This window comes from Triticum urartu, chromosome 5A, assembly GCF_056163025.1.
Source record: "Triticum urartu cultivar PI428250 chromosome 5A, HENAU_Tu73, whole genome shotgun sequence".
Classification (NCBI taxonomy): domain Eukaryota; kingdom Viridiplantae; phylum Streptophyta; class Magnoliopsida; order Poales; family Poaceae; genus Triticum; species Triticum urartu.
This window is the reverse complement of record NC_141877.1, coordinates 313,924,732-314,068,910: the sequence shown is the minus strand read 5'-3', so window position 1 is coordinate 314,068,910 and position 144,179 is coordinate 313,924,732.

Below are 144,179 nucleotides of genomic sequence, written 5' to 3'. Positions count from 1 at the left end.
GCGACGGTACTACGGTTGGACAAATCTACCACAGGACAACATATCAAGTATGATTCCTACGCAACACGACTCTCCTACATCCTACTCTTGCACAGATTTGGCCTAAAATCTCAAGAACAACAAGCATCTCCCCAAGGACCTAGAAGCGAGAGAGCAACCAAGAAAAAGAGGGATTTGGGGAAAAACCTTGGTCCATGGAAAGAGGAAGTGGTGGGGAACGATCCCACCAGTCGGAATCCGAGGAGAGTGGCCGGAGATGGAGATCTGGCGAGGACCTCTGGCGCCGTTCTTGAGCAAAAGAGAGAGAGACGTGGGGAGAGAGACGAGTGAATGGGTATGGGGAGTTGGAACTCCCCTGCCCGAGTCATAACCCCCACGCTCACTTGATGGCGCGGTAGTACCGTGCCTCATCACGGTAGTACCGCTCGGTGGAAGTACCGCACCTGAGCGGTAGTACCACGCTCCGGCGCGGTAGTACCGTGCCCTCTCAAAGTGGTAGTACCATGGGCTCAAGAAGATGCACGTTTCAAGCACACAAAAAAGAGGTCTTTGCACGAACACATGAGGCAGCACGACACCACAAGACCACGCTACACACAAAGGCAGAAAGGCAAACGACAAAACGAAACAACCACGAGACACCACCTCTCCAAAGAGAGGGTGGTGGCCGTAGCCACCTATGTTTGAGTCAATTGGTATGTCACCACGAAGAATTATCCTTGGGCCCATGACCAAAACTCGTCTTTGAAGCACAAGTACCATCAAACATGGCTAATGTGAAAGACTTAATCAATTTATGCATAATGGGGGGGGGAGGGAGAGTTCATTGAGAGAATAACACTCCCCCTATGTCCATGCCTACATCTAAACAAGACAACAAGTTGAGTATGGTGGGGTGTGCAAGGGTTCAAGCAACATTGCTTGAATCAATGATATTTAGCTCATGCCTTAACTCACGAAATCTTGCTTCATCCAAGGGATTCGTGAAAATATCTGCAAGGTTATCATGAGTGTTGACATAGTTGAGCTCGATCTCTCCTCGCCTAATGTGATCACAGATGAAGTGATACCGGATCTCAATATGCTTCGCCTTGAAGTGTTGCACCGGGTTGAGAGAGATCTTGATGGCACTTTCATTGTCACACCAAAGAGGCACTTTGTCACAACTGACACTGTAATCCTTTAAAGTTTGCCTCATCCATAAGAGTTGTGCACAACAACTACCGGCCACAACATACTCCGCTTTGGTGGACGAGAGATACACACAACTTTGCTTTTTGGAAGACCAACTTACCAAAGAGCAACCAAGGAATTGGCACCCTCCGGAAGTGGACTTCCTATCCACTTTGTCTCCCGCCCAATCGGAATCCGAATACCCTACAAGCTTGAAGTTTGCTCCTCTTGGGTACCATAAGCCAAAGTTTGGGGTATGAGCCAAATATCGAAAGATTCGTTTGACCGCCACATAGTGACTTTCCTTAGGTGCGGCTTGAAACCATGCACAAATTCCCACACTCAACATGATATCTGGTCTAGATGCACAAAGGTAGAGCAAGGAGCCTATCATGGAACGATATACCTTTTGTGAAGGAAATATGCCCTAGAGGCAATAATAAAGTTATTATTTATTTCCTTATATCATGATAAATGGTTATTATTCATGCTAGAATTGTATTAACCGGAAACATAATACATGTGTGAATACATAGACAAACAGAGTGTCACTAGTATGCCTCTACTAGACTAGCTCGTTAATCAAAGATGGTTATGTTTCCTAACCATGGACAAAGAGTTGTTATTTGATTAATGGGATCACATCATTAGGTGAATGATCTGATTGACATGACCCATTCCATTAGCTTAGCACCCGATCGTTTAGTATGTTGCTATTGCTTTCTTCATGACTTATACATGTTCCTATGACTATGAGAATATGCAACTCCCGTTTGCCGGAGGAACACTTTGTGTGCTACCAAACGTCACAACATAACTGGGTGATTATAAAGGTGCTCTAGAGGTGTCTCCAAAGGTAGATGTTGGGTTGGCGTATTTCGAGATTAGGATTTGTCACTCCGATTGTCGGAGAGGTATCTCTGGGCCCTCTCGGTAATGCACATCACATAAAGCCTTGCAAGCATTGCAACTAATGAGTTAGTTGTGAGATGATGTATTACGGAACGAGTAAAGAGACTTGCCGGTAATGATATTGAACTAGGTATTGAGATACCGACGATCGAATCTCGGGCAAGTAACATACCGATGACAAAGGAAACAACGTATGTTGTTATGTGGTCTGACCGATAAAGATCTTCGTAGAATATGTAGGAGCCAATATGAGCATCCAGGTTCCGCTATTGGTTATTGACCAGAGACATGTCTCGGTCATGTCTACATTGTTCTCGAACCGTAGGGTCCGCACGCTTAAGGTTTCGATGATAGTTATATTATGAGTTTATGAGTTTTGATGTACCGAAGGAGTTCGGAGTCCCGGATGAGATCGGGGACATGACAAGGAGTCTCGAAATGGTCGAGACGTAAAGATCGATATATTGGACGACTATATTCGGACATCGGAAAGGTTCCGAGTGATTCAGGTATTTTTCGGAGTACCGGAGAGTTACGGAAATTCGCCGGGGAGTATATGGGCCTTATTGGGCCATACGGGAATAGAGGAGAGAGGCCAAAAGGAAGGAGGCCTGCGCCCCCCCTCTGGTCCGAATTGGACAAGGGGCGCAGCCCCCTTTTCCTTCTTCCTCTCCCCTCTTTCCCCTTCTCCTACTCCAACAAGGAAGGAAGGAGTCCTACTCCCGGTGGGAGTAGGACTCCCCTTGGCGCGCCCCCTCCTAGGCCGGCCGCCCCCTCCCCCTTGCTCCCTTATTTACGGGGGCAGGGGGGCACCTCTAGACACACAAGTTGATCTTCATGATCGTTCCTTAGCCGTGTGCGGTGCCCCCCTCCACCATATTCCACCTCGGTCATATTGTAGCGGTGCTTAGGCGAAGCCCTGCGACGGTAGAACATCAAGATCGTCACCACGCCGTCGTGCTGACGGAACTCCTCCCCGACGCTTTGCTGGATCGGAGCCCGGGGATCATCATCGAGCTGAACGTGTGCCAAGAACTCGGAGGTGCCGGAGTAACGGTGCTTGGATTGGTCGGACCGTGAAGACGTACGACTACATCAACCATGTTGTGCTAACGCTTCCATTGTCAATCTACAAGGGTATGTAGATCACACTCTCCCCTCTCGTTGCTATGCATCACCATGATCTTGCGTGTGCGTAGGAATTTTTTTGAAATTACTACGAAACCCATTAGTGGTATCAGAGCCAGGTTTTACGTGTTGATGTTATATGCATGAGTAGAACACACGTGAGTTGTGGGCGATATAAGTCATACTGCTTACCAGCATGTCATACTTTGGTTCGGCGGTATTGTTGGACGAAGCGGCCCGGACCGACATTACGCGTACGCTTACGCGAGACCGGTTCTCCCGACGTGCTTTGCACAAAGGTGGCTAGCGGGTGACAGTTTCTCCAACTTTAGTTGAACCGAGTGTGGCTACGCCCGGTCCTTGCGAAGGTTAAAACAGCACCAACTTGAAAAACTATCGTTGTTGTTTTGATGCGTAGGTAAGATTGGTTCTTGCTTAAGCCCGTAGCAGCCACGTAAAACTTGCAACAACAAAGTAGAGGACATCTAACTTGTTTTTGCAGGGCATGTTGTGATGTGATATGGTCAAGACATGATGCTAAATTTTATTGTATGAGATTATCATGTTTTGTAACCGAGTTATCGGCAACTGGCAGGAGCCATATGGTTGTCGCTTTATTGTATGCAATGCAATCGCGTTGTAATGCTTTACTTTATCACTAAGCGGTAGCGATAGTCGTGGAAGCATAAGATTAGTGAGACGACAATGATGCTACGATGGAGATCAAGGTGTCGCGCCGGTGACGATGGTGATCATGACGGTGCTTCGAAGATGGAGATCACAAGCACAAGATGATGGTGGCCATATCATATCACTTATATTGATTGCATGTGATGTTTATCTTTTATGCATCTTATCTTGCTTCGATTGACGGTAGCATTATAAGATGATCTCTCACTAATTATCAAGAAGTGTTCTCCCTGAGTATGCACCGTTGCGAAAGTTCTTCGTGCTGAGACACCATGTGATGATCGGGTGTGATAGGCTCTACGTTCAAATACAACGGGTGCAAAACAGTTGCACACGCAGAATACTCAGGTTATACTTGACGAGCCAAGCATATACAGATATGGCCTCGGAACACGGAGACCGAAAGGTCGAGCGTGAATCATATAGCAGATATGATCAACATAGCGATGTTCACCAATGAAACTACTCCATCTCACGTGATGATCGGACATGGTTTAGTTGATTTGGATCACGTAATCACTTAGAGGATTAGAGGGATGTCTATCTAAGTGGGAGTTCTTAAGTAATATGATTAACTGAACTTAAATTTATCATGAACTTAGTCCTGGTAGTATTTTGCAAATTATGTTGTAGATCAATAGCTCGCGTTGTTGCTTCCCTGTGTTTATTTTGATATGTTCCTAGAGAAAATTGTGTTGAAAGATGTTAGTAGCAATGATGTGGATTGGATCCGTGATCTGAGGTTTATCCTCATTGCTGCACAGAAGAATTATGTCCTTGATGCACCGCTAGGTGACGGACCTATTGCAGGAGCAGATGCAGACGTTATGAACGTTTGGCTAGCTCAATATGATGACTACTTGATAGTTTAGTGCACCATGCTTAATGGCTTAGAATCGGGACTTCAAAGACGTTTTGAACGTCATGGAGCATATGAGATGTTCCAGGAGTTGAAGTTAATATTTCAAGCAAATACCCGAGTTGAGAGATATGAAGTCTCCAACAAGTTCTATAGCTAAAAGATGGAGGAGAATCGCTCAACTAGTGAGCATGTGCTCAGATTGTCTGAGTACTACAATCGCTTGAATCAAGTGGGAGTTAATCTTCCAGATAAGATAGTGACTGACAGAATTCTCTAGTCACCATCACCAAGTTAGTAGAACTTCGTGATGAACTATGATATGCAAGGGATAACGGAAACGATTCCCAAGCTCTTCGTAATGCGGAAATTGACGAAGGTAGAAATCGAGAAAAACATCAAGTGTTGATGGTAGACAAGACCACTAGTTTCAAGAAAAGGGCAGAGGGAAGAAAGGGAACTTCAAGAAGAACATCAAGCCAGTTGCTGCTCAAGTGAAGAAGCCCAAGTCTGGTCCTAAGCCTGAGACTAAGTGTTTCTACTACAAAGGGACTGGTCACTGGAAGCGGAACTACCCCAAGTGATTGGCAGATAAGAAGGATGGCAAAGTGAAAATAAGTATATTTGATATACATGTTATTGATGTGTACTTTACTAGTGTTTATAGCAACCCCTCAGTATTTGATACTAGTTCAGTTGCTAAGATTAGTAACTCGAAACAGGAGTTGCGGAATAAACAGAGACTAGTTAAGGGTGAAGTGATGATGTGTGTTGGAAGTGGTTCCAAGATTGATATGATCATCATCGCAGACTCCCTATACTTTCGAGATTAGTGTTGAACCTAAATAAGTGTTATTTGGTGTTTGCGTTGAGCATGAATATGATTTGATCATGTTTATTGCAATACGGTTATTCATTTAAGTTAGAGAACAATTGTTGTTCTGTTTACATGAATAAAACCTTCTCTGGTCATACACACCAACGAAAATGGTTTGTTCGATCTCGATTGTAGTGATACACATATTCATAATATTGAAGCCAAAAGATGCAAAGTTAATAATGATAGTGCAACTTATTTGTAGCACTACCGTTTAGGTCATATTGGTGTAAAGCGCATGAAGAAACTCCATGCTGATGGGATTTTGGAATCACTTGATTATGAATCACTTGATGCTTGCGAACCATGCCTCTTGGGAAGATGACTAAGACTCCGTTCTCTGAAGCGAGCAACTGACTTACTGGAAATAATACATACTGATGTATGCGGTCCGATGAGTGTTAAAGCTCACGGCAAGTATCGTTATTTTCTGAACTTCACAGATGATTTGAGCAGATATGGGTATATCTACTTGATGAGACATAAGTCTGAAACATTTGAAAAGTTCAAAGAATTTCAGAGTGAAGTGAAAAATCATCGTGACAAGAAAATAAAGTTTCTACGATCTGATCGCGGAGACAAATATTTGAGTTACGAGTTTGGTCTTCAATTAAAACAATGTGGAATAGTTTCACAAACTCATGCCACATGGAACACCTCAGCATAATGGTGTGTCTGAACGTCATAACCGTACTTTATTGGATATAGTGCAATCTATGATGTCTCTTACCGATCTACCACTATCGTTTTGGGGTTATGCATTAGAGACAGCTGCATTCACGTTAAAAGGGCACCATCTAAATCTGTTGAGACGACACCGTATGAACTGTGGTTTGGCAAGAAACCAAAGTTGTCGTTTCTTAAAGTTTGGGATTGCAATGCTTATGTGAAAAAGTTTCATCCTGATAAGCTCAAACCCAAATCAGAAAAGTGTGTCTTCATAGGATACCCAAAAAGTTACTGTTGGGTACACCTTCTATCACAAATCCGAAGGCAAGACATTCGTTGCTAAGAATGGATCCTTTCTAGAGAAGGAGGTTCTCTCGAAAGAAGTGAGTGGGAGGAAAGTAGAACTTGATAAGGTAATTGTACCTTCTCCCTTATTGGAAAGTAGTTCATCACAGAAATCTGTTCCTGTGACTACTACACCAATTAGTGAGGAAGCTAAAGATGATGATCATGTAACTTCAGATCAAGTTACTACCGAATCTCGTAGGTAAACCAGAGTGAGATCCGCACCAGAGTGGTACGGTAATCCTATTCTGGAGGTCATGCTACTTGACCATGACGAACCTCCGAACTATGAAGAAGCGATGGTGATCCCACATTCCGCAAAATGGCTTGAAGCCATGAAATCTGAGATGGGATCCATGTATGAGAACAAAGTATGGACTTTGGTTGACTTGCCCACTGATCGGCAAGCAATTGAGAATAAATGGATCTTCAAGAGGAAGACGGACGCTGATAGTAGTGTTACTATCTACAAAGCTAGAATTGTCGCAAAAGGTTTTTGACAAGTTCAAGGTGTTGACTACGATGAGAGTTTCTCACTCGTATCTATGCTTAAGTCTGTCCGAATCATGTTAGCAATTGCCACATTTTATGAAATCTGGCAAATGGATAAACAAAACTGCATTCCTTAATAGATTTATTGAAGAAGAGTTGTATATGATACAACCAGAAGGTTTTGTCAATCCTAAAGGTGCTAACAAAATATGCAAGCTCCAGCGATCCATCTATGGACTGGTGCAAGCATCTCGGAGTTGGAATATACGCTTTGATAAGTTGATCAAAGCATATAGTTTTATACAAACTTGCGATGAAGCCTGTATTTACAAGAAAGTGAGTGGGAGCACTACAACATTTCTGATAAGTATATGTGAATGACATATTGTTGATCAGAAATAATGTAGAATTAATTTGCAAAGCATAAAGGAGTGTTTTTAAAGAAGTTTTTCAAAGAAAGACCTCGGTGAAGCTGCTTACATATTAAGCATCAAAATCTATAGAGATAGATCAAGACGCTTGATAAGTTTTTTCAATGAGTACATACCTTGACAATATTTTGAAGTAGTTCAAAAATGGAACAGTCAAAGAAAGAGTTCTTGGCTGTGTTACAAGGTATGAAATTGAGTAAGACTCAAAGCCCGACCACGGCAGAAGATAGAAAGAGAATGAAAGTCATTCCCTATGCCTCAGCCATAGGTTCTATAAAGTATGCCATGATGTGTACCAGATCTATTGTATACCCTACACTGTGTTAAGCAAGGGAGTACAATAATGATCTAAGAGTAGATCACTGGACATTGGTCAAAATTATCTTTAGTGGAATAAGGAAATATTTCTCGATTATGGAGGTGACAAAAAGTTTGTCGTAAAAAGTTACGTCGATGCAAGTTTTGACACAGATCTGGATGACTCTAAGTCTCGATCTAGATACATATTGAAAGTGGGAGCAATTAGCTAGAGTAGCTCCGTGCAGAGCATTGTAGACATAGAATTCGCAAAATACTTACGGATCTGTATGTAACAGACCCGTTGATTAAAATTATCTCACAAGCAAAACATGATCACACCTTAGTACTCTTTGGGTGTTAATCACATAAATAATGTGAACTAGATTATTGACTCTAGTAAACCCTTTGGGTATAGGTCACATGACGATGTGAACTATGGGTGTTAATCACATGGTGATGTGAACTCTTAGTGTTGAATCACATGGCGATGTGAACTAGATTATTGACTCTAGTGCAAGTGGGAGACTGAAGGAAATATGCCCTAGAGGCAATAATAAAGTTATTATTTATTTCCTTATATCATGATAAATGTTTATTATTCATGCTAGAATTGTATTAATCGGAAACATAATACATGTGTGAATACATAGACAAACAGAGTGTCACTAGTATGCCTCTACTAGACTAGCTCGTTAATCAAAGATGGTTATGTTTCCTAACCATGGACAAAGAGTTGTTATTTGATTAACGGGATCACATCATTAGGTGAATGATCTGATTGACATGACCCATTCCATTAGCTTAGCACCCGATCGTTTAGTATGTTGCTATTGCTTTCTTCATGACTTATACATGTTCCTATGACTATGAGAATATGCAACTCCCGTTTGCCGGAGGAACACTTTGTGTGCTACCAAACGTCACAACGTAACTGGGTGATTATAAAGGTGCTCTACAGGTGTCTCCAAAGGTAGATGTTGGGTTGGCGTATTTCGAGATTAGGATTTGTCACTCCGATTGTCGGAGAGGTATCTCTCGGCCCTCTCGGTAATGCGCATCACATAAAGCCTTGCAAGCCTTGCAACTAATGAGTTAGTTGTGAGATGATGCACTACGGAACGAGTAAAGAGACTTGCCGGTAACGAGATTGAACTAGGTATTGAGATACCGACGATCGAATCTCAGGCAAGTAACATACCGATGACAAAGGAGTTAGTTGTGTTAGGTTTCTCTATCCGTGTTGCCCTGTTCGGACGGTTGCTCTAAGGCCTGCTCGTCGTCTACCGGCTCGTCCTGCTCTATGGCTGGATTTTTGTCGAGGCGGGGCTTGGGTCGGCGTTTACGCCGACGCTTTGATTGCTTTTCGGGGGGTCGATCTCCCGTCCCATCCCCTTTTTCCTCGTTGTCGCTTCCTTTAGGGGTATCCACCATGTACACATCATGAGATGAGGTGGCTGTCCAATGCCCTACGGGCGTTGGTTCGTCGGTATCTCCTGCATCGTCATCCATGCTGTCGATGTCTTCGGAGTCGAAATTGAGCACGTCGTTTAAATTGTCGACAGTGGCTACCAAGTGGGTGGTGGGTGGGCTTTGAATTTCTTCATTGTCCGTATCCCATCCTCGCTGACCGTAGTTCGGCCAGGGCTCTCCTGATAAAGAGAGAGACTTGAGAGAGTTCAGGATATCGCCAAAAGGCGAGTGCTGAAAGATGTCTGCGGCGGTGAACTCCATTATCGGTGCCCAATCGGATTCGATCGGCAGGGGCGCGGGGGGTTCGGAGTCCGGGGAGGAGTCCGGATCCTCGGAGTCACGGATCATGCAGAGTGCGGGGCTAGCGTTCGGCTCGATCGCCTTTGAGATCGAAGCCCCCGAGGTGACGTCCAACCGCTCATCCTTGATTGGCGCAATAGGCTCCGAGTTAGGGGTCGGAACCGATGCGTGTGCGGCCTCCATGACACTGTCCGGAGGCAGAGCTAGATCATGCCCCTCGAGATAGTGCGGCGCGCTTGGCCGTGGCTCGAACCCGTTGAAGATCCAGTCTCCGCGGGTGTCAGCCGTGTAGTTTAAACTTCCAAACCTGACTTGATGGCCAGGGGCGTAGCTTTCGATCTGCTCCAGGTGGCCGAGTGAATTGGCCCGCAGAGCGAAGCCGCCGAAGACGAAGATCTGTCCGGGGAGAAAAGTCTCACCCTGGACCGTATCGTTTTTGATGATCAAAGGAGCCATCGGGCCTAAAGGCGACGACACAGAGGAACTCTCAATGAAAGCACCAATGTCGGTGTCAAAACCGGCGGATCTCGGGTAGGGGGTCCCGAACTGTGCGTTTAGGCCGGATGGTAACAGGAGGCAGGGAACACGATGTTTTACCCAGGTTCGGGCCCTCTTGATGGAGGTAAAACCCTACGTCCTGCTTGATTAATATTGATGATATGGGTAGTACAAGAGTAGATCTACCACGAGATCAAGGATGCTAAATCCTAGAAGCTAGCCTATGGTACGATTGTTGTATATGGAGTTGATTGCCTACGGACTACAACCCTCCGGTTTATATAGACATCGGATAGGGTTAGGGTTACATAGAGTCGGTTACAATGGCAGGAGATCTTGAATATCCGCATCGCCAAGCTTGCCTTCCACGCCAAGGAAAGTCCCATCCGGACACGGGACGAAGTCTTCAATCTTGTATCTTCATAATCTAGGAGTCCGGCTGAAGGTATAGTCCGGCTACCCGAACACCCCCTAATCCAGGACTCCCTCAGTAGCCCCTGAACCAGGCTTCAATGACGACGAGTCCGGCGCGCAAATTGTCTTCGGCATTGCAAGGCGGGTTCCTCCTCCAAGTCCTTCATAGAAGATTGTAAACACCAAGAGTAGTGTCCGGCTTTGTAAAATAAGCTTCCACATATTGCCATAGAGAGAATAATATTAACACTAATCAAATCTGCTGACGTATTCCGCAGTGCGTCAACACACTACAGCCAAGTCCTTTACTTGAATCGATTTCACTTTTACCTCAGCGTGTTTTGTGAGGCAGTTTCCTTGGCACGTCTTGTCAAAGCAGAGATCGTGTGCCCCCTTTCACGAGATTCTCATCAATACGGACGTGGGTAACCCAATCGTGCCCGTTAGCATGTTTTCTCGATTAAAGGCGAGTCCCAAACGGTTACGGGGAGGGCTCCTGGTATTCACCCTCTTATAAAGAGATCAGGGCCTTATTCCTTTTCTCCAATCCCAAAACGAGTTCGCCCGTCGCCTCGAGTTCCAACACCCTAGGCTCCAGATTCCGAGCGACTCAGACCTTCGACAATGTCCGGTTCCGACCTTCAAGGCCGATGGATGCCCTCCTCTGTCATGGAGGAGGACGTGCTAAAGTTGAGAGAGGCTAAGTTCTTGACTGCCGAAATTTCGCCCAGGTTGCCTGCTCAAAGGCAGGTTATCCCCAGTCCCCAGCCCGGTGAGAGCGTAGTGTTCGTGTCTCACTTCCTTCGGGGGTTAGGCTTCCCGATGGATCCCTTCCTGAGGGGACTGCTGTTTTATTACGGGCTGGAATTTCACGACTTAGCTCCGGAGTCCATCCTCCATATCTCCTCGTTTATCGTTGTATGCGAAGTGTTCCTCCGTGTTACCCCTCACTTCGGATTATGGCTCAAGACCTTCAAAGTGGAGCCGAAGATGATCAAGGGACGGCTTGCAGAGTGCCGAGGCGCTGTTATAAGCAAAAATGCTGATGCTCCATGGCCCGAGGGCTCTTTTCAAGAGGAGCTAGGCTTGTGGCAACGAGAGTGGTTTTATATCACCGCTCTCCGGAGCACCAAGTGGGTGGCGCCTCCTGCCTTTCGCTCGGGTCCCCCACCACGGCTAGCGTCATGGGTCAACGGAGGGTTAGATTGGGGTTTGCCCAAAGATGTGCCCTTGTTATAGGGCCGCATTAAGGATCTCTTGGAAGGAGACCTCAGCCTGGTCAAGGTGACACAGGTCATGCTGATTCACTGAATATTGCCCGGCAAACGTCGCTCCCTTCGCCTGTGGGAGTTTAATCCTGAGGGACCGCGAGCTCTCCAGAATTTCATGGGCGCAACGCCCGCGGAGATGTATAAACTATTCTTCGGATCACGAGAGATGTGTCTGGATTTAACCGAGGACGCAGGCCTAAGCTGCAATCGCCCGGATACTCAAGTAAGCAACCTTGTGCCCGGACCTTCTATCCATATAATTGTCATAAACTTGCCCCTAAAAGAGCCGTCCTTTTAAACAGGAGTGGATAGCGAAGGCAAAGCTGATCAGGTGTCCGGCTCCCCTTCCCGAAACCAGGCCGGATCCCGTGCTGGTCAGGATGCTGGAGATAATGCCTTTGGAGGGAAGCAAGGGGGAGGACAAGGAAACTATGGCCTCCTCGAAGGAGGCTGCTCCGAAGGGAGGAACCGACAATTCCTCTCCTAAGGGGAAGAAGAGAGCCGCCTCTGACGACCCGGAAACCATGGCCTCGAAGCGGGGGGGAAAATCCTCGTCAGAGGGTCCGACGTCGGGGAGTTCCTCGACCGGATTACGCCCTCAAGGGGATCAGCCCGCCAGCGAGCCATAAGTAGAGAAAGATTTTCCTTTTGAGGGATGAGGGAAATCCTTGATTTAGATCTGAGAAGATTAACCGAATTTTTACCTTGTAGCTCGGACCTTAGCCCTTCTCAGCAGAGCTCGTCTTTGGGGGATCTCCTTCCGGAGATGATGGAGAGCGGGACGCCTCCCCCTGCCGTGCCGCCTAGCGAGGCGGGCGACCCTGAGGTGTCGTCGCGAAGGGTTTCTCCGAATCCGGCAGGGGCGGAAGATAGCTATGTGGCCCCCCGAGGTTCTCCGCGTCCGGCCTTCGAAAGAGGTCGTGGGACAAGTCCGGCACCGTCTGGTGCTCGGCCGGAGGAGCTAAAGATTCTGCTAGGGTGAGCTTCTATCTCGGAGGAGCACCGTGCATTGATGGGCACGGTGATTGAAAGAATCTCATCCGCAGAGAGCGGATTGCATGAGGCCGTCAAAAGTTTACTGACGGGTTTTGAGGTACATTAGATAATGTACACTTTTGTCAGTTGCGCATGAATAAGATGCGCCCTATGTAGATAGTAGCCCCTGAGACTCTGCGCGTCGTCAAGAAATGACGGCACGCGGAGGATCATAATCCTAGGTCTAAGATGTCGCCTTTGAATGTAGGCGGCAGGGTGTCCGAAATCGAGCCGAACTGAAGATTTTGCCGAACTAAAGCGGCAACTGGACGTGGCAGATGCTGACATCACGCTTGTTAATAAGCGGCTTGATGAGGCTCAAGGTATGTAATTCCTCGGGCGGCATCAAGTAAGAACAGTTTTATGCCTGTGTCTTACGATGTATGCGCTTTGACGCAGATGGTGCGGCCGCCGTGGAGAGTCTTAGGGCAGAACTTGCCCGAGCTAAAGAACAAGCTAGCGAAAGTGATGCGGCCACCAGGAAAGCCCTTGAAGAGCTGAGAGCCGAACAGGCTGCTCATTGTCGAAGCAAGGAAGAGATGGCCAAAAAGTTAAAAAGCGCTACAGACCGCTGCAGACTTCTTGAAAAAGAAGACCAGGCGAAACAGACGGACTTAGAGAAGGCCGTTGCCAATGCCAAGGACGCGTGCTCTGCGATGAGAGCTGCGAAGGAGGAGCTGCGTCAGGCCGAACAGATTGCGGCTGGAAAGCCCTTTATGCTGCGAAGGAAATTTTGCGATCCGAAGTTTGCTCCATTGGACCGGATGTGGAGTGTGGAGGATACCTATCTGGATTTGGCAGCGAGTGTTGCTGATGCGATCGAACACTTTCGAGATCAGAAAGATCGCGAAGTGGAAAAGCTTTTCTGGTCGCAGTTTCACAATCCAGAGCGTCCACTGGCAGTGGACGATCGTTTGGCTCAATGGGCCGAACTGAATAGGTTGTCTGGACTCGCCATGAAGTACGTCATGGGTCATCTGTGGCCGGGGAGATCGGAGCCGAAGAGTTATTTCAGCTTGGTGCAGCAATTCCTTGACGCGGTGCCGCGTATTAATGCAATGAAGAGGTCAGCATGCATAGAGGGCGCAAGGATGGCTCTTGCCCGTGTCAAGACATACTGGGCAGAGATGGAGACCACCGTTGTTGCGTCCCGAGATTCGGACAAAAGCCAAGTACCCTCCAAGCACTATTTTTAGGAAGTCCTTGAAGGCGCTCGTGTAATAGAGACGTAGTGCTCAAAAGATGCTATGTTATGATAGCATATGTAATTATAAAGTAATATTTTGATAAACTGCAGTGGCCTTTTTATACTTGTGCCTTCAAGTATTGGGAACACCTCATGTGCGGCCGTTTTAAGATATATATATACAAAATCTGAAAGATGGCAGTCGTCGGCTTCAGCCCCCACGCACATAGTGCGGGGGTGCTCGCAGAAGACGCATTTTCACACTTAACCCAACGTCTTGGTCCTACAAAGGAGGTGATAGCGCAGCGGGCCAGGCAACCGGACTATAATGCTTTAACACTTTCACTTAGCCATAGGAGCTTGACAGTGAGACTATTTAGGTAGCCCCTTGGTGGCGACTGCGCTCGCCCTAGTTCGGGCGCGTATGTGCCTGACCGGGTAGCGGCCCTTCGTTAAAGCGGAGGAATCCGATAGATTCCGATAGGTCATCGAGTGGCTGACCAGTCTCACGCTACATCATGACAGTCAGTTTTCGGCTTTCTCTACTGAGGTGCTCGCCCGGCCGAACTGGGGCACAATCGCAGTAGTTCTCCTGGTGCTACCTTAGCCGATAGAGCGGAACGTAAGGTAGCCGAACTCAGGAGCCGGGCAACCCAACGTTTGACCAAAGACATGATTCGGAGCCGATGCATATAATGCCAAAACTCGCGACGCCGAACACTCCCTAAGGTGTTCGGTCTTTATGAGTGCGGGCGAAACAACACTCTTTATTAAAAAGCCCCTAGTGTCCAGGTACGTCCAAAAATTCTGACGTGGCCACATGCCAAGACGCCAGCCTCCTCCTTGGTTATATCAGAAAAAACCAGGGGATGTATAGCAACAAGAGACAGTAAAAAAGGTTTACGCAGGGTCTTAATCTGAAAAGAATCCTTTAGGACGGGTCCCTACTGCACGTCTGCGCCTGTGTCTCCGTTGTGCCGTATCCTGGACGGGCGCCGCACGCCGTTCATCTGTAAAAGAGAGGAACTGAGTTGAAAACGGGTCGTGCCGAAAAAGTTTAAAATAAGTAAAATATATAAGATTGAGCTTTATTGTCTCTTATTGTATATGCGTGGAGCCCCTAGTGCGGGGGTATATGGCCACTAGGCCTGCATCAATGATGATTTTGCACCGAACTCGTCTATCCGCGTTCGTGGTCTTGAATGACCTATTTCGAAGTTTTTTGGCCGGTGAGGCCATTTTGCTGTGGGGCTGTCAAAGCGGCCGCACAGTCCTCCGCTTGGGGAGGCGCACTTTAGTGCTTCCCCTTCAAAGAGATGATGCCTCGTGGACCGGGCATCTTAAGCATAAGAGATGCATAATGCGGTATTGCGTTAAAGCGAGCGAAAGCTTCGCGTCCCAGTAGTGCTTGATAGCGACTTGAGAACGGGACGATATGGAAGGTCAGCTTTTCGCGGCGGAAGTTATCGGCAGAGCCGAATATGACTTCGAGCCGGAGGAAACCCATACAATGGGTGTCCGAACCAGGTATTACCCCTTGAAAGGAGGTTTTGCTGCGGCGGATTCTTGCTGGGTTTATCCCCATGTGATGGATTGTATCCTGATATATCAGGTTTAGTCCACTGCCGCCGTCCATAAGGACATTTGAAAACTGGAGTCCGCCAATTATTGGATCGAGTATCAAGGCAGTCCAGCCTGCATTCTTGATATTTCTAGAATAATCTAGCTGATCGAAGATGGTCGGTTTTGACAACCAGTGGCAGGACCCTTTGGGGATGGGCCGTGTGGTGCGTACCTTTACGGGCGCCGCACGTTTTGTTATGTGAAGTGAGTTCACTGTTTTTACTTCTTGTGGGAAGTTCTTTTGTTTCCTGGTGCTCTGCTTTTGGGGTTCGTCCTCGTCTTCACTTGGTGTGTCGAGCCCCTTGTGTTCGGCATTGAGTCTGCCGGATTGTTTGAAAACCCAACAATCTCTGTGGGTATGGTTAGCAGGCTTCCCGGGAGTACTGTGTATCTGACATATCCTATCCAGGATTTTATTTAAGTTGGATGGATCGTCCCTATTATCCTGGGGGGGGGGGCGATTTCTCCTGATTTTGTCGTGAGCCTTTGAATCCGGCATTGACTGCCGTGCTCTTCGGACTTTTGTCCTTAGTCCAGCGACGGTCCTTGTTGCGTCGCGGTTTTCCGTTTCCATCCCTAGTTTTGGATGTACTTGGGTCGCTGGGGCTGCACCTTGCCTACCAGCTGTCCTCCCCTGCACAAAAGCAGGTCATGAGGCTTGTTAGTGCGGCCATTGTTCTTGGCTTTTCTTGGCCGAGGTGTCTGGCGAGCCATTCGTCTCGGACGTTATACCTGAAAGTTGCTAAGGCTTCGGCATCCAGACAATCGACTATCTGATTCTTTTTAGTGAGGAATCTATTCCAGAACTGCTGAGCTGATTCTCCGGGTTGTTGAGTTATGTGACTAAGATCGTCTGCATTCGGAGGGCGGACATAGGTCCCTTGAAAGTTTGCTCGGAAAGCATCCTCGAGCTCTTCCCAGCTTCCAATTGTGTTTTTGGGAAGGCTTTTAAGCCAATGCCGGGCTGGCCCTTTAAGCTTAAGGGGTAAATATTTTATGGCGTGGAGATCATCTCCTCTAGCCATGTGTATGTGGAGGATATAATCCTCGATCCAAACTCCAGGGTCTGTTGTTCCATCATATGCCTCTATGTTTACGGGTTTGAATCCCTCTGCGAATTCATAGTCCAGGACCTCATCGGTGAAACATAGGGGGTGTACGGCGCCCCTGTATTTGGGTGTGCCAGATTCTGATGATGGCTTCGTAGCGTTGCCTACGAGGGCTTGCTTTCTTGGCCCATAAATGGACCTGACTGGGCCTTGATGCGAATCCTTAAGTGGGTCGCATGCCGATTTAGGTGCGGCGCCGCTTTCCGCTTTATGGGATCGTCTATCCGACCGTGTGGCTTTCTCATATTTTGAATGCAAGGGCTCTAGGGCCTCTTCGTCGAATTCAGGCAGTAGCTTTCTTTTCGGATAGCTTTTAGTGCGGCGACTGTCGCCGTATTTATCTGCGGTATTGATTACTTTGCTCCATCTAATCCGGAGTGCATCTTCCGCTGTTTTTAGCTTCCGCTTCTGCTTTTTTAGGCTGCGTGCAGTTGCAACGAGCCTCTCTTGGAGATTCTTCTGCTCCATAGGTTTATCCGGCGTGAGGTCGTCCGGAATGCCGTTTTCGCCGGAGGAGGGATGTTCGGTTTCTCTATCCGTGTTGCCCTGTTCGGACGGTTGCTCTAAGGCCTGCTCGTCGTCTACCGGCTCGTCCTGCTCTATGGCTGGGTTTTTGTTGAGGCGGGGCTTGGGTCGGCGTTTACGCCGATGCTTTGATTGCTTTTCGGGGGGTCGATCTCCCGTCCCATCCCCTTTTTCCTCATTGTCGCTTCCTTTAGGGGTATCCACCATGTACACATCATGAGATGAGGTGGCTGTCCAATGCCCTATGGGCGTTGGTTCATCGGTATCTCCTGCATCGTCATCCATGCTGTCGATGTCTCCGAAGTCGAAGTTGAGCACGTCATTTAAATTGTCGACAGTGGCTACCAAGTGGGTGGTGGGTGGGCTTTGAATTTCTTCATTGTCCGTATCCCATCCTCGCTGACCGTAGTTCGGCCAGGGCTCTCCTGATAAAGAGAGAGACTTGAGAGAGTTCAGGATATCGCCAAAAGGCGAGTGCTGAAAGATGTCTGCGGCGGTGAACTCCATTATCGGCGCCCAATCGGATTCGATCGGCAGGGGCGCGGGGGGTTCGGAGTCCGGGGAGGAGTCCGGATCCTCGGAGTCACGGATCATGCAGAGTGCGGGGCTAGCGTTCGGCTTGATCGCCTTTGAGATCGAAGCCCCCGAGGTGACGTCCAACCGCTCATCCTTGATTGGCGCAATAGGCTTCGAGTTAGGGGTCGGAACCGATGCGTGTGCGGCCTCCAGGACACTGTCCGGAGGCAGAGCTAGATCATGCCCCTCGAGATAGTGCGGCGCGCTTGGCCGTGGCTCGAACCCTTTGAAGATCCAGTCTCCGCGGGTGTCAGCCGTGTAGTTTAAACTTCCAAACCTGACTTGATGGCCAGGGGCGTAGCTTTCGATCTGCTCCAGGTGGCCGAGTGAATTGGCCCGCAGAGCGAAGCCGCCAAAGACGAAGATCTGTCCGGGGAGAAAAGTCTCACCCTGGACCGTATCATTTTTGATGATCAAAGGAGCCATCGGGCCTAAAGACGATGACACAGAGGAACTCTCAATGAAAGCACTAATGTCGGTGTCAAAACCGGCGGATCTCGGGTAGGGGGTCCCGAACTGTGCGTCTAGGCCGGATGGTAACAGGAGGCAGGGAACACGATGTTTTACCCAGGTTCGGGCCCTCTTGATGGAGGTAAAACCCTACGTCCTGCTTGATTAATATTGATGATATGGGTAGTACAAGAGTAGATCTACCATGAGATCAAGGAGGCTAAACCCTAGAAGCTAGCCTATGGTACGATTGTTGTATATGGAGTTGATTGCCTACGGACTACAACCCTCCGGTTTATATAGACACCGGATAGGGTTAGGGTTACATAGAGTCAGTTACAATGGTAGGAGATCTTGAATATCCGCATCGCCAAGCTTGCCTTCCACGCCAAGGAAAGTCCCATCCGGACACGGGACGAAGTCTTCAATCTTGTATCTTCATAATCTAGGAGTCCGGCTGAAGGTATAGTCCGGCTACCCGAACACCCCCTAATCCAGGACTCCCTCACTTCTCTTACTTGCTTCACTTCGAACCCTAGAAAGAACTTCAACTCTCCCATGGAAGACATCTCGAACTTTGAGGTCATGAGAGCGGCAAATTCCTCATTGAAAGCTTTGTTAGGGGAACCAAAGATAATATCATCAACATATAATTGGCACACAAACAACTCCCCTTTGACCTTCTTAGTAAAAAGAGTGGGGTCGATTAGCCCAACTTCAAAACCACGGTCTTGTAACAACTCGGTAAGGTGGTCATACCACGCACGTGGGGCTTGTTTAAGGCCATAGAGTGCCTTATTGAGTTGATACACATGATCAGGAAAGTAGGGATCCTCGAACCCGGGGGGTTGCTTGACATAAACCAATTCATTAATGGGACCATTAAGAAAAGCACTCTTCACATCCATTTGTTGTAACTTAAAGTTATGATGAGAAGCATATGCAATCAACATGCGAATGGATTCAAGACGAGCAACGGGAGCAAAGGTTTCACTGTAGTCGATACCCTCGACTTGGGAGTAGCCTTGTGCTACCAAACGAGCCTTGTTGCGAAGGATAATCCCATGGGCATCTTGCTTGTTCTTAAATATCCACTTGGTTCCAATGACATTGTGGTTCCCCGTCGGTCTTGGCACCAATCTCCACACTTTGTTGCGCTCGAAGTTGTTGAGTTCTTCATGCATGGCATTGAGCCAATCCGGATCTTCGAGCGCCTCATAGACCTTGTGGGGTTCGACACAAGAGACAAACGCGTGATGCTCACAATAGTTTGCTAATTGTCTACGAGTGATTACCCCCTTTCTTAAGCTTCCAAGCACATTCGTCATGAGATGATCCTTGGTGGAGAGCTTGGAAGCAACCTTGGCGGCACGACGCTCCAATTCCTCCTCGGGGGTGAGACGAGGATTGGTCACTTGATCATCTTGAGCGTCGTCTTGAGCTTGTTCTTGTTCTTGAACTTGCTCGGAGGAGAGAACTTGACCTTGGGCATCACTTGATGTTTCAACACCGTCTTGAGCATGATCTTGCCCTTGGTCATGTTCTTGAGGATGAGGGCCTTCATGTTGTTCTTCGGAAGCGTGTGGGCCTTGGGTTGGTGATGGATCCACTTGAGTGGAGCATTGTCCTTCTCCTTCGGCCACAAGGGGTTCCTCAATGGGTAGGATAAAGCCAACACCCATTCTTCTTATGGCTTGAGGAGGAATTTCATCACCTACATCACAAGTGCCACTTTGCTCCACTTGGGAGCCGTTATTCTCATCAAACTCCACGTTACACGTCTCCTCAATAAGTCCCGTGGATTTATTGAGGACACGATAAGCATGAGAGTTTGTAGCATAACCAACAAATATGCCCTCATAAGCTCTAGCCTCAAATTTAGACAACCGAACACCTTTCTTGAGAATGAAACACTTACACCCGAACACCCGAAAGTACTTGAGGTTGGGCTTGTTACCGGTGAGTATCTCATATGGAGTCTTGTTCAAGCCCTTGCGGAGGTAGAGCCGATTGGATGCATGACACGCGGTGTTGATGGCTTCAGCCCAAAAGTTGTACGGAGACTTGAACTCCACCATCATGGTCCTTGCCGCATCCATCAACGTCCGGTTCTTCCTCTCCGCAACACCGTTTTGTTGAGGGGTGTAAGGTGCGGAATATTGATGCTTGATCCCCTCATCACTAAGAAACTCATCCAAGGTGTAGTTCTTGAACTCGGTGCCGTTGTCACTTCTTATTGTCAAGATCTTTGCATTGTGTTGACGTTCTACTTCATTTGCAAAGTCAATGACGGTTTGTTGGGTCTCGCTCTTCCTCTTGAAGAAATACACCCAAGTGTATCTTGAGTAGTCATCCACAATCACCAAGCAATACTTCCTACCCCCAAGACTATCGAAGGATGGAGGCCCAAAGAGATCCAAGTGAAGGAGCTCCAAAGGCCTCTTTGAGTAAATGATAGTCATGGGAGGGTGAGCCTTCTCATGTAGCTTTCCTTCGATACAAGCACTGCAAGCACGATCTTTAGCAAAACTAACATTCGTTAGTCCACGGACATGGTCCCCCTTGAGAAGACTTTACAAAGATCTCATATTGACATGGGTTAGACGGCGATGCCAAAGCCATCCCATATCAACTTTAGCCATTAGGCATGTCGCGGTCTTAGTGGGTCGCTCCGAAAAGTTAATCACATATAGACCGTTCTCGACATGCCCAACAAAGGCTAGTTTAAGAGTCTTGCTCCACAAGAGGGCCACGGTATCGATATCAAAGAAAGTGGCAAAGCCCATGATTGCAAGTTGATGAACGGAAAGTAAATTGTATGCAAGGGACTCAACAAGCATGACCTTCTCGATCGTGAGATCATGAGAGATGACCACCTTGCCAAGTCCCAATACCTTCGAAGATGAGGCGTCACCCCACTCGACATTGGTGGGCATAGATGGAATCTTTTGCACGTCCATCACCAAGTCCTTGCTTCCGTTCATATGATTTGTAGCTCCGCTATCGAGCAACCATGATCCCCCACCGGAAGCAAACACCTACAAGAGATCAATGCTTGGTTTTAGGTACCCATTTTGTAATGGGTCCTTTGATGTTAGTAACAAGGGTCTTTGGAACCCAAATAGACCATTCAATGTATTCATGAGGAGAACCAATGAATTTGGCATAGACATGCCCATGACTAACACGACATAACATATAAGAAGGATTAAAGTCACCGGCTTTGATGAGAGGAGTGGCATTGCCCTTTTTGATAGCGCCACCCTTCGCATTGTTCTTCTTCTCCTTGGAAGCACTCTCTCCCTCCTTCACAAAGGTTTGCATGAGAGGAGGAGGTCGTTTGGTCTTGTCATTCTTCTTCTTGTTCTTGGACTCGGGCACGTACCCCACCCCTTCCTTGGCCACAACTCCCTTTTGGTTGATCAAGAGGTCGTTGAGGTTCTTCTTGCCTTGTATGGAAGTCGCAAGACCTCTCTCAAGTTGCCCCTTTAGCTTAGCGTTCTCCTCAACAAGATGCACATGCTCACAACACGGGTTAGTAGCATTTGCATTATCAATTAACATCATACAAGGAAAAGTGGCTTTTTCCTTGGTTAGCTTTACTTGAAGTTGATCATGAGACTCTTTGAGGCTAGCATGAGCACCCTTCAAGACCTTGTGAGCCTTGTCAAGTAGATCAAACTCCTCTTTGAGTCTAGCAATATCAACCTCAAGTTCGGCCTTCTCGGAGTTTAGCACATGAGAAACAATGAGAACATGATCATAATCTTTCTTTAACTTAGCATGATCAACGTTGTGTGACTCCTCAAGAGCCAAACGAAGACCACGCTCTTCCTCAAGAGCATTGGAAAGATCCGAAATCTCATCGGCATAGTCACGACTATGCCCTTCCATCTTAGTGATGGTATCTTCGTGGGCCTCGATCATGTCATTGGCTTCACCAAGTTGTTCCAAGAGAGCAACAAATTGCTTCTTGGATTTTCCCTTAAGTTTGCCCATAAAGGCCTCAAACTCATTTGCCTCCACATTAGCTCCCTCATGTTCATCAATGTTATCCGTCGAAGAAGGATGATTAATGATGGTAGTTTTGATGTTGGGGGTTACCTTGTTGGTGGCTTTAGCCATGAGGCACTTGGCGGTGATGCTCTCATTGGGTGAGTCGAAGAGAGACACCCGTGGAGTCGTCGCAATGGCAACTGAGGCCATGGCAGCCAACTCACCATCTTCATCATCGTCATCATCCTCATTGTACTCTTCTTGTACCACCAATGCCTTGGGAGGAGTCTTCTTGGTGAAGTTGCTCTTGTTGGGGAACGACTTGGCCTTGTCCTTTCGGATGAGCTTGCCACCATTGTCATCCCTCTTCTCATACGGGCACTCCGCAACAAAATGACTCACATTGCCACAATTGTAGCAAGTCCTTACACGTTGCTTGCTCTTCCTGCCACTTGAGTTGTTTTTGTTAAAGTTTGGCCTCGAGTTTTTCTTGCTCCAAAATTGCCTTGAAGCGAGTGCCATGTGTTCATGATATGCATACTTTGTATCTTCGGGGTTGCTCTCCTCTTCTTCCTCTTCTTCTTCTTCAATGGAGAGCTTGTCCTTCAATGCAAGGTTGGGCTTCTTTGCCCTTTGAGAACGAAGCACCGCATTGTCGGCGGTCTTGTCCAAAATGTTCATGGCCACAAACTCATCCAACACTTCGCTTGAGGTCAAAGTGTGGAAGTCCGGTCTTTGACGAATGACGGAGGACATTGCCTTGTGGTAGGGCATAATTGCCTTGAGGAATTTGCCCTTGATCCAATTGTCATCCGTGTCCTTGCTCCCGTGATCTCGGAGTGAGACCACGAGTTCGGTTACTCTCCGATAAAGCTCGCAGGGTTCTTCATCTTCTTTCATTGCAAACTCATCGGCCTCATCTTGCACCACTTCATAGTTGGAGCGTTGAATGCTTGCGCTTCCCCGGTAGAGAGAGACAACACAAAGCCATGCGTCTTTGGCCAAGGCGAAGGGCCGAAGATGAGGTAGGTCTTCGGGTGGGATTGCATCTTGAATGATGAAGAGAGCATTCTCATTGAATTGATTATCCACGGCTTCTCGAGGAGTGAAGTTGCTTGGATCATGCGGATAGAAACCTTCTTCAATGATTCTCCAAAGATTAGTGTTCACATGATTTAAATGACGTTTAAAGCAGTAAACCCAAGAATCAAAGTCCTCATTTTTCACAATCTTAGGGGGAGGACCGGCATGATTCGAATGAGTGGAAGGAACCGGTCCACCATAAACAAGTGGTGGTTCCACATGAGCAAAGATACCGGTGCCAATCTTACCACTAGAAGAAGGAGCCTTTTCACTACTAGCTTCCCCCTTATCGGAGGAAGCATCCGTCACCTTGTCGGTGGGAATACCCACTTTCAACTGTGCCGTGGATAGTTTAAGCCCTTCAAGGAATTTAGTAAACATGCTTTCAACCTCGATCGTCATGGAGGTTTTCAATGTCTCCAAGGCCACATTGAACTCCTCACGAGAGACCGAGGTTTCCCCATCGCCCGTAGACGAGATCGGATTCACACCGGAGTGTTCCTCCACACCGTCTACGGTATCAACCATACTCTTTGGACGGTAAAGTCCTTAATAAAGAGAAGAGGCTTTGATACCAATTGAAAGGATCGATATGGTTGACTAGAGGGCGGGGGGGGGGGGGGTGAATAGGCAACTAACAATTTTTAGCTTTCTTTAACAATTTAAACTTTGCATCAAAGTAGGTTGTCTAGATATGCAACTAGGTGAGCAACCTATATGATGCAACAAGGATAGGAACACAAGCAAGCAAGAGATATGACACAAATAAGCTTGCACAAGTAAAGGTACGAGATAACCAGAGTGGAGACGAGGATGTGTTACCGAAGTTCCTTCCCTTTGAGGGGAAGTACGTCTCCGTTGGAGCGATGTGGAGGCACAATGCTCCCCAAGAAGCCACTAGGGCCACCGTATTCTCCTCATGCCCTCACACAATGCGAGATGTCGTGATTCCACTATTGGTGCCCTTGGAGGCGGCGACCGAACCTTTACAAACAAGGTTGGGGCAATCTCCACAACTCAATTGGAGGCTCCCAACGACACCACGAAGCTTCACCACAATGGACTATGGCTCCGCGGTAACCTCAACCATCTAGGATGCTCAAACACCCAAGAGTAACAAGATCCGCAAGGGATTAGTGGGGGGAATCAAATTTCTCTTGGTGGAAGTGTGGATCGAGGCCTTCTCAACCACTCTCGAGCCAATCAACAAGTTTTATTGGCTAGGGAGTGAGATCGGGTGAAAATGGAGCTTAGAGCAACAATGGAGCTTAGGTTTGGAAGAGGTAAGTCAACGAGGAAGAAGGGGACCCCTTTTATAGTGGGGGACAAAGATCCAACCGTTACCCACCTACCAGCCCGCGGCCAGCGGTACTACCGCAGGGCCGCGCGGTACTACAGCTTGCTGCCAAGCGGTACTACCGCACGGTCATGCGGTACAACCGTACAGGCCCGCGGTACTACCACAACACCAACAACAGCAAGGTCAAACATGTAGCACAAGTGCTGAGGGCGGTACTTCCGCGAGCGCGACACTACCGCTCCACCTTGCGGTACTACCGCAAGGCAGGAATCCCCTAGCCAGGGGGAAGGAAACATCCATGCCTACTTCCGCAAAGAAACGAAAGAAGCAAAAACCCGACATAGTACTACTGCAGAGGGGTGGTACTACTGCCTGACAACATAGCACGGTACTATCGCGGAAGGAATGCGGTACTACCGTGGTAGTCGCGGATGTAAAAAATTACATCCGCCCCTACTACCGCGAGGGAGCGGTACTAGCTTGATGGGCAACGGTAGTGCAGCTCTAGGGGAGCGGTACTACCGTGGGCACCTACGGTACTACCGTGCCGCAGCACGGTACTACCGCTCACCCGGGAGCAGTACTACCGCGAGCCAACACAGCAGCCAGAAACAAGGAGGCGAGAAAGTGGAGGATGCTCCAAGGGAAAGGAGGGGACTAGAAAGAGACGTGTACGTGATGGTTCCACCCAAACCTTTCCGACGCGGACCCCCTCTTAATAGTACGGCTTTCCTACGACTCAAATCCACCAAAAGGAAACGTAGAAAAGACGCCGTCTTCAACAATCTTCGAGGGGCACCAAACCGTCTAGTGCCTAGCGATGAAACGTCTGGGAAACTCAAGGCACATGATTAGTCCGCAAATGAATTGTCATCAATCACCAAAACATCTTAGGGATAAATATGCCCTTACAGCTGGTCTATTGACTCGGATTTTCTAGAAGGAGGAAATGACAAGGACTTAAGGATGATCAGGTGCCGATTTACAAGAATTCTTAACCCGGAGCGCAACCTGTCAAATTTGTTCTTGTATTTATTTTGCAGCATAAGTTTACCATGGATAAATCCAAGCTAAACTTGGGGGCTAATGTCGGGGATATACCCCGCGGCGTAAACCGGCCGGACTTGGCGTTTCATTGGTAACCCACCAGAGGATTGGCGACTTACGTGTCTGGCAGTTCACTGGTATGACGATTCACGAGCCTGAAGACTCATTGGTGACCCGACGCGTGTTTCAGATGGATGACAAGGCTCAAGGCCTAGAAGGCCGGTTTATGTTAATGGTGGGCCGGTTTAAGAGGAAAGGCGTGAGGAACATTTACCTTACAAGGAGTTAAGACCCGGACTTGTATCCGGTTTGTATTAGAAGGTAGACTAGTCCTAATCCTAATAGGACTCCACATGTAACCCGCCCCTCTAACTTATATAAGGAGGGGCAGGGCTCCCCAAAGAGGGGAGGCAAGAAAAGAATAGCTAAGGCTAGACACAACTAGAGGAGAGCCGGTTTACGGCGACTCCCTCATAAGCATAATGAGACCTAGCCACAAACAGCATGTAGGGTTATTACCGGATGATGTTTCCCGGGGCCCGAAGCTGTCTAAATCCTTGTCTTGTGTGTTGATCCGCCTCGCGTCCCTCGATTTCGACCAACCCCTTCAAGCTACTGCCTAGATGCGTTGGCCTCACGACTAAGTCCTCACACTAGGACATCTGCCATGACAATTCCACGACAGTTACCACTACTATCATATTACTTTGCTACTAAATACTTTGCTGCAGATATTAAGTTTCCAGGTGTGGTTGAATTGACAACTCAGCTGCTAATACTTGAGAATATTCTTTGGATCCCCTTGTGTCGAATCAATAAATTTGGGTTGAATACTCTACCCTCGAAAACTGTTGCGATCCCCTATACTTGTGGGTTATCAAGACTATTTTCTGGCGCCATTGCCGGGGAGCATAGCTCTATTCTTTGAGTCACTTGGGATTTATATCTGCTTATCATTATGAAGAACTTGAGAGATCCAAAAACCAAGATTTATCCCTCAACTACGAGGGGAGGTAAGGAACTTCCATCTAGCTCCGCACTTGATTCACCTTCTGTTTTGAGTAAGCTTGCGACACCTAAACCTGCTTTTGCTATTCGTTCTGATATGGCACATGTTATTGATGATGCCACTTCTGCTATGCATGATACTTATGATGAAACTACTTCTATGCTTGATACTACTGTGCCACTTGGTGAATTTCTTGATGAACAACTTGCTAGGGTTAGAGAGAATGAAAATATTGAATCTGATAATATTGATGAAAGTGATGATGAAGACTTGCCCGTTATTCCTAAGGGTTTTGTTTTTGATAAAGAAGCTTCTTTAGCTATTTTAGCTTGCAAAGATAGTTATGAACTTAAGAGCTTACTAGCTAAATGGAATAAGCAATCTCTAAATGCTAGGATGAAATCTGACCCTGCTGTTGCTACTTCACCTATCTTTGTTACTGATAAGGATTATGAATTCTCTGTTGATCCTGATATAATTACTTTGGTTGAATCTGATCCTTTTCATGGCTATGAATCTGAAACTGTTGTGGCACATCTTACTAAATTAAATGATATAGCCACCCTGTTCACTAATGATGAGAGAACTCACTACTTTTATATCCTTAAAATATTTCCATTCTCATTAAAGGGTGATACTAAGATATGGTTTAATTCTCTTGATCCTGGTTGTGTGCGTAGTCCCCACGATATGATTTATTACTTCTCTGCTAAATATTTCCCTGCTCATAAGAAACAAGCTTCTTTAAGGGATATATATAATTTTGTGCAAATTGAAGAAGAGAGTCTCCCACAAGCTTAAGGGATATATATAATTTTGTGCAAATTGAATAAGTTGACACCTACTGAAATATCTTTGCAAATGGCTGATAAATCAACTGCTATACCTGTCGGTATTTGTGAGGATGTGCCTGTTGTAGTTGCAAACGTTACTATTTTAATGGACTTTGTTATTCTTGATATTCCCGAGGACGATAGTATGTCTATTATTCTTGGAAGACCCTTTTTGAATACTGCAGGGGCTGTTATTGATTGCACTAAAGGAAATGTCACTTTTCATGTTAATGGTAATGAGCATACGTACACTTTCCGAGGAAACAACCTCAAGTTCATAGTATCAACTCTATTGGAAAAATTCCATCTATTATATTTGGAGGTTTTGAATTTCCTCTTCCTAGTGTGAAGAAGAAATATGATATTCTTATTATTGGGGATGTGCATATCCCCGTTGAGGTAACATAGTGTTATTCGAAATTTCTCCGGTTCCATGTTATTCGGAATGAGTTCGTTAACAAGATTTGATCAACCTTGTTAGTGGATTCCTTTTGATGAGCATGAGATGGATGAAAATAGAAGGCACAACCTTTTGTACCCTCCTCTTACTTTCTGTTATTTATATTAAATAAAATGAAAATAATATTTTTCTGTCTGTTATCTGATTTATCCGTGCAATATAAAAATACCCCGAAAATAAAAGTTCTCCAAATGCCCTGAAATTTAAATATGTTTTTTTCTGAAATATTTGAGAATATTTGGCACTGAGAATACAGCAGGAGGAGCTGGCACCTGGCCACGAGGGTCAGGGGCGCGCCCTACCCCTGGGTACGCCCCCTGCCTCGTGGGCCCATGGTGGCCCCCCTCCACTTATTCCTGCACCCACACACTTCTTCTTCCTCCCACAAACATGAATATCCAGCTCAAGCACGAGTTCTAGCTTATTTTGCCGCGATTTTTGATCTCCTTTCTCAAAGCACCTCTCACAAAACTGCTTGGGGAGATTGTTCCTTGGTATGTGACTCCTCCATTGGTCCAATTAGTTTTTGTTCTAGTGCTTTATTCATTGCAAATTTTTGCTGCTTAGGTGACCCTGTTCTTGATCTTGCATGTCAAATTTATATGGTCAAAAGTAGTTTTGATGCATGATATAGGCTCTAGGAACTTGTAGGAGTAGTGGCTATCAATTTTGTTGAGTTTGGTTTACTTTTATTTTGAAGTTACTAAAAATTTCAGAATTTTTTAGAAAATAATGAAGAGATTTTTGAGGGGCTCATCGAGCCGAAGCTCGAAGGAAAAGCAAAATGAAAAGGTAGCAAAGCCCAAGTATAATCCGTCTCGCACCGCGGAGGTTCGGCCATGTGAATGGCCTTCCGATGAATTCTTGAGAGCAGCCGGGATTTATGATAATTTTTATGAATTGGCTGAGAATGTAGGCCTCACCGCTTTCCTCCACGACTAACACGACCAGTATCTCTTACTCACAAATATCTTCGTGCAAAACTTTCATTTCCATTCTAGGAGCTCACCACCTACGGTGGAGTTTTATTTATATGATGAGCATAAGGAGATGTCACTTTATGATTTTTGTCGGGTTTGTTTGGTCCCTTTCGAGGGCACAACAGAGGAATCACATCGCAGCGATGTGGATGGGTTTATTGATACCATCACTATAGGGGAAACGAGAAAGGTTTCCGATGCACGAATCACTAGCATACATTTTCCTGTTTTACGCTACTTTGCAATATTTGCTAGTCATTGCTTAATTGGTCGCGGAAACTGTGGAAACCTTAGTGTTCCTGATATTATTATTTTGTTCCATGGTTTATTCAGTGATAACTCTGTTAGTATGGGCGGTATTATTGCTCAACGGTTAAGCCTGAACCGTACAAAGGGCCCCATCTTTGGAGGCATTTATGCTTCACGCCTAGCTGCACATTTTAACATACCTATTAGGCATTATGAGAAGGAAGAAAAATTGATGCCTCGTGTTTATTTAGATTATAAGAGTATGGTGGCACATGATTTTATTGTTAAGAATAGGGAAGGGGAGCTTAAATACAAATTGTTCTTTCATAAACATCATCCCGAGACTATTACCCTACCTGCTCCTTCCTTGTTTGATTTATCTTCAGGCCAGTACCTTGTTCCGTTAGAGGCTATTCACGCCTACCGGAACCCTACATCAGCCACAGAGCCAGAGTCGGATCCACAAGTTGATCCTCCACGACAGTCTAATTACCATTGGGATCCGGAGATGATTGCCAACCAGTGGCAATCAGAGTCTTCTTCATTGCAGTACGACCCCAACTATTATTATGGATATCCGTCAGGACAACCGTGGCCATAGACCAACTTAGGCCAAAAGCCTAAACTTGGGGGAGTACGTATTTCTCACCGACATTATATTCATGTTCACACACTCATTGCTAGATGTCGGTGCTCATACTTTTTCATTGTATCATCCATGCTAGTTTATTTTCCTTTTTATGCTTTCTTCTTGTGTGTTTAATAAACCTTAAGAAAAAAAAACCAAAAAAATTAGTTGTAGCTTTTAATTAGTTTACTTCCCATGCTTGTAGTTGTAATTAAAAAAACCCAAAAAGATTTCCTGTTCTTCTTTTACTTGTTGGGAGCTTTCCCGTGTAAATAGTTTTATTTCTTTTCTTTTCTTTGGGGGTCGATAGGAGAAGACCATAATTAAATTGTTGAAGTAGCTCTTATATGCATTATTGTTGATCTGACAAAAGAGCCCATATTGCCTTGTCTTCTCCTGTTTATTGAATTCTTGCAGATTCCAGCTTAGTCCAATGCACGTGCACTATTATTGTTATTCACACTATTTGGTCGTGCAAGTGAAAGGCAATTATGACGATATATGATGGACTGACTGAGATGAGAAAAGCTGGTATGAACTCGACCTCTCTTGTTTTTGTAAATATGATTAGTTCATCGTTCCTGATTCAGCCTATTATGAATAAACATGTTTGCAATGACAACTAGAGATCATAGTTTCTTGTGTAATGCTTGATTAGCTAGGAGCTTATAATGGTTTACCTTGCGTGCCAACATGCTATTAAAATGGTTGTGATGTGGTATGATAGGGTGGTATCCTCCTCTGAATGATTTAAGTGACTTGACTTGGCGCCTGTTCACGCATGTAGTTGAAACAAAATCAACATAGCCTTCACAATATTTATGTTCATGGTGGATTATAACCTACTCGTGCTTGCATTCGGTGTTGATTAACTTTAATGCATGTTCATGACTGTTGTTGCTCTCTAGCTGGTCGCTTCCCAGTCTTTTGCTAGCCTTCACCTGTACTAAGAGGGAATACTACTTGTGCATCCAACTCCATAAACCCCAAAGTTATTCCATATGAGTCCACCATACCTACCTATATACGGTATCTACCTGTCGTTCCAAGTAAATTTGTATGTGCCAAACTCTAAACCTTCAAATAAATATCCTGTTTTGTATGCTCGAATAGCTAATGTATCAACTAGGGCTGTCCGTGTCTTCCATGTTAGGCGGGTTATTCTCAAGAGGAGTGGACTCTGCTCCTCACTCACGAGAAAAGGGCTGGTCACCGGGATGCCCAGTCCCATGCTTTATGCAAATCAAATCAAAATAATTGCAAACAAAACTCCCCCTGGGACTCTTGTTAGTTGGAGGCACTCGTTGTTTCGAGCAAGCCATGGATTGATGCTTGTTGGTGGAGGGGGAGTATAAACTTTACGATTCTGTTTGGGAACCGCCTATAATGTGTGTAGCATGGAAGATATTGCCATCTCTTGGTTGTTTTGTTGACAATGAAAGTATACCGCTCAAAATATTATTCATCTCCATTTCAAAACCGAGCTCTGGCACCTCTATAAATCCCTGCATCCCTCTGCGAAGGGCCTATCTATTTACTTTCATGTTGAGTCATCATCTTCTTATTAAAAAGCACCAGTTGGAGATCACCACTGTCATTTGCATTCATTATTGTTAGTTTACATTGAGTATGACTTGAATGGATCTCTTTTACCATGAATTACAATGTCTAGTCAGTCCTTGATCTTTAAAGGTGCTCTGCATTTATATTTTGCGGTCTCAGAAAGGTCTAGCGAGATACCATCTTGTTATATCATATGATGATTGTTTTGAGAAAGTGTTGTCATCCGAGATTTATTATTATTTCTCGCTAGTTGATTATGCCATTGATATGACTAAGCTTGAGACCTAAGCGTTATTGTGAATGTGGTTAGTCATAATCTTTGTTGAAAACTTGAATGGTGGCTTTACATATTTACAACAACAAGATCAAACAGAGTTTGTAAAAGTTTTTCTTTACCACTTTTAGTTTATCAACTGAATTGCTTGAGGACAAGCAAAGGTTTAAGCTTGGGGGAGTTAATATGTCTCCATCGTATCTACTTTTCCAAACACTTTTGCCCTTGTTTTGGACTCTAACTTGCATGATTTGAATGGAACTAACCCGGACTGACGCTGTTTTCAGCAGAATTGCTATGGTGTTATTTATGTGCTGAAACAAAAGTTCTCGGAATGACCTGAAACTTCATGGAACATCTATTCGGAAATAATAAAAAATCCTTGCAAAAGATGAAGACCAGGGGGCCCACCACCTGTCCACGAGGGTGGGGGCATGCCTGCCCCCCTAGGGCGCGCCTCCTTACCTCGTGGGCCCACTGGAGCTCCTCCGACCTCAACTCCAACTCTATATATTTGCTTTCGGGGAGAGAAAAACCAGGGAGAAGAATTCATCGCGTTTTACGATACGGAGCTGCCGCCATGCCCTAAAACCTCCCGGGAGGGCTGATCTGGAGTCCGTTCGGGGCTCCAGAGAGGGAAATCCATGGGCATCGTCATCATCAACCATCCTCCATCACCAATTTCATGATGCGCACCGCCGTGCGTGAGTAATTCCATCGTAGGCTTGCTGGACGGTGATGGGTTGGATGAGATCTATCATGTAATCGAGTTAGTTTTGTTAGGGTTTGATCCCTAGTATCCACTATGTTCTGAGATTGATGTTGCTATGACTTTGCTATGCTTAATGCTTGTCACTAGGGCCCGAGTGCCATGATTTCAGATCTGAACCTATTATGCTTTCATCAATATATGAGAGTTCTTGATCCTATCTTGCAAGTCTATAGTCACCTATTATGTGTTATGATCCATTAACCCCGAAGTGACAATAATCGCGATACTTACTGGTGATGACCATAGTTTGAGGAGTTCATGTATTCACTATGTGCTAATGCTTTGTTCTGGTACTCTATTAAAAGGAGGCCTTAATATCCCTTAGTTTCCATTAGGACCCTGCCACCACGGGAGGGTAGGACAAAAGATGTCATGCAAGTTCTTTTCCATAAGCACGTATGACTATATTCGGAATACATGCCTACATTACATTGATGAATTGGAGCTAGTTCTGTGTCACCCTATGTTATGACTGTTACATGATGAACCGCATCTGGCATAATTCTCCATCACCGATCCATTGCCTACGAGCTTTCCATATACTGTTCTTCGCTTATTTACTTTTCCGTTGCTATTGCTATCATCATTACAAAATACCAAAAACATTAATTTTGCTACTGTTACCTTTTGCTACCGTTACCACTACTATCATATTACTTTGCTACTAAATACTTCGCTGCATATATTAAGTTTCCAGGTGTGGTTGAATTGACAACTCAGCTGCTAATACTTGAGAATATTCTTTGGCTCCCCTTGTGTTGAATCAATAAATTTGGGTTGAATACTCTACCCTCGAAAACTGTTGCGATCCCCTATACTTGTGGGTTATCAACGTTCGACTACATCAACCACATTGCTAAACGCTTCCGCTTTCGGTCTACGAGGGTACGTAGACACACTCTCCCCTCTCATTGCTATGCATCTCCTAGATAGATCTTGCATGATCGTAGGAATTTTTTTGAAATACTACGTTCCCCGACAGTGGCATCCGAGCCAGGTCTATGCGTAGATGTATTATACATGAGTAGAACACAAAGAGTTGTGGGCGATAATAGTCATACCGCTTACCAACAATGTCTTACTTTGATTCGGCGGTATTGTTGGATGAAGCGGCCCGGACCGACATTACATGACCGCGTTCATGAGACTAGTTCTACCGACGTGCTTCGCACACAGGTGGCTAGCGGGTGTCTGTTTCTCTAGCTTTAGTTGAACCAAGTTTGACTACGCCCAGTCCTTGTTGAAGGTTAAAACAACACACTTGATGAAAAATCGTTGTGGTTTTGATGCGTAGGTAAGAACGGTTCTTGCTAGAAGCCCGTAGCAGCCACGTAAAACTTGCAACAACAAAGTAGAGGACGTCCAACTTGTTTTTGTAGGGCATGTTGTGATGTGATATGGTCAAGACGTGTTGATACGAATTAATGTATGAGATGATCATGTTTTGTAACAGTTATCGGCAACTGGCGGGAGCCATATGGTTGTCGCTTTATTGTATGAAATGCAATCTCCATGTAATTGCTTTAGTTTATCACTAAGCAGTAGCGATAGTCGTAGAAGCAATAGTTGGTGAGACGACAATGATGCTACGATGGAGATCAAGGTGTCAAGCCGGTGACGATGGTGATCATGATGGTGCTTTGGAGATGGAGATCAAAGGCACAAGATGATGATGGCCATATCATATCACTTATTTTGATTGCATATGATGTTTATCTTTTATGCATCTTATTTTGCTTAGTACGGCGGTAGCATTATAAGATGATCTCTCACTAAATTTCAAGGTACAAGTGTTCTCCCTGAGTATGCACCATTGCTACAGTTCGTCGTGCCGAGACTCCATGTAATGATCGGGTGTGATAAGCTCTACGTTCACATACAACGGGTGCAAGCCAGTTTTGCACAAGCAGAATACTCAGGTTAAACTTGATGAGCCTAGCATATGCAGATATGGCCACGGAACACTGAGACCGAAAGGTTGAGCATGAATCATATAGTAGATATGATCAACATAGTGATGTTCACCATTGAAAACTTCTCCATCTCACGTGATGATCGGACATGGTTTAGTTGATATGGATCACGTGATCATTTAGATGACTAGAGGGATGTCTATCTAAGTGGGAGTTATTAAGTAATATGATTAATTGAACTTTAATTTATCATGAACTTAGTACCTTATAGGATTTTGCATGTCTATGTTGTTGTAGATAAATAGCCCGTGTTACTGTTCCTTTGAATTTTAATGCGTTCCTAGAGAAAGCTAAGTTGAAATATGATGGTAGCAACTACACGGACTGGGTCCATAACTTGAGGACTATTCTCATTACTGCATAGAATAATTACGTCCTGGAAGCACCGCTAGGTGCAAAGCCCGCTGCAGGAGCAACTCCATATGTTATGAATGTCTGGCTGATGACCACTCGATAGTTCAGTGTGCCATGCTTTACGGCTTAGAATAGGGACTTCAACAACGTTTTAAACGTCATGGAGCATATGAGATGTTCCAGGAGTTGAAGTTAATATTTCAAGAAAATGCCCGGACTGAGAGATATCAAGTCTCCAATAAGTTCTACAGCTGCAAAATGGAGGAGAATAGTTCTGTCAATGAACATATACTCAGAATGTCTGGGTACCACAACCACTTGACTCAATTGGGAGTTAATCTTCCTGATGATAGTGTCATTGACAGAGTTCTTCAATCACTGCCACCAAGCTACAAAAGCTTCATGATGAACTATAATATGCAAGGGATGGATAAGACAATTCCCGAACTCTTCGCAATGCTAAAGGCTGCGGAGGTAGAAATCAAGAAGGAGCATCAAGTGTTGATGGTCAACAAGACCACTAGTTTCAAGAAGAAGGGCAAAGGGAAGAAGGGGAACTTCAACAAGAACGACAAGCAAGTTGCTGCTCAAGTGAAGAAGCCCAAGTCTGGACCTAAGCCTAAGACTAAGTGCTTCTACTGTAAAGGGACTGGTCACTGGAAGCGGAACTGCCCCAAGTATTTGACGGATAAGAAGGATGGAAAAGTGAAAGGTATATTTGATATACATGTTATTGATGTGTACCTTACTAATGTTCGTACTAGCGCCTGGCTATTTGATACTGGTTCTGTTGCTCATATTCACAACTCGAAACAGGGGCTATGGATTAAATGAAGATTGGCTAAGGACGAGGTGACGATGCGCGTGGGAAATGGTTCCAAAGTCGATGTGATCGCCGTCGCCACGCTAGCTCTACATCTACCTTCGGGATTAGTATTAGACCTGAATAATTGTTATTTGGTGCCAGTGTTAAGCATGAACATTATATCTGGATCTTGTTTGATACGAGACGGTTATTCATTTAAATCAGAGAATAATGGTTGTTCTATCTATATGAGTAATATCTTTTATGGTCATGCACCCTTGATGAGTGGTCTATTTTACACATATTCATAGTATTGAAGCCAAAAGATATAAGTTTAATAATGATAGTGCAACATATTTGTGGCATTGCCGTTTAGGTAATATTGGGGTAAAGTGCATGAAGAAACTCCATGCTGATGGGCTTTTGGAATCACTTGATTATGAATCACTTGATGCTTGCGAACCATGCCTCATGGGAAAGATGACTAAGACTCTGTTCTCCGGAACAATGGAGCGAGCAACAGACTTATTGGAAATAATACATACTGATGTATGCGGTCTGATGAGTGTTGATGCTCGCGGCGGGTATCGTTATTTTCTGACCTTCATAGATGATTTGAGCAGATATGGGTATATCTACTGAATGAAACATAAGTCTGAAACACTTGAAAAGTTCAAAGAATTTCAGAGTGAAGTGGAAAATCATCATAACAAGAAAATAAAGTTTCTACGATCTGATCGTGGAGGTGAATATTTGAGTTATGAGTTTGGTCTTCAGTTGAAACAATGTGGAATAGTTTCACAACTCATGCCACCTGGAACACTGATGTCTACTACACAACCTTTTTCTTGTAGACGTTGTTGGGCCTCCAAGTGCAGAGGTTTGTAGGATAGTAGCAAATTTCCCTCAAGTGGTTGACCTAAGGTTTATCAATCCGTAGGAGGCGAAGGATGAAGATGGTCTCTCTCAAGCAACCCTACAACCAAATAACAAAGAGTCTCTTGTGTCCCCAACACACCCAATACAATGGTAAATTGTATAGGTGCACTAGTTCGGCGAAGAGATGGTGATACAAGTGGTATATGGATGGTAGATAAAGGTTTTTGTAATCTGAAAATATAAAAAAAGCAAGGTAACTAATGATAAAAGTGAGCGTAAACGGTATTGCAATGCGTTGAAACAAGGCCTAGGGTTCATACTTTCTCTAGTGCAAGTTCCCTTGACAATAATAACATAATTGGATCACATAACTATCCCTCAACATGCAACAAAGAGTCACTCCAAAGTCACTTATAGCGGAGAACAAACGAAGAGATTATGGTAGGGTACGAAACCACCTCAAAGTTATTCTTTCCAATCAATCCATTGGGCTATTCCTATAAGTGTCACAAACAGCCCTAGAGTTCGTACTAGAATAACACCTTAAGACACAAATCAACCAATACCCTAATGTCACCTAGATACTCCAATGTCACCTCAAGTATCGTGGGTATGATTATACGATATGCATCACACAATGTCAGATTCATCTATTCAAACCAACACAAAGAACCTCAAAGAGTGCCCCAAAGTTTATACCGGAGAGTCAAGACGAAAATGTGTGCCAACCCCTATGCATAGGTTCATGGGCGGAACCCGCAAGTTGATCACCAAAACATACATCAAGTGGATCAATAGAATACCCCATTGTCACCACGGGTATCCCACGCAAGACATACATCAAGTGTTCTCAAATCCTTAAAGACTCAATCCGATAAGATAACTCCAAAGGGAAAACTCAATCCATTACAACAGAGTAGAGGGGGAGAAACATCATAAGATCCAACTATAATAACAAAGCTCACGATACATCAAGATCGTATCACCTCAAGAACACGAGAGAGAGAGATCAAACACATAGCTACTGGTGCATACCCTTAGCCCCGAGGGAGAACTACTACCTCCTCGTCATGGAGAGCACCGGGATGATGAAGATGACCACCGAAGAGGGATTCCCCCTCCGGCAGGGTGCCGGAACGGGTCTAGATTGGTTTTCGGTGGCTAAGGAGGCTTCTGGCGGCGGAACTCCCGATCTATTGTGCTCCCAGATGTTTTTAGGGTATATGGATATATATAGGAGGAAGAAGTACGTCAGGGGTGCCACGAGGGGCCCACGAGGGTGGAGGGCGCGCCCAGGGGGTGGGCGCGCCCCCTGCCTCGTGCCTTCCTCGTTGCTTCCCTTACGTACACCCCAAGTCTTCTAGATTGCTTTCGTTCCAAAAATAAGTTCCGCGAAGTTTCAGGTCATTTGGACTCCGTTTGATTTTCCTTTTCTGCGAAACACTGAAACAAGGGAAAAGCAGAAACTGGCACTGGGCTCTGGGTTAATAGGTTAGTCCCAAAAATCATATAAAATAGCATATAAATGTATATAAAACATCCAAGGTTGATAGTATAATAGCATGGAACAATCAAAAATTATAGATACGTTGGAGACGTATCAGCATCCCCAAGCTTAATTCCTGCTCGTCCTCGAGTAGGTAAATGGTAAAAAAAGAATTTTTGATGTGAAATGCTACCTAACATATTTATCTAAGTAGTTCTCTTTATTTTGGCAAGAATATTCAGATCCATAAGATTCAAGACAAAAGTTTAATATTTACATAAAAATAATAATACTTCAAGCATACTAACCAAGTAATCATGTCTTCTCAAAATAACATGGCCAAAGAAAGCTATCCCTACAAAATCATATAGTCTGGCTATGCTCTATCTTCACCACACGAAATATTTAAATCATGCACAACCCCGATGACAAGCCAAGCAATTGTTTCATACTTTTGATGTTCTCAAACTTTTTCAATCTTCACGCTATACATGAGCGTGAGCCATGGACATAACACTATATGTGGAATAGAATGGTGGTTGTGGAGAATACGAAAAAGGGAGAAGATAGTCTCACATCAACTAGGCGTATCAACGGGTTGTGGAGATGCCCGTCAATAGATATCAATGTGAGTGAGTAGGGATTGCCATGCAACAGATGCACTAGAGCTATAAGTATATGAAAGCTCAACAAAAGAAACTAGTGGGTGTGCATCCAACTCGCTTGCTCACGAAGACCTAGGGCGTTTTGAGGAAGCCCATCATTGGAATATACAAGCCAAGTTCTATAATGAAAGATTCCCACTAGTATATGAAAGTGACAACATAGGAGACTCTCTATCGTGAAGATGATGGTGCTACTTTGAAGCACAAGTGTGGTAAAATGATAGTAGCATTGCCCCTTCTCTCTTTTTCTCTCATTTTTTATTTTCTTATTTGGGCCTTCTCTTTTCTTATGGCCTATTTTATCTTTTTTTATTTGGGCTTCTTTGGCCTCTTTTATTTATTTATTTTTGTCCGGAGACTCATCCCGACCTGTGGGGGAATCATAGTCTCCATCATCCTTTCCTCACTGGGACAATGCTCTAATAATGATGATCATCACACTTTTATTTACTTACAACTCAAGAATTACAACTCGAGACTTAGAACAAGATATGACTCTATATGAATGCCTCCGGTGGTGTACCGGGATGTGCAATGACTCATGAGTGACATGTATGAAAGAATTATGAACGGTGGCTTTGCCACAAATACGATATCAACTACATGATCATGCAAAGCAATATGATAATGATGGAGCGTGTCATAATAAATGGAACGGTGGTAAGTTGCATGGCAATATATCTCGGAATGGCTATGGAAATGCCATGATAGGTAGGTATGGTGGCTGTTTTGAGGAAGGTATATGGTGGGTGTATGATACCGGCGAAAGGTGCGCGGTATTAGAGAGGCTAGCAATGGTGGAAGGGTGAGAGTGCGTATAGTCCATGGACTCAACATTAGTGATAAAGAACTCACATACTTATTGCAAAAATCTATTAGTTGTCGAAACAAAGTACTACGCGCATGCTCCTAGGGGGATAGATTGGTAGGAAAAGACCATCGCTCGTCCCCGACCACCACTCATAAGGAGGAAAATCAATAAATACATCATGCTCCGACTTCTTAACATAACGGTTCACCATACGTGCATGCTACGTGAATCACAAACTTCAACAAAAGCATTTCTCAAATTCACAACTACTCAACTAGCACGACTCTAATATCATCATCTCCATATCTCAAAACAATTATTAAGTATCAAATTTCTCTTAGTATTCAATGCACTCTATATGAAAGTTTTTATTATACCCCTCTTGGATGCCCATCATATTAGGACTAAATTCATAACCAAAGCAAATTACCATGCTGTTTAGGACTCTCAAAATAATATAAGTGAAGCATGAGAGTTTATCTATTTCTACAAAATAAATCCACCACCGTGCTCTAAAAAGATATAAGTGAATCACTAGAGCAAACGACAAACTACTCCGAAAGATATATGTGAAGATCAATGAGTAGTAAAATAATTATGCAACTATGTGAAGACTCTCTAACATTTAAGAATTTCAGATCTTGGTATTTTATTCAAACAGCAAGCAAAACTAAATAAAATAAAATGACGCTCCAAGCAAAACACATATCATGTGGCGAATAAAAATATAGCTCCGAGCAAAGTTACCGATGAACGAAGACGAAGGAGGGGATGCCATCCGGGGCATCCCCAAGTTAGGCTCTTGGTTGTCCTTGAATATTACCTTGGGGTGCCTTGGGCATCCCCAAGCTTAGGCTCTTGCCACTCCTTATTCCATAGCCGATCGAATCTTCACCCAAAACTTGAAAACTGCACAACACAAAACTTAACAGAAAACTCGTAAGCTCCGTTAGTATAAGAAAATAAATAACCACTTAGGTACTGTTGTGAACTCATTATAAATTCATATTGTTGTAATATCTACTGTATTCCAACTTCTCTATGGTTCATACCCTCCGATACTACTCATAGATTCATCAAAATAAGCAAACAACACATAGAAAACAGAATCTGTCAAAAACAGAACAGTCTGTAGTAATCTGTATCAAACGTATACTTATGGAACTCATAAAATTCTCAAATAAATTGCTGGACGTGAGGAATTTATATATTAATCATCTGAAAAAATAATTAGCTAAATATCACTCTCCAATAAAAAATGGCAACAATTCTCGTGAGCGCTAAAGTTTCTGTTTTTTACAGCATGATCACAAAGACTTTCCCCAAGTTTTCCCAAAGGTTCTACTTGGCACAAACACTAATTAAAAGAATAAAACCACATCTAAACAGAGTCTAGATGAATTATTTATTACTAAACAGTATCAAAAAGCAAAGAACAAAAATACAATTGGGTTGCCTCCCAACAAGCCTATCGTTTAACGCCCCTAACTAGGCATGATGATTTCAATGATGCTCACATAAAAGATAAGAATTGAAACATAAAGAGAGCATCATGAAGAATATGACTAGAACATTTAAGCCTAACCCTCTTCCTATGCATAGGGATTTTTGGGAGCAAACAACTTATGGGAACAAGAATCAACTTGCATAGGAAGGTAAAGCATGCAACACTTCAAAACTTGATATTATTGCAATTCCTACAAGCATATATTCCTACCTCATAATAATTTTCAGTAGCATCATGAATGAATTCAACAATATAACCATCACATAGAGCATTCTTTTCATGATCTACAAGCATAGAAAATTTACTACTCTCCACACAAGCAAAATTCTTCTCATGAATAATAGTGGGAGCAAACTCAACAAAATAATTATCATGTGAGGCATAATCCAATTGAAAACTAAAATCATGATGAAAAGTTTCATGGATATCATTATTCTTTATAGCATACAAGCCATCACAATAATCATCATAGATAGCAACTTTGTTCTCATAATCAATTGGAACCTCTTCCGAAATAGTGGATTCATCACTAAATAAAGTCATGACCTCTCCAAATCCACTTTCATCAATATAATCATCATAAATAGGAGGCATGCTTTCATCATAATAAATTTTCTCATCAAGACTTGGGGGACAAAAAATATCATCTTCATCAAACATAGCTTCCCCAAGCTTGTGGCTTTGCATATCATTAGCATCATGGATATTCAAGGAATTCATACTATCAACATTGCAATCATGCTCATCATTCAAATATTTAGTGCCAAACATTCTAATGCATTCTTCTTCTAGCACTTGAGCACAATTATCGGAATCCTTATTTTCATGATATATATTAAAAAAGATGAAGCATATGAGGTAACCTTAATTCCATTTTTTGTAGTTTTCTTTTATAAACTAAACTAGTGCTAAAACAGGAAACAAAAAGATTCAATTGCAAGATCTAAAGATATACCTTCAAGCGCTAACCTCCCCGGCAACGGCGCCAAAAAAGAGCTTGATGTCTACTACACAACCTTCTTCTTGTAGACGTTGTTGGTCCTCCAAGTGCAGAGGTTTGTAGGACAGTAGCAATTTTCCCTCAAGTGGATGACCTAAGGTTTATCAATCTGTAGGAGGCGTAGGATGAAGATGGTCTCTCTCAAGCAACCCTGCAACCAAATAACAAAGAGTCTCTTGTGTCCCCAACACACCCAATACAATGGTAAATTGTATAGGTGCACTAGTTCGGCGAAGAGATGGTGATACAAGTGGTATATGGATGGTAGATAAAGGTTTTTGTAATATGAAAATATAAAAACAGCAAGGTAACTAATGATAAAAGTGAGCGTAAACGGTATTGCAATGCGTTGAAACAAGGTCTAGGGTTCATACTTTCTCTAGTGCAAGTTCCCTCGACAATAATAACATAATTGGATCACGTAACTATCCCTCAACATGCAACAAAGAGTCACTCCAAAGTCACTAATAGCGGAGAACAAACGAAGAGATTATGGTAGGGTACGAAACCACCTCAAAGTTATTCTTTCCAATCAATCCATTGGGATATTCCTATAAGTGTCACAAACAACCCTAGAGTTCGTACTAGAATAACACCTTAAGACACAAATCAACCAATACCCTAATGTCACCTAGATACTCCAATGTCACCTCAAGTATCATGGGTATGATTATACGATATGCATCACACAATCTCAGATTCATCTATTCAACCAACACAAAGAACCTCAAAGAGTGCCCCAAAGTTTCTACCGGAGAGTCAAGACGAAAACGTGTGCCAACCCCTATGCATAGGTTCATGGGCGGAACCCGCAAGTTGATCACCAAAACATACATCAAGTGGATCAATAGAATACCCCATTGTCACCACGGGTATCCCACGCAAGACATACATCAAGTGTTCTCAAATCCTTAAAGACTCAATCTGATAAGATAACTCCAAAGGGAAAACTCAATCCATTACAAGAGAGTAGAGGGGGAGAAACATCATAAGATCCAAATATAATAACAAAGCTCGCGATACATCAAGATCGTATCACCTCAAGAACACGAGAGAGAGAGAGAGATATCAAACACATAGCTACTGGTACATACCCTCAGCCCCGAGGGAGAACTACTACCTCCTCGTCATGGAGAGCACCGGGATGATGAAGATGGCCACCGGAGAGGGATTTCCCCTCCGGCAGGGTGCCGGAACGGGTCTAGATTGGTTTTCAGTGGCTACGGAGGCTTCTGGCGGCGGAACTCCCGATCTATTGTGCTCCTGGATGTTTTTATGGTATATGGATATATATAGGAGGAAGAAGTACGTCAGGGGAGCCACGAGGGGCCCACGAGGGTGGAGGGCACGCCCAGGGGGGTGGGAGTGCCCCCAGCCTCGTGCCTTCCTCGTTGCTTCCCTTACGTACACCCCAAGTCTTCTGGATTGCTTCCGTTCCAAAAATAAGTTCCGTAAAGTTTCAGGTTAATTGGACTCCGTTTGATTTCCCTTTTCTGCGAAACACTGAAACAAGGGAAAAACATAAACTGACACTGGCCTCTGGGTTAATAGGTTAGTCCAAAAAATCACATAAAATAGCATACAAATGCATATACAACATCCAAGGTTGATAGTAGAATAGCATGGAACAATAAAAAATTATAGATACGCTGGAGATGTATCAAACACGACATCGTAATGGTGTGTCCGAACGTTGTAACTGCACTTTATTAGATATGGTGCGATCTATGATGTCTCTTACTTATTTACCGCTATCGTTTTGGGGTTATACTTTAGAGACTGCTGCATTCACATTAAATAGGGCACCATCGAAATCCGTTGAGACGACACCATATGAACTGTGGTTTGGTAAGAAACCCAAGTTGTCGTTTCTTAAAGTTTGGGTCTGCGATGCTTATGTGAAAAAGCTTCAACCTAATAAGCTCAAACCCAAATCAGAGAAATGTGTCTTCATAGGATACCCAAAGGCGACTGTTGGGTACACCTTCTATCACAGATCCGAAGGCAAGATATTCTTTGCTAAGAATGGATCCTTTCTAGAGAATGAGTTTCTCTCGAAAGAAGTGAGTGGGAGGAAAGTAGAACTTAATGAGGTAACTATACCTTCTCCCTTATTGGAAAGTAGTTCATCACAAAAATCATTTCCAGTGATTCCTACACCAATTAGTGAGGAAGCTAATGATGATGATCATGAAACTTCTGATCAAGTTACTACTGAACCTCATAGGTCAACCAGAGTAAGATCCACATCAGAGTGGTACAGTAATCCTGTTCTTGAGGTCATGTTACTTGACCATGACGAACCTACGAACTATGAGGAAGCGATGATGAGCCTAGATTCCACAAAATGGCTTGAGGCCATGAAATCTGAGATGGGATCCATGTATGGACTTTGGTTGACTTGCCCGATGATCGGCAAGCAATATAGAATAAATGGATCTTCAAGAAGAAGACTGACGCTGACGGTAATGTTACTGTCTATAAAGCTCGACTTGTTGCAAAAGGTTTTCGACAAGTTCAAGGAGTTGACTACGATGAGACCGTCTCACCCCGAGCGATGCTTAAGTCTGTCTGAATCATGTTAGCAATTGCCGCATTTTATGATTATGAAATTTGGCAAATGGATGTCAAAACTGCATTCCTTAATGGATATATTAAAGAAGAGTTGTGTATGATGCAACCAGAAGGTTTTTTCGATCCAAAAGGTGCTAACAAAGTGTGCAAGCTCCGGCGATCCATTTATGGACTGGTGCAAGCCTCTCGGAGTTGGAATATATGCTTTGATAGTGTGATCAAAGCATATGGTTTTATACAGACTTTTGGAGAAGCCTGTATTTACAAGAAAGTGAGTGGGAGCTCTGTAGCATTTATGATATTATACGTGGATGACATATTGTTGATCGGAAATGATACTGAATTTCTGAATGGCATAAATAGATACTTGAATAAGAATTTTTCAATGAAAGACCTCGGTGAAGCTGCATATATATTGGGCATCAAGATCTATAGAGATAGATCAAGACGCTTAATTGGACTTTCACAAAGCACATACCTTGATAAAGTTTTGAAGAAGTTCAAAATGGATCAGTTAAAGAAAGGGTTCTTGCCTGTGTTACAAGGTGTGAAGTTGAGTCAGACTCAATGCCCGACCACTGCAGAAGATAGAGAGAAAATGAAGTCATTCCCTATGCCTCATCCATAGGTTCTATCATGTATGCAATGATGTGTACCATACCTGATGTGTGCCTTGCTATTAGCTTAGCAGGGAGGTACCAAAGTAATCTAGGAGTGGATCACTGGACAACGGTCAAGAACATCCTGAAATACCTGAAAAGGACTAAGGATATGTTTCTCGTTTATGGAGGTGAGAAAGAGATCATCGTAAAATGGTTACGCCGATGCAAGCTTTGACACTGATTCGGATGACTCTAAGTCGCAAACCGGATACGTATTTATATTAAATGGTGGAGCTGTTAGTTGGTGCAGTTCCAAGCAGAGCGTCGTGGCGGGATTTACGTGTGAAGCGAAGTGTATAGCTGCTTCGGAAGCAGCAAATGAAGGAGTCTGGATGAAGGAGTTAATATCTGATCTAGGTGTAATACCTAGTGCATCAGGCCCAATGAAAATCTTCTATGACAATACTGGTGCAATTTCCTTGGCAAAGGAATCTAGATTTCACAAGAGAACCAAGCACATCAAGAGACGTTTCAATTCCATCCATGATCAAGTCAAGGAGGGAGACATAGAGATTTGAAAGATACATACGGATCTGAATGTTGCAGACGCGTTGACTAAGCCTCTCTCACGAGCAAAACATGATCAGCACCAAGACTCCATGGGTGTTAGAATCAATACTATGTAATCTACATTATTGACTCTAGTGCAAGTGGGAGACTGAAGGAAATATGCCCTAGAGGCAATAATAAAGTTGTTATTTATATTTCCTTATATCATGATAAATGTTTATTATTCATGCTAGAATTGCATTGACCGGAAACTTAGTACATGTATTGATACATAGACAGAGTGTCCCTAGTATGCCTCTACTTGACTAGCTCGTTAATCAAAGATGGTTAAGTTTCCTAACCATAGACATGTGTTGTCATTTGATGAACGGGATCACATCATTAGAGAATGTTGTGATGGGCAAGACCCATCCGTTAGCTTAGCATAATGATCGTTTAGTTTTTCTGCTATTCACCACTGCAGGATGCTGCTAATGCGACACTACGATCACAAACCCTTCGACGAAACTGTGTGCGATGCCATAATCGCAAACTATAGTGTAAATAAACCATCAAAAAAGGTGCAAATCGTTTGTGATGGCGGAGCCATCAAACACGGTTCAGATTTTAGTTACGTGTGCAATGTAGGGTATACGGTTCAGTTCAATTAACTGTTTGCAATGAGGAGGAATAAAAGAAATGGGCAGCCAGATGGAGGTGTGTGCGATATAGAACATACGGTTCACTCGGATGAACTGTTTGTGATTAGGCAACACAAAAGAAACGGTCAGCCAGATGAAGGTGTGTGCGATGTACAGCATGAGGTTCACTCGGATGAACTGTTTGCGCTGAGACATGAGAACAGAAACGGTTCAACTTAACAAGATGTGTGTGATACGCGGCAAACAGGTCTGTAATCAGAAATGTGAAGACCGATAATAACACAGACGGTTGCTGCTAATAAGACATGTGTATTGTGCGATGGGATTGCATACAGTATATATATATATAAACACACTTATAAGGACATGCTTGCATAACCAAATTAAACATCCACTTACATAGGTGGCTACTACAACCATGGCATTTGCACACACCAAAGTAAACTATTACATGCATAATTACCTAGGTGGCTACTACACACATGACATTTCCACACACCAATAAGTAAACTATATCTTACATGCATGATTAACTAGCATAAATGATCATCTGATCATCATCTACTTCTTGCTCTGCTTGTGGCTCGATCCGGGCTCGTCGATTTTGGTAACAAGGAACTTCCTCATGTCAATGATCCGCGTGTGCATCTCATAGCATGTGTACACGCTTTTAGCCACGAACCTGAGGTGAGGTCCATCCAGTTGCCGCATCCAGGCCCTGTGCCCGGATAGGGGACTTGTTCTCAGGGCATCCTGCTTCATCTTTTCGTAGTAGGGGTCAATGATGGCCGAGGCAAGTTCGACCAGGGAGTCCTTCTTCGTGCTGCCCCAGACCCTGTAGTGGTCACATATTTCGACAAGGTTCTTGCAGGCCAAGCGCGTAACACGGAGCACGTTTACATCGTCGGTGGTTTCAATCGTGGCGAACTTGTAGTTGGTGCTGTTGACAAACCTGTTGAAACAGTCACAAGGCTCTGTGGCCATGCAGTAGTGGTAGATGAGGACATGATGGCCCACGCACAACTGGGCGATGGCAACCTTCTGATCTATGTCGGGACGACCGGTGGTGTACTAGAGGTCGATGTCGACCACCTTGTACTTGTCTCGAGCAAGCAACTTCTCAACGCTGTTGATGTAGTCGTCCACCACGGCCGGGTCGATGGTGTACACCACCGAGAGATCCGTCCCCCTCGCGTGGGTCTCCACTCTATGCTCGCCGAACTCCATTGGAGCGCCGCTGGACATCCCCTCTCTATGTGTCATCGTGGGTGTGCTTGTTCTGTTGCGGGGCACGATCGAAAGGTTGAAGAGACTAAGGTTATAATGGCCGCGGGAATTAAAGGGGAAGCCGGATGGCCAGGAATATCGGCAGGCCCTGATGACAGTTCTAATATGTAGTGCGTAACTCCATCGTGTCGCACGTAAATTAAGAACTGTTTGTTTAAATTAAGAACGACTGCTTAATCTATGATGAAATCTATGGTTAATTACTAAATTTTAGTTGCAAAAATTAGATAGTGCTAGTGATTTCTAGCTGCATATTTTGACAAATCGCAGTGTTACAAGGATTGACAAATGGCAATGTTACTAGATCAACAAATGTAAATCTTTCCAGTTTGACAAATGGCAACATACCCAATATGACAAATGCAAATCTTACCAAATTGTTTGTACATGGTTGCACACGGGTCATCCAAAACAACTGTTTGCGTTGAAGGGATGCACAAATCCCGCGCTGTGGATTTTCCCTCGACTTAAGGGGGAAGACCATAGCTCTCACTTTGCATACGGGTGTTCTATCTAAAACGTTTGCGATCAAGAGTTGCAGAAATCATACTCGGTACATTTTCTCTTGGCTTCCTGGGGAAGCTATCGACACGCCTTCCGTTTAGTCAAGCACTCAAGTACCTGTCTGCATGACACCTCCTAGCCATTAAAAGAGTGAGGTGTGGCATCACGTGAATGTTTAACAGAACCACACAATTTAAATTATACAAAACGTTTGAGATATTATAGTGCAGCTATTTGTTTCAAAATGCCTTTGTTGGCTATTATTCGAGTGCGCCTTCTCTCAAAATGGACACGAAAAATACCACAACATGTCGGGTGCCATTCCATTATAGCATGCCAAGTTTCATGAATTTCAGACAAGTTTTAGATTTACTAGAATTTAAAAACAAAGTATCTCAATGTTTTGCCAGCAATCATCGTCGTCCACCGCCCCGGTGTTTGAAATTCATTCCCATTTCTTGCATGGGACCTAAGCATGACCGGAAGGACACATATTTGATTTTTCTACCAATTCACTACAAAAAAAGACACATCCGTGACATCTTGGGACGAACGAAATTTTTTTTCGGCATACTTATGACACTTCTATGACGATAATTGTGACAAAACCCGGTATCATCATAGATGTGGTGGGCTCCTACTTCTATGACAATGGGCTTTTTGCCCTGGGCGGGCCGGAGACGCAGCTGCATGACATTCTTTGGGCTGTTCATGACGGAAAAAACAGTGGTAGAAGCGAGGGCGAGGAAAATATCGGGGTGTTCCCGGTTACGGTGGGTGGTCGGGGCCGAGTGATGCATGTTTCTCTCGTACACGCACGTGCATGGGTGTGAGGCGTTGGGCTCTAACTGAACCCGAGCGAGGCGTTGGGCTCTAACTGAACCCGAGCGATCGATCGATGGCTGTTAACTGAACCCGATCGAGCGATTCCTTCGCTACTGCTGCTAACTGAAATCGATCGATGCTGCCTCTGAATGAACAATGAGTGTTGCTGGGGGGTTTGGATGAACAGTTCCCGGTGGGGGTGGATGAATAGGACCCCGTGGTGTTGCCTCAGGATGAACAGGACCCCGATCGATCGAGCCGGTTGGGGCTGGAAGAACAGGACCCCGTGGAGAGCTGGATGAACATGACCACCTCGTGGAGGGCTGGATGAATAGTATACGGTGGAGGGCTGGATGAACAGTGGCCCGTGGAGGGGTGGTTGAATAGGAGCCCGTGTGGAGAGGGCTGGTTGAACAGTAGCCGGTGGAGGCTGGATGAACAGGAGCCCGTGGATGAACAGTTGTAGGTGGAGGCTGGAGGAGGTCGACGGTGGATGAACAGTAGCCCGTGGAGGCTGGAGGGGGTCGATGGTGGAGATGAACAGTATCTCGTGGAGTCCCGTTTTGCGGTACGTCACACCCCTCCCGATGAACAGGACCCTCGTTTCAACCGTAGCGCTCCAACACAAGTCCGTTTCCTCCGTTTTGCGGTACGCCACACCCCCCGATCAACAGGACCCCCGTTTCGATCGTAGGAGGTCTGTTTCCTTTGTTTTGCGATACACCAGACCCCTCCTGATGAACAGGATCCTGTTTCGAACGTGGCCAGTCGAACACAAGGCTGTTTCCTCTGTTCTGCGGTACGCCAGGCCTCGTTTCCATCGGTTGTTCCGTCCAAGCCGGTTGGATCCCACGCGTTCCGTTGCCTCCTGATGAACACGACGCATTCCGTTGCCTCCCCATGAACACGACGAGGACGCTTTTTTTTGCGGGCAACGACGACGTTGTTTCTCCGTTTCGACCCAGCCATGTACACGAGCCCTGACCATACGTATGCGCGAGTAGGCGTTCGAGACCCCGCCCGTATGTATGTACGTGGCCGTATTTTCTTTCTTGCACACTGGCTGTTGTACGTATGTGTATATGCTACGTGCGCGCCTCTACATCGACCAGTATGTACGTACACGTTCGCGACCAGAATGACAACACTACGTATGCTTCGACCAGGTGGGTCCCGACTGTCAGGCACTTCCTTGCGTGCGAAGATGTAGCTGGTGGGTCCTAGCAGTCAGGGGGCGAATCATTTTTTTGCCCGGACGCACTTCCTTGCATTCGAAGATGTAGCTGGTAGGTCCCAGAAGTCAGGGGGGAAACGCTTTTTTCACGAAATACGGTTGCCCGTCCGGTGGGTCCCTGCTGTTAGGTGGAGGAATTATTATTTTCCGCATAATAAGGAGGCACTTCCTTGCTGCGGCCATGGACCCAGTTGTCAGCCTCTCCACGTACAGTCCACGTTCGATGGAAGCCATTCCTTAACCACGTTGACCACGCCGCACCGAGAGCACCAGGGCGGTGGACGACGGCGGGGCCTAGGAAGGGGACGACGCGGAGCCGGGGAAGACGTGGCAGTGGATGCCCACGTGTAGAGGAGTATGAGGGTTCACTGGTTTGCTGCGGTGTGAGGCTGCCGTCACCGCAGAATAATAGGGGGTGTGGGTGAGTAGAGGGATGGCCTGGCCAGCGGTGGGAGTAGTAGGGGGCGGTGAGGCCTCCGCGGCATCACAGCCGGCCACAGGAGGCAGGAGCACACGACACGACCGGCGCTGCTTTGGGCGGCTGGAGCAAGAGGACCAGAGGTTGAAGAAGCACTACTGCCGTTGGATGGACATCGTACGGTCACTTCAGTTAGAATCGTTTATATTGACTAAGTTGACAAAGCCCTTGGTACGCGTCAACTTAGTAGGCCCATAGGTCAGCCTCCGAAACGGTGCGCCCCAAATGTCAGGGGGAGGAATAGTTTTTAGGTGGCTGAAGCAAGAATATCCGAGATTTAAGAAGAAGCACGACATATGTTGGATGGACATCCAACGGCCACAGCAGCCAGAACCGTGTGTTATTGACAAAGCCTTGCATACGCGTCAACTTAGTTTTTTTAGGGCGCATCAACTTAGAAGGCCCACAAGTGTGTGGCAGAGAACATATAGCCCATTTGCGATTTGTAAGAATGTACATTCCATTTTTTTAATTCTAATGAAATTTACTATAGCCCATTTACAGTTTGTTAAAAGTATAGACCATTTTCTAGCTAGGACAATGAGTAATAATTTCAACCATTCCTCAAAAAAATATTAATATTTTCAACCAACCGCTCAAAACAGAATTCAAAAAAAATTCCCACATTTTTATGGGATCCGAAATATTTTTATCCGAAATTTCTAGTCACATTAAATATAATTTCAAAATAAAGTTGTATTACGTTAAAATCCAACGAAATATTGCGCGCGCAACAAGTAATGAAATTAAAATTTTCAAATTCCAAACAAAATATTTTTTAAAACTAATTACGCGTTTGGTGCATTTTTTATTATTGTAGCGACCAGACCTCAAACAGTCTGATCTCTGTGCTCAGGTGTCATCCCTGGATCAGTAATGCTGACACCACATAGTATTCGGAGGATTTATAACAGAGTTGCAATCACACACTTATTACATCGAGTGTCTCAATAGAGAACTTATTACAATAAATATGGCTTAAGGCCATCTAATAACGATAACAGCGAAAGGCTTGGAAGATAAGTGAGTCCATCAACTCCAATGGCATCACTGAGTATAGAACCACGACCTAAAAACTCCTTAATCGTCATCTGAAAAGTCTGCAACATTAACGTTGCAGCCCGAAACAGGTCAGCACATGGAATATGCTGGCAAGGTAACACATAGAGAGTAATGGAATGAAACAGCTATACTATATGCATATTTGGCTGGTGGAAAGCTCTATGGTTACAGTTTTGCGTAAAGCCAATTTTTCCCTACTGCAAAGGAATAAATTTATTTAACTATCATGGTAGTTGTTAAACATTGAGAATGGTTGACAGCATCCTCAATCCCAATTAAATATCATCATTAAACAAAACCCAACAAAATTAATTTAGAGAGTAACATGTTGAGATTCATATGATAATCCAGGCACTAGATACTCAAAAAGTCCATAACCGGGGACACGGCTAATCATGATTAGTTTAATACACTCTACAGAGGTTTGCGCACTTTTCCCCACAAGACTCGATCGCCTCTGTTTGGTTTCTCGCACTACATGGTGTTTGAGAAGACGGATGACCGAGACATAGTCTTTCAGAAGCGCTAGCACCTTACGATGGATAGACCGTTACACCTACTTTCCCCTACATCTACTAGTCTACCCAGTAAGAGTTCGCATGACTTAATCAACTACGCCAGAGCCCATAATGGCTTGTGGCTGCACACGGAAGTTTCTAGTATGAATAATCTCATGATCCCTTTGAGCCTGGGTGGCGGTCCAAAAAGAAACAGGCAATCCTGGAATACCCAGGTACCTCAATCCACCCAGATGTGTGTTTAAGTTGCCACGTTAGATAAACCATTAATTAACAATACTCACATCTGTCATGGATATCACTCACCCAATCCACGTCTACTAGCATAGCATGGCACAGTAAGCAAACATAGAAGTAACTCCCAAAGGTTTGATAATAAAACAGGTAATAGGTACTACCTCAACTACTTCCCATCCAACAATTTAATTAGATCCTAATCATGCAATGTGTGAGGATTGATCTAATGCAATAAAATTGGGTAGTAGAAAAGGTATGATCAAAGTGTTACTTGCCTTGCTGATGATCCGCGAAACCTAGCGATTCGAAGTAACAGGCGGCGCACTCCGGGTATTCTATCGCAGACAAACAAACAAGCATACAATAAGCACTCATCTAATGCACAGGTAAAACTCAAATAAGAGATCTAACCAGAAAGTTCAACTTAAGAACTCCGGTTGGCAAAAAGAATCAAATCGAATGAAGCAATGAAAGTCAAACGGCGAAAGAAAACAACTTCGTTCTACTAATCTGGATCTAGGGCATTTTTTACAGTAGCAAAAACTTGTTTAAGTTGGTTAAATGGATAGAGGGTTTCGAGACGAAACTCCAGGCGCTTGAATCGCCTGATTCCGATAAACGAGTGAAAAGTTATACTAAAACGAAAATCGGATCAGAAATCGGGATCAGAAAAATCACAGATTTAGTCCGAGAAAAAGAAAAACGACGAACGTTCGTTAGAACGAACGAACGGACGAACGCTCGCTATTTAAATAAATCAGAAAAACCGATCTATTTAAAAAAACCAAAACTAAAAAAACCGACGGAAAAACCGAATGGTTTTTCGAAAAAAACGGCGGCACAGATTTCGAGGCGAGGCGAACCTCGGGCGGCGGGTCGGCGGCGGCGGCGGGGCGGCGTGGCGGTGGCGCGGGCGGCGAGGCGCGGCGGCGGCGCGACTAGGGTTTCGGGGCGGCGGCTGGGCCTCAGGCTGGCTCCCCCCGGCTTATAAAGCCTTGGCGGGCCGGAGTCCCGGTCGGACACGGCCCGTAGGTCGGTGCGCGTTTTTTTTAAATAATTATGCGTAGAAGAAAATAAAAAGAAATACTAAACGGACTCCAAAAATCCCGAAATAAATTTTTCCGGGCTTCTAAAATCAAGCCGCACAAGGTGAACATTTATTTGGGGCCTAAATGCAATTTTGAAAAAACGCACATTTTTCCTAAATTCAAATAAAATAACGAAAAACTCCGAAATAAAATCTTATTTGATTTTATTATTAAATCCTTAGTATTTCTTTATTTTGGGAAAGTCATTTTATTCCCTCTCTCATATTTTTGTAATAGAAATAATTGATGATAAAATAATAAAAATCAAATGATCCTATTCTCAAAATTTGAGAAAACTCAAATATGAAAATAAAGAATTCCCCAACTCTCTCCGTGGGTCCTTGAGTTGCGTAGAATTTCTAGGATCAAAACCAAAAGCAAATAAAATATGATATGCAATGATGATCTAATGTATAACATTCCAAATTGAAAATTTGGGATGTTACAAACCTACCCCCCTTAAGATGAATCTCGCCCTCGAGATTCGGGTTGGCTAGAAAATAGGTGAGGGTGGTCCTTGAGAAAATCTTCCTCTTGCTCCCAGGTGGCTTCGTCCTCCGTGTGGTGGCTCCATTGAACTTTGCAAAACTTGAGAACCTTGCTGCGAGTGACTCGGCTGGCAAACTCGAGAATCTTAATTGGTTTCTCCTCATAGGTCAAATCGTTATCCAACTGAATTGCTTCCAATGACACTATGTCTCTCAAGGGTATGTCAGCCATCTCCGCGTGGCACTTCTTTAACTAAGAAACGTGGAACACATCATGAACTCCTGACAATCCTTCGGGCAATTCCAACTTGTAGGCCACTTCTCCCATACGTTCCAATACTCGGTATGGTCCTACAAATCGTGGCGCTAACTTTCCCTTAACACCAAAACGCTTTGTTCCCCGAAGTGGAGATACTCGAAGATAAGCTCTATCTCCAACTTTGTAAATTGTCTCCTTGCGTTTAGAATCTGCGTAGCTCTTCTGCCTGGACTGAGCTACCTTGAGTCTATCGCGAATCAATTTCACCTTATGTTCAGACTCTTTAATCAAATCAGGCCCAAACAACTGGCGGTCTCCAACTTCGTCCCATGACAATGGTGCCTGCACCTCGTTCTATACAAGGCTTCGAAAGGGGCCATCTTTAAACTGGTTTGGTAACTGTTGTTGTAAGAAAACTCTGCATATGGCAAGTTGTTGTCCCAACTAGATCCGTAATCTAGCGCACAAGCTCTCAGCATATCCTCCAAAATCTGATTGACTCTCTCGGTCTGTCCATCTGTCTGTGGATGAAAAGCTGTGCTGAACTCTAGCCTGGTACCCAAACTTTCATGCAACTGCTTCCAGAACTTTGAGGTAAACTGGGTTCCTCTACCTGATACTATACTCCTCGGAACTCCATGCAAACATACGATTCTGGTCATGTATATCTTTGCCAACTTAGCACTGGTGTAAGTGGTCTTTACTGGGATGAAATGAGCTACTTTCGTCAACCGATCGACTACAACCCAAATCGAGTCATAGCCTGAACGAGTCCTGGGTAATCCCGTGATAAAAACCATGCCTAACTTATCCCACTTCCATTCGGGTATCGGCAATGGTTGTAACAATCCTGCTGGCTTCTGATGCTCTGCCTTTACTCTCTGACATACATCACAAACTGCTACATACTCCGCAATATCTTTCTTCATTCCGGTCCACCAGAAAATATCTTTCAAATCCAAATACATCTTGGTATTTCCAGGGCGAATCGAATATGGTGAATCGTGTGCCTCTTGCAGAATTAGCTTCCTAATCTCCGGGTCATTAGGCACATAAACACGGTCTTCAAACCATAGGGTGTCGTGCTCATCCTCACGTAATCCTTTAGCCTTTCCTTCGCTTATTTTCTCCTTTATAGTGGCAATCTCCTTGTCAGTCTTCTGAGCTTCTCTCACTCTATCCAACAAAGTTGACTGAATTTCCAATGCTGCTACATAGCCTCTAGGAACTATTTCCAAACATAGTTCACGAAGATTTTCTGCTAACTCCCTTGGTATTTCTCCCATCATTAATGTATTGACATGGCTCTTATGGCTTAATGCGTCAGCTACTACATTAGCCTTTCCGGGATGGTAATGCAATCTCATATCATAATCCTTGGTGAGCTCCAACCATCTCCTTTGTCTGAGGTTTAACTCCTTCTGTGTGAAGATGTATTTCAAACTCTTATGATCCATGTACACCTCGCAATGGTTTCCAATGAGGAAATGTCTCCATGTTTTCAATGCATGCACTACGGCTGCTAACTCCAAATCATGCGTAGCATAATTCAACTGATGAGGCTTAAGCTGTCTTGAGGCATATGAAACAACTCTCCCTTCCTGCATAAGCACTGCTCCAAGTCCTCGACGTGAAGCGTCGCAATACACCTCATAGTCCTTGGTCTGATCTAGCAAAATCAACACTGGTGAAGTAACCAAGCATTTCTTCAACTCCTGGAAACTAGCCTCACATTCCTCCATCCATATGAACTTAGTATCCTTCTTCAACAACTCCGTCATAGGCTTCGCAATCTTTGAGAAATTCTCAATAAATCTCCGGTAGTATCCTACGAGTCCAAGAAAACTCCGTATCTCTCCAACTGTTGTTGGGGCTTCCCTATTTGTCACAGTATCCACTTTAGTGGGATCTACTGATATACCTTCTCCAGATATAACGTGTCCGAGGAATCCTACTTCCCTCAACCAAAACTCACATTTGCTGAACTTGGCATACAACTGATGTTCTCTGAGCTTACCAAGTACCAAACGCAAATGCTCCTTATGCTCCTCTTCATTTTTCGAGTAAACTAGGATATCATCAATGAACACCATGACGAACTTATCCAAGAACTCCATAAACACTTTGTTCATCATGTTCATAAAATATGCAGGTGCGTTAGTCAGACCAAATGACATAACGGTATACTCGTACAACCCATACCTGGTGGTAAAAGCTGTCTTAGGAATATCCTGTTCTCGAATCTTCAACTGGTGGTATCCTGATCGCAGATCGATCTTGGAAAATACCTTAGCTCCTTTCAATCGATCAAACAGATCACTGATCATTGGTAGTGGGTACTTGTTCTTGATAGTTACTTCATTCAATCCTCGATAATCAACAACCATCCTTAACGATCCATCCTTCTTCTCTACTAGAAGTACTGGCGATCCCCAAGGCGAAGAACTTGGGCGATTATATCCCTTATCCAGTAACTCGTTAGTCTGCTTCTTAATTTCCACCAAATCCTTTGCAGGCATCCTATATGGTCTCTTAGATATTGGCCCTGTGCCTGGCAATAGCTCAATCAAAAACTCAATATCTCTATCCGGTGGCATGACTGGCAACTCTTCTGGAAATACTTCAGGGAAATCCCTTACCACTGGTACTTCCTCCTGCAAAACTCATGTTAAACAATTTACTTGAGTCCCTTTTGGCACATGCCGGGATACATATTTGATCCTTCTCCCTTCTGGGGTGGTAAGCAAAATTGACTTACTGGCGCAATCGATGTTTCCTCCATACATCGACAGCCAATCCATACCCAGAATTACATCCAATCCTTGTGATTCCAAAATGATCAAAGCCGAGGGAAACACATGCCTACCTATACTCAATGGCACTTGAAAACATCCTTGACTGGCCATATACTCCGCTCCCGGTGAGCTTACTAGCATAGGTGTTCTAAGAACCTTAGTGGGCAGGTTATACTTATCCACAAATCCCCTTGATATGTATGAATGCGATGCACCAGTATCAAAAAGAACGAGTGCAGTAAATGACTTAACCAAAAACTTACTGATTACGGCATCCGACTGCTCTTCAACCTCCTCCATGTTAACGTGGTTCACCTGTCCCCTGTTGAAAGGGTTCGGCTTCTTCCCAGAACTTCCATTGCCATTTTGGCCTTCAGGACATTCATTGGCATAATGTCCGGTCTTTTGACACTTAAAGCAAGTGACTTGGCTCAGGTCCTTCTTGGCTGGGGTTGATGGGTTGGTGCGATTCTGTCCATTGCTTCCTCCATTGCCATTACCATTCTTGGTGCCATTGTGATTGTGTGAGCTACCTCCTCCATGGGTATGCTGAAAATGTGCTCCCGATCTAGGGGTAAAACGTGGCTTCTGCTGAGCTCCTGAATTGTACTTTCCTTGTCCATACTTCCTCTTGCGGTTCTCAATTTGCTGCTGCTTGCCTTCAATTATAAGAGCACGGTCTACCAACTCCTGGTAGTTGTTGAAGGTTGCTACCATCAACTACATGCTCAACTCATCGTTTAGTCCTTCCAGAAACTTCTCCTATTTAGCTGCATCTGTAGCAACGTCATCTGGGGCATAACGTGCTAACTTACTAAAGTCCTCCACATATTGGCCAACTGTCCGTCCTCCCTGGCGCAAGTTGCAGAACTCACGCTTCTTCATGGCCATAGCTCCTGCTGAAACATGGGCAGTACGAAAGGCCTGCTGAAAGTGGTCCCATGTGACAGTGTCGACAGGGAAAGTGGCTGTGAAATTCTCCCACCATGATGCTGCGGGTCCTTCAAGTTGATGTGCGGCAAACTTCACCTTCTCCGCATCTGTGCATCCTGCTGTGGTCAACTCTCTAGCTATCTTGCGGAGCCAATCATCTGCTACTATCGGCTCGGTGCTACTGGAAAACACCGGCGGATTCAACCTAAGAAAACGGGCTAAGTGATCAACAGGTGGTGGTGGTGGTGGGTTGTTGTTGTTGTTCCCCTGATTCTGATTCTGGACTAGCAACTGCATCAATGTGTTCTGCTGCTGGATCAACTGGGTGAGCTCCGGTGGAAAGATAAATCCGGGGTCATGTCTCGGAGGCATCTGAGGGTTTAGAAAAGATGAGATGTAAGAATAGAGGGGGTCTAAAGAGAAAACACTACCCATATGCACATGAGGCAAAAGCAAACAATTCACTTCATTCAATCAAACAAGGGCATACAGTCGATCTAACTATCGCAAAAGTGCTCGGACTACTGTATTTACATGGTGGACTACTACTACTGATGAGGTGGTCTACTAGAAATATTCTTCGGTTGCAGACTCCATGATATCTGCTCCGGCTTCATCAACATAGTCATCATCGCTATCATCTGGGTCCGAGTCGGTGTCGTCGATGATGATGTAGTTTTCCGGGCGAATCTCCTTGGGTTCTTCGTCTTCATCTACTGGTGTAGGGCCTCCCATAAATATTGCTAGCTTCATTGTTAGGTTGGCATTCTTATCCACTAGTACTTCAATTTCCTCTTCATAATCTTCACGTGTAGCCTTGAGTTCTTCCTCCAATTCCTTGATTCTTGTCTTAGCCTTCTTCAGATCTATTGTGTCGGCGCACATCTGGTTCTCCTGTCGTCGAATGTGTTGGTTTAATTCCTGGATAAAAGCTGCAATGGATCTATCCCTTCTGGTGCTAATCATCTCCTAGTGTTCATCTCGGCGCCCACAAATCTGGTAGATAGTATCCTTGAGATCATTGTGGTAGACTTCTCCAATGCGTCCCATGGCGATGTGAGCTGCCATGCTCTTTCCTAGACTCCAAGTTGGTGCATCAAAAGAAAACTCTATGGGCTCAGTGACTGGCATGAATGTCCTTCCTGGAACTTGAACTTGAATCATCCAGCGCTCTTCTTCAGGTAAAGTGGTGTTGTAGGTTCCTGTGAAGCTTTGTACTCCTATGTTCAGGTATTTAGTGACTTCCTTCAAGTGACGTCCAAAAGGTGTATCGTCATCCGGTTGCGTGAACTTGTTCCTTGCGTCCATCATCCTAAAGAGTAGAAAAGATGAGAGGTCAGAAGAGAAGAGGGTGAATAGTGATCTAGGTCTTTAGCTTAGTGGTCGTGTCCTATAGTCAGCGTGTGCTCTGATACCATCTCTGTAGCGACCAGACCTCAAACAGTCTGATTTCTATGCTCAGGTGTCATCCTTGGATCAGTAATGCTGACACCACACAGTACTCGGAGGATTTATAACAGAGTAGCTATCACACACTTATTACATCGAGTGTCTCAATAGAGAACTTATTACAATAAATATGGCTTAAGGCCATCTAATAACGATAACAGCGGAAGGCTTGGAAGATAAGTGAGTCCATCAACTCCAACGGCATCACTGAGTATAGAACCACGACCTAAAAACTCCTTAATCGTCGTCTGAAAAGTCTGCAACATTAACGTTGCAGCCTGAAACGGGTCAGCACATGGAATATGCTGGCAAGGTAACACATAGAGAGTAATGGAATGAAACAGCTATACTATATGCATATTTGGCTGGTGGAAAGCTCTATGGTTACAGTTTTGCGTAAAGCCAATTTTTCCCTACTGCAAAGGAATAAATTTATTTAACTATCATGGTAGTTGTTAAACATTGAGAATGGTTGACAGCATCCTCAATCCCAATTAAACATCATCATTAAACAAAACCCAACAAAATTAATTTAGAGAGTAACATGTTGAGATTCAAATGATAATCCAGGTACTAGATACTCAAAAAGTCCATAACCAGGGACACGGCTAATCATGATTAGTTTAATACACTCTGCAGAGGTTTGCGCACTTTTCCCCACAAGACTCGATCGCCTCCGTTTGGTTTCTCGCACTACATAGTGTTTGAGAAGACGGATGACTGAGACATAGCATTTCAAAAGCGCTAGCATCTTACGATGGATAGACCGTTACACCTACTTTCCCCTACATCTGCTAGTCTACCCTATAAGAGTTCGCACGACTTAATCAACTACGCCAGAGCCCATAATGGCTTGTGGCTGCACACGGAAGTTTCTAGTATGAATAATCTCATGATCCCTTTGAGCCTGGGTGGCGGTCCAAAAAGAAACAGGCAATCCTGGAATACCCAGGTACCTCAATCCACCCAGATGTGTGTTTAAGTTGCCACCTTAGATAAACCATTAATTAACAATACTCACATCTGTCATGGATATCACTCACCCAATCCACGTCTACTAGCATAGCATGGCACAGTAAGCAAACGTAGAAGTAACTCCCAAAGGTTTGATAATAAAACAGGTAATAGGTACTACGTCAACTACTTCCCATCCCACAATTTAATTAGATCCTAATCATGCAATGTGTGAGGATTGATCTAATGCAATAAAACTGGGTAGTAGAAAAGGTATGATCAAAGTGTTACTTGCCTTGCTGATGATCCCCGAAACCTAGCGATTCAAAGTAACAGGCGGCGCACTCCGGGTATTCTATCGCAGACAAACAAACAAGCATACAATAAGCACTCATCTAATGCACAGGTAAAACTCAAATAAGAGATCTAACCAGAAAGTTCAACTTAAGAACTCCGGTTGGCAAAAAGAATCAAATCGAACGAAGCAATGAAAGTCAAACGGCGAAAGAAAACAACTTCGTTCTACTAATCTAGATCTAGGGCATTTTTTACAGTAGCAAAAACTTGTTTAAGTTGGTTAAACGGATAGAGAGTTTCGAGACGAAACTCCAGGCGCTTGAATCGCCTGATTCCGATAAACGAGCGAAAAGTTATACTAAAACGAAAATCGGATCAGAAATCGCGATCAGAAAAATCGCGGATTTAATCCGAGAAAAAGAAAAATGATGAACGTTCGCTAGAACGAACGAACGGACGAACGCTCGCTAATTAAATAAATCGGAAAAACCGATCTATTTAAAAAATACGAAACTAAAAAAAACCAACGAAAAAACCGAACGGTTTTTCGAAAAAAAACGGCGGCATGGATTTCGAGGCGAGGAGAACCTCGGTCGGCGGCGGCGGGCGTCGGCGGCAGGGCGGGGCGGGCGGCGAGGCGCGGCGGCGGCGGTGGCGTGGCTAGGGTTTTGGGGCGGCGGCTGGGCCTCGGGCGGGCCCCCCCGGCTTATAAAGCCTTGGCGGGCCGGAGTCCCGGTCGGACACGGCCCGTAGGTCGGTGCGCGTTTTTTTTAAAATAATTACGCGCAGAAGAAAAATAAAAAGAAATACTAAACGGACTCCAAAAATCCCGAAATAAATTTTCCCGGGCTTCTAAAATCAAGCCGCACAAGGTGAACATTTATTTGGGGCCTAAATGCAATTTTGAAAAACGCACATTTTTCCTAAATTCAAATAAGATAACGAAAAACTCCGAAATAAAATCTTATTTGATTTTATTATTAAATCCTCAATATTTCTTTATTTTGGGAAAGTCATTTTATTCCCTCTCTCATATTTTTGTAATAGAAATAATTGATGATAAAATAATAAAAATCAAATGATCCTATTCTCAAAATTTGAGAAAACTCAAATATGAAAATAAAGAATTCCCCAACTCTCTCCATGGGTCCTTGAGTTGCGTAGAATTTCTAGGATCAAAATCAAAAGCAAATAAAATATGATATGCAATGATGATCTAATTTATAACATTCCAAATTGAAAATTTGGGATGTTACAATTATTTCTTAAAGTCCATTTTCTTGTTAAGCCTAATGCATAACTCTTAGGAAAGTTTGCAGCCCAGCGAGGCGGAGAAGTTGACCCGGATATTGTGTACAACTGTCGGCCCAGTTGCATTGCTGATGTTGAAAAAAAGGCATGTGTAGTACAGTACAACCTAACATGGCTACTCAGCCCACATTCAGCGACGCTGGAAAAGCCCAAACAAAGCTTCTGTACAACTTTTTGAAGTCACTTAGCTCAATTAATAACTTAAGAAAAAAGTTAAATTACAGTGGAACCTAACTAAAAGCTGTCACGAGCAAAGAAATGATTCAATGGGTCCCACTTGTGCGTGTGTGCGTGTGTGTGTGTGAGAGAGAGAGAGACCCATCGGTCGATGCTCGTAAATACATCTTTCAGCCATATGCATTGCTGATGCTTAGTAAAAACTTATATAGTTGACACAATCATATAGAACATCATAGCACAGTGAACTTGCATACAAAAATTTCACGCAGGCGGCACAATCAGGATGGAAGGAGTGGATCGCTACGGGTAGGGCTATGTTGAAACCAACGAACACGTACATAACGGTTCATCATCTTTATCAATGACGGGGAAATATCTTGAATGATGTGCAAAGAAAACAGACAGACAACACTATAAGTTCTGCTAGCACATTAAGTTGACGTACATAACGATTCATCGTCTTTATCAATGACGGGGAAATATCTTGAATGTTGTGCAAAGAAAACAGACAGACAACACAATAAGTTCTGCTAGCACAATAAGTTCTGAGCAACACAGGGAAAGTCTGATGTTGACTCCTATAATGGACGTCGTCGACGCACCCTAGCACCAGCGGCGGCGACATGACTTCGATTGATGGATTGACCACTTCTTCGACATGCACGAACACTCGATACAGGTACATCCCTAACGTGGTCCGCGTCGGCCTTGGTGGTGACGAATAGTACAACCCCGGTTCCTGCACCGGTATCTCAACACCAATCACCTTCTGTTTGGTGGACGGCTTCTTCATCCATGCCATAACCGTCAGAGCCCAGCTGTCTGGAGGAACAAACTTACTTACGAGCTCACCTCCAAGGTCGTTGATAAGCTCATTCATGGACTCGCTGTTCCAAGCACGTCGAGGCATGCCGTGGAAGGTAAGCTTTCTTAAAAACTCAAGCTCAGAGGGCACCGAGCCCCATCCTGGGTGCCACCGATCAAAGCTCACTAGCGCACCATCGCAGAACAAATGCCCGGAAGATTCAAACACACGAGTGCAGTCGAAAGTTATTCGGAACCTGACGAAGAAATCAGCCGGTGGTGGACAGACTTCGACGAGGAAGTCACTTATTTGGATGTCGTGCGCAATGCTAAGAGCTTTGACAAGGTCGTCCGGCGAGACGGGAGGTCGGTCGCCGTTGATGGTTACCATCAACACTTTGCCGGCAAACTGGTCGTCAAGCGCCACCATGCCACTGTTGAGCGACAGCATGCAGCGACCGAAGGTAGGACGAACCTCAGGATCTTCGGCTCGGAGATCCGTGTTGACCGGCGACATGATAGTGCGCTTGAGTACAGGGAGTACAGGAGGGGGATTTGGGGGAACTGGAGTTGGAATTGAGATTCTAGAGGTGGGGGAGGGGCGGGAGATTGGGGATGAAAAGGTAGCATGAATTTTGAACACGCGCCAATATGCTCTCGGCGCGCAAGCGCACGAAAACACCGGTGGCGCCCACATGTCGGCCTAAGAGTCCTTATTCTTTCTTTTTTGGAGAGCCCAACCTTTTTTTGAGGATCTTTTGAGAGCCCGGCCTGAGAGTCATAATTGACCTGTTTGTCATTGCATTACTACTCGGCCCATATTCAACGACACCTCACTGGCCCAAACAAGTGTACATCATCGAAAAGACACTGAGCTCAAATTATATAACTTGAAAAAAGGAGATACACTCTGAACACTGGAGAATGGTGATGCCCTCATTTAGCCCACCAGTAGTCCGAGACAATAAACAGTTCGAAACAACGATATATACAACATTCAAACATTGACTAGTGACTACTACTGACATAAACAGCAAGACATGATAATTCATAAGAAGTATTGCTACACCACCAAAACACACCCATCTGCAACGCTCAGACTCCCGTGATCCAGACGAGAATGACATTCTAAATAGAGGCAACTAGTACATAGTAAGAGTGACATAGACGAGGATGACCAAATGACAAGGAATATGCATAACAAAAGAAAGAACTACCCATCCAGAACAAGCGACAAAGACAACAAAGTCATTCGAAGAGATGATCCAACACCATCATAATTTGCAGCCCCGCTTCAACGACCAATGATCCGGAGACACCAGTACTCCACCCTTTCGACGCAACAGCCCAATTACCTATCAACCTGAAGGCTTGAACCACATCACTACCTGTCGTAATTGAGACATCCAAGGATCAAAGTTAATTCGGATGCCTTTGTCATTCTCACCTGATTTTGGCTACAGGCTGTATCGTTGACAATTAGGGGAGTTTGCTCCCGAACTCCTAGGGCTCGCCATGTAGACACAGTTTTCCATAGCAAATAGAGCCTCTCTGCCATCAAGGTCCTTGCCAACGGTGATCTCCTGGTTAATCGGATAATTGAGTCTGAGAAACAGAGAGTGTGAACCAAGGCTGCTTACCCACCTCCAACTAAATTTTTTTGAAGGCCCCAACAAGTTGGTATCCTGCTCATAGACGTAACAACCGTTGTCCCGATACTCATGTATTTCACGGTGCTTGTATACAGTGGGTTTTTTGCAATATAACTTTTCCGGCTCATGTATCTAAATGATCATCAGTCTTTTGTCGTTGTCTGATTGAGCGAGGAACCAGTTGTGCTTCCCTATTTTTGGCAAAGGTGGTGTGATTACAAAGGGCGGTAACTGAAGGGACACTGCATCATATCAAAAAGGACAGACATTGTTAATGTAAGATCAACATTGTTCAGAGTATGAGTAGGATAATGCAAGAAACAACATTGATATGTCCCTATTGGATCTGGGAGGAAAATACAGGGAAATGTATACTGGGTTCAAAAATATAGAAGTTCCATGCATGGTTATACTCATGTTATCTCGCAATCGATTCTTCACAGGAAACTACCATGTCATGCATGTTATGTAATCATGTTCTGTCCTCACAAACAAATTCTTCAAGGTAACTAACAGACCATGCATTGTTATATACTCGTGTTCTGTGGGCAATTTTTTTGTGAGGATATTATTCTAGCCATTGATTGTTGAATGATAACCCACAAGTATAGGGGATCGCAACAGTTTTCGAGGGTAGAGTATTCAACCCAAATTATTGATTCGACACAAGGGGAGCCAAAGAATATTCTCAAGTATTAGCAGCTGAGTTGTCAATTCAACCACACCTGGAAACTTAATATCTGTAGCAAGGTATTTAGTAGCAAAGTAATATGATAGTAGTGGTAACGGTGGTAAAAGGTAATGGTAGCAAAAGTAATATTTTTGGTGTTTTATAGTGATGATAACAATAGCAACGGAGAAGTAAATAAGCGAAGAACAATATATGGAAAGCTCGTAGGCAATGGATCGGTGATAGAGAATTATGCCGGATGCGATCGATGATGTAACAGTCATAACATAGGGTGACACAGAACTAGCTCTAGTTCATCAATGTAATGCAGACATGTATTCCGAATATAGTCATACGTGCTTATGGAAAAGAACTTGCATGGCATCTTTTTTCCTACCCTCCCGTGGCAGCGGGGTCCTATTGGAAACTAAGGGATATTAAGGCCTCCTTTTAATATAGTATCGGACCAAAGCATTAACACATAGTGAATACAAGAACTCATCAAACTACGGTCATCACCAGATCATAACACATAGTAGGTGACTATAGACTTGCAACATAGGATCAAGAACTCTCATATATAGATGAAAACATAATAGGTTCAGATCTGAAATCATGGCACTCGGGCCCTAGTGACAAGCATTAAGCATAGCAAAGTCATAGCAACATCAATCACAGAACATAGTGGATACTAGGGATCAAGCCCTAACAAAACTAACTCGATTACATGATAAATCTCATCCAACCCATCACCGTCCAGCAAGCCTATGATGGAATTACTCACACACGGCGGTGAGCATCTTGAAATTGGTGATGGAGGAAGGTTGATGATGATGATGGCGATGGATTCCCCTCTCTGGAGCCCCGAACGGACTCCAGATCAGCCCTCCCAAGAGAGTTTAGGGCTTGGCGGTGGCTCCGTATCGTAAAACACGATGGTCGGTGTCAAAACCGGTGGATCTCGGGTAGGGGGTCCCGAACTGTGCGTCTAAAGGCGGATGGTAACAGGAGGCAGGGGACACGATGTTTTACCCAGGTTCGGGCCCTCTTGATGGAGGTAAAACCCTACGTCCTGCTTGATTTATTCTTGATGATATGAGTATTACAAGAGTTGATCTACCACGAGATCGGAGAGGCTAACCCCTAGAAGCTAGCCTATGGTATGATTGTGTGTTGTCCTACGGACTAAAACCCTCTGGTTTATATAGACACCGGAAGGGGCTAGGGTTACACAAGGTCGGTTACAAAGGAGGAGATATACATATCCGTATTGCCTAGCTTGCCTTCCAAGCCAAGTAGAGTCCCATTCGGACACGAGACGAAGTCTTCAATCTTGTATCTTCATAGTCCAACAGTCCGGCCAAAGGATATAGTCCGGCTGTCCAGAGACCACCTAATCTAGGACTCTCTCAGTAGCCCCTGAACCAGGCTTCAATGACGATGAGTCCGGCGCGCAGTGTTGTCTTCGGCATTGCAAGGAGGGTTCCTCCTCCGAATACACCACAGAAGAATTTTAATACAAGGATAGTGTCCGACCCTGCAAAATAAGTTCCACATACCACCGTAGAGAGAATAATATTTCCACAAATCTAATCTGCTGACACGTTTTGGCAACATGACATTATGACATGGCCCGGTGATTATTCAAACCATTTCCTTTAACTAGCCTTGCACATAACGCGAGGCAGTTTCTTGACACGTCTTGTCAAAGCAGAGATCGTGTCCCCCTTATTACGGGATTCTCATCAATACGGTCGTGGGTAACCTAACCATGCCTAGGACTCCTAGATTTTAGGTAAGTCCCAAACGGCCACGAGGAGGACGCTTGATATTCAGCCTCTTTATAAAGGGTCAAGGCTTTTACTTTTTTTCCTCCCGTGGTCAATCGAATCCCTCCCCCACCTCGAGTTCTAACACTCAAAGCCTAGGTCAGGTGCTTCGGATCTTCAATCATGTCCGGATCCAGCCTCCAGGGCCGGTGGATGCCTCCTCCGTCATGGAAGAGGATATCAAGAAGTTGAGGGAGGCAAGATACCTGACCGCCGAAGTCTCACATCGGCTTCCCGCCCGAGGGCAAGTCATCTTACTCCTGAACCCAATGAAGACGTCATGTTCATCTCCCACTTCCTTCGAGGACTAGGCCCCACTCTGGATCCCTTCGTAAGGGGTTTGATGTTCTATTACGGGCTTGATTTCCACGATCTAGCCCCGGATTCCTTTCTCCACATCTCGGCATTTATTGTCATATGTGAGGCCTTCCTCCGCATTACCCCTCACTTCGGCCTGTGGCTCAAGACCTTTGATGTGAAGCCGAAGACGGTCGAAGGGCAGTATGCAGCGTGCGGGAGTGCACTAATAAGCAAGATTGCCGGAGCTCCGTGGCCAAAAGGTTCCTTTCCAGAGGTGTCCGGATTATGGCAACGGGAGTGGTTCTACATCACCGCTCTCACAAGTGCCAAGTGGGTAGCTTCCCCCGCCTTTCACTCGGGCCCTCCACCACAACTGATGTCATGGATCAGTAGGGGGCTGAGTTGGGGTCCAACCAAGGATGTGCCCATATTGTAGAGCCGCATCCGGGATCTCTTCGAGGGAGATTTTAGTTTAGTTATGGTAGTGCAAGTCATGCTGGTTCGTCAAGTCCAGCCTTGCAAATGCCGCCCCGTCCGCTTGTGGGAATTCAACCCAGAAGGACCGTGCGCTATTCAGAATTTCCTCGTCCTGACGCATGAGGAGATGTACAAGTCGTTCTTCGGAGCCCAAATAGAGTGTCCGGACACCTCCGAGGATGTGGGCCTGGGCAGCAACCGCACCGCGGCCCAAGTAAGTAATCCTCTAGCCGAACACACCGTCTTTCATTTATCATGACGTCATTCTGGAGAATCGCTATTTGACCAGGACTGGATAACAAAGGCGAAGATGATCCGATGTTCGGCCCCCCTTCCCGAAGGCTTGGACAATCCGGTGCTGGAAAAGATGCTCGAGCCAACACCTTGCCTGGTGCCCTCAAATGAAGATGAAGGGGGAATACAGAGGGTGAAAGCGGGCCCCCACCGCTACCTATTCCAACCGAGGGAACGGGCGCCTCCATGAGGGAGGATAACCAAGGGAAGGAATCTGACATTCCCTCGCCCCAGGGGAGGAAGAGGACTACCTCTGATGACCCGGAAACCAAGGTTTCCAAACGGGAGAAGCAAACTCCACCAGAGGGTCCCGCCTCGGAGGGTGCTCTTGCCGCACAAAGTCCGTGCGGGGATCAGCCCTCTAAAGAGCTGTAAGTAATCAAAAAGTACTTAATAGTGAAGATATACTACCTTACTTCTGAGGAAGATAGCCGAAGCATCTATCTTGCAGTTCGGATCTGAGCCCTTCTCAGCAGAGCTCGTCTTCGGGGGATGTTCTTCCGGAGATGATGGAGAGCGAAACGCTTCCTCCAGACTCCCTGGCTCAAGAAGCGGGCGACCTTGAAGTGTCGTCACGGAGAGTTTCTCCGGATCCAGCAAGGCCAGAAGGTAATCCCATGGTCACCCGAAGCCCTCAGTATCCGGCTCTTGAAGAGATCGAATCAAAAGAGTCCGGCACCACTGGGTATACGGTCGGACGTACTGAAGGGTCTGCTAGAGCGAGCGACTATCTCAGAAGAGCACCGTACATTAATGTGTATGGTGATTGAAAGGATTTCGTCCGTCGAAAACGGGTTGCATGAATCCTTTATGAGTCTACTGACGGGCTTTGAGGTACGTGGAATGATATGCGTTTGTGGTAGTACCACACATTTTTAGGTGCGCCCTATGTAGATAGTAGCCCCTGAGACTTTGGTTGTCGTCGAGAACGGTGGCGAACAGAGGATCGTAGTCCCAGGTAATGACCAGACTGCCATTATGTGCAGGTGTCTGAAGCTCCGGTGGCTAGCCGGACTGATGGGATTGCCGAATTAAAACGGTGACTGGATGCGGCGGATGCCGACATCAAGCTTGTTAACAAGCGGCTTGACGAGGCACAGGGTATTGATATTTATAGTGAATGTCACATCATAAGAGCAGCGTGATGCCAGTATCTTTAATATGTTGTGACTGTAGATGGAGCTGCTACCGTGGAGGCCCTGCGGGCGGAGCTTACCCGAGCCAAGGAGCAAGCAAGGAGTAGTAATGCGACCGCTTTGAAGGCGGCCGAAGAGTTGAAAGCCGAGAAGGCCGCTCATAGCGAGAGCAAAGAGAAAATGGCTGAAATGGCTGTGAAGTTAAAAAACACTGCCGACCGCTGCTAGTTTCTTGAGGAAGAAAACCGGGGAAAGGCTACGGACCTTGAAAAGGCCACAATGGCGACCAAAGACACCCGCTCTGCAATGAGAGCGAAGAAGGAGGAACTGCGTGAAGCCGGGGACATTGTGGCTGGGAAGCCCTTTATGCCGCGGAGGAAGTTCGGCGATCCGCGGTATGCCCCTCTGGATCGGTTGTGGAGTTCGGCCGACGCATATCTGGACTTAGCGGCGAGCGCTGTCGATGCGACCGAATACTTCCGAGATCTGACATATCGTGAAGTGGACAAGCTGTTCTAGTCGCAATTTAACGTTCCAGAGCGTCCGCTTCCATTGACTGATCAGCTTGCTGAATGGGCCGAACTCAATAGATTGTCCGGACTCGCCATGAGGTCTGTCGTGGATCATCTGTGGCCGGAAAGGCCAAAGCCGGACGGCTATTTTAGCTTGGTGCAGCAGTTCCTTGGTGCGGTGCTGTGCATTAATGCGATGAAGAGGTCGGCGTGCATAGAAGGCTCGCGGATGGCCCTTGCCCGTGTCAAAACATACTGGGCGGAGATGGATGCCACCACTGTCGCGGCGCAGGGTTCGGCCATAGGCCAAGTGGCTGCCGAGCACTATTTTGAAGAAGTTCTTGAGGGCGCTCGTACGATAGAGGCCCAGTGCTCGAAGAATGTTATGTTTGAGTGACATGTATTCCCATTGTAAAGACAACGTTTATTGAATTTATCAAGGCTATATTTATACTTTTGCCCGAAAGTATTGTGATGCCTCCTGTGCGGCCGTTTTATGTATACATGTATATAACCTGAAAGATTGTAGTCGTCGGCTTCAGCCCCCACGTATATAATGCGGGGGTGTTCGCAGAAGACACGTATTCACACTTAATCCAATGTCTTGGTCCTAATAAGGAGGTGATAGCGCAGCGAACTAGGCAATCGGACTATAATGCTTTAACACTTTCACTTAGCCATAGGAGTTTGACAGTGGGGCTACTATATAGCCCCTGGTGGCTCCACACTCGTCCCGATTCGGGGTGCATAAATGCCTGGCCAGGAAGCGACCCTTCATTAATGCGGAGGAATCCCGAAGATTCCAATAGGTCATCGAGTGGTTGACCAGTCTCACGCTATATCATGACAGTCAGTTTTCGGCTTTCTCTACTAAGGTGCTCGTCCGGATGAACCAGGGCATAATCGCAGTAGTTCTCCCGGTGCCGCCTTAGCCGATAAAGCGGAATGTAAGGCAGCAAAACACAGGAGCCGGGCAAACCCAACATTTGACCAAAGACATGATTCAGAGCTGATGCATATAAGGCCAAACTCGCGACGCCGAACACTCCCTAAGGTATTCGGTCTTTATGGTGTAAACCGGGTCTAAACAGTACCCTTTGTAAAAAGCCCCTAGTGTCCAGGTACGTGCATTATTCTGGCGTGGCCACATGCCAAGACGTCAGCGTCCTTCTCGGTTGTAGTGAGAATCCGAGGTATGTAAATCAACAAGAGACAGTAAAAAAGGTTTATGCAGGGTCTTAATCTACAAAGAATCCTTGGAACGGGTCCCTGCTGCACGTCTGCGCCTGTGTCTCCGTTGTGCCGTATCCTGGACGGGTGTAGCACGATGGTCATCTGAAAAAGAGAGGAACTTAATTGAAAAGTTGCCATGCAAAAGTTAAGTTATACTAAATAAACAATATATAGTTGAAAAGGAGTAAAGGTGAGCCTTATTGCCACTTTTGCGCGCGCGTTGAGCCCCTTGTATTGTAATAGGGGTATAGCCATCAAACCTGTATTAATTACATATAGTTGAGCCGGACTCGTCTAGCCGTGTCCATGGTCTTAATGACCTGTCAAATGCTTGAGTTGGTGAGGCCGTTTATTGTGCGGCGGCCAAGGCGGCCGCACCGTCTTTGGCGCGCAAGGAGCGCTCAATTTTTCCATTTGCTGTAATGATGCCGCGTGGACCGGGCATCTTGAGCTTGAGGGAGGTGTAATACGGTATTGCGTTAAAGCGAGCGAAAGCTTCACGTCCGAGTAGTGCTTGATAGCCACTTTGGAATGGAGCGACGTGGAAAGTTAAATTTTCGCTGCGGAAGTTGTCGGGGAAGCCGAATATAACCTCTAGTAGCAGGGAGCCCCTGCAGTGAGCCTCCGGGCCTGGCGTTACTCCTTTAAAGGTAGCATTGCTGCGGCAAATTTTTGTTGGGTCTATCCCCATTTTGCAGACTGTGTCCTGATATATCAGATTCAAACTGCTGCCGCCGTCCATCAGGACTCGGGTGAAGTGGTATCCATCAATTATTGGATCTAATACCAAGGCAGCCCATCCTGCACGTCGGATACTTGCTGAGTAATCCCGACGGTCGAAGGTGATCGGTTGGGATGACCAGTGGCGGAGCTCCGCAGTGATAGGCCCTGGGGCATGTTCCTATAAAGGTGCCGCTTTGTCTCTCCCTTTTATCACATGTAACACATTGACTGTTTTGACTTCTGGTGGGAATTTCTTCTGTTCCCCTGTGCTTTGCTTGCGAGGCTCGTCCTCATCTTCACTTGGTGTATCCTGCCCCTTGTGTTCGGCATTGAGCTTGCCGGACTGTTTGAAGACCCAACATTCTTTGTGGGTATGATTTGCAGGTTTATCAGGGGTGCTATGGATCTGACATATTTGGTCCAAAATTTTGTTTAGGCTGGACAATTCGTCTCTATTGCCTTTGGAGGGCGGCTTCTGCTGCCCTGGCCGAGAGCTACTAAATCCGGCGTTTACCGCCATGCTCTTCGGGCTGTCTTCTTTATTCCGGCGCTTATTCTTGCTGCATCATGATTTCCAGTTTCCATCCCTGACTTCGGATGTACTTGGGTCGCTGGTGCTGCATCGGGCTAACCAGCTATCCTCGCCCACGCAAAAACGGGTGATGAGGCTTGTTAATGCTGCCATTGTTCTCGGCTTTTCTTGACCGAGGTGTCTAGCAAGCCATTCATCTCGAACGCTATGCTTGAAGGCTGCTAAGGCATCGGCGTCCGGACAGTCAACTATTTGGTTCTTTTTAGTGAGGAACCTGTTCCAAAGTTTTCGGGCTGACTCACCGGGCTGTTGTGTTATATGACTTAAATCGTCTGCATCCGATGGTCGGATGTATGTCCCTTGAAAATTTGCCCGAAAGGCGTCTTCGAGCTCTTCCCAGCTTCCGATGGAGTTTTCGGGGAGCCTTTTAAGCTAGTGCCGAGCTGGCCCTTTGAGCTTGAGGGGTAAGTACTTGATGGCGTGGAGATCATCTCCTCGAGCCATATGGATATGGAGGGTGTAGTCCTCAATCCAGACCCCAGGGTCTGTTGTTCCATCGTACGCCTCTATGTTTACGGGTTTGAATCCCTCTGGAAATTCATGATCCAGCACCTCGTCGGTGAAACATAGAGGGTGTGCGGCACCCCTGTATTTGGGTGTACCGTGGTGTTCGGATGTTTGTTGTGTTGCATTGTATGTTGGAGCGCACCTGCATGGTCCATAGATGGATCTGGTTGCGCCGTTCTTTTGATGCGAGCCCTTACACAGATCGCGTACTGGTTTATGTGCGGCGTCGATTGCCGCTTTATGTTGGCTATGGGGTCGTCTATCCGACCGGATGGCCGTTTTATTTTTTAATTGTGGAGGATCTAAGGCCTCCTTATCAAATTCAGGTAGCAACTTTCGCTTCGGATAGCTCTTGGTGTGGCGATTATTGCCGTATTTCGCTGCAGTGTTGAGTACTTCACTCCATTTGATTTTGAGTGTGTCTTGTGCAGCCTTGAGCCTTTGCTTCTGTTTTTTCGGACTCCTCGCCGTGGCAACAAGCCTTTGGTGGGCATTATGTTGCTCCTGGCGCCTGTTCGGTGTGATGTCGTCCGGACTGTTATCTTCGACGGGGTTGGGTTGTTCGGCTTGATTTTCTGTGTTGCCGTGGTCGGGCAATGGTTCACCCTGCTCTAACGCTGGGTCTATGTGATCATTATTTCTGCCGAGGCGGGATTTGGAGTGGCGTTTACGCTGCCGCTTTGACTGCTTCTCGAGGGAACAACCCTTCGCTGCGTCCTTCCGTTCCTCATAGTTATTTTCTTTAGGTGTGTCCACCATGTATACGTCATGTGATGAAGTGGGCGTCCAGTGCCCTGTGGGCAGTGGTTCCTCTTCGCCTCCCGCATCATCGTCCATACCATCGATGCCTTTGGAGTCGAAGTCAAGCATGTTGGTTAAGTCATCGACAGTGGCTACTAAGTGGGTGGTGGTTGGGCAGCGAATTTCTTCGTCATTCGCATCCCAATCATGTCAGACTTAGTTCGGCCAGGACTCTCCTGACAAGGAGAGAGACCTTAATGAGTTCAGTATGTCGCCAAAGGGCCAGTGCTGTAAAATATCCGCGGAGGTAAACTCCATGATCGGCGCCTAATCGGATTCGACAGGAACAGGCGCAGGCGGTTCGGAGTCTGTGTCTGGAGAAGGATCCGGCAGTTTGGCAACACGGCTCTCGTGAAGGGTAAGGTGGATATTTGGCTCGATCGCCGCAAAGGATACGGCCTCTGTGGCGGGGTCTATCCACCCGTTCATGGATGGCGCAATGGGCTCCGAATTGAGGGTCGGAGCGGCTGCCGGTGCGATCTCCTGAACACTGTTCGATGGTAGAGCTAAATCGTACTCATCGTGACCGTGTGGCGCATAAGGCAGGGGCTTGAATCCGTCGAAGATTAAGTCTCCGCGGATATCGACCGTGTAATTTAAGCTTCCAAACCTGACCTGGTGGCCAGAGGCGTAACTTTCGATCTGCTCCAGATGGCCAAGCGAGTTGGCCTGCAGTGCGAAGCCACCAAACACAAAGATCTATCCGGGGAGAAAAGTCTCACCCTGGACTGCATCGCTATCGATGATAGTAGGAGCCATCAAGCCTAACGGCAATGACATAGAGGAACTCTCAATGAAAGCACCAATGTCGGTGTCAAAACCAGCGGATCTCGGGTAGGGGGTCCCGAACTGTGCGTCTAAGGCGGATGGTAACAAGAGGCAGGGGACACGATGTTTTACCCAGCTTCGGGCCCTCTTGATGGAGGTAAAACCATACGTCCTGCTTGATTTATTCTTGATGATATGAGTATTACAAGAGTTGATCTACCACGAGATCGGAGAGGCTAAACCCTAGAAGCTAGCCTATGGTATGACTGTCTGTTGTCCTACGGACTAAAACCCTCCGGTTTATATAGACACCGGAAGGGGCTAGGGTTACACAAGGTCGGTTACAAAGGAGGAGATATACATATCCGTATTGCCTAGCTTGCCTTCCAAGCCAAGTAGAGTCCCATTCGGACACGAGACGAAGTCTTCAATCTTGTATCTTCATAGTCCAACAGTCCGGCCAAAGGATATAGTCCGGCTGTCCAGAGACCACCTAATCCAGGACTCCCTCAGTAGCCCCTTAACCAGGCTTCAATGACGATGAGTCCGGCGTGCAGTGTTGTCTTCGGCATTGCAAGGCAGGTTTCTCCTCCGAATACACCACGGAAGAATTTTAATACAAGGATAGTGTCCGACCTTGCAAAATAAGTTCCACATACCATCGTAGAGAGAATAATATTTCCACAAATCTAATCTGCTGACACATTTTGGAAACATGACATTATGCCATGGCCCGGTGATTATTCGAACCATTTCCTTTAACTAGCCCCGCACATAACACGAGGCAGTTTCTTGACACGTCTTGTCAAAGCAGAGATCGTGTCCCCCTTATTACGGGATTCTCATCAATACGGTCGTGGGTAACCTAACCATGCCTAGGACTCCTAGATTTTAGGTAAGTCCCAAACGGCCACGAGGAGGACGCTTGATATTCACCCTCTTTATAAAGGGTCAAGGCTTTTACTTTTTTCCTCCCGTGCTCAATCGAATCCCTCCCCCGCCTCGAGTTCTAACACTCAAAGCCTAGGTCAGGTGCTTCAGATCTTCAATCATGTCCGTATCCAGCCTCCAGGGCCGGTGGATGCCCTCCTCCGTCACGGAAGAGGATATCAAGAAGTTGAGGGAGGCAAGATACCTGACTGCCGAAGTCTCACATCGGCTGCCCGCCCGAGGGCAGGTCGTCCCTACTCCTGAACCCAATGAAGACATCGTGTTCATCTCCCACTTCCTCCAAGGACTAGGCCTCACTCTGGATCCCTTCGTAAGGGGTTTGATGTTCTATTACGGGCTTGATTTCCATGATCTAGCCCCGGATTCCTTTCTCCACATCTCGGCATGTATTGTCGTATGTGAGGCCTTCCTCCGCATTACCCCTCACTTCGGCCTGTGGCTCAAGACCTTTGATGTGAAGCCGAAGACGGTCGAAGGGCAGTATGCAGCATGCGGGAGTGCACTAATAAGCAAGATTGCCGGAGCTCCGTGGCCAAAAGGTTCCTTTCCAGAGGTGTCCGGATATTGGCAATGGGAGTGGTTCTACATCACCGCTCCCACAAGTGCCAAGTGTGTAGCTTCCCCTGCCTTTCACTCAGGCCCTCCACCACAACTGATGTCATGGATCAGCAGGGGGCTGAGCTGGGGTCCAACCAAGGATGTGCCCATATAGCAGAGCCGCATCCGGGATCTCTTTGAGGGAGATTTTAGTTTAGTTATGGTAGTGCAAGTCATGCTGGTTCGTCAAGTCCAGCCTTGCAAACGCTGGCCCCTTTGCTTGTCGGAATTCAACCCAGAAGGACCGCACGCTATTCGGAATTTCCTTGGCCTGACGCACAAGGAGATGTACAAGTCGTTCTTCGGACCCCAAATAGAGTGACTGGACACCTCCGAGGATGTGGGCCTGAGCAGCAACTGCACCGCGGCCCAAGTAAGTAATCCTCTAGCCGAACACACTGTCTTTCATTTATCATGACGTCATTCTGGAGAATCGCTATTTGACCAGGACTAGATAACAAAGGCGAAGATGATCTGGTGTTCGGCCCCCCTTCCCGAAGGCTTGGACAATCCGGTGCTGGAAAAGATGCTCGAGCCAGCACCTTGCCTGGTGCCCTCAAAGGAAGATGAAGGGGGAATAAAGAGGGCGAAAGCGGGCCCCCACCGCTACCTATTCCAACCGAGGGAACGGGCGCCTCTGTGAGGGAGGATAACCAAGGGAAGGAATCAGACATTCCCTCGCCCCGGGGAAGGAAGAGGACTACCTCTGATGACCCGGAAACCAAGGTTTCCAAACGGGAGAAGCAAACTCCACCAGAGGGTCCCGCCTCGGAGGGTGCTCTTGCCGCACAAAGTCCGTGCGGGGATCATCCCTCTAAAGAGCTGTAAGTAATCAAAAAGTACTTAATAGTGAAGATATACTACCTTACTTCTGAGGAAGATAGCCGAAGCATCTATCTTGCAGTTCGGATCTGAGCCCTTCTCAGCAGAGCTCGTCTTTGGGGGATGTTCTTCCGGAGATGATGGAGAGCGAAACGCTTCCTCCAGACTCCCTGGCTCAAGAAGCGGGCGACCTTGAAGTGTCGTCACGGAGAGTTTCTCCGGATCCGGCAAGGCCAGAAGGTAATCCCATGGTCACCCGAAGCCCTCAATATCCGACTCTTGAAGAGAGCAATCAAAAGAGTCCGGCACCACTTGGTATGCGGTCGAACGTATTGAAGGGTCTGCTAGAGCGAGTGACTATCTCAGAAGAGCACTGTACATTAATGTGTATGGTGATTGAAAGGATTTTGTCCGCTGAAAATGGGTTGCATGAAGCCTTTATGAGTCTACTGACGGGCTTTGAGGTACGTGGAATGATATGCGTTTGTGGTAGTACCGCACATTTTTAGGTGCGCCCTGTGTAGATAGTAGCCCCTGAGACTTTGGTTGTCGTCGAGAACGGCGGCGTACAGAGGATCATAGTCCCAGGTAATGACCAGACTGCCATTATGTGCAGGTGTCTGAAGCTCTGGTGGCTAGCCGGACTGATGGGGTTGCCGAATTAAAACGGCGACTGGATGCGGCGGATGCTGACATCGAGCTTGTTAACAAGCGGCTTGATGAGGCACAGGGTAGGTGATATTTATAGTGAATGTCACATAGTAAGAGCAGCGTGATGCCAGTATCTTTAATATGTTGTGACTGCAGATGGAACTGCTACCATGGAGGCCCTACGGGCGGAGCTTGCCTGAGCCAAGGAGCAAGCAAGGGGTAGTAATGCGGCCGCTTTGAAGGCGGCCAAAGAGTTGAAAGCCGAGAAGGCCGCTCATAGCGAGAGCAAAGAGAAAATGGCTGAAATGGCTGTGAAGTTAAAAGACACTGCCGACCGGTGCTAGTTTCTTGAGGAAGAAAACCGGGCAAAGGCTATGGACCTTGAAAAGGCCACAATGGCGACCAAAGACACCCGCTGTGCAATGAGAGCGAAGAAGGAGGAACTGTGTGAAGCCGGGGACATTGTGGCTGGGAAGCCCTTTATGTCGCGGAGGAAGTTCGGCGATCCGCGGTATGCCCCTCTGGATCGGCTGTGGAGTTCGGCCGACGCATATCTAGACTCAGCGGCGAGCGCTGTCGATGCGACCGAATACTTCCAAGATCAGACAGATCGTGAAGTGGACAAGCTGTTCTGGTCGCAATTTAACGTTCCAGAGTGTCCGCTTCCATTGACTGATCAACTTACCGAATGGGCCAAACTCAATAGATTGTCCGGACTCGCCATGAGGTCTGTCGTGGATCATCTGTGGCCGGAAAGGCCAAAGCCGAACAGCTATTTTAGCTTGGTGTAGCAGTTCCTTGGTTAGATGAAACCAACAGTGTGGTGCATGTTTCTACATCATGAAAATGAGAAAACTAACATGGCCATTGATACACACTCATATTTAGTAGTAGTATATAGATTACTGTAAAATAAGGAGAATATCCATATATTCCTAACCGTTTGATTATTAAGGGGTACTAATTGGCTGTAATGACATGGTCACAATCGCATGAATTAACTCATTCCAAATATAGTTGATTTACGATGTCTCTAATACATTGCCATAGTTCTACTCAAATTCTGCTCAAATAGGGATATGCCAATCATCACAAAAAGTTCAAATAGTGTCATGGCATCATCATTAACATGAGACGGAAACAACTTACATGCACCGACCCAGCAATACATGGTGCCATCTGCTTTGTCGATCGTGTAGATGATGCCATTGTGTTCAGTAGCATCACAGAAGTGTGTATCAGCTTTGACGATGATCCACTGCGAGCTGAGTTGTCTCCAGCTAAAGAAGGCACCGGCGTAAAGATAGGTGAGGGAGTCCTAGATTAGGGGGTCCTCGGACAGTCGGACTGTTGGACTATGAAGATATAAGATTGAAGACTTCGTCCCGTGTCCGGGTGGGACTCCCCTTTGCGTGGAAGGCTAGATTGGCAATTCGGATGTGTAGATCTCCTCCCTTGTAACCGACTCTGTGTAACCCTAAGCCCCCTCCGGTGTCTATATAAACCAGAGGGTTTAGTCCGTAGGACAACAATAATCATAATCATAGGCTAGCTTCTAGGGTTTAGCCTCTACGATCCCGTGGTAGATAAACTCTTGTAATACTCATATCATCAAGATCAATCCAGCAGGAAGTAGGTTATTACCTCCATCGAGAGGGCCCGAACCTGGGTAAACATCGTGTCCCTGCCTCCTGTTACCATCCGCCCTAGACGCACAGTTCAGGACCCCCTACCCGAGATTCGCCGGTTTTGGCGCCGACATTGGTGCTTTCATTGAGAGTTCCACTATGTCGTCACCATAAGGCGTGTTGGCTTCTTTGATCATCGGCAACGATGTGATCCAGGGTGAGGTTTTTCTCCCCGGACAGATCTTCGTATTCGGCGGCTTCGTACTGCGGGCCAACTCCCTTGGCCATCTGGAGCAGATCGAGAGCTACGCCCCTGGCCGTCAGGTCAGGTTTGGAAACTTAAACTATACCGCCGACATCCACGGAGACTTGATCTTCGACAGATTTGAGCCCGTGTCAGGTGCGCCGCACAGTCACGACGAGCATGACTTAGCTCTGCCGCCGGACGGTGTTCGGGAGATTACACCTGTTGCTTCTCCGGCCCTCAACCCGGAGCAGATCCTGCCGTCCGAGGACGGGTGGATGGACCCCGCCATGGAGGCCGCACACCCAGCGGCGATAGAGCCGAATACTAACTTCACCTCCTGTGAGACCTGTGTTGTCGGACCCTTGGATTCGTCCCCGGCCACAGGCTCCGAGCCGCCTGCGTCCATGCCTATCGAATCTGATTGGGCACCGATCATGGAGTTCACCTCCACGGATATCTTTTGGCACTCGCCCTTGGGTGACGTGCTAAATTCATTGAGGTCTCTCTCCTTGTCAGGAGACCCTTGGCCGAACTATGTCCGGCTTGAGTGGGAAGCGGACGACGAAGAAATTCATTCCCCACCCACCGCCCACTTGATAGCCACTGTCGACGACTTAACCGACATGCTTGATTTCGGCTCCGAAGACATAGACGGTATGGACGACGATGCAGGAGAAGAACAGGAACCACCGCCCACAGGGCGCTGGACAGCCACCTCATCATATGATATATACATGGTGGACACCCCCAAAGAAGGCGATGGCAATAAGGCAACGGAGGATAATCCCCTCGAGAAGCAATCTAAGCACCGGCGTCATCGGCGCCGCTCTAAGCCCCGCCATAGCAAAAGCAGCGATATCGGCACAAGAGACAATAACACTGCGGACAATGCCGAAGACAATCCCCTCCAGCCAGGCTTCGAGCGGGAGGATGGGCAAGCTAGCCCTAAGGAACATGCGGCAGACGGAGAATCAGAGGATGACAGTTACATGCCTCTCTCCGATGACGAAGTGAGCCTCGACGACGAAGAATTTATCGTGCCTGAGGATCCCGTCAAGCAGGAGCGCTTCAAGTGCTGGCTTATAGGCACAGCAAAAAGCCTGAAGAAAAAGCAAGAGCAGCTTCAATCTGATCAAGATCTACTAGTGGATAGATGGACCGAAGTGCTGGCAGCCGAGGAATACGAACTCGAGCCCCCAATCAAAAGTTACCCAAAGCGCAGGTTGCTACCCCAACTTGAGGAGGAAGCATTAAAGCCTACACTACTAGCGTATGATGCGGTTGACCGGTCACCTCGTGGCTGAGACAAAGCGGTGTATCAGCCCGAAGTCCAGCCCGCACCCCGTCGCTAGTCAAACAAAAACACCAAGGCCCGGGGCAACACGCGGGACCTGCGAGACGTATTGGAAAACAAAGGACATACAAGATCGACCTACGGATCACGGGGCGTGCCCCAACTAGTGACGACGACCGTCACGCCGGATATACTAAAAGCAAATCCGGCTGGGCCGAATATAGCAGACAAGACTCGTATGAACTGCATCGTGATATAGCCTGGCACAAAGGCGCCGCACAGCCCCTATGCTTCACGGATGAAGTAATGGATCACAAATTCCTAGAAGGTTTTAAAACCGTGAATATTGAATCATATGATGGCACAACAGACCCCGCGGTATGGATCGAAGATTTCCTCCTCCACATCCACATGGCCCGAAGTGACGATCTACATGCCATCAAGTACCTCCCATTAAAACTCAAAGGACCTGCTCGGCATTGGCTCAATAGCCTGCCGGCAAACTCCATTGGCAGTTGGGAGAACTTGGAAGACGCATTCCTTGATAACTTCCAGGGCACTTATGTGCGACCACTGGTGTGACGCCCCAAGACCGATGCTCTAGTTACCTTCCTTTTATTTCATCGAGGTTGGGTGTTCCAATTGTTTGTTGTCATGATCTTGATGGTGCCTTTGTCATATTTTTTGTTTCTTGCATCATGGTCATCTTTGGTTATATTGCATTGACATGCTCACCTTTGTCACATTGCATTTGTGCCTCTTGTCTTTTTGCTTTCATCATGTGCATTGTGGTATCCATCTCGTTGTGCTTGCATTATGTTTGTAATGTTGTTTGGCTTTGCATTTGACCCATGCATCGTCACCTCCCCCATTACTTCTTTTTCCTTCCTTGGTGCAAGCGCCATTTCTCCCTTCTCCATTAATGTTCAATCTTTGTCAATGAGTCATGCACCATGCCTTATACCGCTCTGTCAAGATTCAGCCTTTTGGCAGTTGTTTTGGTTAGGTTCAAAAATGCCTCAAGTTTGAATTTTATTCAAACTTGTTTTATTTTTCTACCTCTAAAAATGCCCAAACCAATTTTATAAAATGGTGCTTAATTCCAGGAGTCCATATGTATCTTTACTTCTTTCTATTTCTTACCCAATATCCCTGGCCTTTCCCTTTTGTTGGCTGTTTATTTTAATAGGCAGATAGATATAAAAAGGAAATAAGGGAGCCCAACAGGCCATTTAGCCCCAGCTACACCTAAACCTAGCCGGCTCTAAGGCCCATCTATCCCTTCCTAGCCCAGCCGACACCCCTTCTCAACTCTAGCCTCGACCTAGCTCTTCCTCTCGATCCCTTCCTCGTCCCCTCGTGCCGCACACGCATACATCGTCGCCAGGAAGCGCTGCCCGATCCCCGCCGCCTTTCCTCGATCCCCTCCTCCCTGTCTCCTTTCTCGCGCCGCCAGGAGAGGAACACCCGAACCCACCATCTCCCTGATCCCCTCGTCTCCTTCCCCTGCCTCCTCCAAATGCCGCCAGAAGACCTACGCCCTACCTCTCTCCCCCTCGATCCCTCTGCTCGTCTCGTCGGTCTTCCGCACGCAGGCACGCCCATCTCCCTCGACCCCGCCTCCTGCTTCTCCTCACCCTCGCCACGAGCCTACAGCGCCGCCGCTCCTCCTCTGCCTCGCGTCGCCCGTCCCCAAGATCGAGAGTACCGAACGAAACGCCAAGTACCACTATCACCGAGTACGACTACTTCCATGATGATACGAGAACAACTACCGTCGACCCTCGAAGCCTCCGTGGACGTCAAGTCCCTCGTCGTGATCCCGAACATCTACGGAAAATTGTGCAACTAAGAACGTGAACGACTACCGTCGCCATGAGAACGACTACTTCCCACAACGAACCACGAACAACTACTTCCCCTGCCTTCGCCGAGTACCACTACTTCCCACGATAATCATGAACGACTACACCGTTGGCCCGAACCGCTCCGATAATGCACGCTTCGCAGGTATAACCACCGAGACGACGCCCATGAACGAACGCATGTGTGTTGTATGATATGCTCGTGCTTGCTTCGTGCTCGAATTGTCGGTGCACGTTGCCCCTCTTTTGCCTTGTCACCGTCGTCGACCCGTGGGTACCCGGTAACCGGGATCACCCCACCATATTTTGCACGCTCCCGTCACATTTTCTTTTGCACCGACGTCTCAATGAGTTGTCGGAACCGGAACGTTGCCGTAGCACCGTTTCGTTTCCGCCACAATGAGAAACGCTTCATAATGCTCTTATCAATATTTCTTTTCATAAAAATTGCATAAACTTGTTCATGTCATCTGCATCATGATAACAACAATTAAAATGCTTAAAATTGTTGTTGCATTAAATTGCTAATGCATATGGGGATTTACCGGATTTGTTGTTTGTTATATCCGGCCCCATTTAAATTGTTTAAATGGTATAGTTTTGTTATGCTTCACCTCTTGCCATGTTAACCAACATTTAATATTGTGGAGTACCTAACCGAGAGTGAACTAAATAATTGATGTGGTGTTTTGTCAATATGCAACCCGTTGCATATTGAGCTCCACTTAATTTGTAGGGTTGTTTGTGCACTTTGCCATGCCATGCTTCATTAAACCGGACATGCATCATACTTGGTTGTGCATCATGCCATGTTTATGTGATGGTTGTTTACCATGATGTTTCCTTCTTTCCGGTTGCGCTTCTCGTTGATAGTTCCGGTTACGTCGCGTTTGTGAGGATCCGTTCGACTACGTCCGTTTGTCTTCTTCATGGACTCGTTCTTCTTCCTTGCGGGATTCAGGCAAGATGACCATACCCTCGAAATCACTTCTATCTTTGCTTGCTAGTTGCTCGCTCTATTGCTATGCCTATGCCGCGGTACCTACCACTTGCTATATCATGCCTCCCATATTGTCATGCCAAGCCTCTAACCCACCTTGTCCTAGCAAACCGTTGTTTGGCTATGTTACCGCTTTGCTCAGCCCCTCTTATAGTGTTGTTAGCTGCAGGTGAAGATGAAGTTTGTTCCTTGTTGGAACATGATTATTGTTGGGATATCACAATATATCTTATTTACTTAATGCATCTATATACTTGGTAAAGGATGGAAGGCTCGGCCTTATGCCTGGTGTTTTGTTCCACTCTTGCCGCCCTAGTTTCCGTCATACCGGTGTTATGTTCCTTGATTTTGCGTTCCTTACGCGGTTGGGTTATAATGGGAACCCCTTGACAGTTTGCCTTGAATAAAACTCCTCCAGCAAGGCCCAACCTTGGTTTTACCATTTGCCACCTAGCCTTTTTTCCCTTGGGTTCTGTAGATTCAAGGGTCATCTTTATTTTAACCCCCCCGGGCCAGTGCTTCTCTAAGTGTTGGTCCAACCTGAGCGATGTCCGGCGCCCCCTGGGCAACCAGGGTTTATGCCAACCCGACATCTTGCTCATCCGGTGTGCCCTGAGAACGAGATATGTGCAGCTCCTATCGGGATTTGTCGGCACATCTGGGTGGCTTTGCTGGACTTGTTTTACCATTGTCGAGGATGTCTTGTAACCTGGATGCCGAGTCTGATCGGAATGTCTTGGGAGAAGGAATATCCTTCGTTGACCGTGAGAGCTTGTGATGGGCTAAGTTGGGACATCCCTGCAGGGATTTGAACTTTCGAAAGCCGTGCCTGCGGTTATGGGCAGATGAGAATTTGTTAATGTCCGGTTGTAGAAAACCTGAAGTTGATCTTAATTAAAATACATCAACCGCGTGTGTAACCATGATGGTCTCTTCCCGGTGGAGTCCGGGAAGTGAACACCATGTTGGAGTTATGTTTGACGTAGGTTGTTCTAGGATCACTTCTTGATCATAGATTCTCGACCGTGCTTTGCCTTCTCTTCTCGCTCTCATTTGTGTTGTTAGACACCAAATATGCTAGTCGCTTGCTGCAGCTCCACCTCATACATTTTACCCTTCCTATAAGCTTAAATAGTCTTGATCGCGAGGGTGTGAGATTGCTGAGTCCCCGTGACTCACAGATACTTCCAAAACCAGCTTGCAGGTGTCGTTGAACCATGCAGATGACGCAACCAAGCTCAAGGAGGAGCTCGATGACGATCTTGCCCTTTGTGTTGATTCGTTCTAGTTGATCAGTAGTGGAGCCCAGTTGGGGTCGATCGGGGATCTGTGTAGCATTTGGGGTAGTCTTCTTTTATTTTGGTTCTATAGTCGGACCTTGATTGTATCTGGTTGATGTAATGCTATATTCATGTATTGTGTGAAGTGGCGATTGTAAGCCAACTCTATACCTCTTTCTTATTCAGTACATGGGATGTGTAAAGATTACCCCTCTTGCGACATGCCTACAATGCGGTTATGCCTCTAAGTCGTGCTCCGACACGTGGGAGATATAGCCGCATTGTGGGTGTTACAACTGGATGCCGATGACTTAAATCACATAACCCAACAGCCAGTGGAATCAGCCAGGAAATTCTGGACTCGGTTCCTAACTAAAAAGAACCAAATCGTCGACTATACGGATGCCGAGGCCTTAGCGGCATTTAAGCATAACATCCGTGATGAGTGGCTCGCCCGACACCTCGGCCAAGAAAAGCTGAAGTCCATGGCAGCCCGCATGACACTCATGACCCGCTTTTGTGCAGGCGAGGATAGCTGGCTGGCTCGCAACAAGAACACTTCAAGAAACCCTGGCAATTCAGATGCCAAAGATAGCAATGGTAGGCCACGTTGCAACAGATACAAGCGCCGCAACAACGATGACAACGCCGAAGACACGCCAGTCAATGCCGGATTCAGTGGCTCTAAATCCGGTCAGCGGAAAAAGCCATTCAAAGGAAGCAATACGGGCTCGTCCACCTTGGACCGCATACTCGATCGTTCGTGTCAAATTCATAGCACCCCCGATAAACCAGCCAACCACACGAACAGAGAATGTTGGGTGTTCAAACAGACTGGCAAGTTTAATGCCGAAAACAAGGAAAAGGGGCTGCATAGCAACGATGAGGAGGAGCCCCGGCCGCCGAACACAGGAGGACAAAAGAAATTCCCTCCCCAAGTGAAAACGGTAAACATGATATACACAACCCGTATTCCCAAGCGGGAATGGAAGCGTGCACTGAGGGACGTCTATGCGATGGAGCCAGTCGCCCCAAAGTTCAACCCATGGTCTTCTCGTCCAATCACCTTTGATCGCAGGGACCACCCCACCAGTATCAGTCATGGCGGTTCTGCCGCATTGGTCCTTGACCCCATCATTGACGGATTTCACCTCACTCGAGTCCTTATGGAAGGTGGCAGTAGGCTGAACCTCCTCTATCAGGATACAGTGCGTAAAATGGGCATAGACCCCTCGAGGATCAAACCCACCAAAACCACCTTTAAAGGTGTCATCCCAAGTGTAGAGGCCTGTTGCGCGGGCTCAATAAAACTGGAAGTAGTCTTCGGATCTCCGGACAACTTCCGCAGCGAGGAGTTAATCATCGATATCGTCCCCTTCCGCAGTGGCTATCATGCACTGCTCGGACGAACAACATTTGCCAGATTCAATGCGGTACCGCATTATGCATACCTCAAGCTCAAAATGCTAGGGCCTCGCGGGGTTATAATAATTAATGGAAACATAGAACGCTCGCTCCGCACGTAGGAGCACACTGTGCCCCTTGAAGCAGAAGCGCAAAGCAGCCTTATGAGGCAAACCGCCAATTCAGCGAAAAGACCCCGGGCACCTTCAAGCGAGTCAGGAGTACCCTACAAGAGGATCGCCAGGCATGTTTAGAGCTCGCCTAGCAATTCGGCCTCCGTTCTAGTCCCAGTCAAGCAGCAAAATTTGCGCCGCGCGTACATAATTACGCACTCAAGATACCATGGGCATAGGCGGAGGCACGACCATGGCATGGCCCACAATGCGGCTCAACTGCTTTAGGACCCGTATACCTTTAACATTTTCTTCCTTTCAGGCCCCTATTCTCTGAAGGCCCTCTCCGATCGTCTGATTATTGGACCTGTCACGGGAAGGAAACACCAAGGAAGCAAGAAGCTTTGACGTACAAGGGAATCCTCAGGTGGTCTCTGATAACGATCGATATACCTGTTTTGCATACCCACACGCAGCTTGACCTTGGATAGGACATGTCAAATAGTCCTATCTTTTACTTATTGCACTACATGTATGCATACGCTTTGACGTATCATCTAAATAACAATGTACATCATTAGCTCATTATTGCATTCCTTTAACTTTCTTTCTTTCTTTCCTGTCTGCTTACTAACGACAAGTTGCACCCATACATTCTGATACGATCAGTGCGCCAGGGACTGCAGTTTACCCCATAACACGGCATGAAAAGTCCGAACACTTTCGACAGTGCGGCACCCCGAACTTATAGCATTATATGCATCAGCTCCGAATCATGTCTTGGGTCAATAGTTGGGTTTGCCCGACTCCCATGTTTTGGTACCTTATGTTCCGCTATATCGGCTGAGGTAGCACTGGGAGAACTACTGCGATTGTGTCCCGGTTCTTCTAGATGAGCACCTCAGTAGAGAAAGCCGAAAACTGACTGTCATGATGCGGCGAGAGCTGGTCGCTGTTCGAGAGGTCTCAAATCCTTAAAGATTTTTTTCGCTTAGGGCGAGGAATCGGCCTTATTCGACTTAGGCGTGCATAGCGCCCCAAGTTCGGCCTTCCGAATACTAGGGGCTTTGCCAAAATTTAAAATTATAGACTTCTATGTCTAAGTGAGAGTGATAAAGCTTTATAGTGCGATTGCCTGGTTCATTGCGCTGAACACCTCCTTCGAAGGACCCAAAACTGAGATAAAGAGTGATCAGGTTTATCCTGAACACCTCAGTACTAGTTACATGGGGGCAGAAGCCAACGACTGGCCAACTCTCAAATTTTATAAACGGCCGCACAGAAGGTAATATTTTAAATTAACAAGCGTTACATAGCGCACATGAACTCGTTTCGTATTACAGGATCAAAGAATACGTTCATTCAAATATCACATCCGTAGCACATTCGTCTGCCACAAGGCGAGCACCCTTCAGGACACTGTCATAATACTTCTCGGGGTGGCGATGCTCCTTGCCCTCCGGTGGCCCCTCCTTCACCAGCTTTTCGGCGTCCATCTTCGCCCAGTGCACTTTCGCCCGGGAAGAAGCCATGCGCGCACCCTCAATGCAGGCGGACCGCTTTATGACTTCAAGACAGGGCAGGCGTTTACAAGCCACCTTACCAGGCCGAAATAGCTGCCGGGCAGGGGCTCGCCGGGCCACATCCGGACTATGAGGCCCTTCATGGCCAGTTCAGTCGCCTTGTGAAGCTCGACCAGTTGCTTCAACTGGTCGCTCAAGGGCATCGGATGTTTGGTCCCAGTATACTGAGACCAGAACAACTTCTCCGTTGAGCTCCCTTCCTCGGCCTGGTAGAACTCCGCAGCATCCGACACACTGCGGGGTAGATCTGCGAACGCTCCTGGGGAGCTCCGAATTCGGGTAAGTAAAAGGAAAGTTTCCTTCACATGCTTGCTTTGCCTAAAGAATGCCTTACCCACCGCTATCTTCCTGACTGCCTCAATTTCCTGGAGGGCCTTTTGGGCTTCGGCCTTAACATTTTGTGCGTTCTCGAGGGCCTTTGCAAGCTCGGACCCTTGCGTCTTAGAGTCACACTCCAAGGACTCGTACTTCTTGACAAACTCCTGGAGCTCTTACTGAACCTCGCCGACTCGGGCCTCTTGCTTCTCGCACTCGGCGCGCTCCTTGGCCGCTTTTCTTTTGGCCTCGGACAGCGCCTTCTTCAGGGTCGCCACCTCGGTCGTGGCCCCTAGCAAAATTCATGACGATCCTGTGATCTAACAACCAGTTTCCTCTTTCTTTATCAATAGACAGACGAGTTATCACTTACCTTTGTTCTCTTCGAGCTGCCTCTTGGTAAGGCTGAGCTCTTCCTCGGACCGCTCAAGGTCCCGCTTCAGTGCAGAGACCTCCGCCGTGAGAGCGGCAGCGGCCAGCAGTGAAGCCTGCTTATTCCCATAGACATATTCTGATTAGACTCCTGTGATTATTATTTGATCCTCTGTTCGGCCTTTCTTCCGAACACCAAACAGAGCATCCGGGGCTACTGTCTATGTTGTAACATTTTCTCACAATTTGATTACTGGCATGGGAGGGGCGAGAGCCCCTCCGAGATTGGATCTGTCTCTCTGTCTCTCTCTGTTTCTGCGTTCTATTCTGCTGCCCTTTCACCGTTTCTTTTATATCCGGAGATCCGTAACTCCGATTGGGTTGAAACCTTCGCCCATATCTTTTTGCAAAAATTAGCTTTCTTGCGGCCAAAGTAGACCATCAACCGCCTTACGAGGGGCGCACGAGGGTGGGGACGCGCCTGCCTGTAGTGGCCGTGGGCCCCACCCTCTTGGCCACCTCGGGCACCGTCTCGTGTTGATTTTCTTCCAAAAAATCACAAATATTCCAAAATAATTCCCCATCCGTTTTTATCCTGTTTGGATTCCGTTTGATATGGATATTATGCGAAACCAAAAACATGCAACACACAGGAACTGACACTGGGCACTGGATCAATATGTTAGTCCCAAAAATAGTATAAAAAGTTGCCAAAAAGTATATGGAAATTGTAGAATATTGGCATGGAACAATCAAAATTATAGATACGATGGAGACGTATCAGCATCCCCAAGCTTAATTCCTGCTCGTCCTCGAGTAGGTAAATGATAAAAAAGATAATTTTTGATGTGGAATGCTACCTAGCATAATCTTGATCATATGTCTAATCATGGCATGAATATTACGACACGAGTGATTCAAAGCAACAGTCTATCCTTTGACGAAAAAACAATAATACTTCAAGCCCACTAATAAAGCAATCATGTCTTTTCAAAATAACAAGGCCAAAGAAAGTTATCCCTACAAAATCATATAGTCTGGCTATGCTCCATCTTCACCACACAAAATATTCACATCATGCACAACCCCGATGACAAGCCAAGCAATTGTTTCATACTTTTGACGTTCTCAAACCTTTTCAACTTCCACGCAATACATGAGCGTGAGCCATGGACATAGCACTATAGGTGGAATAGAATGGTGGTTGTGGAGAATACAAAAAGGAGAAGATAGTCTGACATCAACTAGGCGTATCAACAGGCTATGGAGATGCCCATCAATAGATATCAATGCGAGTGAGTAGGGATTGCCATGCAACGGATGCACTAAGAGCTATAAGTGTATGAAAGCTCAGACTGAAAACTAAGTGGGTGTGCATCCAACTTGCTTGCTCATGAAGACCTCGGGCGTTTGAGGAAGCCCATCATCGGAATATGAAAGCCAAGTTCTATAATGGAAATTCCCACTAGTATATGAAAGTGATAATTCAAGAGACTCTCTATATGAAGAACATGGTGCTACTTTGAAGCACAAGTGTGGTAAAAGGATAGTAACATTGCCCCTTCTCTCTTTTTCTCTCATTTTTTGGGCCTTCTCTCTTTTTTTGGCCTTTCTTTTTTATTTTTTTTATTTTGTTCGTCCGGAGTCTCATCCTGACTTGTGGGGGAATCATAGTCTCCATCATCCTTTCCTCACTCGGGCAATGCTCTAATAATGATGATCATCACACTTTTATTTACTTACAACTCAATATTACAACTCGATACTAGAACAAAGATATGACTCTATATGAATGCCTCCGTCGGTGTATCGGGATGTGCAATGATCTAGCATAGCAATGACATAAAAAACGGACAAGCCATGAAAACATCATGCTAGCTATCTTACGACCATGCAAAGCAATATGACAATGAATGCTCAAGTCATGTATATGATGATGATGAAGTTGCATGGCAATATATCTCGGAATGGCTATGGAAATGCCATGATAGGTAGGTATGGTGGCTGTTTTGAGGAAGGTATATGGTGGGTTTAAGGTACCGGCGAAAGTTGCGCGGTACTAGAGAGGCTAGCAATGGTGGAAGGGTGAGAGTGCGTATAATCCATGGACTCAACATTAGTCATAAAGAACTCACATACTTTTTGCAAAAATCTATTAGTCATCAAAACAAAGTACTACGCGCATGGTCCTAGGGGATAGATTGGTAGGAAAAGACCATCGCTCGTCCCCGACCGCCACTCATAAGGAAGACAATCAATAAATAAATCATGCTCCGACTTCGTTACATAACGGTTCACCATACGTGCATGCTACGGGAATCACAGGCCTCAACACAAGTATTTCTACAATCCACAACTACCCACTAGCATGACTCTAATATCACCATCTTTATATCGCAAAACTATTGCAAGGAATCAAACATATCATATTCAGTGATCTACAAGTTTTATGTAGGATTTTATGACTAACCATGTGAATGACCAATTCCTGTCATCTCTCTAAATAGATATAAGTGAAGCAAGAGAGTTTAATTCTTTCTACAAAATATATGCCACGCTCTAACAAATATAAGTGAAGCAAAAGAGCATTCTACAAATGGCGGTTTTCTATGTAAAGAGAAACATGCAATCCAAACTTCAAATGATATAAGTGAAGCACATGAAGCATTCTATAAAGCCATACTCAAAAGATATAAGTGAAGTGCATATAGAATTCTATAAATCAACCAAGGACTATCTCATACCAGCATGGTGCATAAAAGAAAAATGAAAACTAAATGCAAAAGACGCTCCAAGATTGCACATATCGCATGAACGAAACGAATCCAAAAACATACCGATACTTGTTGAACAAAGAGGGGATGCCTTTCAGGGCATCCCCAAGCTTAAACGCTTGAGTCTCCTTGAATATTTACTTGGGGTGCCTCGGGCATCCCCAAGCTTGAGCTCTTGCCTCTCTTCCTTCTTCTCACATTGAGACCTTCTCGATCATCGAACACTTCATCCACACAAAACTTCAACAAAAAACTCGGTAAGATCCGTTAGTATAATAAAGCAAATCACTACTCTAAGTACTGTTGCAAACCAATTCATATTTTGTTTTTGCATTGTGTATACTGTAACATAACTTTTTCATGGCTTAATACACTAATATAAATTGATAGTTTCATCAAAACAAGCAAACTATGCATCAAAAACAGAATCTGTCTAAAACAGAACAGTCTGTAACAATCTGAACATTCACCATACTTATGATACTTTAAACATTCTGAAAAAATTAGGAAAAATAAAAAATGTTTATATAAATACAGTGCAAAAAGAATCAGAACAATTTGACATTCTAGCTAAAAATGTAAAATCGCGCACTACAGCCAAAGTTTCTGTCCTGCACCGTACAGACCATCAAGCAAATGTAAACATACTAAAGGCAAACCTTGGCACATTATTTTTATAATACAATGGAATTGTACAAGGGGATAATTATTTTTGTTGAAAAGTTTCTGTAATCAAGATTCACAAAGTTGCCGTGAGCATGAACAAAGTTCAAGGAGCTCTCCCACTTCAACAATGCTTGTTTTTCTCACTTTCACTTTCCTTTTTGAAAAAGTTTTGGGTTCCCCTCTTTATTTTTGTTGTTTTTAAGCTATATGAAAGCACTCAACAGAAATAATGACTCTCTAAAACTTCCGGGTTGTCTCCCTGGCAGCGCTTTATTTAAAGCCATTAAGCTAGGCATATAGTGCTCAAGTAATGGATCCACCCGGATCCCAAGGTGTATCAAAGCCAATTTTAATTAACAATGATTTGTAATTTAGTAGTGAGCACAAAGCAACATATATCATGTATCTATGAAGTATAACTCTCTTCCTATGCATCGGCATGTCATAAAAGAATAATTCATGCACACATAGTAAAGGCCAATGCATAGTATAAACAGTTTCTTGCAATTTTATCATATTGGAAACATAGAGAGGTGGATATATAGTTCCTCTCTCATAATAATTGCAAGTAGGAGCAGCAAGCACATGCATACTATATTCATCAAAATCATCATGCGCAACGGTATAAGGCAACCCATCAATATAATCCTTAATAAGAGCAAACTTCTCCGATATAGTGTAGTCGGGACAATTCAAAAAGATAATAGGACTATCATGTGTGGGTGCAATAGCAACAATTTCATGTTTAACATAAGGAACTATAGCAAGTTCATCTCCATAAGCATAATTCATATTGGCATCTTGGCCACAAGCATAGCAAGCATCATCAAAAAGTGATATTTCAAGAGAATCAACGGGATCATAACAATCATCATACCAATCATCCTTCGGTAAGCACGAAGGGAAATTAAACAATGTATGAGTTGAAGAGTTACTCTCATTAGAAGGTGGGCACGGGTAGCTAATCCGCTCTTCCTCCTTTTGTTCTTCGCTCTCCTCCTCATCTTTTTCACCCAATGAGCTCACAGTTTCATCAATTTCTTCTTCCATAGACTCCTGCAAAATATTAGTCTCTTCTTGGACAGCGGGGTAGTCCTCAATATATGGTTCAACATAGGCATTAGAAGAATAATTATCATAGCAATATTTAAGTATGGCAAAATTTTCAGATTTGTAAAGAGTAGCATCATACATTTCAATCAAAGAAGCAATTTCATAAGCACCCTTAAAAGCAACAAATTCTTCAATTTGTTGAACATCATACTAACTATAAACACCCTTAGCATACAAAGATATGATTCCATTATCACTAAACTCACATTGATAGGGAAGGTGTTTCTTAGGGTTTTTAGAACAACAAGTAATATCATATATTTCGCATCAATTCCAAGCATAGCATTGCAAACGATGAATTTGACCCAGTAAAATTTTCCCTTTTTAAGATATTCAGTGTCGCACATAACAAGCATGCTCATCTAAAGATTTGCCCTCAACTAAGCTAGTTGGGGTTTCAGCACGAGCACATAGGGATCGAAGATGATCCAAGTAATAAGTTTCAGCAGTGTGATAGATTTTGAGTGGTTCTTCAACCATTGGTTTAGTAGGTACAACTAATTTTTTTGGTATTTTGCGTTTCCTACCCATAACTAAAGATAGAAAACAACTAAGAACAACAAATGAAAATTACTTAGTGATAAAGCAAACAAGCACAGACGAGAATATTCACCCCACGCTATTGCTCCCCGGCAACGGCACCAGAAAAAGGTATTGATAACCCACAAGTATAGGGGATCGCAACAGTTTTCGATAAGTAAGAGTGTCGAACCCAACGAGGAGCTAAAGGCAGAACAAATATTCCCTCAAGTTCTATCGACCACCGATACAACACTACGCACGCTTGATATTTGCTTTACCTAGAACAAGTATGAAACTAGAAGTACTTTGTAGGTGTTTTTGGATAGGTTTGCAAGATAATAAAAATTACGTAAATAAAAAGTAGGGGCTGTTTAGGTAAAGACACAACTAAGTTAGTTTTAGTAAAGAGCTTTTTGTTACGAGAAAGTTATTTGTCCCTAGGCAATCGATAACTAGACCGGTAATCATTATTGCAGTTTCATATGAGGGAGAGGCATAAGCTAACATACTTTCTCTACTTGGATCATATGCACTTATGATTGGAACTCTAGCAAGCATCCGCAACTACTAAAGATCATTAAGGTAAAACCCAACCGTAGCATTAAAGTATCAAGTCCTCTTTATCCCATACGCAACAACCCCCTTACTCGGGTTTGTGTTTCAGTCACTCACGCAACCCACTATAAGCGAATCATGAACGTATTACAACACCCTACAGCGGGGGTCCCTCACGCTTGCACGACACGGAGAGCACCATAGGACAGCACCAATAATAAAACATGCAACTCAAACCAATCTTGATCATCAAATAGCCCATAGGACAAAACAGATCTACTCAAACATCATAGGAGAGCCATACATCATTGGGAAATAATATATAGCGTTGAGCACCATGTTTAAGTAGAGATTACAGCGGGTAGGAGAGAGGTTACACCGCTGCAGAGAGGGGGGAGAGTTGGTGATGCTGGCGGTGAAGTTGTTGGTGAAGATTGCCGTGATGATGATGGCCCCCGATGGCACTCCGGCGCCACCGGAAGCGAGGGAGAGAGAGCCCCCTCCTTCTTCTTCTTCCTTGACCTCCTCCCTAGATGGGAGAAGGGTTTCCCCTCTGGTCCTTGGCCTCCATGGCATGGGAGGGGCGAGAGCCCCTCCGAGATTGGATCTGTCTCACTGTCTCTCTCTGTTTCTGCGTTCTGTTCTGCTGTCCTTCCGCCGTTTCTTTTATATCCGGAGATCCGTAACTCCGATTGGGTTGAAACCTTTGCCCAGATCTTTTTCCAAAAATTAGCTTTCTTGCGGCCAAAGTAGAGCATCAACCGCCTTACGAGGGGCCCACGAGTGTGGGGGGCGCACCTGCCTGTAGTGGTCGTGGGCCCCACCCTCGTGGCCACCTCGGGCACCGTCTTGCGTTGATTTTCTTCCCAAAAATCACAAATATTCCAAAATAATTCTCCGTCCGTTTTAATCCTGTTTGGATTTTGTTTGATATGGATATTCTGCGAAACCAAAAACATGCAACAGATAGGAACTGGCACTGGGCACTGGATCAATATGTTAGTCCCCAAAATAGTATAAAAAGTTGCCAAAAAGTATATGGAAATTGTAGAATATTGGCATGGAACAATCAAAAATTATAGATACGACGGAGACGTATCAATTACTTACCTCAAATCCTATTAGGAGGCTGGCACAGGCTTTAGTCAGCCCGCTTTTGGCGGACTGAATCTTCTTGACCACCGCACTCATGATAGTGCGCTGCTCTTCGTCAATGGAAGCGGTGCGAAGCGCTTCCAGCAAATCGTCCGATGCCCCTGGATGGGCAGAGGCCATCGGCACTGACTTGCTGCCCCCGGCATTAGAGCCCATGGGAGTCTTGCCCCTCGTCCGCCCAGCGTCCGGAATGTCGCCTTGGGGCGCTTCCGGAACTGTCTCCCCTTGGTTCAGTACCCTCTGAGACAGCACCTCAACGTCGTCCGTAGGGCGGGGGGAGGAGGCGGTCGGGAGTGAATCGTTGTTCATCTCCGATGGGCCCAAAGACTCATCCGAAGAGGATACGTCGATACGGGCTTTGGAGGGGGCATGATCATGTTCGGCATGATAGGAAGTAATAAAACAAAACATACCAAGAGCTATTATGGTATCCGGATACTTACGATTTCGCCAGGGGCTTGTCCCTGGGTAACCACTCCTTGTCGCTAAAAGCGGCCGCGTGGAGCAGTCCGGAAGGAGAGTCCTTCCCTTCTTGGACCCTTCGGCTTCCCCTGACGGGGCGGCCTTCCTTTTCTTGTCTCCTCCGGTTGGGGGGGAGAACTTTCCTCTTCCTCCTCCTCGTTTTCATGGGAGGAGGGCGCCTCGGTGTTATCATACGATGATTCCGATACAACCTTGCACCGGAGACCTTTCCTGGTCCCCGTGGACTTCTTCTTGGCCTTCTTCTCCGGCGCCTCACAGGGCGTCGGAACCAGCATCTCCGTTAAGAGAGCACTTGCTGGATCCTTGGGCAGTGGGGCCGGACAATCAATCCGCTCCGCTGTCGCGACCCATTCCTGTTAAATGGCATGGAGGCTTAGATCCCCCACATGATTATACTGGGGAAAGAAACGTCTTATGAGATATAAGAAGCTTACTGGATTGGCAGGGCGCTTTGCGCTGAGTCTGCAATCCTCGGTAATGGGAGGAGGTACCTCGGCGGACTTGAACAGCACCCTCCAGATGTCCTGGTGTGTTGTGTCGAAGAGTTCTCGCAGCGTCTAGTGCTTGACCGGGTCGAACTCCCACATATTGAATGCCCGTCTTTGACACGGGAGGATCCGGCGGAAGAGCATGACCTGGACCACGTTGACAAGCTTGATTTTCTTGCTTATCATGTTTTTAACACAGTTCTGGAGTCCGGTAAGCTCCACCGATGAACCCCGGGATAGGCCCTTCTCTTTCCAGGAGGTGATCCACATGGGGATGCCGGATCGAAATTCGGGGGCCGCTACCCAGTTGGTGTCACGCGACTCGGTGATATAGAACCACCCCGATTGCCACCCCTTCACTGTCTCCACATAGGAGCCTTCGAGCCAGGTGACATTGGGCATTTTCCCACCATGGCACCTCCGCACTCCGCTTGCTGGCCGACCACCACCTTCGGTTTAACATTGAAGGTCTTCAGCCACAGACTGAAGTGGGGCTTGATGCGGAGGAAGGCCTCGCACACAATGATAATCGCTGAGATGTTGAGGATGAAATTGGGGGCTAGATCATGGAAGTCTAGCCCGTAGTAGAACATGAGCCCGCAAACAAATGGGTGGAGGGGAAATCCCAGACCGCGGACAAAATGGGTAAGGAATACAACCCTTTCGTGGGATTCGGGGGTAGGGATGATCTGCCTTCATCTGGGAGCTGGTGCGCGATGTCTGCGGCTAGGTATCCGGCTTCCTAGAGCTTCGTAATGTTCTCCTCCGTAACGGAGGAGACCATCCACTTACCTCCCGCTCCGGACATGTTTGGAGTGGTTTTACAGAGAAAATGCGAACTTGGGCGCTGGAGCTCGAGTGCGCAAGAATGGATGGGCAGGGAAGAAGAAGGCGTGGGTGAAAAGGAGGAGTCCTTGTCCCTTTATAAGGGCGGAAGAAGCTATGCACCTCCCCACCTGCCTAGTAAACTCGCTTATTCCCCAAGCGTCATAATTGATGGCGCGGTTGGGTTACCTACACCCGTATTGATGAGAATCCCGTGATAAGGGGACATGATCTCTGCTTCGACAAGACGTGCCAAGAAAACCGCCTCGCAATACGTGTAGTAGCTGGTTGAGAAAAATGGTTCGCATAATCACCGGGCCATGGCGTGATGTCACGTTATGAAAAGTTGTCAGCAGATTAGATTTGTGGAAATATTACACTCTCTATGGTGGTATGTGGAATTTCTTTTGCAGAGCCGAACACAATCCTTGTGTTCAAAATCTTCTACGGAGTATTCGGAGAAGGAACCCGCCTTGCAATGTCGAAGACAATCTGCGCGCCGGACTTATCGTCATTGAAGCCTAGTTCAGGGGCTACTGAGGTAGTCCTGGATTAGGGGGTCCTCGGACAGCCGGACTATATGCTTTGGCCAGACTGTTGGAGTATGAAGATATAAGATTGAAGACTTCGTCCCGTGTCCGGGTGGGACTCTCCTTTGCGTGGAAGGTAAGCTTGGCAATTCGGATTTGTAGATCTCCTCCCTTGTAACCGACTATGTGTAACCCTAGCCCCCTCCGGTGTCTATATAAACCGGAGGGTTTAGTCCGTATGACAACAACAATTATAATCATAGGCTAGCTTCTAGGGTTTAGCCTCTACGATCTCGTGGTAGATAAACTCTTGTAATACTCATATCATCAAGATCAATCGAGCAGGAAGTAGGGTATTACCTCCATCGAGAGGGCCCGAACTTGGGTAAACATCGTGTCCCCTGCCTCCTGTTACCATCCGCCATAGACGCACAGTTTGGGACCCCCTACCCGAGACCCGCCGGTTTTGACACCGACAATAGGCAAGTATGCGGTCGAACAAGGCAATTAGCTTGAAGTCTGCGTAATTCGCATGTCATGTGGGCACTTGGTAGATTACAATCTTCCGCAAAACAAGGTCCGTCCAACTGACATGGTAATTTAGATGACTTGGACCGCGATGGTAAAACTCTATATAATCCAACCGAGGAAGGATAATCTCATGGGAGGTCTAGAAGTTCACGAGCACCAACTTTTTACCATCTTCCCCTTCTCTGAAGGCAGCCATCCAGTGGGAGTTCATGCTGACCCAGTACATACCTGCCAACTAGTTTCGGGCGATGGTGATCGGATCGAAGTCGAGGGAAATGATGTACGACGACCCACTACATACCTGCAAAGAAGTTTTGGCTAATGGAGATCGGATTGAAGTCGAGGGGCATCATGTACGCCTCCGTATCATGGTGAGCCAATCTCGCAAGACCAGATAGCAGCAAGCAGGGTGCCTTGAAAAGCTTAGGCCTCGCTTCGACGATGGCCGTGTGCATGTCCCTCGAGCATGCTGCCAGCCGCATGGTGCTCAACATATCCATACACAAACAACAAAGGTCGAGGATGTCACTGGGGAGACTGCTCCAATAGCGGCTCATATGGATGATGCGCGGTTCGCGTTCGGCCATGGTGGAGTTTGGAAGGTGGGGTTTTTTGGGGGCTTGATTTACGGGGGAGAAGGCTGTCGGTGCGAGCGAGGCGACGGTACACGGGGGCACAGTGAGATGGAGACAGAGATGGATATGGAGATGGAGTGGTGCTATGGGAGGGGAGAGGGAGACGAGGCGAGGCATGCCAATGTGTTGTACAACGGCGGTGACAGACTGCACAGTGCACAGGGTGAGGCTGACTTTGGTAAGCCGAACACGCCGCCTGGACTAGTGTCAGGCGCAGGGTGTCGTCACTTCACTGTGAGGACCGGATGAATAGTATTTTGACCATCAAGTGTACCACAATTGTACTACTACTGCTGCTGCTACTACTACTACTACTAGTAGTAGTAGTAGTAGTAGGAACTTGAGTAGGAACTTGAGTACTCCAGTACTGTATAGCGGAAATAGGTCTCCCATGCTAGCATGCCTGTTCACTTCATCCTCCAGGTATCATCCATATTGCGAGCAGAACCAAATTCTCGTGCATGCGGAAGCGCGAAGATGGGCCTTTTCTTTTTTGATGAGGATAACCGTGAATTCCTTAACCAGAGAATGTTGTGTCTCCCACGCACGCGCCAATATCCATCTGAACCAGCTATGACACATTTTTTTATCTGTTTGCATAGGTCCCACCTATCAGGAAGGATGGGCACGTACACGAACAGGTACGACTCCTCAGTCTACCCGCATAGCCTTTTCGTTTAGTCTACCTAGCCGTCTAATCAACCGCCTGCGCGCCACTTCTCCCATTTACTTCTCCATCGGGAACCGGTTTTCCTCGGCTTCTTCACCTCCCATTCGTCTTCATTTGCATCCAAACCCCACTGCGTTCACATTGTTTTAACCTATTTAAATAATCATCTACTACTTCAGTTAGACTAGCCATCTAATCCTAATTCTCCAAACCATCGCCCTCCGTTCCAGCGGTTCCAAATGGCGAAAGAGATCGAGATGAGGTTTTTATCATCCAACATGTCCTCGTCGAAGGCTCTTTGAGCATAGTTTCCACCGTCACCGTCCACCCAAGGGTTGTTCAGAAGTGGATCAACAATGTATCCAACTCCCTCGAAAAGGTAGAGACGAGGGTCATCGGTCTCGATGCAGAGTACACAGAGCGTGCCACTTGGAAGATCCAATGCGCCGCCGTCCTTCAGCTGTGCCTCGAAGATGATGTTTTGGTGTACCACATCATACACGCGCCCTCCATACCAGGTGAGCTTCATGATTTCTTGTCTCGGGAGGACATATACTTCTGTGGGGTAGCCATCGAAGGGGACAAACAAAAGCTGGAGCCGTACAACCTTGATTTGAAAAGCATCGCTCACCTACAAACCAGAATCAAAATTCCTGTAGAAGATTGTGATAAACAGACACCATCCCTATTCGACGTAGCAAATTTTGTGCTCAGTAAAAATCTTCAGAAGGGTGACGAGTGCTACCTCTTGAGCACTGCGTTGGATTTCCTTGAAGAGGAAAGGATGATGCAACAAAGTAGCGTAAGTATTTCCCTCAGTTTTTGAGAACAAAGGTATCAATCCAGTAGGAGGCTACGCACGAGTCCCTCGTACCTGCACAAAACAAATAACTCCTCGCAACCAACGCGATAAGGGGTTGTCAATCCCTTCACGGTCAGTTACGAGAGTGAGATCAGATAAATATGATAGAATAATATTTTTGTGATAAGGATGCAAAGTAAAATAAAAGCAAAGTAAAAAAGGAAAGGAAATAACTAAGTATTGGAAGATTTAATATGATGAAGATAGACCCAGGGGCCATAGGTTTCACTAGTGGCTTCCCTCAAGAGCAAAAGTATTTTACGGTGGGTGAACGAATTACTGTTGAGCAGTTGACAGAATTGAGCATAGTTATGAGAATATCTAGGTATGATCATGTGTATAGGCATCACGTTCGAGGCAAGCAGACCGACTCCTGCCTGCATCTACTACTATTACTCCACTCATCGACCGCTATCCATCATGCATCTAGAGTATTAAGTTCATGAAAACAGAGTAACGCCTTAAGCAAGATGACATGATGTAGAGGGATAAATTCATGCAATATGATAAAAAACCCATCTTGTTATCCTCGATGGCAACAATACAATACGTGCCTTGCTGCCCCTACTGTCACTGGGAAAGGACACCGCAAGATTGAACCCAAAGCTAAGCACTTCTCCCATTGCAAGAAAGATCAATCTAGTAGGCCAAACCAAACTGATAATTCGAAGAGACTTGCAAAGATAACCAATCATACATAAAAGAATTCAGAGAAGATTCAAATATTGTTCATAGATAATCTTGATCATAAACCCACAATTCATTGGTCTCAACAAACACACCGCAAAAACAAGATTACATCGAATAGATCTCCACAAGAGAGGGGGAGAACATTGTATTGAGATCTAAAAAGAGATAATAAGCCATCTAGCTAATAACTATGGACACGAAGGTCTGAGGTAAACTACTCACACTTCATCGAAGAGCCTATGGTGTTGATGTAGAAGCCCTCCGTGATGGATGCCCCCTCCGGCGGAGCTCCGGAACAGGCCCCAAGATGGGATCTCGTGGATACAAAAGGTTGCGGCGGTGGAATTAGGTTTTTGGCTCTGTATCTGATCGTTTGGGGGTACGTAGGTATATATAGGAGGAAGGAGTACATCGGTGGAGCAATAGGGGGCCCACGAGGGTGGAGGGCGCGCTTGTGGGGGGGGGAGGCACGCCCCCTACCTCGTGGCTTCCCCGTTGGTTGCTTGATGTAGGGTCCAAGTCTCCTGGATCTTGTTTGTTCCAAAAATCACGTTCCCGAAGGTTTCATTCCGTTTGGACTCCGTTTGATATTCCTTTTCTTCGAAACCCTAAAATAGGCAAAAACAACAATTCTGGGCTGGGCCTCCAGTTAATAGGCTAGTCCCAAAAGTAATATAAAAGTGGATAATAAAGCTCAATAATGTCCAAAACAGTAGATGATATAGCATGGAGCAATCAAAAATTGTAGATACGTTGGAGACGTATCAAGCATCCCCAAGCTTAATTCCAGCTCGTCCTCGAGTAGGTAAATGATAAAAAAGATAATTTTTGATGCGAAGTGCTACTTGGCATAATTTTAATGTAATTCTTCTTAATTGTGGTATGAATATTCAGATCCGAAAGATTCAAGATAAAAGTTTAATATTGACATAAAAATAATAATACTTCAAGCATACTAACAAAGCAATCATGTCTTCTCAAAATAACATGGCCAAAGGAAGTTATCCCTACAAAATCATATAGTCTGGCTATGCTCTATCTTCACCACACAAAGTATTTAAATCATTCACAACCCTGATGACAAGCCAAGCAATTGTTTCATACTTTTGACATTCTCAAACTTTTTCAATCTTCACGCAATACATGAGTGTGAGCCATGGATATAGCACTATATGTGGAATAGAATGGTCGTTGTGGAGAAGATAAAAAAGGGAAAAGATAGTCTCACATCAACTAGGCGTATTAACGGGCTATGGACATGCCCATCAACAGATATCAATGTGAGTGAGTAGGGATTGCCATGCAACGGATGCACTAGAGCTATAAGTATATGAAAGCTCAAGAAAAGAAACTAAGTGGGTGTGCATCCAACTTGCTTGCTCATGAAGACCTAGGGCATTTTGAGGAAGCCCATCATTGGAATATACAATCCAAGTTCTATAATGAAAAATTCCCACTAGTATATGAAAGTGACGAAATGAGAGACTCTCTATCATGAATATCATGGTGCTACTTTGAAGCAAAATTGTGGTAAAGGATAGTAACATTGTCCCTTCTCTCTTTTTCTCTCATTTTTTTATTTTTATTTTTTTATTTGGGCCTTTTCTCTTTTTATGGCCTTTTTTCTTTCCTTTTTTTTATTTTTCGTCCGGCGTCTCATCTCGACTTGTGGGGGAATCATAGTCTCCAGCATCCTTTCCTCACTGGGACAATGCTCTAATAATGATGATCATCACACTTTTATTTCTTACAACTCAACAATTACAACTCGATACTTAGAACAAAATATGACTCTATATGAATGCCTCCGGCGGTGTACCAGGATATGCAATGAATCAAGAGTGACATGTATGAAAGAATTATGAATGGTGGCTTTGCCACAAATACGATGTCAACTACATGATCATGCTAAGCAATATGACAATGATGGAGTGTGTCATAATAAACGGAACGGTGGAAAGTTGCATGGAAATATATCTCGGAATAGCTATGGAAATGCCATAATAGGTAGGTATTGTGGCTGTTTTGAGGAAGGTATATGGTGGGTGTAAGATACCGGCGAAAGGTGCGCGGTATTAGAGAGGCTAGCAATGGTGGAAGGAAGAAAAGTGCGTATAATCCATGGACTCAACATTAGTCATAAAGAACTCATATACTTATTACAAAAATCTACAAGTTATCAAAGCAAAGTATTACGCGCATGCTCCTAGGGGATAGATTGGTTGGAAAATACCATCGCTCGTCCCCGACCGCCACTCGTAAGGAAGACAATCAAAAAATAAATCATGCTCCGACTTCATCACATAACGGCTCACCATACGTGCATGCTACGGGAATCACAAACTTTAACACAAGTATTTCTCAAATTCACAACTACTCAACTAGCACAACTTTAATATCACCATCTTCATATCTGAAAACAATTATCAAGCATCAAACTTCTCATAGCATTCAACACACTCATAAGAAAGTTTTTACTATTCTTGAATACCAAACATATTAGGATTATTTAAGCAAATTACCATGCTATTTAAGACTCTCAAAATAATCTAAGTGAAGCATGAGAGATCAATAGTTTCTATAAAACAATTCCACCACCGTGCTCTAAAAAAATGTAAGTGAAGTACTAGAGCAAAACTATATAACTCAAATGATATAAGCGAAGCACATAGAGTATTCTAACAAATTACAAATCATGTATGGCTCTCTCAAAAGGTGTGTACATAAAGGATGATTGTGGTAAACTAAAAAGCAAAGACTCAAATTATACAAGACGCTCCAAGCAAAACACATATCATGTGGTGAATAAAAATATAGCTCCAAGTAAAGTTACCGATAGAAGTAGACGAAAGAGGGGATGCCTTATGGGGCATCCCCAAGCTTTGGCTTTTAGGTGTCCTTAGATTATATTGGGGGTGCCATGGGCGTCCCCAAGTTTAGGCTCTTGCTACTCCTTGTTCCATAATCCATCAAATCTTTACCCAAAACTTGAAAACTTCACAACACAAAACTTAAAGTAGAAAATCCCGTGAGCTCCGTTAGCGAAAGAAAACAAAAGACCACTTCAAGGTACTGTAATGAACTCATTATTTATTTATATTGGTGTTAAACATACTGTATTCCAACTTATCTATGGTTTATAAACTATTTTACTAGCCATAGATTCATCAAAATAAGCAAACAACTCACGAAAAACAGAATCTGTCAAAAGCAGAACAGTCTGTAGTAATGTGTAGCTAGCGCAAGATCTGGAACCCCAAAAATTCTAAAATGAATTGCTGGACGTGAGGAATTTATCTATTAATCATCTTAAAAAATAATTAACTAAATATACTTTCCAAATAAAAATGGCAGCAGTTCTCGTGAGCACTAAAGTTTCTGTTTTTACAGCAAGATAACAAGACTTTCCCCAAGTCTTCCCAACGGTTCTACTTGGCACAAACACTAATTAAACACAAAAAACACAACCAAAACAGAGGCTAGGTAAATTATTTATTACTAAACAGGAGCAAAAAGCAAGGAATAAAAATAAAATTGGGTTGCCTCCCAACAAGCGCTATCGTTTAACGCCCCTAGCTAGGCATAAAAAGCAAGGATAGATCTAGGTATTGCCATCTTTGGTAGGCAATTCTTCAATGAGACATCTATTATCGTTAGAAATTTCTTTAGTTTTAGTTATTATCAAACTTTTAGGCACAAGGTCAAAAAATTCATTTGTAACAAATGGTTCCTTAATGATAGCAACAAGATTGGGATGAATACTTATAGATTTGAGATCCGCAGTTTCCTTACTAGAGGATTCACCCTTATTTTTAGGAACATATATAAGCTTGGCGATTTTAGTAGGAGGACTTGGAGTATTCTTTACGGAAGAAAAAGTGGTTCCCAAGTTGGTAATGATATCTTCAAGTTTATCGATCCTAGTGGAATCATGATTTATTTTCTCATTAATTATGGGTTCCTTCTCTTTAATATTTTTCAAAGTGACTCCTACTTTAGATCCATATTGAGAGATTCAGTTGTGGATCTTTTTATCCAAATTTTTAATTAACTCTACGGTAGCAACCTTATTTTCAATAATTTCGAGCCTTTGCATTACATGCTCCAAAGTTAATACAGTTCCATTAACCAAAAGAGGGGGTGAGCCAAACAAATCTATCATAGCATTATAAGAATCAAAAGTATGGCTACCTAAGAAATTCCCTCCGGTAATGGTACCAAGGATATATCTATACCAAGGATTAGCACCTACATAAAAATTGCAGAGAAGAACGGAAGTAGATTGCTTCCTGGTAGATCTATTTTGAGCATTGCAAATTCTATACCAAGCATCTTTCAGACTTTCTCCCTCCCTTTGTTAAAAATTTAGGACTTCATTATCGGGAGACAACAGAGAGGATAGAGGACTAGCCATAACGACAAGCAAGCAATCCAACACACGAGCAAACAAGAAACAGGCAAAAAGAGGCAAATACAGAACGAGAGGGAGGATAGAGAGAGAGGGCGAATAAAACGGCAAGGGTGAAGCGGGGGAGAGGAAAACGAGAGGCAAACGGCAAATAATGTAATGCAGGAGATAAGGGTTGTGATGGGTACTTGGTATGTTGACTTTTGCATAGACTCCCCAGCAACGGCGCCAGAAATCTTCTTGCTACCTCTTGAGCACTGCATTGGATTTCCTTGAAGAGGAAAGGATTATGCATCAAAGTAGCGTAAGTATTTCACTCAGTTTTTGAGAACCAAGGTATCAATCCAGTAGGAGGCTACGCGCAAGTCCCTCGTACCTGCACAAAACAAATAACTCCTCGCAACCAACGCGATAAGGGGTTGTTAATCCCTTCACAATCACTTACGAGAGTGAGATCTGATAGATATGATAGAATAATATTTTTGGTATTTTTGTGATAAGGATGCAAAGTAAAATAAAAGCAAAGGAAATAACTAAGTACTGGAAGACTTAATATGATGAAGATAGACCCGGGGGCCATAGGTTTCACTAGTGGCTTCTCTCAAGAGAAAAAGTATTTTACGATGGGTGAACGAATTACTGTTGAGCAATTGACAGAATTGAGCATAGTTATGAGAATATCTAGGTATGATCATGTGTATAGGCATCACATCCGAGACAAGTAGACCGACTCCTGCCCACATCTACTACTATTACTCCACTCATCGACCGCTATCTAGCATGCATCTAGAGTATTAAGTTCATGAAAACAGAGTAACGCCTTAAGCAATATGACATGATGTAGAGGGATAAATTCATGCAATATGATAAAAACCCCATATTGTTATCCTCGATGGCAACAATACAATACGTGCCTTGTTGCCCCTACTGTCACTGGGAAAGGACACCGCAAGATTGGACCCAAAGCTAAGCACTTCTCCCATTGCAAGAAAGATCAATCTAGTAGGCCAAACCAAACTGATAATTCGAAGAGACTTCCAAAGATAAACAATCATACATAAAAGAATTCAGAGAAGATTCAAATATTGTTCATAGATAAGCTTGATCATAAACCCACAATTCATCGGTCTCAACAAACACACCGCAAAAATAAGATTACATCGAATAGATCTCCACAAGAGAGGGGGAGAACATTGTATTGAGATCCAAAAAGAGAGAAGAAGCCATCTAGCTAATAACGATGGACCCGAAGGTCTGAGGTAAACTACTCACACTTCATCGGAGAGGCTATGGTGTTGATGTAGAAACCCTCCGTGATGGATGCCCCCTCCGGTGGAGCTCCGAAACAGGCCCCAAGATGGGATCTCATGGATACAGAAGGTTGCGGCGGTGGAATTAGGTTTTTGGCTCCGTATCTGATCGTTTGGGGGTACGTAGGTATATATAGGAGGAAGGAGTACGTCAGTGGAGCAACAGGGGGGCCACAAGGGTGGAGGGCGCGCCTGGGGGCGCTAGGCGCGCCCCCTACCTCGTGGCTTCCCTGTTGGTTGCTTGACACAGGGTCCAAGTCTCCTGAATTTTGTTTGTTCCAAAAATCACGTTCCCGAAGGTTTCATTCCGTTTGGACTCCGTTTGATATTCCTTTTCTCCGAAACCCTAAAATAGGCAAAAACAGCAATTCTGGGTTGGGCCTCCGGTAAATAGGTTAGTCCCAAAAATAATATAAAAGTGGATAATAAAGCCCAATAATGTCCAAAATAGTAGATAATATAGCATGGAGCAATCAAAATTATAGATACGTTGGAGACGTATCAACGAGACAGTGGCATTAAGGTCGTCTGGATGGGAGAATTATCCCTTGACGTACGAGCGGATAATATATGTTGCCCTCGTTGCCCGTGTGAGTTTCGAGATAGCTGCAAGGTCCAAAGAGCTTGTTGCGAAGCCGTATCCCACAGAAAATGAGAACAACAACAACAAGAAGAAGATAAGGCTGCACCAGCAGCAGGGCATTATGGATGGATGAACTATTTCCTCTCTTGTACAAAAAAATTATTCCCTCTCGATGTATATTGATATAGATGGACTATTTCGATGGTGTGCATGTCTTTGGAACCAGTAGTAGCATGGGTCCGCTTGACTATAAGGAACTATTTATCTGCCTAGCTTTCTCTACTACTCCTTCGAGTGATCGGTATGCAATGCATGTGTCCGTAGACATGACAACTTGTCCATGGAAGTTCAACTACGGCGACCATCACGTTTCATCCACTGCCACTCGCGATTCCCACGACACCGCTCCAACCCACGGCACTAGGTCCTCCGACATGCGCCTCACCCTCTCGACCACACCGCCCCTCTGCCTTTGTGTGCATGACATGTGGGCCACCTTAAATGTGGCAAGCATCAAGTTTCTACCATAGCCACACGCGATTCCCATGACACCGCACGAACCCATGACACCACATGTCCCCCGACCTGCGGCTCACCCCTCTCGGCCCCACTGCCCGTCTTCCTTCGGGAGCATTACATGTGGACCAGCCACCTATCGGGTCCACATGTTATTGACTCAAAGGCAGGTGTATTAAGTGTTGGGGAACGTAGCAGAATTTTAAAATTTCCTACGCATCACCAACATCAATCTATGGACTCATCTAGCAACGAGGGAGGGGGGAGTGCATCTACATACCCTTGTAGATCGCGAGCGGAAGAGTTCAAGAGAACGGGGTTGATGGAGTTGTACTCGTCGTGATCCAAATCACCGATGACCTAGCGCCGAACGGACGGCACCTCCGCGTTCAACACACATACGGTTGGGAAGACGTCTCCTCCAACTTGATCCAGCAAGGGGGAAGGAGAGGTTGATGGAGATCCAGCAGCACGACGGCGTGGTGGTGGAAGCAACGACGATCTCGGCAGGGCTTCGCCAAGCTTAGCGAGAGGGAGAGGTGTCACAGGAGGGAGAGGGAGGCGCCAGGGGCTAGGGTGCGGCTGCCCTCCCTCCCCCCACTATATATAGGATCCCTAGGGGGGCGCCGGCCCTAGGAGATGGGATCTCCAAGGGGGGCGGCGGCCAAGGGGGGTGGAGTGCCCCCCAAGCCAAGTGGGGCGCCCCCCACCCCTAGGGTTTCCAACCCTAGGCACAGGGGGAGGCCCAAGGGGGGCGCACCAGCCCACTAGGGGCTGGTTACCCTCCCACTTCAGCCCATGGGGCCCTCCGGGATAGGTGGCCCCACCCGGTGGACCCCCGGGACCCTTCCGGTGGTCCCGGTACAATACTGATTACCCCCGAAACTTTCCCGATGGCCGAAACTTGACTTCCTATATATAAATCTTTACCTCCGGACCATTCCGGAACTCCTCGTGACGCCCGGGATCTCATCCGGGACTCCGAACAACTTTCGGGTTACCGTATACTAATATCTCAACAACCCTAGCGTCACCGAACCTTAAGTGTGTAGACCCTACGGGTTCGGGAGACACGCAGACATGACCGAGACGACTCTCCGATCAATAACCAACAGCGGGATCTGGATACCCATGTTGGCTCCCACATGCTCCTCGATGATCTCATCGGATGAACCACGATGTCGAGGGTTCAATCAATCCCGTATACAATTCCCTTTGTCAATCGGTACGTTACTTGCCCGAGACTTGATCGTCGGTATCCCAATACCTCATTCAATCTCGTTACCGGCAAGTCACTTTACTCGTACCGTAATGCATGATCCCGTGATCAACCACTTGGTCACATTGAGCTCATTATGATGATGCATTACCGAGTGGGCCCAGAGATACCTCTCCGTCATACGGAGTGACAATCCCAGTCTCGATTCATGCCAACCCAACAGATACTTTTGGAGATACCTGTAGTGTACCTTTATAGTCACCCAGTTACGTTGTGATGTTTGGCACACCCAAAGAACTCCTATGGTATCCAGGAGTTGCACAATGTCATGGTCTAAGGAAATGATACTTGACATTCAGAAAAGCTCTAGCAAACGAACTACACGATCTTTGAGCTATGCTTAGGATTGGGTCTTGTCCATCACATCATTCTCCTAATGATGTGATCCCGTTATCAATGACATCCAATGTCCATAGTCAGGAAACCATGACTATCTTTTGATCAACGAGCTAGTCAACTAGAGGCTCACTAGGGACTGTTGTGGTCTATGTATTCACACATGTATTACAATTTCCGGATAACACAATTATAGCATGAATAATAGACAATTATCATGAACAAGGAAATATAATAATAATCATTTTATTATTGCCTCTAGGGCATATTTCCAACAGTCTCCCACTTGCACTAGAGTCAATACTCTAGTTACATTGTGATGAATCGAACACCCATACAGTTCTGGTGTTGATCATGTTTTGCTCTAGGGAGAGGTTTAGTCAACGGATCCGCCACATTCAGGTCCGTATGTACTTTCAAATATCTATGTCTCCATTTTGAACACTTCCACGAATGGAGTTGAAGCGACGCTTGATATGCCTGGTCTTCCTATGAAACCTGGGCTCCTTGGCTAGGGCAATAGCTCCAGTGTTGTCACAGAAGAGAGTCATCGGGCCCGATGCATTGGGAATGACTCCTAGGTCGGTAATGAACTCCTTCAACCAGATTGCTTCTTGTGCTGCCTCCGAGGCTGCCATGTACTCCGCTTCACATGTAGATCCCGCCACAATGCTTTGCTTGCAACTGCACCAGCTTACTACCCCACCATTCAAAATATACACATATCCAGTTTGTGACTTAGAGTCATCCAGATCTGTGTCGAAGCTAGCATCGACGTAACCCTTTACGATGAGCTCTTTGTCACCTCCATAAATGAGAAACATATCCTTAGTCCTCTTCAGGTACTTCAGGATATTCTTGACCGCTGTCCAGTGTTCCATGCCGGGATTACTTTGGTACCTTCCTACCAAACTTACGGCAAGGTTTACATGATAAACCCTACGGCCGAGGCATAGGGGACGACACTCATCTTTTCTCTATCTTCTGTCGTGGTCGGGCATTGAGCCATGCTCAATCTCGTACCTGGAAATACAGGAAAGAACCCCTTCTTTGACTGATCCATATTGAACTTCTTCAATATCTTGTCAAGGTACGTATTCTGTGAAAGACCAATGAGGCGTCTCGATCTATCTCTATAGATCTTGATGCCTAATATGTAAGCAGCTTCTCCAAGATCCTTCATTGAAAAACACTTGTTCAAGTAGGACTTTATGCTTTCCAAGAATTCTATATCATTTCCCATCAACAGTATGTCATCCACATACAATATGAGAAATGCTACAGAGCTCCCACTCACTTTCTTGTAAATGCAGGCTTCTCCATAAGTCTGCGTAAACCCAAACGCTTTGATCATCTCATCAAAACGAATGTTCCAACTCCGAGATGCTTGCACCAACCCATAGATCAAGTGTTGGAGCTTGCACACCTTGTCAGCATTCTTAGGATCGACAAAACCTTTCGGCTTCATCACATACAATTCTTCCTTAAGGAAACCATTAAGGAATGCCGTTTTTACGTCCATTTGCCATATCTCATATTCATAGAATGCGGCAATTGCTACCATGATTCGGACGGACTTCAGCTTGGCTACGGGTGAGAAAGTCTCATCGTAGTCAACCCGTTGAACTTGTCGATAACCCTTAGCGACAAGCCGAGCTTTATAGATGGTTACATTACCATCCGCGTTTGTCTTCTTCTTAAAGATCCATTTATTTTCTATGGCTCGCCGATCATCGGGCAAGTCAGTCAAAGTCCATACTTCGTTTTCATACATGGATCCTATCTCGGATTTCATGGCTTCCAGCCATTTGTCGGAATCTGGGCCCGCCGTCGCTTCCTCATAGTTCGAAGGTTCACCGTTGTCTAACAACATGATTTCCAAGACAGGGTTTCCGTACCACTCTGGTGCAGAACGTGTCCTTGTGGACCTACGAAGTTCAGTAGCAACTTGATCTGAAGTTTCATGATCATCATCATTAACTTCCTCTCTAGTCGGTGCAGGCACCTCAAGAACATTTTCCTGAGTTGCGCCACTTTCCAGTTCAAGAGGTAATACTTCATCAAGTTCTACTTTCCTCCCACTTCTTTCGAGAGAAACTCTTTCTCTAGAAAGGATCCATTCTTGGAAACAAAGATCTTGCCTTCGGATTTGAGGTAGAAGGTATACCCAATAGTTTCTTTAGGGTATCCAATGAAGATGCATTTTCCCGACTTGGGTTCGAGCTTTTCAGTTTGAAGTTTCTTGACATAAGCATCGCATCCCCAAACTTTTAGAAACGACAGCTTAGGTTTCTTCCCAAACCATAATTCATACGGTGTCGTCTCAACGGATTTCGACGGAGCCCTATTTAAAGTGAATGCGGCAGTCTCTAAAGCATAGCCCCAAAATGACAGCGGTAGATCGGTAAGAGACATCATAGATCGCACCATATCCAATAGAGTGCGATTACGACGTTCAGACACACCATTATGCTGAGGTGTTCCAGGCGGCGTGAGTTCTGAAACTATTCCACATATCCTTAAGTGTGTGCCAAATTCGTGACTCAAGTATTCTCCCCCACGACCTGATTGCAAGAACTTGATTTTTCTGTCACGTTGATTCTCAACCTCACTCTGAAATACCTTGAACTTTTCAAAGGTCTCAGACTTGAGTTTCATTAAGTAGACATACCCATATCTACTCAAGTCATCAGTGAGGGTGAGAACATAACGATAGCCACCGCGAGCCTCAACACTCATTGGACCGCACACATCAGTATGTATGATTTCCAATAAGTTGGTTGCTCGCTCCATTGTTCCTGAGAACGGAGTCTTGGTCATTTTACCCATGAGGCATGGTTCGCACGTGTCAAATGATTCATAATCAAGAGACTCCAAAAGTCCATCTGCATGGATCTTTTTCATGTGTTTGACACCTATGTGACCAAGGCGGCAGTGCCACAAGTATGTGGGACTATCATTATCAACCTTACATCTTTTGGTATTCACACTATGAATATGTGTAACATTACACTCGAGATTCATTAAGAATAAACCATTCACCAGCGGGGCATGACCATAAAACATATCTCTCATATAAATAGAACAACCATTATTCTCGGATTTAAATGAGTAGCCATCTCGAATTAAACGAGATCCTGATACAATGTTCATGCTCAGAGCTGACACTAAATAACAATTATTGAGGTTTAAAACTAATCCAGTAGGTAAATGTAGAGGCAGCGTGCCGACGGCGATCACATCGACCTTGGAACCATTCCCGACGTGCATCGTCACCTCGTCCTTCGCCAGTCTCCGCTTATTCCGCAGCTCCTGCTTTGAGTTACAAATGTGATCAACTGCACCGGTATCAAATACCCAGGAGCTATTATGAGTATTGGTAAGGTACACATCAATTACATGTATATCACATATACCTTTAGTGTTGCTGGCCTTCTTGTCCGCTAAGTATTTGGGGCAGTTCCGCTTCCAGTGACCACTTCCCTTGCAATAAAAACACTCAGTCTCGGGCTTGGATCCATTCTTTGGCTTCTTCCCGGCAGCTTGCTTACCGGGAGCGGCAACCCCCTTGTCGTCCTTCTTGAAGTTCTTCTTACCCTTGCCTTTCTTAAACTTAGTGGTTTTATTAACCATCAACACTTGATGTTCCTTTTTGATCTCCACCTCTGCTGATTTCAGCATTGAATATACCTCAGGAATGGTCTTTTCCATCCCCTGCATATTGAAGTTCATCACAAAGCTCTTGTAAGTCGGTGGAAGCGACTGAAGGATTCTGTCAATGACCGCGTCATCCGGGAGATTAACTCCCAGCTGAGTCAAGTGGTTATGCAACCCAGACATTTTGAGTATGCGCTCACTGACAGAACTATTTTCCTCCGTCTTACAGCTGAAGAACTTGTCGGAGACTTCATATCTCTCGACCCGGGCATGAGCTTGGAAAACCATTTTCAGCTCTTCGAACATCTCATATGCTCCGTGTCTCTCAAAACGCTTTTGGAGCCCCGGTTCTAAGCTGTAAAGCATGCCGCACTGAACGAGGGAGTAATCATCAGCACGTGACTGCCAAGCGTTCATAACATCTTGGTTGTATGGGATGGGTGCGTCACCTAGCGGTGCTTCTAGGACATAATCTTTCTTGGCAGCTATGAGGATGATCCTCAGGTTCCGGACCCAGTCCGTATAGTTGCTGCCATAATCTTTCAGCTTGGTTTTCTCTAGGAACGCGTTGAAGTTGAGGGCAACATTAGCGTGGGCCATTTGATCTACAAGACATAGTGTAAAGATTTTAGACTAAGTTCATGATAATTAAGTTCATCTAATCAAATTATTCAATGAACTCCCACTAAGATAGACATCCCTCTAGTCATCTAAGTGAAACATGATCCGAGTCAACTAGGCCATGTCCGATCATCACGTGAGACGGACTAGTCAACATCGGTGAACATCTTCATGTTGATCGTATCTTCTATATGACTCATGCTCGACCTTTCGGTCTTCTGTGTTCCGAGGCCATGTCTGTACATGCTAGGCTCGTCAAGTCAACCTAAGTGTATTGCGTGTGTAAATCTGGCTTACACCCGTTGTATTCGGACGTTAGAATCTATCACACCCGATCATCACCTGGTGCTTCGAAACAACGAACCTTCGCAATGGTGCACAGTTAGGGGGAACATTTTCTTGAAATTATTACGAGGGATCATCTTATTTAAGCTACCGTCGTTCTAAGCAAATAAGATGTAAAACATGATAAACATCACATGCAATCAAATAGTGACATGATATGGCCAATATCATTTGCTCCTTTTGATCTCCATCTTCGGGGCTCCATGATCATCGTTGTCACCGGCATGACTCCATGATCTCCATCATCATGATCTCCATCATCATGATCTCCATCATCGTGTCTTCTTGAAGTTGTCTCGTCATCTATTACTTCTACTACTATGGCTAACGCTTTAGCAATAAAGTAAAGTAATTACATGACATTTATGTTGACACACAGGTCATAAATAAATTAAGACAACTCCTATGGCTCCTGCCGGTTGTCATACTCATCGACATGCAAGCCGTGATTTCTATTACAAGAACATGATCAATCTCATACATCACATATATCATTCATCACATCCTTTTGGCCATATCACATCACACGGCACATGCTGCAAAAACAAGTTAGACGTCCTCTAATTGTTGTTGCAAGTTTTTACGTGGCTGCTATAGGTTTCTAGCAAGAACGTTTCTTACCTACGCCGAAAACCACAATGTGGTATGCCAATTTCTATTTACCCTTCATAAGGACCCTTTTCATCGAATCCGATCCGACTAAAGTGGGAGAGACAGACACCCACTAGCCACCTTATGCAACTAGTGCATGTCAGTCGGTGGAACCAGTCTCACGTAAGTGTACATGTAAGGTCGGTCCGGGCTGCTTCATCCCACGATGCCGCCGAATCAAGATAAGACTAGTAACGGCAAGTAAATTGACAATATCGACGCCCACAACTGCTTTGTGTTCTACTCGTGCATAGAAACTACGCATAAACCTGGCTCATGATGCCACTATTGGGGAATGTAGCAGAATTTTAAAATTTTCTACGCATCACCAAGATCAATCTATGGAGTCATCTAGCAACAAGGGAGAGGGGAGTGCATCTACATACCCTTGTAGATCGCGAGCGGAAGCTTTAAAGAGAATGGGGTTGATGGAGTCGTACTCGTCGTGATCCAAATCACCGATGACCTAGCGCCGAACGGATGGCACCTCCGCGTTCAACACACGTACGGTTGGGAAGACGTCTCCTCCAACTTGATCCAGCAAGGGGGAAGGAGAGGTTGATTGAGATCCAGCAGCACGACGGCGGGGTGGTGGAAGCAACGGCGATCTCGGCAGGGCTTCGCCAAGCTTAGCGAGAGGGAGAGGGAGGCGCCAGGGGCTAGGGTGCGGCTGCCCTCCATCCCCCCACTATATATAGGACCCCTAGGGGAGCTCCGGCCCTAGGAGATGGGATCTCCAAGGGGGGCGGCGGCCAAGGGGGGTGGAGTGCCCCCCAAGCCAAGTGGGGCGCCCCCCACCCCTAGGGTTTCCAACCCTAAGCGCAGGGGGAGGCCCAAGGGGGGCGCACCAGCCCACTAGGGGCTGGTCCCCCTCCCACTTAAGCCCATGGGGCCCTCCGGGATAGGTGGCCCCACTCGGTGGTCCCAGTACAATACCGATTACCCCTGAAACTTTCCCGATGGCCGAAACTTAACTTCCTATATATAACTCCTCATGACGTCCGGGATCTCATCCGGGACTCCGAACAACTTTCGGGTTACCGTATACTAATATCTCAACAACCCCAGCGTCACTGAACCTTAAGTGTGTAGACCCTACGGGTTCGGGAGACACACAGACATGACCGAGACGACTCTCCGGTCAATAACCAACAACGGGATCTGGATACCCATGTTGGCTCCCACATGCTCCTCGATGATCTCATCAGATGAACCACGATGTCGAGGATTCAATCAATCCCGTATACAATTCCCTTTGTCAATCGGTATGTTACTTGCCCGAGACTCGATCGTCGGTATCCCAATACATCGTTCAATCTCGTTACCGGCAAATCACTTTACTCGTACCGTAATACATGATCCCGTGATCAACCACTTGGTCACATTGAGCTCATTATGATGATGCATTACCGAGTGGGCCCAGAGGTACCTCTCTGTCATACGGAGTGACAAATCCCAGTCTTGATTTGTGCCAACCCAACAGATACTTTCGGAGATACCCGTAGTGTACCTTTATAGTCACCCAGTTACGTTGTGACGTTTGGCACACCCAAAGCACTCCTACTGTATCTGGGAGTTGCACAATCTCATGGTCTAAGGAAATGATACTTGACATTCGGAAAAGCTCTAGCAAACGAACTACACGATCTTTGAGCTATGCTTAGGATTGGGTCTTGTCCATCACATCATTCTCCTAATGATGTGATCCCGTTATCAATGACATCCAATGTCCATAGTCAGAAAACCATGACTATCTTTCGATAAATGAGCTAGTCAACTAGAGGCTCACTAGGGACGTGTTGTGGTCTATCTATTCACACATGTATTACAATTTCTGGATAACACAATTATAGCATGAACAATAGACAATTATCATGAACAAGGAAATATAATAATAATCATTTTATTATTGCCTCTAGCGCATATTTCCAACATTAAGGCGCCGAAGCTCAGTCCCGAGGGCCTTGAGAGGGAAATGTAACTCCTGTGCCAGGCTGGTGTTACTGCTGCACGAACTCGTGCCAAACTCGAGATTTGTTTCTTTACTATACATTCACGCAACGATTTAATGTACATTGTAATCTCAACATGTGATGGGGAGCTCTAAATTTGAATTTCAAACTTATAAAATGAAAAGATTCAAAACAAATAAACTGGGAGAGAAGGAGTATATCGTAGGATGTGTCCCATACGAAACAAGTCCCCTAGTTTGTCACCGTGAAGATGCGGTTAGAAAGGAGCACAGCGTCTTCGTACTCGTACGGCAACAAATCGGTCGCAGACAACATGGTCCACCTTTGACCACCATGTCCAAGGTTTGTGCTATCTTATTCAATCTCACCATGGTTCCATCGTACCAATTCATGTGGTGGCCCGTTGCATGGCTGATCCCAATGTTGGATAAAGGTTCTACGGGAACGGTGTCACCGTTGTAAATGTTGTGCAAATTGATGTTGGCACCCTCCCGTACATATGCAAGCCAACCTCCACTCGCACCGAGCCTAACCTGTGAAACAGTGGGCAGGGGGAGAATTAGGAAATGGACATGGAAGTAGTCTTTAGAATGCATTTACTACGTGATCAAACTCATCTTACCTGCTCATCAGAGGAAATCCGAGTGCCCCTCAACGTCAGCATCTCAAGGGGCGTCAACTTGCAACTACGGCCACGCCACGCTGGAGAGACCCCCAAGGAAACATCCTCGTGCGTACCACCGAACATCAAGATGCATTTGTATGAGTAGTTTATCTTGTGAGAGAAAAGGATGAACGAGGGAAGGCCTCTAGAGATAGAGATAGACACTACTACTACCAATGCACTGGCCCGTGCGTTGCAATGGATCCAAAGTAGTAGAATAATACTTGTTCACGTGCTTGAAATATAAACACTCTAGTTTTGATATACATGTGTCAGCTTGTCCATGGAAGTTGAACCACGACGACCATCACGTTTCTTGTTTGTACCACTGCCACACCCACACGCGATACCCATGACGCCGCTCCAACCCTACCTGTAAGCACGACGTCCCCCGACGTGGACATGGATCCTCTGACGTGGCTATCACTGCCTTACCCTGCCTTTCCTTCGCTGACAGGTGGGACCCACACTTAGGGGTCCCACATGTCAGTGAAAGAATGGTAGGATTGTTCACGTCAGGGGATCCTCATCCCCCTGACGTGCGCCTCATCCCTCTCGGCCCCACTGCTCCTCTGCCTTTGTGTGCATGACATGCAGGCCAGCTGAACTGCGGCGACCATCAACTTTCTACCACAACCACATCCGATTGGACGCGGTTTGCCTGCTCCATAGATGTGCTCTGATCCGTACTCCCGCACCATCGAATTTTCATCCAGTGACTGTGACACATTTTGTCCCGGGCATCAATGCTCAGCTGGAGTACTTCTGTACTACAGGTAGTACCCGCCGGTGTGGCCATCTACGCCTCGAAATGCCTCGATGCCCAGCTGTGGCATCCTCGCCACGGCCACGCCACCACCGGCCGGTTCATCTCGAACGAGTTAGTCGCAAACCACGCCACCACCATGAGAATGACATGTGGGCTAGCCGCATTTAAGGTTCGCATGTCATTGACTCATAGGCCGGGCACTAAGCCACTGAAGTTTGGTCTTGAGGGCCCCGAGAGGGAAATGTAACTCATGCGGCAGGCCTTGTGGTGCTCCCGCAGTACGAGCTCGTGCCAAACCCGGAATTTGTTTCTTACTACTACTCCCAACTACTAGTAAGGTACACGTGCATTGCACGCATGAGATTCTGGTGGTTTGTGCATTATGCTTCTACATGTGGAGTCTTCTAGATTCTACATGTGGCAAAATCTGGTGGAATGTAGATGATATCCAACAGCCAGTAGTGCTTGGATTTGCCATCTTTGTACCGTCGGATTGGCTTCATCCAACGACCAACTTTCAAAGTTATTCACACACTATATAGGGGTATAGAAGTTTGGTTTGCAGCCTAAGGTTGCCACGCCTAAGCTTAGGCTTGCCACAAGTGTGTTTGGTTGCGTTCTCATCTCAGCATAGTTGTTCCCTCTTCATGCATGCTCAACTCAACACCTCTCTTCATGTATGCTCTCTTCATGCATGGACTCATGCTCCCTCCATACACTCTACCAAACACCCAAAAGTGGGTCGAGAAGGGAACTCTTGGGATCATGCACCCTTCATACACCCTACCAAACACACCAGGCATGTGTTTGGTTCATTGCTACACTTGTGGCTTGCCACACTTTTCTAGCTACATGGTCCACGTGTCATAGACTCAACTTCTTGCTAAATCTTGCCACACTTGTGGTGGCCATTTTGTTAGCCACATTTTTTGTGGCAGACACACTTTGCCTAAGCTTAGTTGTGGCAAAGTTAGTCATGAATGAAGTTCAACCATGGAGTCTTCTAGATTCTACATGTGGCAGAATCTGGTGGAATGTAGATGATATCCAACGGCCAGTAGTGCTCATATTTGCCATCTTTGTACCATCGGATTGGCTTCATCCAATGACCAACTTTCAAAGTTATTCACACACTATATAGGGGGGATAGATATAGATGTGCCGGCCCGTTGCAATGGATCGAAAGTATATCTATTTAGTGGAGTGCACTCTAAACACATTATCTATTTATTTTTCTCTAACCTTTCGTAGCCATGCAACCAAGCCACATAAGCTTCATGGGTGCCCCCCCCACATCATATTATTCATACTATGTTGACTGAAAAAAAGATAAATCACCCAAAACAAGATCTTCCCATTTTTTGTTCCTACGATGATGTGCCGTGCACGTACCTTCTAGTTGTATAGTGGTAGTACTAGTTGTATAGTACAAACTTGGTACTAGTAGGAGTAGAGTAGTACGGAATGCTCCTACTCTATCAATGAGCCCCATCTAACACCAAATTTCTTGGCTTCCGTGCTACAGCTAGATCTTCCTCACGTTTCTGTTTTCCAACCCGGCGGCGGGCGGGGTGCGGTTTGCCAATAGTCGGTTTGCTCAACGGCGGTCCCACATGAAAGTGAAAATGCTAGGCAACACGCCTTCCCTAAGCTATGTGTCGTGCCAGACGGGCCGTGGAGTACTCCCGATTCCCGGGTGTGTGGGGGGGGGGAGTGCGACGCGAACGCGACAGGCCTTTTCCTTTTACTACCAATGTGCCCGTGTGTTGCGATGGATCCAAAGTATTAGAATAGTAGTACATGTTCACAAACTTGAAAGAAATCACTCTTGTTTTGATATACTCCTAATATATTACTCCCTCCATTCCTAAATATTTGTCTTTTTAGAGATTTCAAATGGACTATCACATACGGATTATATAGACATATTTTGAAGTGTAGATTCACTCATTTTGCTCCATATGTAGTCACTTATTGAAATCTCTAGATATACAAATATTTAGGAACGGAGGGAGTAATTTTCACTCAAAATATATTTCGAAGGCTGTTTTGATGAGGTGAGGGAGGGATGTGGTTGCTTTCAAGATAATAAGGGGTTTTCTGCAAATTCGAGCAGAGAAGTGGGCTATTGTTGCAAAAATGCCACAACTTACCTCAAAGCCGTTAGATGCAGATCTAATGGTTAGAAACGACAGATGGCAGACGCACGACCATCACCAATTGAGTCTTTTATAGGAGTAGGAGTAGTGGAACATGCATAAATTGTAACATTTTGGTTCTGCTCCTTGGCACGATCGATAGATAGAAATAACGATTGGAAACACTAGGGCGGGGCTATTTCCGCCAGATAAGCAGGGTACGTAGTAGCTAGGTTGGCGCATCATCGGTTTGGTCACACGCGGTCCGACATGTTCTAGTGTTTCTAGCAAGATGCCCGCGCGTTGCACGAAGTTGATGGAAAAGGTAAGCACAACTTATAAATTGACGGATGGAGTACAAGTTACAGTGATGCATATAATTAAGCAAAGGGATTGCACATGTCGGTATTGACTGGAACGAGAATGCAACAGGACAATAAGAATTAAGGCCACGATGATGATGCGATCGCAGTGGTGGTTACAGAAGGCAAGAAGAAAGATGCATCCATCAATGTACGACCTCCTCCTCCTCAACTTAGTGCGTCGGGCCACCAATCGGCGGCTAAGCAGCGGCGGCTTTTGTGGCGAGGTCAAGGTGCTTCTTAGCAAAGGCATCCAAGGCTTCCAGACGGTTGAGGAAGGCCAACGTCATAGCGTCCTCACTGGCTTGTAGATACCTATGTACCCGATTTGCTCGTACACATGGATGTGTAGGTCGACGAATTCTTGCAGGGCGAGGCGCCTTGCGGCGAGCGCGACCTCGAGGTGGACATTCTTCGTGGCGTCGGCAGGCAGTCGCAGGGCCACCCGTGCTTGAAAGAGGTTCCGGCCATGGAGGCCGATTAGGGTGGCAGGCAATGAGGAGCCCGGGCGCATGGGCTGGAGGAGTACGGCGATGTCGTCTGTGAGCTCCTTGAGGAAGGTGAACTTGTTGGTGGTGACAACGATCATCTGGTCCAACTGAGAGTCGTAGTTGGCGTCGACGGCGACAATCCACCAGCCGGTCGCCAACACCATCTGGAGACGATCCTCGGCGCCATGCTGCAGGCTGGCGTCGTGGACCATCTGGCATAGCCGCTGGCCGCTCGCGCACATCGCCGCCATGGGTCTGGAGCGAGGATTTTTGCGCGTAGTGTAGGTGCTTAGGTAAATGCTTAGGTGCATACGATGTGGTAGATGCATTGGAATGGAGGGGAGCCTTTATATGAGGGCAAACTGCGTTGCATTCACATCGTGCAGGCTCTTTTCCGGTCCTCCTCCCATTACTTCCCTCATGCATTAATTGAAGGAGGATGCATTGGCCGTTCAACATTTCGGGAACCGCTACTCCCTCCCTTGTCTGCATTAAAGTCGTATCGGGAACTGTGCCGCCCGCTGTCAAATTGAATAGTACTGTGCTGCCCGTTGCATGCCCGGTTGAACACGCCTCCTTGCCTCCATTAAACTCACATGCAAACCGAGAAACCTACTCCGGCCACAGGTCCGTTCATGAGCGGGCCGGAATTAAACGCAACACCGGCCGAGCTCCTCCCGTCCGGCCTCAGTTTAAACGAGGCCAGACGCCGGCCAAGCTCCTACCGTCCGCCCTCTATTTACACGAGGCCAGACAGACAGCGGGCAAGAATCGCACCCCTCCGCCGCTCCCCCATCTCCTCCTTCACCATTTTCTCCACTCTTCCGATGGCTTCTGAGGAGCCGTTCTCCGGCATATTACCTGACTGGGTGGCCCGCCGAGCCCTCCGGATACGGACGAGGCCACTCGGTGCTTCACCAACCTCTCTTGGCCCGACGGAGCCAGTTGCTGCTCCAAGCAGGCGCATGGTTCAGGAACTCGCTGCTCCAGTTCAGCTCGATGAGGAGTGGCGAGTTGCTCCATGCCGGCACAGCGGCGAGCACACCGATACGGGCGCCGTCGCTGCCGCGTCGTACCGCACCACCAGTGTCTGTGGGCGCGCCTCCCGTGCCTGCGGCAGCGCCATGCAGGCAAAGACAAAAGCCGGGTGCATGGAGAGCGATGAGTCGGTGGCCAGCTTCTCCATGTCCGCCTCCATCATCGAGGAGACTAGAACACGGGAGGCCGCTGCCACTTGGGTCCCATGAAGGCCACCGCCGAGGCGATGACTGCGCATTCAGGTGGTTTCTTTGCTACTTCGTCTCTTCCGAGGACCTTTGTCGACCCCGCAAGTGTCTGCCAGACATGAGGAAGACAAAGGGATCCGCGGGTGGCCGTTTAGATTATGTAATCCCTCTCCAGCTGGCGGTAAATATTTGTTCTAAGAATGGATAAATTGTATGTATCTATAACTAAAATAAGTCTAGATACATCCATTTCTAGGACAAGTATTTCCGGACTAAGGGAGTATTAATTATACCAAGAGAGCCGGATTGGCACCGCTTAGTTCACGTAAATGTAATGAAATCCATCATGTTTATATGAAGATCCGGCTTTTTTATACGAAATCCTTCATGCTTATATGAAATCAGTCCATGTTTGCACGAATTTCATCTGGTTGGTTAGAGTTGTGAAAATGTATGCCACTGGCGTTTGATGTCGTCCTCCGCAGAAGGAAGCGGGAGGAAATTTGTCGGCTGCCGTTGGAGATGCTCTTATGCTGGAAATAATAGAGTGACATCCAATCCATTTGATTTAATTGCGTGTATGATTGTCCCTCTATAAAAAGTTAATTGCATGTACAGTGTACACGTGACTTGCAGGGTGGCTACAGCTTCATACAGAAAGTTAAAAAGAAACAAGTACATACGTAATCTTGTATTCTAAGTACTCTGTGGGTTCCACTGTCAGTACAGTAGCGAAAGAAGTATATATTAAATAAGTAATATATAATATAAAAAATCTAAAGTTAAAGACAGAATTCGAACTCATGTCATCGTGTTGCGAGCATCCGGCGCTAACCAGTCCAGCACATTTTTGTTGTAGACCATGCTGGAGATATATCTCCATGTCTACTCTTATACTCCATCTGTTCCTAAATACTCCCTCTGTTCCCAAATATAAGACCTTTTAGGTATTCCACTATAGACTATATACGGAGCAAAATGAGTGAATCTACACTCTAAAGTATGTCTATATACATCCGTATGTAGTTTATAGTAGAATCTCTAAAAGGTCTTATATTTAGGAATGGAGGGAGTATTTGTCTTTTTCAGATTTCAAATGGACTACCACATACAGATGTGTATGTGGGCATATTTTAGAGTGTAGATTCACTCATTTTGCTCCATATGTAGTCACCTGTTGAAATCTCTAAAAAAGACAAATATTTAGGAATGGAGGGAGTAGAAAACAGAGTTGGTGATGATGGTGTGCGTGCCATCCTGCAATATAGGCCGTCGGATTTATATCTAACAGATAGGAAGGAAACTATGGCAATTTTGCAAAAATATACCCACACCCCTCTCCACGTTCGCAAATACGGCGTTCCCTCGTTCATCCTTTTCTCTCACAAGATAAACTACTCATACAAATGCATCTTGATGTTCCGTGCAACGCACGGGCATCTAGATAGTTTCTTTTAAAATAGTTACTACGATAATTGGGTTGAAGTGATATATTTTATGTCTGCCCTGAATGATTTCAGATTCACTAGTAGTAACAAAGAAAAGGTTGCCTTGTTAATTAACAGAAAGTAGGGTGAAAACTATCACATGAGGCCGGTAAAAATGAGGCACACTGGGTCTAGCGTCAACGTCACTACAGTTGTGCGCGCGCGAGAAATCTACATATCGAGGGGGCTACTAAGCGAGGCACAGAGACACAATGTTCGAGAGAGAAACCAATTGACAGATTACGATCAGATCGAGTTGTCACCCTTCTGCTGTCATTGTTGGGGTGGGGGGAGGGGGAGAGAAAGACGTATCGAGAGTGTGCGCGGTAGGCACAAAGGCACAACTAGCGACTGTGTGTGTTTGAAAGAGGAGTAGATAGATTACTATGAAGATCGAGGTGCCACCCTACTCCTTCGGTGTCGGGTAGTGTGTGTGTGTGTGTGTGTCTGTGTGTTTCAGAGAGAAGCCAGTCGATAGATTAGTATCAAGATCGAGGTGCCACCCTACTCCTTCGGTGTTGGGAAGTGTGTGTGTGTGTGGTTGTGTGGGTGTGGGTGTGTGGGGGGGGGGGGCAGTGACACTTACATATTTCTACTCTTATAAAAAAACAAAGTTGGTAATGATGGTGTTCTTGCCATCCTGCAATATAGGCCATCCGATTTATATCCGACGGATAGGAAGGAAACTATGGAAATTTTGCAAAAAGATACCCACACCCCTCTCTGCATTTGCAAAGAAGGCATTCCCTCGTTCATCCTTTTCTCCCACAAGATAAACTACTCATACAAATGCATCTTGATGTTCCGTGCAACGCATGGGCATATTGCTAGTAGGGAGAAGGAGTTTGTGTGACACATATCTAGCTATATTAAGGGACAGGTAGATAGCATTTGTGCGAGGCATACTTAAAGCATCACGAAGGTAAACAAAACGGTGTGCATGCAAATGCAAGCATGTGTGTGTGTGAGAGAGAGAGAGAGAGAAAGAGAGAGAGAGAGAGCAAAATCTCAAAACAAAAGGTGCTCTGCTGGAATCCCATTGTATGTATTCATATGGTTCCGGAACTCGAGTTAACCTTAGGCATATGTGTGAGAGACATAATTATACTTTGAGACATTAGTGGCTGTGGGTGGGCAGAATTAAAGGGGTGGGCGTGTTCGACAGAGAGAGCGTGTGTGTTTCTGTGTGAGAGACTTGTAGGACGGGGTAGAAAGACAATTTCTAACCTTGACGGAGGGAGAGAAATACACAAAGTGCGCGTGTGTGATTCCGATGCCCACAGGGAAATGAGATATGTATGCGTGTGACAGAGATTGCACAATCATTCATGTATCACTATCTAGCGATCGTGGACGTGCATCCCTTGAACATAAATCAATATCTACTTTGTATCGTGGCCAAAGGTACAATATCGATTAACGTTATAAAGATTGGACACTCACGTATCACATTTTTTCTATTTAAATAAACCTTTTTAGTTGTGCATGCCAAAGTTACAATGATGTTTCTTCAAACAACCAATGTAGCTATCATGTACATGCACCATTGTTACTCTTGCATTCAAAATCATTAGTCTTGGATGATTTAAGGTTCTATTATGAAGTAATTCAACGGGTACGCAGTTTATGAAATGGAGGCTATGTAATCATATGAGGTAACACTTTTAAGTAGCAGACTACAATATCCATTTCTTTTTGTGCACCTCTACACTAACACGTCAATGCATTATGTTTAAAGTAAATAACCAATTGCACTAAATTATCTATTTACACGAGAAATACATAGGCTGAGTGTTTGATCCCTTTTTTGTAACGCGCCACTACACCCGTACGATTGGCCGCGCCCGTGTGAACGTCCAAGTTATCGGCGCATCATCCCGAGTTATTGTCTTTTTTTGGGGTGGACTTCACACCAGTTATTAACTGTTGACGCGTGCCCCATGTACACAGTCTCGCGTGACCTTCCCGCTAGCACAGTCCAAAATTAGTTGAAACTGGATACGAACGATCCCGCAGGCGGCAAAATCTCCCGCCTCCTTCTAAAATTTCCGCCACCTGTCTTTAGCATGCGAAATTCCCCTTTTGTCCTTGGTGCATGAAGACCAACAGTTACAATACCGCCCTCATCTACATAATAGGTCGGGGCTGCTTTGGTAACTTCCGGTTCCCGCCACTACACGGCACCCCCATTTCCTCTCCCCCTCCCGCAAAAATGACTAACTCCACAGCACCAGAGCATCTTACAGCACGCCGTCCGTACTTCATCGACATTTCTCCCCTCCCCTCTCGAAACCCTAGACTGCTCATCCACTGGCGTACCAAAGCCCATTCACTGCCAGCGGCGTCCACCTCGCCGGATCTGCTTCTACGGCCGCATCTACCCCTCCCACCTCCCCTAGAAACAAGTAGACTGCTCATCCACCACTGTACCACAGCCCATTCAGTGTCGGCCTTATCCAAAGTGTCGGATCTGCTTCGCTGGTACTCTCGTCAACCGCAGCGCATCTGCAGCGGCTCATTCGTACTCCCCACCGGAGACGCTTCGTCCACACCCCCCCAGAGCTGCCCCACCGACGCCCCCGTCGACGGCCTCCGATCCTCTTCGCCGACACCTTCCTCAACCCTACCGGAGTCGCTTCGCCGACACCATCGTCAACCCCACCGGAGTAGCTTCGCCTATACCATTCTCAACCCTATCGGGGTCGCTTTGCCAACTAACAAGTCCACGGTGTCAGATCTGCTTCCTCGCACCCTCATCCAACCTACCGGAGCAGCTTCTGACGCCCAGTCCACGACCTCAGATCCGCATCGTCGACACCATCCTTAACCCAACCACCGGAGCAGCTTCACCTACGCCCTCGTCCACGACCATAGATCTGCTTCGCCCACACCGTAGTCCACCCTACCGGAGCCGCTCCACGAACACCCTACTCGACTGTTCTAGATCTCCTTACCGGACCCCGACAGCCAGTGCAGCGTCATCACCCTTGACGTTTATAACCTGATTCCCACCGTCTGGCAAGATGCCAAGCACCCGCCATGGCCTAGGTACTTGTCACCTTTAAACCGATTCAGCATCACCTGCCCGATGTACTTCAAATATACTAACAGGTCGTTCTTACCTGTTATGCAGTTGGCAAAAACTACAAGGATGATGTTTCTTCTGGATCTAACAGCTTGGCCAACCAAGATCCTGGGCTGAGGCATTGCTATGATCTTGTAAGTGCGTCTCTCTCTCTCTCTTATATTGCTTTGTGCCTGCCAGCGTGCTTTGCTAGGATTTTCGACCAGTAATCCCTTTGTGCAGACAATGATTTCTACTATTGGCCGCTAAATTAGATATGTAGATGTCATACATGATACTACCTCGTACCTCCGTTCCTAAATATAAGTCTTTCTAGAGATTCCACTATAGGCTACATACGGAGCAAAATGAGTGAATCTGCACTCTAAAATGCATCTATATACATCTGTATGTGGTCCATACTGGAATCTCTACAAAGACATATATTTAGGAACAGAGGCAGTACATTACACAAAATTGTAGGTGGCATGTAGGAATTCCAGTGCACTACATTAGGCTCCCTTAGAGTGCTTGCTAGTCCAGCACACACAGTCATGGCTAGTTTATGCTATGTGCACAATCATTAATTGGTGGTTTAAATATGCACAAGGGATATGCAATGTATTATCATGTAGAGATGTCTGAAACTAGCCGTGTCAACTTGCAGATAGGGTTACACAATGAGAAAGTACAAGATGTATGTGGCAATTTCGTAGAACATCACAAAAAAGGAGTGGCAGCGGTGAGCCTATACAGTGTGCTATGGTACGTTACTCCTCCATTGCAATCATCGGGACATGTTATTTGTATGTCATTTCAATTGGCCAAGTTTCTTAGGGACAGTTATTACGAGTTATCCTAAGAAAATAAGCACATGTGAATATAAGCTCCATGTAATAAGCCAACCAGTTCTTTTCATTGCGTTTTCAGCTTATCTTTGGTATGATCAGTGAAAAGTCTAGATTGCATTATATTTTTTCATTTTGCTGCCCATATGAAAATTAATTTCACTTGCAAACATCACAAATTGAACCCAGTGCAGTAATTAATATGATAGGAAAACAGACCATCACTATTTGCTCAAAATGCAAATACAAAGATACCATCTACTTGGCACAATCTACTTTGGTCAATTTTTTCCATAGAGATCCCATTGCCTAATTTAAACGAAGAATGCATGACCCACATTTAAATGAAGAACAATTATTTATTGAAATTCGATGGTCCAAGTGGCTGGTTATTATCATATAGCAGCACCACCTGAAACCATCATATAGCAGCAGCAGCTCATAGCAACTCATCATACAGCAACAGCACCAGCAACAACAGTGTGCAATTCATCATATACCAGCAGCAACTCATAGCAATTCATCATATAGCAGCAGCAGGAGCAGCTCAGAGCAATTCATCATATAACAGCAGCAGCTCATAGCAATTCATCATATAGTAGTAGTAGCAGCAGCTCATAGCAATTCATCATATAGCAGCAGCAGGAGCAGCTCATAGCAATTCATTATATAGCATCAGCAGGAGCAGCTCATAGCAATTCATCATACAGCAGTAGCAGGAACAGCTTATAGCAACTCATCATATAGCAGCAGCTCATAGAAATTCATCATATAGCAGCAGCAGCTCATAGCAATTCATCATATAGCAGTAGTAGCTCATAGCAATTCATCATATAGCAGTAGCAGGAGTATCTCATAGCAATGCATCATATAGCAGCAGTAGAAGCAGCTCATAGAAATTCATCGTATAGTGGATCAGAATGAAAATTTGGCAAAAAATCAGAGGAGATCCTCACCTTGTTGGATGAGCTCATCCTTCAACAACACCTTAAGGCCACAGCCTGGGAGGTGGGGAGGGGGAATAAGGTGCCTTCTGCCGCAGTGTGGCATCAGCCGTAGTTGTGCAGCGCCTGCCGGAGTAGTGCATTGGACGAACCACAGTGGAGCAGCTGCTGGAGACCATGAGAATGAGGGGCGGCACCAGAGGGAGGAGCAGCCAGGGATATTTGCCCCTACCCGCTGGCCATGTAGCCTAGCTGGACAGAGCATCATCGAGGACCAGGAAAGACGGGACCAGTGGTGACGGCTCGCTGGAGGAACCCTACTGCTGCAGGCAGGGGATCAAGGTAGAGGGAAAGGGGAGAGGAGATGCAAGCGGGAAGGGCAATGAACGCTTGCGTGTTTGTTTTTACTTGAGGGTGAGGTGTGACGCGGGCGTCAGCAGTTGCATTTTGAGTGTAATATAGGCAGACAACAGAGTCATTTCACTATTCCCCTTCCCTTCAATTTTGAGTGAGGTTCTACCTGAAACACCCCCCTCCAAAGCGAAATTAGTTAAGCCCAAGCCCATAACTCAAAAATGACTTCTTTACATCTTTTATGGCTTATTTTGATTATAAGCCCTGAAAAGGCGGAATAGAACTGGCCCTTAACCTGCAATTCAATTGTGCGTGCAATGATGAATCACTCCTGCCTGCTATAGTGTACATTTAGGCATCATCATACATGGCATAACCTAATACATGTGCATTCCATTGTAGAATCTAGAATATGCAATGTGTATGTTAGTTCATACATTGCACATGATGTTTAAATGCCCCTTAAATCTGGTCAGTCAAGTGATGGTCTTTAAGCCTCCTTCTTTGCTTCTTTTCTTGATATGTAAGATTTGCTCACACATCTGTTCAATTGCTTATTTGCATCAGCCGGCCATACTAGGACTGTTTGCTTTGATTACTTGTTGTTCTTGACCTAACACTCTAACAGAGCTTGTCAATGATTTAAACACTAAGGGCTGATGTAGTGGGGCCTTTCTAACTCATAGGTGACATAAAGGTTTGGCGTTACACTAAAGTAGGCTTTCCAAGAGTACCTGGAGATCCAATTCGAAGGTATGCCTAGTTTTTACATAGTGCAGACATAGTAAATGCTCATTTCATTGTGTGCAAGTGCAAAATATGCGGCATGTTTCATTATGTGGTGTTGTTTTGTTATAATCTCATCCTTTTGTGTTCACAAACTGGAAAGTATGCATATTTATCTTCTGAGGAGACGAGTAACTAGTTTGCGTCACCTTGCAGAGGGGGTGCAATGAAGATAAGATTGAGGATTTCCAAGTACAAGATGTTAGGAAGGAGCCTTGCAAGAGAAGTAGGAGCTGCGCTGAGCCTCTTCAACCTGTTAAGGTAAGTCACTGTATCCAACTCAATAGTTCAATTCCTTGTTTGTTTCAGGCATAGTTAATTTGCTCTTTTCAATTGCTTTATTTGTCCTTAGTTAATGAGATGCCAAAAGAATGATGCCTGATGTTGGGTACTTGTATAACTATTAGTTGACATAATTAAAGGCCTTACCATTTAATTACTCCGCCGAGGTGTGCCTGAAGCTTTGAAGTCTATTAACCAACTATTATTGCATGAGGCTCACAATCTAGTTTATACTAGGCTAATGATTGCATAGTTTTGCTTGTTGTAGTATGTTTGTATGACACCCTCTGCTATTCATTACGCTCCCTAAGACTTTAATTGAGCTACAGAATGGCCAACTGCTTGCTTACTTCTACACAACGTGCTATCTAAATTTGTAACTTGTATGTGTTTTGGATTGGGCCCCAACATCATGCTCCTCTGGTGAGCTAAGAGAGATTTTTGTATGCAGGCTGCACAAACTACCTTTTTATAATTTTTAAAATATCACCTGCTTATGCTTCATGACATGTAACATTATTGTTAGTCCTGTTTTGCCATTTACAAAATAGTCTGTCTTGCTCGCTTCACTGTTGTAACAACATTTTTTCCCTAGTCATGTGTACTTACAGAAACATTTCATGATGAAGTAACATCAACACAAAGATCTGCGAGCAGTGCGGCAAGGCCGTTGCTGAATGATTATGGATTGGAATTGGAATGTGCCGGTGTTCTCGAGCATCAACTAGAGGTGGCAAGACAATGTGTACATGATTCTCAACGTACAATCAACAAGTTGAGACTGGACATGCAGGTATTAGATGCAGGAGTCAAAACAATGAAACAAGACACTGAGGTAACAACAAAGGAATTGGAGATTTTGCAGACTGAAATTTGTGCTATCTGAATCTGGCCAATCCTATTTTCTGAAGAGATTATAGTTCAAATGGTAAGTTATGTTGATGCGCGTCCATGATGTAGGAGCTGTATTTTCCCAGTGTATGTAATTTGTTGTTTGTGTATGCTTTATTATCACCGGTGCCAAACCATAATGCCTAGTGGGTATAATTGGCTGTAATTTCTTTATTGTATAGTGTAGGATTATTCTACGTTTCTATGCCTTAGTCTCTTTATTGTATAGTGTATGTTTTTTAGAGGTGATAGTATAGAGTAGGATAATTCTTTGAATATGCTATATCGTTCAAACGGGGGCCAACTCGCCCAAACGTTGTAGTGAAAATGGCCCTCCACAGGCCGTACGATCCATGGGCCATCTACAAGACGGATGATCCATGGCCTTCTATGGCTGTCGGATCCGTGGGCCTTCTATGGGCTGTTGGATCCATGGGCCTTCTATCGGCTGTCGGATCCATGGGCCTTCTATGGGCCGTCGGATCCATGGGCCTTCTATGGGCCGTCGGATCAATGGGCCTTCTAGGGGTCGTCTCATCTATGGGCCTTGTACAGGCCGTATAAGGGGCCGTAAACGGGCTAGAGTGGAAATCGTACATTTTATGGGCTGACCATAACAGGCCGTTAATAGGCCGTATTTGATGATGCTATGAAAATTGCCCAACAGATCGACGGGCCACAAACGGGCCGACTGTATCCATGGGCTGAATTTGGCCCACAAGCAGAAAAGGACAGTAACGGGCCGTAAGTAACGGAATGCTGGAAATGAGAGAGGGAGTCCTGGACTAAGGGGTCCTCGGGCGTCCGGCCTGTTAGCCATGGGCCGGACTGATGGGTTGTGAAGAACACGAAGACCGAAGACTGCACCCGTGTCCGGATGGGATTCTCCTTGGCGTGGAAGGCAAGCTTGGCAACCGAATATGTAGATTCCTTTCTTTGTAACCGACCGTGTGTAACCCTAGATCCTCCTGGTGTTATATAAACCAGAGGACTTAGTCCGGAGGAGGATCATCGTAGCCATACAAGCTAGACCTCTCGGGTTTAGCCATTACGATCTCGAGGTAGATCAACTCTTGTAATGCTCGTATTCATGAATATCAATCAAGCAGGACATAGGGTATTACCTCCATAGAGAGGGCCCGAACCTGGGTAAACATCGTGTCCCTTGTCTCATGTTACCATCGACCTTAGACGCACAGTTCGGGACCCCCTACCCGAGATCCGCCAGTTTTGACACCGACATTGGTGCTTTCATTGAGAGTTCCACTGTGCCGTCGACGAAAGGTTCGATGGCCCCTTCAATCGTCGATAGTGACGCTGTCCAAGGAGAAACTTTCCTCGCCAGACAGATCTTCGTGTTCGGCAGCTTCGCACTGCGGGCCAACTCGTGTGGCCACCTGGAGCGGATTGATAGCTACGCCCCTGGCCATCAGGTCAGATTTGGGAGCTTTAACTATGTTGCGGACATTCATGGAGATTTGATCTTAGACAGATTCGAAACCGTGGCAACCGCTCCTGGTCACCTTTACGAACATGTCCTAAATTTGTCGTCACACCGCATCCGGGAGATAGCTCCTGTAACCACTCTGGCCTTAGAACCGGAGCACACCACGACATCCAAGTATCGGAGGCTCGACCCCACCACGGAGGCCACAGATTCCTCGGCCTTGGAGCCGCACATGGATTTAACCTCACGCAATACTCGTGTCTCCGGAACTCCGGAGACTTATCCGGGTACAAGTTCCGAACCATGTCAATCCGCAGATACCGAACTTGATCGCTTATCGATCTTCAAGTTCAGCACCGCAAACATCTTCCAGCACTCTCCCTTGGGCGATGTGCTGAACTCATTAAAGAACTTGTCCTTGGCGGGGGACTCCCAGCCGAACTATGTATGGTTCGAACTAGAGGCTGATGATGGGGAATTTTGCTTCCCACCCACCACCCACTTCATAGCCACTGTCGAGGATTCAACAGACATGCCTGATTATGGCTCCATAGACATTGCTAGTGCGGACGATGATGCCAACAAGGAGCAAGGCCAAAACCCGCCACTCAATGGATGACGGATGGCCACTTCTTTCTACGACGTATACATGGCGGACACACCTGAAAAAACTAACAACGATGTCAAAGAGGACCCATTTGAGGATAAACCTCCTGAGAGACATCCCAAGCGCCAACTTCCTCGATGCCGCTCTAAGTCACATTGTTCCAAAGACTGCATTATAGGCACCGGAAAAAATAATATTCCGGACGATGCCGAAAATAATGAAGACCCCGTCAAGGTAACCTCCGAACAGGGGGAACGGGATAATGTGCAAGTTAGCACCGATGAACAGGCCATACACGGAGACTCGGAGGACGGTAATTATCTTCCACTCTCCGAGGAAGAGGAGAGCCTCGACGACGAGGATTTCATCGTGCCTGAGGAACCTCTCGAGCAACAGCGCTTCAAACGCCGGCTAATAGCCACTGCAAAGAGCCTGAGAAAGAAACAGCTGCAGCTTCAAGCGGATCAAGATCTGCTCAATGATAGACGGACCGAAGTCCTGGCCGCCGAAGAATACGGCCTTAGTGGCCCAGCCAAGAGCTACCCGAAGCATAGATTGCCACCTTAGTGCAATGACAAGGCGTTGGAGCCCGTACCATCATCGCACAATGCGGCAGGTCGACCACAACTTGGCCCGGATAAAGCGGCAACTCAAGCCGAACACCAGACCGCCCCACCTCGTCGTAAAGGCAAGAAGAAAACAGATCGGGGTTGGACATACGACCTCCAACAGGACTTGGATAGTAGAGCAGAACACGCAAGATCGATCTACGGATCGCGAGGACATGCCTCAACACGCGATGACGGCTACCTATTCGGACGTGACAAACCTAGCCACGCCCGGGCCAAAAACCGCAAATGGACTCCATCGGAGGTATGTCGCAGTGTGGCCCAACATAGAGGTACCGCACACCCTCTTTTCTTCACACACGAAGTAATGGAGCATGAATTCCCAGATGGGTTCAAACCGATGAATATCGAATCATACGATGGAACAATGGATCTTGTGGTATGGATCGAGGACTTCCTCCTCCATATCCACATGGCCCGCGGAGATGACCTTCATGCCATCAAATACCTACCACTAAAACTCAAAGGACCATCTGTCAGAAAATTCTATTGGCAGCTGGGAAGATTTGGAGGACGCCTTTCGCGACAACTTCCAAGGAACATATGTCCGGTCACCGGACGCCGATAACTTAAGTCACATTGTCCAGCAGCCCGGAGAGTCGGCCAGGAAGCTATGGACTAGGTTATTAGTTAAAAAGAACCAAATCGTCGACTGTCCGGATGCGGAAGCCCTTGCGGCCTTCAAACACAGTGTCCGGGATGAATAGCTTGCACTCCACCTCGGTCAAGAAGGACCTAGATCCATGACAGCCCTTACCGCTCTAATGGCCCGCTTTTGCGCGGGAGAAGATAACAGGCTCGCTCTTAGAAGGAACAGCCCCAGTGACCCAGGCACTTCCAAAATCCGGGACGGCAACGGCAAGCCGCGATGAAACAAACACAACAGTCGCAATGATAATGAAATATCACACGACACAGCGCTCAACGCCGGATTCAGTAATCCAAAAACCGGTCAACAGAAAAAGTCATTCAGCCAACCTAGACAGGATATTGGACCGACCCTGCCAGATTCACGGCCACCCCGATAAACCAGCTAATCATACCAACAGAAGTTGTGGATCTTCAAGCAGGCCAGCAAGTTCAATGCCAAACACAAGGGGAGGAGACCGCCAGGCGATAGGGACGACGGAGAGGTTCACCAACCAAATACCGGGGGTCAGAAGAAATTTCTCCCCGAGGATCAATCAACCCTGTAGCAGAAATAGCAGTTCGACTCCCGCCGCCCACCTCATATACCCGCAAAATTTGCACTGCACATACATCACTACACACTTAAGATACCATGGGCATTGGTGGAAGCACAATACGGACAAGCCGGCAAGCATTCCCGTAACATTTACTATCTGTTTTCCTTTTTTCTTTCTTCATTATCTCTTAAAAATAGGTGACGCAAATGACAAACATTTAAACTGACTCTATCGGAGTTCGGATCCGTACACTCACCTACGGGGCTACTTCCGTCAAGGATTCCCGTCGCCGAGGACAGGCGGCGCAGACGTGCAACAGGAGGTCCATAAAAACTTTTTGTAGACCGCACTCTTTATTTCGAGCCTGTAACATGCCTTTGTCCTCCGCCTTCGACCCCAGGCATGTCAAATAGCCCGGGTCATGGTCTTTTTTATATATAATGTAATCATCGGCATGTCACTTAGGTCCCAGTAAACATAATCCGCATTAATCATTCATTTCTTTTTCACAAATGAATTTGGCCCCTATAGCTGTTTCACAGCCATACCTCGGCACAACCTGCCAGGGGCTCGGTATGGGAACAAATGAGTTCGCAACAAAGTCCGAACAGCTTTATAAGCGTACTTCGACGTCACGAGTTTGGCCTTATATGCATCAGCTCCGAATCATGTCTTGGGTCAATGGTTGGGTTGCCCGGCTCCTGTGCTTACTACCTTATGTTCCGCTCTATCTGCAAGGGTAGTAAAGGGAGAACTACTGCGATTGTGCTTTCGGTTCACCTGGTCAAGCACCTTAGTAGAGAAAGCCGAAAACCGACTGTCATGATGCTGCGGGAGCTGGTCAACCACTCGATGACTTATCGGAATCTGTCGCGATTCCCCCCGTGTAACACGAAGGATCTTTTTTTCACGTCATGTAACACACCATATTGGAATAAGCCGTACACATACTAGGGGCTATATCGTAGTCCCCCCCTATAAAACTCCTATGGCTAAGTGAAAGTGTTAACGCCCTATAGTCTGATTGCCTGGTTCACCGCATTGTCACCTCCTTCATGGACCAAGACGTTGGGTCAAGAGTGATTAAATGCTTTTCCAAACACCCCCGTACTTCCTACGTGAGGGATGAAACCGGTGCTTGGGTACTGTCCTTACTTGGACAAGGATCCCACTTATGATTAATCTCTATTGCAAGCATCTACGACTACAACAAAAGTATTAAGGTAAACCTAACCATAGCATGAAACATATGGATCCAAATCATCCCCTTATGAAGCAAAGCATAAACTAGGGTTTAAGCTTCTGTCACTCTAGCAACCCATCATCTACTTATTACTTCCCAATGCCTTCCTCTAGGCCCAAATAATGGTGAAGTGTCATGTAGTCCACGTTCACATAACACCACTAGAGGAGAGACAACATACATCTCATCAAAATATCGAACGAATACCAAATTCACATGACTACTAATCGCAAGAGTTCTCCCATGTCCTCAGGAACAAACGTAACTACTCACAAAGCATAAACATGTTCATAATCAGAGGGGCATTAATATGCATATAGGATCTGAACATATGATCTTCCACCAAATAAACCAACTAGCATCAACTACAAGGAGTAATTAACACTACTAGGAACCTACTAGCACCAATCTCGGACTTGGAGACAAGAATTGGATACAAGAGATGAACTAGGGTTTTGAGAGGAGACGGTGCTGATGAAGATGTTGATGGACATTGCCATCCCCCGATGAGAGGAGCGTTGGTGATGACGATGGCGATGATTTCACCCTCCGGGAGGGATGTTTCCCCGGCAGAACAGCTCCGCCAGAGCCCTAGATTGGTTCCGCCAAGGTTCCGCCTCGTGGCGGCAGAGTTTCGTCCGAGAAGATGGCTTGTTATTTTTTTCCCATCGAAAGACTTCATATAGCAAAAGATGGGCACCGGAGAGCCACCAGGGGGCCCACGAGGTAGGGGGCGTGCCCAGGGGGGTAGGGCACGCCCCCACCCTTGAGGGCAGGGTGTGGCCCCCCTGGTGAATCTCTTCCACTGAGTATTTTTTATATATTCTGAAAACGTCTTCCATGAAGTTTCAGGACTTTTGGAGCTATGCAGAATATGTCTCTAATATTTGCTCCTTTTCCAGCCCAGAATCCTAGCTGCCGGCATTCTCCCTCTTTATGTAAACCTTGTAAAATAAGAGATAATAGGCATAAGTATTGTGATGTAATGTGTAATAACAGCCATAATGCGATATATATCGATATAAAAGCATGATGCAAAATGGACGTATCAACTCCCCCAAGCTTAGACCTCGCTTGTCCTCAAGCGAAAAGCCGAAATCGAAAAATATGTCCACATGTTTGGAGATAGAGGTGTCGATAAAAAATAAAATACGGACATGAGGGCATCGTGATCATTCTTAGAATGGCAACTTACATAATTCTTGTCATATGATTTCTTATGCTAGAGTAATAATTCAATCACAATTTCAAGTATCAATCGTAAACTTCATTGAAAACTAACAAACTATAATCTCAGTCATTGGAGCAATTGCAATTTATCATAACATAGGAAAGAGTCAATATATAAGAGCTTTTCAGCAAGTCCACATACGCAGCTATCATATAATCTTTCACAATTGCTGACACTCACGCAATACTTATGGGTATGGGGTTTTAATCGGACGTAGCGAAAGATAGGGGCTTATAGTTTTTCCTCCCAATGTTTTACCTCAAGGGTAATGTCAACAATAATAGTTCATGAAAACTCACATCCAATTAGCCATATATACCAGGATCTTTCCAACATACTGTGCTTGCCAAAGGATAAAATGTAAAAAAAAGGAAGGGTGAAGATCACCATGACTCTTATGCAAGGAAGGAGATAAAAGTAGAAGATAGGCCCTTCACATCTCTGCAAAACTCGATCAAGGTTGCTCAAGCAATCATCAAAAGAATATCCATAGACGGAGAAATCATCCAGGAATACCTCACAAATCTTTTCATAAAAGTCAGAGAATATAGCCATCATGCATCTTTGAAAGGTACCAGGTGCATTACATAAACCAAAAGGCATATGTCTATAAGCAAAAGTACCAAAAGGGCAAGTAAAAGTAGTCTTTGATTGATCCTTGGCTGACACAGGTATTTGAGAGAAACCAGAATAACCATCTAGAAAGAAAAAATGTGTATGTTTGTATAATCTTTCTAGCATTTGATCGATAAAAGGTAATGGGTAATGATCCTTTTTAGTGGCCTTATCTAATTTGCGGAAATCAATTACCATCCTATAACCTATAATAATTCTTTGAGGAATCAATTCATCTTTATCATTTGCAACATAAGTAATACCTCCCTTCTTAGGAACACAATGGATAGGACCTACCCACTGACTATCAGCAACGGGATAGATTATACCTGCCTCAATGAGCATTAGTATTTATTTTCTTACCACTTCTTTCATTTTAGGATTCAGTCGTCGTTGATGATCACGAACTGGTTTAGCATCTTCTTCCAAATTTATTTTATGTTGACATAGAGTGGGACTAATGCCCTTAAGATCATCAAGAGTATACCCAATAGCAGCATGGTGCTTCTTCAGAGTTTTCAATAATCTCTCTTCCTCATGCTCTGAAAGGTTAGCACTAATAATAACAGGATATATCTTTTTCTCATCAAGATAAGCATATTTAAGAGTATCAGGCAATGGTTTAAGCTCAAACACGGGATCACCCTTGGGTGGAGAAGGATCCCCTAAGATTTCAATAGGTAAACTGTTTTCAGAATAGGTTCCTGTTTAAAGAATACTTCATCTATTTCCCTTCTTTCATTCATAAACATATCATTTTCATGGTCTACCAAATATTGTTCTAAAGGATCACTAGGAGGTACGGCAATAGAAGCAAGACCAATAATTTCATCCTTATTAGGTAATTCTTCTTCACGGTGTTGTCTACTAAATTTAGAGAAATTAAATTCATGAGACATATCATCTAAACCGATAGTAACAACATCCTTTTTGCAATCTATCTTAGCATTAACAGTGTTTAAGAAGGGTCTACCAAATATAATGGACAAAAGCTATCTTGTGGGGAACCAAGAACAAGAAAAACAGCAGGATATTTAGTTTTCCCACACAAGACTTCAACATCTCTAACAATTCCCATTCGTGAAATAGTATCTCTATTGGCAAGTTTAATTGTGACATCAATATCTTCTATCTCAGCAGGTGCAATATCATGCATAATTTCTTTGTATAAGCTGTAAGGTATTGCACTAGCACTAGCACCCATATCACATAAGCCATGATAACAATGATCTCCTATTTTAATAGAAATAACATGCATGCCTACCACAAGTCTGTTTTTATATTTAGCACAAGGTTTAGAAATTCTAGCAGTCCCATCAAGGAAATGAATAACATGCCCATCAAAATTATCAGACAAGAGAACTTTAGCAATAGCAATATCAGGTTCAACTTTAATTTGCTCAGGAGGTGTATAAGTTTTAATATTGCTTTTACGAACCATAGTTGAAGCTTTAGCATGATCTTTTATCCTAACAGGGAAAGGTGGTTTCTCAACATAAGCAGTAGGAACAATAGGATCATTATAAGTGACAATCTTTTCTTCAACTTTAATAGGTGCAGCTACTTTTACTTCTATGGGAGGATGATATTTAAACCACTTCTCCTTGGGGAGATCAACATAAGTAGCAAAAGATTCACAGAAAGAAGCTACTATCTCAGAGCCAAGTCCATATTTAGTGCTAAATTTACACTGTAGATAAAAAGTTCTGGCAATTCAAACACCATCCTTTGTAGCTGTGACCCCATTACATAATTCAAATCAGGACGATAAATCAAATAGATCGCACACAATTTATTATCACCAACCGTGTGATATGTAGCACAAAATATCTTGGAGCACCGTCAGTGTATAGTACGCCTATGGCTTACGCGAGAAGGTGCATCGGCTATAGTCCATAGCCGACGTGTCAAGCACACGAGCTCACTCCCCAAATATCATTTCACTATTCATTCGTCGCCGGTGAAAGATGGGGACGTGGACCCACGTCATGAGGGCAACTTTGGTGGCCCACTCTGGCGAGAGCGCGGCCGCAGCCGCCAGGCGCATGCCAACAAGCTTCGTGATGGCGACCGCAGTCTGCGTCCGGGCGGCCAAGGCAGCCCAAACGGCCGCTGTTGCTTCTCATGCGGCGGGAGCAACATCTGCCTCGGGGATAGCAACTGGTGAGAGCGGCACAATAGCTGTCCGTTCCGCAGCGACGGCCTTAGCCCTGATGGAGGCCGCCCACTACCATGTTGAGGCCGTCCACACCCAGCTCGTGGCGGTCACCGCACAAATCAAACGAAGCTTCACCTACAATAGCGGCAACCCACAGCCGAAGAGTTGGCAATCACCGAGAGAGTTCGAGTAGCCGTTCGTTCCTGCGCGACATACCTTGCCACGATGGAGCCTTTGTTGGGCCATGCCACATGTCGACGTATCATAGGCGCCTTGGGTCCAATGAGTGGATGACATCTGTCTCAACGGTGAGCCAACACGTGTTTCCTCCAGCCAATGATGATTTTACACATGGAAAATCCCCATTGGTCGGGGCTGTTAACGGGTTATCGGATCCAAAACCGGACCCGATAGCTTAACGGTGTTCCGTTACGGTGGATGTCACGTGTCGGTCACCCTTGACGAAAGCACTTTTGTGACGCGCGATTTACCATCATGGAAGTGGACACTTCCATGATGATAATTTTGGTAATGTCATGGAACACTTCTACGACAGCACGGGTATGACTATCTTGATTTTGTCATAAAATCGTCATGGATGTACATGCATGACAAAAAATGCGACCGACTGTGACAAACACGTATCATCACGGAAGTGTATTTTTTGTAGTGATTTATATGCACTGGAGCTTGTGCATGTAGTTCAAATTTCAATTATGCACATGAAATGCCTAGAAAACCTAGTTAATGTATAAAAATATCCAAACGAACCCCGAAAAATTCCGAAAGTAAACACAACACTCCTATTGTTCTATGTTGACACTGGAAATTTTTTGAAAGCAATAAGAGGCAACGGATATCATTTCGTCCTCAAAGTTGGCACGTTCCTTACCGAAACCATCACGCTTGTTGTGAGAAGCTTATAATCAAACCTGCCCCAAATGGGACAAAATTTTTACCATGGCATGTTGATGCCGCTCCATGATAGCTGCCCTAAATCAAGTAGATCACACACAGTTTATTATCACCAACCGTGTGAGATGCAGCACAAAATATCTTGGAGCACCATCGTTGTATAGTACGCCTATGGCTTACGCGAGAAGGTGCGTCGGCTACAATCCACAGCCGGCGTGTCAAGCACACTAGCTCACTCCCCAAATATCAATTCACTATTCATTCATTGCCGGTGAAAGATGGGGATGTGGACCCATGTCATGAGGGCAACTTCGGCGGCCCACTCCGGCGAGAGCGCGGCCGCAGCCGCCAGATGCGTGCTAACAAGCTTCATGAGGGCGACCGCAGTCTGCGTCCGGGCGGCCAAGGCAGCCCAAACGGCCGATGTTGCTTCTCAAGCGGCGGCAGCAGCATCTGCCTCAGGGATAGCAACTGGTGAGAGCGGCACAATAGCTATCTGTTCTGCAACGGCGGCCTTAGCCCTGATGGAGGCCGCCCACTACCATGTCGAGGCCGTCCACGCCCAGCTTGTGGCGGTCATCGCACAAATCGAACGAAGCTTCTCTGACAACGGTCGACAACCCACAGCCGAAGAGTTGGCAATCGCCGAGAGAGTTCGAGCAGCCGTCCGTTCCTGCGCGACATACCTTGCCACGACAGAGCCCGCCAGATCCCAAATCGCGGCCGCCCACGCCCAGCTCATGGTGGCCTATTCCAAAGATATGGAGGACGCGGATGGCGAGATGCTTGCCGAGTATGGTGCAATTGATGCCATGGAGCCCTTTCCCCAGGAGACCGCCGGGCGCGAGCTGGACATGGAGGCGGCGGTGGAGAACGACGAGCACCAGCCGTAGTAGTACTCTTTGTTTTGTTTAATTAAGAGTGCTGGTCTTTAATTTGTTAGTGTAATGTTTAGGTCAGCTAGCTCTATTTAATTGCTGAACTTGCTCGATTAAGAAGTTAGTCTCCTCTATATAACCAAATTATGCAATGACATGGATGACCACTGTAACCAGGGAAATTCGAACCAAAATTTTTGACGTTCAAACTCAACACACACGGGTTAAGCTATTTGAATCATTTGTGATGTTCACATATAGTACACAGTTCTGAATAAGGGACCGTGTCTGATGACAATTTGTGCGCCAGTTTTTTCGCTGAAGCGATTCCAATTTTTCGGCTTCCGCGGAAATATCTACCTCCCTGCCCCCTCCCCCTTACCAAGAGCCACATTTCCCCTGTTTCCGCCTTCCTTTCCAAGTTGAAACCTTCACTCCTTGTTTGCAGCGCCGCCTCCTCGCCGGTGACCCTCCTCCACGCTGCTCAGCCTCGCCTATCCAGGCAGGTAATCCACACCCGACCCCCATCCTCCTTCTCCTTCCACATCTCACATGCCTCGACCGCCGGCACGACACCTTCCACCCAAATCACCGACCCCTCCACCAAATAAGCGCCGCCCTAAGCCATGGTGCGCGCAGTATAGTCAGGATCCCAAGGACCATTTGACAGCGGAGAAGCAAATCGTGGCCGCACGCACGGATAAGGTCGCGATGGTTACCATTCATGTCGGCCGCTAGATCTTGGAGGGGCACCTCATCATCGAGGCCACTGTCGACGCCTCGCGCGCCGCCGACGCGACACGGTTGGCTGTTTGGTTCAATTCTGCAATGCGATGTTCAATTGTTGTGGGTGCATTCTTTTATTGTATACCATGTAATAAATAAATCTAATTTTGCTGTACTAAATACATGAGAAAAAAATACAATTGCTATATTTCCATGTTGTTAAGCATGCTTGGTTTGGTTAACTATCTGATCTTCTATTAGGAGTATGTTGTATTGTGCAATGTGGTGCTCAGTTAATGTTTGGTTCATTTGTTGTGGTGTTTAGGTAACTGCTTGGTTCAATTCTACACTATGATGTTCAATTGTTGTGGGTAGAATTTTGTATTGTTGTGCATGTGAGGAATAAATCAAATTTGGCTGCACTTAATACATGAGAAACATATACAAGTGTTATATTTCCTAGTTCTTAATCATGCTTGATTTGTATAAATGGGTTTTCCGTGTGGCTTGAATTAATCTGATGAATCTGCAATGTGCTTATTTTTCATCAACATATTTTACTGATAGCATGCTAACTCTTACTTAACCTGATGACTAACTACCTTATATGTGTTGCAGGGAAACAATGGGAAGCACTTAGGTTTACAATCGAGGTTAGCATGTGCATGGTCCGTTGTCTAATAGCACATTATTGGGCAATTGCAGGTGTGGGTGTCAAAACCGGCGGATCTCGGGTAGGGGGTCCCGAACTATGCGTTTAAGGTCGATGGTAACAGGAGACAGGGGGCACGATGTTTTACCCAGGTTTGGGCCCTCTCGATGGAGGTAATACCCCGTCCTGCTTGATTGATCTTGATGAGTATGAGGATTACACGAGTTGATCTACCACGAGATCGTTGTGGCTAAACCCTAGAAGTCTAGCATGTATGATTGTGATTGTCTCTACGGACAAAATCCTCTGGTTTATATAGGCACCGGAGGGGACTAGGGTTACACAAAGTCGGTTACAGAGAAAGGAAATAATACATCCGGATGCCATGCTTGCCATCCACGCAAAGGAGAGTCCCATCCGGACATGGGAGGAAGTCTTCTATCTTGTATCTTCATGGCCCAACAATCCGGCCCATGTCACACCGGCCGGACGCCCGAGGACCCCTTAATCCAGGACTCCCTCAGTAGAACCTGAACCAGGCTTCAATGACGAGGTGTCCGGCGCGCAGATTGTCTTCGGCATTGCAAGGTGGGTTCCTCCCCGAATATTTCAAAGTAGTCCTTGAACACAGAGAATGTGTCCGGCTCTGCAAAATAGGCTCCATAAAGAGTATTATATTTAACAAGTCCCATCT